Source organism: Gopherus evgoodei, chromosome 12 (assembly GCF_007399415.2).
Source record: "Gopherus evgoodei ecotype Sinaloan lineage chromosome 12, rGopEvg1_v1.p, whole genome shotgun sequence".
NCBI classification, from domain to species: domain Eukaryota; kingdom Metazoa; phylum Chordata; order Testudines; family Testudinidae; genus Gopherus; species Gopherus evgoodei.
Window position 1 is genome coordinate 17,634,212 of NC_044333.1, and position 144,179 is coordinate 17,778,390.

General features: G+C 40.9%; 2 protein-coding genes across 5 annotated transcripts in view; both read left to right on the plus strand.

Annotated features, from left to right (window-relative positions):
• Window positions 1-4,548, plus strand: part of ZNF423 (zinc finger protein 423) — a 341,247-nt gene extending 336,699 nt beyond the window's left edge. For all 4 annotated transcript variants that reach the window (XM_030581924.1, XM_030581926.1, XM_030581925.1 and 1 more), the window contains one exon: window positions 3,932-4,548. In XM_030581924.1, the coding sequence (XP_030437784.1) occupies window positions 3,932-3,961 (30 nt within the window). In that variant the 3' untranslated portion in view covers window positions 3,962-4,548. The remainder of the gene's footprint in view (window positions 1-3,931) is intronic.
• A 26,146-nt stretch (window positions 4,549-30,694) lies between these two features.
• LOC115660503 (transmembrane protein 189-like) lies at window positions 30,695-100,604 on the plus strand. Its single transcript, XM_030581975.1, has 7 exons — window positions 30,695-30,701; window positions 31,171-31,287; window positions 67,278-67,397; window positions 77,224-77,315; window positions 87,866-88,010; window positions 98,653-98,865; window positions 99,985-100,604. The coding sequence occupies exons 1-7, from the start codon at window positions 30,695-30,697 to the stop codon at window positions 100,104-100,106; spliced, it is 816 nt and encodes a 271-aa protein (XP_030437835.1). The 3' UTR covers window positions 100,107-100,604.
• Window positions 100,605-144,179: the final 43,575 nt, after the last annotated feature.

The following is a 144,179-nucleotide window of genomic DNA, read 5'->3' on the forward strand; positions in this document are numbered from 1 at the left end:
CATGCACAAAGGGCATGGCTGGAAGATGAGGAAGATTTAGCACAATTGTCTGTGACTGCTTCAATATTCTTTTGCACGTCACCTTTAAAGTTGGGGTGTTTTTTTATTGTTTGTTTTATGTTCTTGGTAGAGTGTAACTTGCTGTGTAGGAAAAACCCTGTGAAGCCATCCTGATTCCCACTGCAGTTCTAAACCAGCCCTCCATTGGTAGGAGATGAGAATTTTCACGCTGGTCAACAAACCGTTACTTAACGAAAGTAGAGCTGTAATATTGATATATTGGGAAATATACAGTGTTCACTGGCTTCAAATTTACACTTCTGCTGACCTGGTGTAATAGTTCAGTTTTAGTGCAAAGGGATGCAATGAAAAGGGATCTCTACTAGCTAATTTAAGATGTGCTAACGGCTTTTCTTACTGCCTGTGCTTTATTTCTCTAACTCTTGTCATTTTTTTTATTTATAATATGGTTAGCACATTTTCCCCAAAGCTCTGATATAGATTTTGAAGTTGGTACTGATAAGGTTTAAATTGCTTTGGTCTAAAAATCTGGTCATCTTGGTACACTCTTTGTTGCCAGCAGTGGGCATGCAAAAAGACTACTGTTAAAAGGTTTGAGCTCAAAAACATGAGATGATTGGATTAAAAATTTAAAAATGTTCATGTTGGGGAACAAAGTTATAAAATGCAAGGATTGAATGTAGCCGATTTTCAGCCTCACCAGAATGCAGTGGCAATAAGCCGCACACTCACACCTCAGGACGAGGCAGGGAAAAAAAGAAATGTAATCTTGCTGGTGAGTGGTAGAGGGTTAAAGGTCATCATGCTTTAACTGAATGGCTCATTTTTGTGGTCTGGAACATATTTTAACAAGTAAAAATGTATATTGGAAACACAGAAGATGAGCATATTTTCACAGGGCTTCCAGCTATGCATCTGGGGTATTTGTAGGGTTAGCTGTTAGCATGTGCAAAAACCCCACAGTCAAGGACTCACGGGCACTTTTATGTGCAAGTTTTACCCATTTAGCTTGTGTTGATTCAGTTTTCTCATAGATGGATGAAGGATTTCGTACACACAGACAGCTGTACCCATACATATTGTAAGTGCATTTTTGAGGCTCTTTAAAAATTTGGCCTTATATGTTAACTGTTTGGTGCTGGGATTAGTCAGCATGTCAGTTGCCTGCAGTACAAGTGAGGGGAAGGGGGAACAGCACTTTCTCCAGGAAATCAAGATTTTCATATGGAAAGTGTATATCTGATCCATTCGACTGATGGCTTGTATATTATGTTCAGTATACGAGTCTTTACTTGAAAACAGATGACCTCGGCTCCATACAGCTGCTGGTTTGAGGTATAATTTGTTTGCATCTTGGTATAGACTCTGCTCACCAAAACACTATGTTTTTTATATTAGATGTGTGGCAGAACATGTTATTACCCCATGTTTGAAGAGGGAGGATTCACAATGAGTGCTTCATTATCAGATTTAGAGTCACATACCCTTCCTTTATTGACCTGCCTCGTGTAATCAATGCAGCAGTCACACAGATTTGAAATCATGTTCCCTGACTGTAGACTGTGTGCCCTGCATCAAGTGCTGACTGTGCATTATCTTTTAAATGACACTGCCTAAATAAGTATGGATTTGTCTACCATGAATAGTCCTTGCTTCGATTTATGGATGGTAAACCCTTTTGCATTTTTTTATTGGTATTGAGGATGACCTAAAAATAGAATTACAATGAAGTGCACTAGAAATAGCCATGGTTAAAATGCTCAGGAGCATGTTTGAACACAGGGATACCTTTGTATTTTTCAACTTTTTGTTTTAAAAATCTTTTCAGTTGTCTTAATGTGCAAGCTCACTTACTGTGGTTTGAGAGTTGGCCTGCTAAACCCAGGGTTGTGAGTTCAGTCCTTGAGGGGGCCACTTAGGGATCTGGGGCAAAATCAGTACTTGGTCCTGCTAATGAAGGCAGGGGGCTGGACTCAATGACCTTTCAGAGTCCCTTCCAGTTCTATGAGATAGGCATAATGTTACTGTTCCCCTATACAGCTACATTAGTCCTATTACATAACTTTGTTACTTGCTGTTCCCTTTGTGAATAATATGCAGCACTGCAAAGGTAGTTCTTCTGTATGATTGATAATCTCTCCATATTTAAAAAAGTCATAAGTTGTCAGGTTTTATGTTTGGTTATGTTAAATCACTTAAAAGCAAAAAATACAGTTTCTTTTTACATTCCACAGATGTGATTCATAATATATTAATAAGCTTTCCATTTCTCTGCACGGTAGTTTGGGTTATTGATCTCAAATATTTTAGCTTAATTTGTTGCAATATTCAGGGCATAGAATAGCCATGCTATGCACTGTAGTTGTTACGCTAAGCAAGCTGTAGTTATTTTGCTATTTTATCAGTTGATTATTTAATTCACAAAATATAACCCTATGCATGTTTAAACTATAACACTTCCCCCTTTTCCTTAATCTTTTGTCATGTTGAAAGACTGATCATTGTGTAGAGTTTCATAAGAATCTGCCTGCCACAATATCTATTGCTGATACTTTTGACATGATTTAGGAACTCAACAGCACTTCTGACACCTTGTGGTCAGTTGTTGGGAGTGCACAGTTCAGCAAATAATACCAGCTTTAAATGGGGTCACTGCTACCTAGAGAGACTAGGGCTGCAAATGGAAGGTTCATTAGTTAACTATTTCCACAAGACAGTTTTCATTAGACAGATGCCATTGCCATAATGAAGCAGAGGATCTATTTGTTTCTGATTGAGATGTAACAGTAGATAATTTAAAAGGAACAGATGATTTATGAAAAGTTAAAATATCTTCATTTATTTGAAATACATTGTACATAAATAATTTAATTCCAAATTAAGATATAATTTTAGAAACGTTTCCTTTTTCATTGAGAGACCTGCATGGTTCTATTACTAGGCAGATAGAAATTAGTACATTAAAACTAGCATGAAGTGAAATGTGTGAATTTTTACTGGTAGATGTGGCAAAATTTGAAAACATTTAGGCCCTAATCCTACAAAGGCTTATGCACAAGTATACCTTTGCACAAATTATCCTTTTGACTACTCGTGCAAATAAAGTCCATGCACGTTTGCAGGATTGAGGCTGTAGTATGCAAGCAAAATGTATGGGTATGTATTGTACTGAAAATACTGCTTTGAGATTGCTTCTGGATATATTTGGCTTCTACACAAAGTGGCATTACTGAACTGTAATGTCTCCCTCCTATGCTAAAAGAGCTGTTTGTGATTGCAGGTGGTGGTTACAACTCTCCTAAAAAAAAAAGAAGGGCTGTTCACAAAGATGTGCAAAATAGTCTATTCTGTAAAGAGATTGAACTTCTGGGGGACACATCCAGCATGTTTTCTGCAGTGTAAATTGCCCTGTAGCTAATACATGTGCTTTAGCTGTTATTGCTGGAGTATTCCTGGGATTGCGAAGTGTGTGTCACAATCTGGCGTCTCTTTCTGACAGTACTTCTACCAATGACTAGGGAGAATGAAGAGTAAAATATGGGAAGTGATCCCTCAGTGATACAGATTTTTTTTAATTATTACAATTAAGTGAATAGCTGAAGGCAGATTTTTCTCGTGACGTGTTACCATTTTCTCTATATGTACTGAAAATCTTAAAAGCTGTACTTGGCTGGTAGAAAATTTTTTTTTCCCTAAATTCATGCCAGCATTAACAGATCTATCAGTGCAGAGTAAATGTGTCATATTGGCAGCTGTTACTTACGAGTACTTTTTCTTTATTGCATTTTGTTTTGTAATAATTGAGAAGCTTTTATGTAGAACTCTGCATAAATGAGACTGAGTAGGAGGGTATGGGCATGCTTTCTATTATTCTGCCCCTCATGCATGTATCCTTTTTTCATCTTTCCAGAACCACACATTGAGTCAGCACGCACAGTGAGCCACTGGCACTACAGGACACCTCTCTGCAGAAGACTTGACGGAGGCACAGTGGGGAGGACCATTTGAACATTACATCCAATCAAAGTGTCATTTGCAACCCAGATGTAAAACTCTAATGATTTGGCCATGAGGCGCTGCTATTATAAGCAGCTGGAAATGAATATTAATGGAAGAGATTAAAAGTATTCCATGCTCAGTATTTTTTATTGTCCTGCTTCAGCTAGTGTACTTTAGAGCTTCTGCTTCTGCCTGAATTTATAGTGTTAGATAAATCGGCTTTGATGCTGTTGCCCTTTGTTGCTTCTTGTATCATATGGATAGTTAAAGATTAGGTGTGATTTTTTTAACTGCTTTTTAATTGCAGTTTTAGGTAATTGTGCATTGTGATGTGATTGCTTGGCTATTGTCGGAATATTTCTTTTGAATTTTTTAATTAAAGACTAATGCTTTGATTGGATTTGCCAGTTCACCGGACAGTGATTAAAACTATGTAATGAATATAATTGGTTTCAGTGCAACTGGATGGTCTGCTTTATAAATGTGACTTAATCTGATTGCAATAACTAGTACAGTTCAATAAAGGGAATACATGCGATCAGTGTCAGAGCTTCAGTGCATCTATCAGTACACGTTATGTCACTATCACCTGTACGTGTGTGTCAGAGGACTAGATATAAAATCATTTGTTGCCCTACACATGTAACCCATGAAGTAACCAGTGCTTAATTTGTGCCAGAGCTTGCCAGGGCTGAGCCCCAGCACTCTGGGCTTGGCAGTTCATAGCCCTGACTCCTCGGGACTTGCCACATCAGTTATGAAAGTAAAACAATTGCTTGAGCCCCAGCACCTCTTCCATTACACATTCAGCACTGGCAGTAACCCATGAAACGTGAAGCCTTGAGGAGAGCAAAACATACTCTTGTGTTGAGCAGTGTATCCTCTCCTTGATGCATGCACAGAACTCCCTTTAAGGTTAATGGGAGTTAAGCACATGCATTATGATGGAACAGTTGGCACTTTAGAAAGTAACTGTATAAAACTTGTGCATAGAATTGTTTTGGGGTTGTTGGTTTTTTTGTTTTTGTTTCCAAGCCCTGGCCCTATGGGGGGCTGGAGCACCCTCAGATCCTACTGATGCCAATGAAAATTGAGGGTACATAGCGTCTTGCAAGATTGGATCCCTTCCTTCTGCTTTTTTGTTTGCTTCAACACAAGGTAATTAACATTCATGATTATATTCATATGCAGTAACTGCTGGGCCAGTTAGGAGACTGTGTGCATATCAGCCACATGAACTTCTAGACCTCCTGGTATGGGTTCTCTACTCAACCACTGCACATTTGCCTATCAAACTGCCAGATTATAATTAGGGCCCTACCAAATTCACAGCCATGAAAAATATGTCACGGACCATGAAATCTGGTCTTTTACCCTATACTATACAGATTTCACAGGGGAGACCAACATTTCTCAAATTGGGAGTCCTGACGCAAAAGAGAGTTGCCTGGGGGGGATTGCAAGCTTATTTTAAGGGGGTCGTGGTATTGCCACCCTTACTTCTGCGATGCTTTCAGAGCTGGGCGGCCGGAGAGCGGTGCTTGTTGGCCAGGTGCCCAGCCCTGAAAGCAGGGCCCCGCCAGAAGTAGTGCTGAAGTAAGGGTGGTAATACCACTGCTGCCTTCAGAGCTGGGTGGCCAGACAGTAGCGGCTGCTGTCTGAGGGTCGGCTGTGCAGGCAGCAGCACAGAAATAAGGGTGGCAATACCATGCCATACCATCCTTACTTCTGTGCTGTTGCTGGCGGCAGCTCTGCCTTCAGAGCTGGGACCCCAATCAACAGCCGCCGCTCTCCAGCTGCCCAACTCTGAAGGCAGCAGTACCGCAAACCCTCCTACAATAACTTTGCAAACTCTTCTGCCCCCCTGCCCAACTTGTTTTTGGGTTAGAACCCCTACAATTACAACACTGAAATTTCAGATTTAAATAGATGAAATCATGAAATTTATGATTTTTAAAATCCTATGACTGTGAAATAGACCAAACTGGACTATGAATTTGGTAGGGCCCTAATTATGTTCTAATATTAATACTGCTAATTAGTAGATTCCTTTAACATACCAAAATTGAGCACAATTAGTTGTCATTGCCCTGTGTCTGAGCTTGGAGGATGTTACTAACACCTTGTAGAAAGTACTTTTCAGGGTCATATACCCTTCAATGCAAAAACACTAGGTACCTAAATTGGTTTATGCAGTGCATTACAGTTGGGATTGGAATACACTGTATAACAAATGCAAAGGCTGAAGGTTTTTTTTAGTACACCTCCTATACGTCAGATTATATTTTGATGTTTAATTTCCTGCTAGTTTTGATTGTTCTCTGTTATGTTGGTGCACCACACCTTCAAGGCAGTGGGAGATACACTCTTGTAACTGAGGACAGAATTGGTCTCCTGATTATAAAGAGGGATTTGGGTTCATTCCTAAACAAGAAAGGACTAGGGCAGATGTAAATTATGCACAGCAAGAGAATGAGATTAATTTCCCTGTTTGGGCAAATAAGACCATTTTTATGTTTCCAGTTACTTTGCTGACATGAAATTGGTTAATTTTCTTCTTAGTGAAAGTTGACTTGGACACTGACAGGTAGTTTAGGCTCAAAATTTAGTTTTTATTAAAAAAATTACAAAACTCAATTTTAATAAGAAAACTAGTTATAATTTTTCTTCATTTCACTGAAAATGGGTCACTTTTTATTTAAATAAATTTTCTCTTGATATGTTTGAAACCTAAGCACTGTTCTAAATACATCCAGTTCCAAAAATACTGCTGCAAGTTTTTAACCTTTTAAACAGTTTTTCTATGTAAACCACTAAATCAGTTTTAGCACTGAAGAACTGAATGAAAACTGCAGCAATTAATAATACCACAAATAATGTAATAATGCATTTCTAACCACACACTGTACCCACAGCCAACTTGCAGGCAAAATTTTAGTATGAGATTTTCTAAAGTGCCTTCGGGACTTAGACTTTCAACTGGCGTTGCATGCCTAACTCCATTACATGCTTTTAGAAAATACCATCCGTTAAATAGTGTATGTACCATACCTACTACCACTTTAAACTAAAACTTCTTATAGATAGGAGTTTAACCTAGGAGATCAAAAAAATGGTGTCTTCAGCCTGATTACTCAATTAACTAAATAAGGATGGCTTTGTACAGCCAATGTTTGAGTTAATCTAGAAGAAGGCTTTTTCAGCTAGTAACTTTGTCACCTTTCCGATGGCATAAAGAATCTGGCTCCTACTTCCAAACAGTCCAAGTCCCCAGAGCACAGCTCTCTTAAGCCTTAGCTGTGCTACAAAAATTACAGGTGCGGTTGATCTGGTGCTGAACAGGGTTTAGCTAAAAGTTTTTAGCCAAGGTCAAACTGTGCTCAATGTCATTTCAGAGAGTATGGTTCAAAGACGCTCATGGCAGTGGGATGGGAAAATTGCTTAACTGACCACCGTATGCCCTGCCACGTTACCCTGAGGAAAAGGGAACTATGAGAGAGAACTCTCTCCCGGAAGACGAAGCGTTTGTGTGTGTCTACATGCTAGTTTAGTTTTCCACTAAGTTAAAAGGGTAGGTATACCCAACCCTAGGGATCAGGAATTGACTTTGTTCCATGCAAATTGACAAGGAGGTAAGTGTAACACCTGCTACCTCTCCTTGAAATAGAAGCTGTGCCAACTTGTTGTTCAGTGTTATCCACCAACCCACATGACTTCCTATACTGAATGAATCGTTTTGGATGAGTTGCAAAACACACCACAGTTGGATAGTCACCTGAATGTGTCTGAGAGCTTGCTCAGCACATTCTTGTTGCTCTCCTCCTGCCCCCAATCACAGTGGGTCAAGATGTAAACCATCTAGCAGGCTTAGGTCATCAAGAGAGACGTGATGAGCGTGCAATTTCCTTTTGCCTTTTCTGCCATCTGAGTCTTGTGGATGTGCAGCACAAGTTAGAAAAGAAAGGAAGGCTGCACTAGGCTGCACTTAGCACTCGACGCGGGAAAAAATTGAGTTGCAGGTCTCTTCTCCAGTCTCTGCTGTGCCTTGCAGCACTTCAGTAGTGTCTGAACTCAAATGATCTGATTGCAAATGCTGACTTTTGTTTTTCTTTAAGACTCTTTCACTCCACCGCAGTGTGATCATACCTACAAATGTCCAGTGACATTTAATGTAAATTACAGTCTAGCAAATTGTTTTGTGGAATATTTGCCATAACCAACGTTTATATAAAAGAACATAATGAAGGCACACACAATGACCAGCAATGCTGCCACCTCAGTTACTGCTGTGCTTATGAGCCAAAGACTATGTAGGCAAAATGGCTGGGGTTGTTTTAATAAGTAATTACAAATTTCAGCCTTCTCTGAATATGAAAATGAAATCTGGTGCTAGGAAATGGAGAGGCCTCAGCTTTCACATTTACTGTCATGATTTCTCTCTATGGGCTTGATCCTGTGAGGTTCCAAACCCCTGCAACTCATATTGACAATAGTTCTTAGCACTTATCGGACCCTTCGTTGGTATATGTGTTGCTTTTATTACTGCATCTGCCTCTCATCACTGGCTCTGAGTCTTGTTCCTGTTTTTGTCTGTGGCCAAAAGGAGATATATTGGCCCAGAAGGTCATCTGAATCTATAATGTGTCATACTGAATGGAGGTGCTCTCGGAAAACCCCATATAAAGTTTTATCTACTTGTCTATGTAACATTAACTTACTCTTTGAACTGGTGGCTGCTGATATGGATCAGGAGGATTCTGCTCAGATTCCAGTTAATGTGGAAAATGTACCGGTAAGTGGGAGATCCATAGGCTAGATGGTCTGTAAACATGAGGTTGTATCAGAGAATTCACAAAACATGTTAGACTAACCACCCTTCAAAGTACCTCAGTGGTATTAGGGACACTGAGATATAAGCTATGAGAGTGTAAAGAAAAACTCTATTGCTCTTTTGTATATAAAAGTCGAGGTAAACATCGACACACAGGTTAGCGGTAAATTTAGTTCAATGAAGCCAATACATTTGTAACAATTTAACATATTACCATTCATATATTGAAAGATTTTACATTTTCCGTGTCTGCATACCTCCCTGTCATTAGCAGCGTTAAATACACTGAACTAATCATAAATTATTAAACAATGTTGCAGGACATAATTTTTACAGTGTCTGTACAGTCACCTTTTACATACAGTATTTGTGTTTTGACTGACCACAACTTCAGATCTTTGTCCGTTGACTAATCCTTAACCTTAAATATTTAATACATATTACTGCTAGCTCATCTTCTTCTTCTGGCCTCAGCCCAGTCCCATCCCAGGTTGGCCCTTTGAGTCCTACATTCCCAGCCTGTATTGAAACAATTCCTTGGAAACTCCATGGCTAATCAAATCCTTTTGTATTACATCCATCCGCTTAATTTTGGGTCTTCCAGCCGTTCTCTTATCCTCCACTTCTAAGTTTATCACTCTCTCTTGGAGTAAATGGGAGTTTTACCATTGACTTCAATGGAGCAAGATTTCATGCTGCAGATTTACATCTACACTGATGCCAAAATCCTTAATTTAGAGAAGGTCCTCAGAGTTAAATTGAATATAACATGAACATCTCCTGTCCTGATTTTTTCCCCCCTGCACCGTTTCTTTTCTCCCCAAACTCTCCTTTCTTGCAATTCTGTGTGCTCTTTAGTTTCACTCATCTTTCATCTAATTGCTATTGTCCTCATGACTGTAAGATTCTCTTCTTATAGTAACAGCCACAGCCTGACCTATGGTCTCTTTATATAGGAATTATTGTTATATTTCTAAAGTTTAATAGATAAAATGAGAGAGAGCAAGCACATGCCTATCTGTAGAAAGCATCCAAAGGAAAAAATAATCAAGCACTCCAAGAGTAAGATAAGATAATTACCACATCACCTACAGGATTCTTAACAAAGTATGAATCTTCATTGCCCTATTAATGAACTGTAATTTAATCGCTTGAGAACATCTCAGTACGGAATCAAAATGATTTTTTTATTATGACATTCACTACATGGACAGTTTTTATTTGAAACGCGTGAAGAAGGTTTAGCTGGAGGTGTTTGGGAAAGCATTGCATGTGAATTTCATCTATGTTTGGTTACTATGGTATTACTTAGTAAACATTAGATTAGGAAAGTCAATTTATTAATGAACTTTGTGTTTATTAAACCATTATTTTTTCTTAATTTTCTGGACAGAAATTTATTTTTCCTTTTGGTTTTAAGGGCCTTGTCCCACTGTAGTCAGATTGGCTCCGATTCAGCAAAACACTCAAGCACATGCTTTAATTTAAACACTCTTAAATTCCATTGGTTTCAGTGGGATGTGAGCATGTGTGTAAGTGCTTTGCTGAATCAAGGCCTGGGAGTTTTCCATTGACCTCAGTGGGCTTTGGTTCTGTCTCCAAATTAGGGAAAGCAATTTTTCCCTGTCTGGAAATATTGTTTTAAATAATACCCTTCAGAAACTGTCTTGTGTGCAATGACTACTGTAACGGGGCCACTGCACCATGGATAGCCATAAACTGAGCACTTCCCCCGCACCCACTGTGCACCTTTTTGAGAGCCCCTGGCACTGCTGAGCAGTTGAGTGTCATCCATTTTTTCTTCCTTCCCAGGGCGAGAACCTTTCTTGTTTTCCAAGCTGTATAGTCAGCACTTCAGTATTAGCCAATCAGCGTTGTGTTTCCGCAAGATGCAGTTTAAAAAGAGAGAAAAGAAGGCAAGATGATACCTTGTGTAGATGCCACTGCTGGAAATTGTGCTAAGCTCTGTGGTGCAGGGACCAGCTCTTTGTTCTCTGTTCAGTGCCTAGCACAATGGGGTGCTGGTCCCTGAGTAGGTCCCCAAGGCCTGGTCTACACTATGTGTTTAAACCGATTTTAGCAGCGTTAAACCGATTTAACCCTGCACCCGTCCACACAACGAGGTCCTTTATATCGATATAAAGGGCTCTTAAAACCAGTTTCTGTACTCCTCCCCGATGAGAGGAGTAGCTCTAAAATCAGTATTACCATATCAGATTAGGGTTAGTGTGGCCACAAATCGACGGTATTGGCCTCCGGGCGGTATCCCACAGTGCATCCCATTGTGACCGCTCAGGACAGCAAACCGAACTTGGATGCAGTGGCCAGGTAGACAGGAAAAGCCTCGCGAACTTTTGAATTTCATTTCCTGTTTGCCCAGCGTGGAGCTCTGATCAGCACGGGTGGTGATGCAGTCCCAAATCCAAAAAGAGCACCAGCGTGGACTGTACGGGAGATACTGCATCTGATCACTGTATGGGGAGACAAATCTGTTCTATCAGAGCTCCGTTACAGAAGACGAAATGCCAAAGCATTTGAAAAAAATCTCCAGCCTATGATACAGAGGCCACAGCACAGTGCTGCGTGACAAGCGTAACGGAAAGCCAAAGAATCAAATGGACGCTCATGGAGGGAGGGAGGGGGTACTGAGGACTCCAGCTATCCCACCGTCCCCAGCCATCTCCAAAAGCATTTGCATTCTTGGCTGAGCTCCCAGTGCCTGTAGGGTCAAACACGTTGTCCAGGGTGGCTCAGGGTATAGCTCGTCAATTTACCCCCTCCCCCCCCGTGAAAGAAAAGGGAAAAAAATTATTTCTTGACTTTTTAAAATGTCACCCTATGTCTACTGAATGCTGCTGGTAGATGCGATGCTGCGACAGTGAAGAGCAGTATCCGCTCCCCTCCCCTCCCCGGTGGCAGACGGTACAATATGACTGCTATCTGTCGTCATCATCAGCCCGGGAGTGCTCCTGGCTGGCCTCAGGTGAGGTCGGCCGAGGGCGCCTGGGTAAAAATAGGAATGACTCCCGGTCATTCCCAGTAGATGGTACAGAACGGCTGGTAACTGTCCTCATCATAGCAACGGGGGGCTGAGCTCCGTCAGCCCCCTCCTTTCATGTCTAAAGAAAAGCTTCTGTACTGCCTGGACTATCATAGCAGCGGGATGCTGGACTCCTCTCCCCCGCACCGCTTAATGTCCTGCCTGGACTAGCATAGCAGCTGGAGGCTGCCTCCTCCTCATTTTATCTCACTAACAAGTCACTATTTCTTATTCCTGCATTCTTTATTACTTCATCACACAAATGAGGAGACACTGGCATGGTAGCCCAGGAAGGTTTGGGGAGGAGGGAAGCAATGGGTGGGGTTGTTGCAGGGACACCCCCTAGAATGGCATGCAGCTCATCATTTCTGCGGGATCTGACATGGAGCGGCTGTGCTCACTAGTTCTCTGATACACTGGTTCTCTAGTACACTTGCCCCATATTCTAGGCAGGACTGGCTCTATTTTTAGATACCATAAAGGAGGGATTGACTCGGGGAGTCATTCCCATTTTTGTCTTTGTGCCCTTGGCTGACCTCAGCTAAGGCCAGCCAGGAGAACCCATGACAGCAGCAGATGGTACAGAACAACTGACAACCGTCATCTCATCACCAATTTACAATGGCACAGCCGACGGTACAGAACGACTGATAACCGTCTCTGCTGTCATGCAAAGGCAAATGAATGCTGCTGTGTAGTACTGCAGTACTGTCTCTGTCAGTGGCATCCAGTACACATACGGGTGACAGTAAGAAAAAAAGCTGAACGGGCTCCATGGTTGCCTTGCTATGATGTCTGCCAGGGCAGTCCAGGGGAAAGTGGTGTGAAATGATTGTCTGCCGTTGCTTTCCCGGAGGAAGGAATGACTGACGACATTTACTCAGAACTACCCACGACAATGATTTTTGCCCCATCCCTGGGATCTCAACCCAGAATTCCAAGGGGTGGATGAGACTGCGGGAACTATGGGATAGCTACGGAATAGCTACCCACAGTGCAACGCTCCAGAAATTGACACTAGCCTCAGACCATGGATGCACACCGCCGAATTAATGTGCTTAGTGTGGCCGCGTGCACTCGACTTTATTCAATCTGTTTTACAAAACCAGTTTATGTAAAATTGGAATAATCCTATAGTGTAGACGTACCCCAAGGCACAACCAATAAATAACAACAGTAATGTAGGCCAGGAGTGTGTAAATTACAAAAGCTAAAGGACACTTATGGTAATCTTACATGTCAATGACCACATCAGCCCCCTTAGCTTTGTTTCTCTCTCTCCCAGGTTATGGCAGGCTGCCCTGCTGCTTGCTCTCCCTCCCTCTGTTCTCCAAACCATCTGTCACCCTTCCAGGCAGCCATTCTCTGCTATAGAGCAGTTCATCTACTCGTTCTTTCCTCCAGCACCCTAATCCATCAATTCAATAGTGCAGTGGTTCCCAAACCTCTTCCACCGCTTGTGCAGGTAAAACCCCTGGTGGGCCAGTCTGTCTACCTGCCACATCCGCAGGTTCAGCCAATTGCAGCTCCCACTGGCCATGGTTCACTGCTCCAGGCCAACGGGAGCTGCTGGAAGTAGTGGCCAGTACGTCCCTTGGCCCGCGCTGCTTCCAGTAGCTCCCATTGGCCTGGATCAGCGAACCGTGGCCACTGGGAGCTGCAATTGGCCAAATCTGTGGACACAGCCGGTAAACAAACCAGCCCAGCACAAGCGGCAGAACAAGTTTGGGAACCACTGCAATAGTGTATAGCCTCCAATCCACATTCCTAAGGCAAGGCCAGACTTGACCCTTTCAATCACCCTCCCTTTCGGGGAGCCTTCCAGTATCAAACCCCAGTTATATCACCTTACATCAGAATTGTGGAAAATGTCCTCTGGCTACAGATATTCAGATAATGAAAGCAGACATATGTACAGGTTCTATACAGCCATTGGCTACACCTACATTTGGCTATTTATTCATAAAGCTATCTCAGTTGCTGTCTCACCCACATTTTAGGGCATAACGTGCATTTGCTAGACAGGGTAATGGGAGGCATGAGCAAACATTCAGTTTTGTCCAGAAACAGTGGTTTGTTGGACCGTGTTGAGAATCTTCTCTTTTGGTGTAGATGTGCCAAGCTAAAAACCCATTCCTCAAGCTCTGCTTACTGCACATGGTCAGAATGGAATAGGTATACTTAGGTATCCCAGTGAGACGCACGCAGGATCCAATTGTTGTGAATTTAGTTTGGTATTCATATGCTGAAAACTACTAACTCTCATCCTGGAGCTCTGGTACCTCTCCTGTAGGTCCTTGGCAGCTGCCAGGTTTTGAACAGACATTGCCCAGAGATCTTCAAAAGTTCCTGATGAGAGCAGGATCCAGAACAGCAATGGCGAGGCTCTGCAGCGATAGTGTACAGGTCACATGAGAATTGATGCTATTTCAAGTTCACTTGGGGGTCTTGTTGGGAAACAGGCTGGTTTATCTGCTACCACTTAACTAAACTCCCTTTATGTCTTCAGCCTCAACTTCATTGTTTTCCTCTAGCTGCTGAAAATTCCACCTAAGTCACAAACCTTCTTGACCACTCTCTGCCACATCCTGCTGGACCGTAGGGGAACAGATACCATCTACCAGTGATGCAGTAGAGGAAGTGCCTGCATTGACTCCCTCTGCCTCCATGGCACCTGTGCACCTACATGGTCAGCCTCTTGTCTTGTCTCTACATGAAACTTTGTGAAATTTCAACCTAGAACTGGATTTCACCAACTGGCCTGTGAAAAATTTTAACCTAAAAGCAAAATTTTGGGGAGGCTAAGCCCGCATGAACCCTGCTGGTGATGAAATTTTGTGCAAAGATTTTCACTAGTGATGTCCAGCTCTATTTGCACACACTTGATGTTCAGTAATGAGATTCTGCATTAAAAGTGACTTTAAAAGGGGGAAAGGATGCAAATACATTTGCTGAGTAACTGGGAAAATGCAAGAATTCACCTGCTAAATGTTGTTTCTCCTGGTGCCCCCAGAATGCTTATTGGTATTTAGAGTTTTGTGCAGCACAGAGCCCACCCTTCGCACCTAACAAATAATATATGAAAAAATATGGCTTAGGGATCTAACAGTTCCAGAGACATCTCTTATGCTCTGTGTGGGAAACACTGCTGCACCTCAAACCAGAAGAAACTTTTAAGTACAACCACCGTACTTAAGCTCAAATAGTCACTTTGAATTCACCAATTATGCTGCCCTATCTCTTAAACCTTATGTGAGCTGAAGAGGTACCTGAGTCCCCAGCATGATTCTTACATCACAAATAAATACTCAAGCAGGAAAGCCTTCAAAACTTGGCATATCTGAGCAACATACACTAGGTGTTTTTTTCAGGTGTTTGTTTAGAGACAGCATTTTTTTTCTTGGTTGGAAGTAATGTAATAAATACGTTCATCTTCTTTCATTTGCAATTTATAGACAGTATCCTCAAGAAACTGGCTTCTGGGCATGAAAGCTATGAAATATGTATGTTGCTTGCAAAAGATATAGCTTCCATTGTATGTTTTCTGACTTATTCACAAAAGATATTAATATAACCATGCCACAGAAGAGGGCTAAGGGAAGTGTGCAAGTGACCATGCTATAAAGCTACTGCTATTGTAATGAGACTAAGGGTATGTCTACACTACGAGATTATTCCGATTTTACATAAACCGGTTTTGTAAAACAGATTTTATAAAGTTAAGTGCACGCGGCCACACTAAGCATATTAATTCAGCGGTGTGCGTCCATGTACCAAGGCTACCGTCGATTTCCGGAGCGTTGCACTGTGGGTAGCTATCCCATAGCTATCCCATAGTTCCTGCAGTCTTCCCCACCCATTGGAATTCTGGGTTGAGATCCCAATGCATGATGGTGCAAAAACAGTGTCGCGGGTGATTCTGGGTAAATGTCGTCACTCATTCCTTCCTCCGTGAAAGCAACGGCAGACAATCATTTCGTGCCCTTTTCCCCTGATTGGCTCTGGCAGATGCCATAGCATGGCAACCATGGAGCCCGTTTTGCCTTTTGTCACTGTCACCATATATGTACTGGATGCTGCTGACAGAGGCGGTACTGCAGTGCTACACAGCAGCATTCATTTGCCATTGCAAGGTAGCAGAGATGGTTACCAGTCGTTCTGTACCGTCGGCTGTGCCATTGTAAATTGGCGATGAGATGACGGTTGTCAGTCGTTCTGTACCATCTGCTGCTGTCATGGGTTCTCCTGGCTGGCCTTAGCTGAGGTCGGTCGGGGGCGCAAAGACAAAAATGAGAATGACTCCCCGAGTCAATCCCTCCTTTATGGTTTATCTAAAAATAGAGTCAGTCCTGCCTAGAATATGGGGCAAGTGTACTAGAGAACCAGTGTATCAGAGAACCAGAGAGCACAGCCGCTCCATATCAGATCCTGCAGAAATGATGAGCTGCATGCCATTCACGGGGGGTGCCCCTGCAACAACCCCACCCGTTGATTCCCTGCTCCCCCAACCTTTCTGGGCTACCGTGGCAGTGTCCCCCATTTGTGTGATGAAGTAATAAAGAATGCAGGAATAAGAAACACTGACTTTTTAGTGAGATAAAATGAGGGGGAGGCAGCCTCCAGCTGCTATGCTAGTCCAGGCAGGACAGAATCTTTTCTTAAGACATGAAGGGGGGGGGCTGATAGAACTCAGCCCCCAGTTGCTATGATGAAGACGGTTACCAGCCGTTCTGTACCATCTACTGGGAATGACCAGGAGTCATTCCTATTTTTACCCAGGCGCCCCCGGCTGACCTCACCTGAGGCCAGCCAGGAGCACTCACGGGCTGATGATGACGATGGATAGCAGTCATATTGTACCATCTACCACCAGGGAGGGGAAGGGAGAGGATGCTGCTATTCATTGCTGCAGCACCGCATCTACCAGCAGCATTCAGTAGACATACGGTGACATAAAAAAGTCAAGAAACAATTTTTTTCCCTTTTCTTTCACGGTGGGGAGGGGGGTTAAATTGACGAGCTATACCCTGAACCACCCCGGACAGTGTGTTTGACCCTACAAGCACTGGGAGCTCAGCCAAGAATGCAAATGCTTTTCGGAGACTGCTGGGGACTGTGGGATAGCTGGAGTCCTCAGTACCCCCTCCCTCCCTCCATGAGCATCCATTTGATTCTTTGGCTTTCCATTACGCTTGTCACACAGCACTGTGCTGTGGCCTCTGTCTATCATAGCCTGGAGATTTTTTCAAATGCTTTCTCATTTTGTCTTCTGTAATGGAGCTCTGATAGAACAGATTTGTCTCCCCATACAGTGATCAGATCCAGTATCTCCCGTATGGTCCATGCTGGAGCTCTTTTTGGATATGGGACTGCATGGCCACTCGTGCTGATCAGAGCTCCATGCTGGGCAAACAGGAAATGAAATTCAAAAGTTCGCGAGGCTTTTCCTGTTCACCTGGCCAGTGCATCCGAGTTCAGATTGGTGTCCAGAGTGGTCACAATGGTGCACTGTGGGATACCGCCCGGAGGCCAATAACGTCGATTTGCCGCCACGCTAACCCTAATCCGATAGGGTAATACCGATTTCAGCGCTACTCCTCTCGTCGGGGAGGAGTACAGAAACCGGTTTAAAGAGCCCTTTATATCGATAGAAAGGGCCTCGTTGTGCGGACGGGTGCAGCGTTAAATCGGTTTAATGCTGCTAAGATCAGTTTAAACGCGTAGTGTAGACCAGGCCTAAGGGAAATGGTAAATCACTTCCGTTTGTACCAGGAACACTTTGCCTTACTAATGCTGAAGATGAAGGACACATGAACCCCATTCCATGTGAGGTGTCTTGTGGTTTTAGGGTTAATCAGATGTTATCTCATGCACTTCATGCTTAGTGCTGAAAACATTCAGAGTTTGAAGACGGGGGCTACATTTACTGCAGAATGTGCTGTGTTCACCACAGCTCAGTGTCAAGGGGAGGGCACTGCCCTTCCTGCTGGCCTGGAGAGTGTGTGCGTGTGTGTGTGGGGGGAGTATTTATACCCCTAGAGGAGCTCTCTGTCACCCAACTCAGGCTGGCAGCACTCACCCATCCACCCATGAAGGTTGCAAAAGGATCAGTGTGGGCACTACACTAGTCCCTCTTTTCCCCTGGAGGCTGGAAAGGAATTTTTCCTACACCACAATATCAACTGGGTCAGAGTAGAGTTTTTCGCCTTCCCCACAGCAGGTTTGGGACTTGGTGGGGTGGGGTGGGGGATTAAGTTATAACATTGCAATTTAGGATGCAGAACTTGCGGCAGATGTCCAGTGCGAGTACTCGGTTTGGAAGAGCTACGGTTACCAGATAAAATGGACTGGGAAAGGACGTAAAGGAAAGAGAGCTGAGGAAGGGGGATTTGGGACTGCTATGTCTCGTACAGCGGGGAGCCAACCCCTTCCTTCTGTAGCCCCCTTTTATGTCATATGTGGGTAAGGCTGTGGGGTCCTGGCAGTGAGGTCCCAGCAGTGGGATGGTTGGGACCAGGTTGGGGATTTTGTGGAAATGATGAAGAAAATGTCTTGCCCTGTGCGATGTATTGCTGGGTACTCCCAGATATTTGAAGTGAATGAAGTTGCAGCCTAATGAAACCACATGCATTGCCTCCTATCTTTCTGCTGGCAGAGCCAGGCAATGGAGTCTAACAGATGGTGGATGGAAAAAGGGATGATGAGTGAAACAGAGAGAGAGGCAACATCTGCATTGTCACATTTCACCGGAATCAGGAATGCTTGGGGAGTCCATGGTGAGTTTTTCCCTTTGCAGTGACTGTCATGAAAATGATGGCTTAAAATACCAAGCACATTTTTTGTTTCAATCCAGTGTCATGGTCTAGTTCTGACTAAAGCAAACAAAAACAAGGCCAGTTCAGAGTTTAAAGGCTGCCACTCGGTTCTTCACTTACCTCCTGCAGCTTTAGGCATTGCAGCACTGGCACATATGGTGCTACCCACTGTATGAGACACAATGAGATGAAACAGCTCTGCAGCTCTCCACGGTTTGGAGGAAGACCAGCTGCCTGATTTCCTGGATTGCTGTCAGAGTGCAGGGACCACTCCCAAAAGAAAGGGGCCCTGTTTAGTGGTGGCAGCTGAGAGACATTTGGGGCAGGGTGCCTGTGGCTGTGCTTGCTAGAGGTGTTCTGTTCCAGTGCTGTGTTTGCTCCTTTCCAACTTCCCCCCAACAAAGGTGTCTTCATGTGTGATGGGGTTTGCGGTTTGCCAATGTTTCTATTGAGAGTCTGTGCTAAGAGCACAGGCCGTGGGTTAGGAATTAGTGATCTCCTTTTGTTCAGAGTATCTGGGCTGGGAGTGATTATCTGGGAAAGGGGGAGAAGGACTTGTGAGTTCACACTGCCCACGTTTGTTGTGATCTTTATAGCTAGGGCAGGTGGCTAGGAAGAGGCAAATCTGAGACTAGGTTTTAACACATCCATCTCAGCGGGGAAGTGAGCCTTGCTGATAGAAGAGGGCACCTACTTTCTTCAGCAAATTCAAATCCAATGTACCATAAAGTATTGAACAACCTTTTTCTAAGGTGTGTAGAACTAAGACAGGGCATAAACTATAAGCTGAAACTAAACTCTGCTGCGTATTAGTCTTTCAGAAAGAATGTCTGATGTTTTAATTCTGCAGGGTAGCTCCAATTTTTAAGATACTGAACTCATCTGCTTTCTGGGCATTCTCTCCTTTCCCTCTACCCTCCCCCCCACTACTGTCCCATGAATGGCAGCAAATTGCATTTCTCATCTTGATGCTGCAAACATCTAAGAATACGACTGGTTCTATTAACTTCAGTGGAATTGCTCACATGCATAAAGCAAAGCCTCTGAGTAAGTGCTTGCAGGATCAGGGCCTGAGGCTGGAGAGTGATATTGTATATCTAGTCTGCTCAAAACCAAGTCTGAAATATGTTGGGGATTTTTGTTTTGGTTTGTGCTGGGGGTTTTCGGGGGCAAAATGAGGTTAAAATGCCTACAGGTTTTTTAAATACATTTAGAAGGGTGTAAAATATTTTTTCTGTTGAAAATTATTCTTGAATTTTGCATAATATGATAATAGAAAACTAAAAGAAAAGGAGATGCCAAACTATGTGATGAACCAAGAACATCCCTGCATTGTACATTGTCCCAAAGGATCAACAGGGAAAGAAGCAAGAGTATGAAAAATAAAGATTAAAAGCAAAGCTGACACACATGCCTACCTTGTAATAGCTGCACATTGGGCCTGAAAAACTGACTCTGCTTTCTGCCCAGTTCCATGCTCAGAAATGACATTTTGCTCCTTATTTGAGCCCTGCTGGTGCATTTCATTCCCTCTGAGCTCCCCATTGACAGTGTTTTGCTCAATTTTGTGTTACTTTGTCCATAAGGGTGTTTGAACAAATATTTTGTATCCAAGAGAGACTCATTAATGTCTTTCGAACCAGCTGCAAGTTTCTCACTATTCTCCGGCATAGCCCTGGTAATGGGAGTCTTCTCCAGAGATGTCTTTTGCAGTTGTCTTTCGGCAATGTTGATAGCATTGAGTAGGAATTGTATTTTGTTGAAAGGTTATCAACCTTTCCAAGTCCAGGACGTGAGAGTTAGTGGATTAAGCACCAGGAAGCAGGAATTCCTGATTTCTGATCCTGACTCAGACTCTGATACTGACATGAGAAGGTCACTTAAGTGTAAATTTTCAAATGTCCAATAATTCTGGGTGCCGAAGATGAACCACGTAGTGTCTGATTTTTTTAGAAGTACAAAGCACCCACAAGTCTATTGACTTCAAATAGACTCAGGTGCTGAGTTCCTCTTAATCAAAGGCCACTATGGAGGAAGTGGAGAGACACAGGCCATCTGATAGATCTCCAAAATTTGCAAGTTTTGGGGAAGAACCCCTTGATCCCAGACAGAAAAATACAGAGGAAACTGTGAATGGAGAGTCCCTCCCTATTCAGTCCCCTGATTGGCATTTTCCCATGTAGAACATGATCTGGGCCTATACTTCCATCTGTTTCATAGAATTTATTTCCTTCAAGACAGGAACAAAATATATAAAATGGTTGGAGAATTTCTCTCTCGTATAACTGCAGAATGCAAAAGTAAAGGCCGACCAAGTCTGTGCAGGCGGAGTTGACACCTCTTACATACACTGATAAAGGACACCAAAGTTCAGCAGTACAACCATTACAGAATCATTTGTCTTTTCTGCAATGAGGTGCAGAGGGGCCAAATTAATTCCTGGAGTAACTCCACTAAAGCCTGTGGAGCTCCCCCAGGGATGAATTTGGCACATTAAGTATGATTTAGGCTCCATGAAAGAAGCATTTCCCAATGATTCGTTCAGCTGTCATTAAACCAATCCTCAGCCAAGTCTTTTTCTGACAATTATCATCATGGACCTTTATGTTGGCATCATTTTTTGTATTTGACATGTGAATAAGACAAAGGAGGTAGGCAGGGGATACAAATAACTCTCCTGATACCCCAAGTGTAACTGTCACAGTGCATAACATTGCTGTGCACATCAAATGATTTACACAATAGTATTGATTTGAAGCTAGAACGCAAACAAGATAGGTTTGCCATACATTAAGATAGAAGTATGAGAATTGAAAAAATAAAAGAATATAGAGGGAAGAAGAGGAAAGAGTAATGTATGCCGATTCTGTACTGTCGTTAGAACCATTTACTTCCATGAATTCTTTGGTCAGTAAATTTTGGGGATGGGATAACACAGATTTTAAAAAACAACAACATATGTAATAAATAAAATAAACTGTAAACAACACCAAAGTTCCCACCAGCTCTTAAAAGCTGCGAGTATAGAACTGTTTGGTAGAAATGACTAAAGACAATGGCTTAGGACTTTACAAAGAAATCAGCCATTTAGGCAAATGTCCCTCCTGCAAGCAAATCCCTTTTCCAATGCAGTTCACCTCAGTGCCAGGCTGGCTGCTGCCCAGTGGAATGAATGTGGCAATTTGCGGGCTTTGGCAGTGTGAGTCCCGCAAGCACTTAGCAGATGCAATTGTGTAGCTCTATTGAAAATCCCGCACATCACACCACGGGGAGGCAGCACTTTTTAGCTGTCGGCACTGTCGGTGACAAATATTAAAATAAAAAGCACGACAATATAGGTGCTTCAAAATTCAAACGGCAAGTTTCATACTGTGGGGCTTCTAACCCTGTAATAAAGTGCAGGGAAGAAAGCAGAGTTCAGACCCCATGCTGTAATAAAAGCAAGAAAATCTTAAGTGTTCAAATACATAATTCATTCTATTCTGAGACTTTCTATCCAGTCTCTACTTGTAAAGATTTTAATTTGTGCCCTGGCAGACGCATTCTCTAACTTCTCTCTCCTCCAGTCCCTGCTCTAGCCAGAGGAGCATTGGGTGATAACTGCTTGTCAAGGTACAGGAGGGCAAGTGCTCCCAAAGATCATTTGCCACCAAAGATGGATGTGACTAATTCTGAATAGACAGTTCTGGGCAGACCATAATGGAAGACCAGGGTAAACCCTTGGATTCTACCAACACTAGAATCCTAGAAAGACACCTCCAATAAGTTATCCTTCACAACCGTCAAGCTGGGGTTTTTAATAATAATAATAATAATAATAATAATATTTTGCACTTCAATAGCACCTTTATCTCAAAGAATTTACACATACTAATTAAGCCCCATAATTCCACAGGAAGGTAATTATTATCCCCATTTGGGTAAACTAAGGCACAAAATGGTTAGGAGTCCCATCTCCCCTTTTCTTGCACTAACCACTGAACTATATTCTCTACTACTGTTTTGTTGAATAGATTTAAATAATAATTTTTAATTTTTAAAATATATGTTTTTAAAACTCAATCATATTTTTACTTGATGAGTCAAATCCAATACATGAGCATTTACTGTATCTCTGTACATTTTTTTTTCTATTTTTGCTTTAATAGTTAACATACGTGTGTGCACAATAAAACAGAGGGCAAATTCATCGCTTCTACAGTGATTTTAGTGAATTTGACCCAACTATGAAAAGAACAGGTTCACTTCACACAGTGTGGCCACTGCCTGATGTAGGCAGGCTTAGACTCGTAGGGTCAGAAGAGACCAGAACGGTCTTACCCCCTGCCAAGATACAGGATTTGTTGTGTCTAAACCATCCCAGATAGGTTGCCATCCAGCCTCCTTTTGAAAATCTCCCATGAACAAGCTTCTACCACTTCCCTAGGCATCTGTTCCATTGTCCTGCTGGTCTTACAGTTAGGAAGTTTTTTCTGAGATTTAATCTAAATCTGCAATGCTGTAATTTGAAGCCATTGCCTCTTTCCTGCTTGCTGTGGCAAGAGAGAACAACTTTTCTCCATCTTTTTCAAGTATTTGAAGACCACTATTAGGTCCACCCTCAATCTCCTCTTTTCCAAACTAAACATACTCAGTTCCTTCAGCCTCTTTGTTGCTCACCTCTGGATCCTTTCCAGTTTCTCCACATCCTTTCTATACATTGGTGACCAAAACTGGACACCGTACTCCACATAACTCCACTGAAGTCAATAAAGTTGCACCAAGGTTGAATTTGACCATTCCGGTTTCCTAATCTTTCCTCATAAATCAATCTGGTTACATGAGATCTACTGATGAAAATGCTATATAAAAGCTAGGGATTCTTATTATTATTGCATCCACCTATACCTCTCCAGGTACTGCTATCATTCTGGTACCAAAAAGCCAGTAACTAGCATTGTACTTGGTATTCAAGGTGTAGTCTCAGCAGTACATAAGAGACTATCACCTCCTTTATTCATGGCACATGGCTCAAGCCTTCAAGGAGTGGTGTGCCCTCAACACCCATTGAAAAAAATGGAGCTCAGCATTTTCCAGCCCCTTTTCTAAGAGTGGGCCCATGACACATCTGTTTATGCAGGCCACAAAATCATATTGGCTCTTTTGCTACAACATTGTGCTACAAGCTGACACAATTTGCTGCCGTTTGGTTTTTTTCAGCATTACAGGTTTCTGGATAGCTCACTCCCATTGACTGACACTCCCCACCCCCCATATATACACACACACGAAATATTTTGTCTTTGACAAAATTGTATTTTCTATCTGTCTTTAGGTCCCTTTCCATTAGTTCTGTACCCTCACAAGCACCTCTTTATTGTCATCTGAGAGTTTGTTTACCATGGTGTTTATCTCTTCAAGATAATTAACAACGATTTTAACAAAAAACAACAACAAAAAACCCATCTTGTTGACAACTGATCCTGGCAGCATGCTATTTGCCACCTTGCCAACCCAATATGCTGCATTGCATCATTACCCTTTGTCTGCCATCCTTAGCCATTTCTCATGCCCATATATGGCAGCATCCAGAACCAAGTCAATGGGAAATAATTTTGCCAAGATTTTGTGAGTCACTTATCAAGTGTGTCAGTACTGTCTAAAGATATCACATCAATTACATCCCTTCCTGCTTGAATCCTGTAACTCATCACACAAAACATAATCGTGTTCATCCACTATGCTTTGTTCCTTATGCTGATTATGGCAGTTACTTATTCTCTAGGGGTGAATCTCGCCCTGGTGTGGAGGGCCCTCATAGACCCCTTGGCTCTACTTGTGCCCCCTGTGGGAGATGTTTGGGTGTGGAGCAGCTGCACAGAGACACCTTCAGCTCCCTGGGATGTTACAGAGCCTTTGAACAGGCTATTGGGGTGGGATGGGGAAGGTGAAATTGGATTCATGCTTACATGAACATGAGACTAACTGGTCCTGTGTAGGGGCCGAAGAGGGGCAGTAGCTGCTGCACCTTCTCTGAAGGCTGAATCAAACCCCATGTCTTTGTTGGTGCTTAAAATTCCACACGCCAAGCTTTGTGATGCGGTTGGCCGCGGGTGAGCTGCCGTTCAGTAGCATGACCATTTTAGAACAATCACAGATTTCAGAAATGGGTGTAGCTAGAATCTCATGGTCATTCGTATGAAGCTTCCCTTGTGCACTCATGTTCTCAGTCAGATTAGTGGGGGATTGAAATTTGAGCTTCAAACAGGAAGGGATGGGTCAGTCCTCCTTTGCACTGGGGAGCCCCAGGAGGGACTTCCTGAGGCAATCTCCCCTGCAGCTCCCCCTGAGGTGGTGCAGCTATTCCCAATCCCCAAGTGAGGGCCAGTGCCCCAAGGCACAATCTGGTCCTGCTAATGCAGCATTCCGGCAATGCTGGCTGGTTTTTAGAGGCTTGGTACCTTGATTCCTGTTCCTATGCTACATTTAATTCTTTTAAGAAAATTATTATTATTCCACTCTTTTTAACAGCGATTTGGTGCTGGGAGAAGAGTATTTCTGGCATCTTACTGCAAAGGGCATGTGGTTACATGTCTGAACCCTGTGCTTCTGGTCAAAGAGCAACAAAATAAACATTTTTTAAAAAAAGAACCACCACCTCTCCTTCCCCGCACTTCCTGCTTTAGTTGAGGGGAAAGGGCTTGCTGATGTTACCTGCTCCAGTGCTGCGTTGAGGCTCTTTGACTCTGCTCTGAGACTTGCTGCCACTACCGATTCAACACTGTATCAAGACACTCCAACTGTGATCTGAAACCTAGAGCGGAGTGGGAGCATCTTGACACAGTGTCAAAACAGTAGAGTCAGAGATCATGGATGCAGCAATGAAAAGGATTTTGTCTCTCAAATGAAAAAGATCGGGATCATTTTCTTTTTATTTTTAAGTAATAGCAGCTTCTCTTAATGCAATGTATTTGAATTTAGAAAGGGGGTGGACACACTTTCCTCCCTCTTGCCCCGTTGAATTATAGAGCACTGTGCTGGACAATAACTTCACTGTACTGTCCATGTCACTATATGAAAGTTATTTTGCTTTGGGGAACTGGCAATTGTTATGAAATTAAAAGGGCTTTAAGTCTTTCATGACACCACACACATAAAGGGTATGAGTGTGTGTGTGTGATTTCTTTGGGGGGGGGCTATATTTGTGAAGTGGTCCTTGTTTGGGCCTGAATCATAATTTAGGAACACAAAAAAGTCGCCTGCCACTATACTCTGTATCATTTTTGGGGCACATACAGTACTACTAGGTATCAACAAAAGTGATTGGTTTAATTGTCAGCAGGTGACATGACTTCATTTCTGAGACTGGTTTCTTTTCTAGAGATGGAACGGTGCTTGCAGTGCTATGCAGAATGATAATGTAAAGTGGGATTTCTCAAACATTGCACAGCATGCTATCCCTAGTATGGCAAAATAGTCGGCCCTTCCCTGATATAAAGGCTTTTGCAAAAGGAACAGAGAAAACCTTCCGCTAGAAAAAAAAAAGATGGTGCAGGTGTTTATAAATCTAGTTTATAAATCAGGAGAGGGGTGCTTATTCATTTTTTCTTCTTGTTGGGCCATATTTACCCAGGAATTAACACAACCATCTACAGAATATTAAATATTTAATATTCAATACATGGTGATGTTTTTGCTGAATGTTAAATGAAAACAATCCATTGAAAATAAAAAATAAAAATTTTTGTTTCATTTTCTCTTAGGCCTTCCCAAAAGAGGTTGACACCGACCCAGTTTGAGAAACACTTACCTAAACCAATCATGGCCCAGCACGTATTCTCTGGGGCAACTTATGTGGGCATGATGCCATCCAAACAGATGGGCATTACTCTAGGCAACCAAGAGACCATGCACATGAATCAAGTATGGGTGTTTACAGCATCATTTCCCCAATGAGAACGTCAACATGACAGTCCAGCCTCCTGGCTCAGTTAAAGATGTTTCACTAATTCAGCTCTAAGATGGACAACTCTAAAAAATAAATAATTCAAATCAGGTTGTGTGGGGCCGAGTCTATTTTACTTTGTTGAACTGGGCAGAATTTGGGTGGAAGGGGAGGGACTCATTAAAAATAACGTCTCTGACTCGTCTGCCCAAGGGAGGCTTTTACAGAATGAGACCAAAGAAGCTTGGAAAGCCCTGCTTAGTGTAATGTTACAAGTGAGCAGGGTGTGGAAAATCAGAGAATTGTTTAGGTCTGGAGGGTAGTCCTCAACTCAGGAAAGGATCTCTATTCAGGAGAGCACTTAAGTACACGCTTAATTACAGACAATGGCACTTAAGCACATGCTTAAAGTGAAGCATGTACTTAAGGCCCAGATTTAGCAAGGTCATGTGTTTAAAGGTAGGCACATGCTTAAACACCTTGCCGAACTGGGGCCTAATTGCTATCCTGAATAGAGATGTACTTATGTTATTTACTGCTTTCCTGTATCAAGGCTTAAGATATTTAATTTATCCCCTATATCCATCTAATAGCAGGACTTCTACTGAATTATCACTAGAAGTTATTTAACATCTATTACAAACAAGTACAGGAGCTAGGACTAGAATTAGAATCTCTTTCGTTGCAAACCAATGGCTTTATCTCATCTACTCTAACATAATAGACTTTGACAGATTGATTCTGGAATGCTTAGCCTGCTTAAGGGTATACCTCTGAAATGTCTGATTTCTGTCATTATGTGAGTTCACTTTGAATATTGGTTTATATATTTATTTTACATTGAATCATGTGTATTTATGTAATTTTAATCACAGATATAGTCAAGCAACCTTTAGCTTTTAGGCAAAGTTATTTTTAAAGCCCTGCAAATCTGCAGACATCCACTTTATATCCACAGATGCAGATATCTGCAGACCATGTTTGCAGATCACGGGTGGATGAAGATCCAGATTTTATATCTAGAGCCCTGAAAAGCTGCAGTTATCCACCTAATATCCACAGACTATGTTTGCTGATCAGATGCGAATACAAATTTTGTATCTCTACAGGGCTCTAGTTATTTTAATGTTATATATTTTGTCACACACCTCTGTGGGTGGCTGAGTAAACCCAACTTGAAGGATTGGGGTTTAAAATGTCTAAGAATATCAGGTATGAAATAACTGAACTAACATTCTCTTTCCTGAGAACCACAACAATACATATTTTACTGATAATAATAACTCTCTCTGTATTCTGGATTTGGATTCTTTGTTCCTGTGTTTCAAGAAATAACCTGATTTGTAGGAAATATAGAGAGAGTTTCTTTTCCAGCCCCATTCCATAGTTTGTGAATTCATAGTCCATTTCTGTCATTTGCTTGGAACACAGACAGATTATCTGAAAATGGTTTCTCTCTCGCTCTCTCTCCTTCTGTATGCAAAATATTTATTTTTTTTTCATTTCAGACTATCAAAAGCAATCTTTTTATTTATCTCCTATAATCTGTTATAATGGCTCCGAGTCTGTCACTAGACTTGCTAAAATGTTCTGTTACCATGCATTTCATTTTCTGTGGAGAGTAATGTTTATTTTCTTGCTTGATGTCATGGTAACAGAAATACTTAGATACAATATAAGGTAAGTTTATGTTTTAAATACAGACAATGCAGGTTATAGATGGGTGTATATCCCATTTGAAACAAGAGAGCATTAGCTAGGAGAAAATCCCTTCTGAGTGCCAGTGCACATTCCTGGCTGGTGCTTTGAGGCCACAGATGCAGTTAACAATGAGTTAAAAATACAGTAGCTGTGTTTAGGGACACCAGCTTAAATTTTCAGGGGCCTGATTATTCTGTCAGTTGCACGTGTGCAATTCCCAGTGAAGGCAACAGAAGTAGTGCATATGAACTTGCCAAGATAATTGGGCCCCTGAATTGCACACGATTTGAACCCCAAAACGGCCATTGATTCCTGTAGATATCAGATCACTAAATTTCATACAACTCCTTGACTTTAGGATTGAGTGCTATTTTTTCAGAGGACCAGGTGAGATCTCAATGAATCTGAAAACATTTGATCACCTGTGATGTATTACTATTGTGACAGACCCAGGCCAGTGGGCTACAGGAGTCTGGTAGAGGGCAAATATACTGGTCACTGGATGAGTAGTTTTCTGTTCCCTGAGTGACCAGAGCAGGGGCTGCACTAGAGTAATCAGGAACCTGCTAGAACCAATTAAGGCAGATTAGATCACCTGCAGCCAATCACAGCAGGCTAATCAGGGCACCTGGGTTTAAAAAGGAGCTCACTCTAGCCAGGTGAGGAAGCGTGTGAGAGGAGCTGAGAGGCAGAGGCAGGAGGACTAAGGAGTACAAGCATTATCAGACACCAGGAGCAAAGTCCTGTGGTGAGGATAAAGAAGGTGTTTGGGGGAGGCCATGGGGAAGTAGCCCAGGGAGTTGCAGCTGTCATAAGAGGCACTATAGACAGCTGCAATCCACAGGGCCCTGGGCTGGAACCTGGAGAAGAGGGTGGGCCCCAGGTTCCCCCCAAACCTCCCAACTCCTGATCAGACAGAGGAGGAGTTGATCCAGACTGTGGGGAAGATCACTGAGGTGAGCAAATCTGTCAATAAGCGCAGGACCCAACAAGGTAGAGGATGAACTTTGTCACACTATCCACTAGTAGGAGGAAAAAAAGAATAATGTGAGCTTAATTTAGAACCACAGAAACAGATGTGGTTAAAATGTTTTAAATCTAGGCTAAGGAATATTGCAATCTGTGACATACTATGCAGAGAAAAGGAGGATGAAATCCTGCAGTGCAAGGGCTAAGTAATAAAAGGAATAGCTAATGTACAAAGGTATAGTAAGAGAGCAAGGAACGACTTGGTTTAAAAGGTCACTCAGTTGATTTTCCTTATGGAAATATCCTACAGAATACAATACATTATAAAATGTAATCCCTTGATACTAGAAAATACTACACTTGATTTTAGTTAGAAGGTCAAGTTCAAACCAATTTGTCTGTTATCATTCAGCTGCTGCTGATCTGAGATGACTACTGAGGTCCAGCTGAGATACCATTACTTCTAATGTGGACCTATCTGGGTAGGGTGACCAGACAACAATGTGAAAAATTGGGGTGAGGGGTAATGGGAACCTATATAAGATCAAAAAATTGGGACTGTCCCTATAAAATCAGGACATCTGGTCACCCTAAGCATGGGAAATGGTGAAGGCCATGTTCTGGAGATTGCTGAAGTGCTAAAATTCATTAGTACCTCTGTACAGTAGTTAGGAGTTGAAAGTACTGTGTCCATGATAAGTATTAGTAATGATCACTAGTTTTGGTCTATTTAAACAAGTCCCCAGTACTCATAGCAAAGAACTATGTCAATGAGAGGAAAAATAGGAGTTTCCAGCCTTTGGCATGGAGAAATGCAACTGTCTGAATTAAAGCTGTACCTAGAGGATGGCTATGACACAAGAAGGAGCCCTCTGGTTCCTAACAAGAGAGAATTGTTTCAGTAGTTTATAATCACTCCCAAACCTGAACAGATGATCCACAAATGGTATTTCTCCCCACCAACACATACACCTCCAAGCCAGGCCGCTGCCATATTTCAGAGGCCTGCTGCAAAGAGGGGCGGGTGACAGAGCTATACAGAACATGCCCCCCCTCAAATATCTCCTTCCCCTAGGCAGGCCATTGCCCACAGCCTGGTCCCCACACAGCAGAGCAGGAGCTCTAGTCGCAGCGTTTCATAACCAAACCCTGCGCTCCAGCCCTGTCTCGGGGAGACCCGGGTTATTACCCGCAGCAGCGCTGGGGGGGGGGGGGGGTGTCGTGTAGCCGGGAGCTGCAGGCCTGCGGGAGCCCAGCAGCGAGCTGGGCCGGGAGGTGTCAGGCGAGCCGTGGGGGGGCCGGGCCGGGCTCGGCTCAGGGAGCGGCCGCTGGAGGACGGGACGGGACGGCTCGGCTCGGCAAGGGGAGCAGCCGGGGTCGGGGGCACCAGCCGGATGGCAGGTGAGGGGCGCGGCTGCGGGCGGGCGGGCGAACATTCCCAGCTAGCGAAGCGGGGCACCGCAGCCGCCCGCACCCCCCGGGCGCGCAGGAGCCGAGTGCCCCCCGCAGGGCAGGTCGCAGCCTGTCTCCGCCCCAGGCACTGTAAGCCCGGGATGCGGGAGCCGTAAGGGCGCGGGGATGGACACCCCAAGTCTCCCCCCGCGTCTGTGCAGAGCCCGGGGGCTCCCCTGGGGCTTCCCCTGCCCCCGAGCACTGCCCCTGCCCCGGGCTGGGGACACGGACCGGGGGCTGCTCAGGGCTCCCCTGTGTGCGGGGGGGAAACCCGGGGGGCTGCGGGACCCTCCCCAGGGCTGACGCCCCCGCCCGGTGTGTGCGTGCGGCCGCTCGTGGGAGGGCGGCGCCGCGCTGGGCGCTCCCCGGCCGGGCTGCCGCGTTCCCAGGGGCGCTCGCCCCTCGCTTTGCTCCGCAGCGCCGCCGCCTCCTTCCCTGGGCCCGCGCTCCGGCGGCTCTGCTCCGCGAGCTGGAGCTCAAGCACCGCTCCATGGCCGGGGAGGGGCCCGGCGGCTGGCCCAGCTCTACGCGCCCGGTAAGGCTGCGCGCCCCCGACCCGCAGGGACATGGCGGGAGAGAGGGGCGGGTACCGTCACGTCCCCCGCTTTCCGGCGCGCTTTAATCTCCTCGTGCACCCCCCCGCCGCCGCTGCTGCTGCTGCTCATTCGGTTCATAGACCAGCGCGCTGCGAAGGGTCCGGAGCCACGCGGAGACCGGGGCGAATGTGGCGGTCCGGGACCTCGCCCCGATCGCACTGATTTCCACGGCTGCGGAAAGTGGCTGGGCCTCCTCAGGTGCTGCACTCGTCTGTCGGTGTTTACTGTAGATTGCACTGATCTGGCCATTCCCTGAGCCCAGACTGGTGCTCTGCTTCATCCTGGCACCTTTTAGCTTCATCATCTAATATCCTTGCTTTCGATCCAAGCCCATCTAGGTGACTGTGGCTGCTTTTCAGTTCAGTGGACTGAGTGAAACACTCAAGGTGACAGCTAGATGGACAGGGCTGCATTGTTGCATGTCCTCTGTAAAAATGTAATAGAACAACATATGAAGAAGTGACAGTGTTAAGGTGAAGTCTTTAAATATCATGTTAGGAATGAATGTTCAGGCCTGGGATAGAGGGATACCAAATCTAATTAATTTAAAAATAAAGAGTTAAAAGTAGTTTTGGGTATTATAGCTGCCTCCGAGTCCCCCATTAACTTTTGTGGTTTTACAATCATGTTTTCCAATCTTTTGAAAACATTTTTCTGTGCTATCTGAAAGGACCAGGCAACTAGAGTGGAAACTGACTATCTCCGTAAAGTGCTGTCAAATGCACAGAGTAAACTATCTTGGAAAACAGATTTGACATATTTTTCACCTTGTAATCGCTTTCTGTGGTAATAACCTTTAGCGTCTAGGCACAAAAGATAGTTTTCTAAAGTAACAGTGATTTTAGGTGCCCAAGCTGATTGTCTGAAGGGGTCTGAGCTCCTGCTGTCTGATGTTCACACCTAGTATCACTAATCACTCCTGAAAATTTTGACTAGATGGACTCTGCATCTTCAGTGAGAATTTTAGGCATTTTTTTCCATTCTTGGTCTAGCACTGGTACATTTACTTTGATTCTTCTAGGAATGATTTAAGTGCTAGTGTTGCTAATGTGTCTTCTATAGGATATTAATTCAGATTAGTGGAGCTGAATGGTAGCTTGTTATCACATATATGGTAGCTCTTCAAATGGTGTGTTGGCTAACATTTCCTTTTTACTAACCAAAAGTCACCAGGCCTTTTGCCACCTTAAGTGTGAGACAAGTTGGTAGTGACTGGCTGCCATCTTCAGGTTGTTCAGTAGCCTACATGAAATGTATGTCTACACTAACCACGTTACTGTGCGGCCGTGGCAGCACTGTGACATGGGCAGTGTGGATGCACTTTATTGCCGGGGGCAATAACCCCCCCCACACCCCTAACGAGCGGTGGTAGCTTTATCACTGGGAGCATGGTTCTCAGTGGTAAAGCGCTGTCTATACTGGTGCTTTTCAGCGCTAAAACTTTTGTCGCTGGGGGGGAGGGTGTTTTTTCACACCCCTGAATGACAAAAGTTTTAGTGCTGAAAGTGGCAGTTTAGACACAGCCTTAGAGATCTCAGTCTATTTGAATGACAGTTGACATGACAAAACCTAGCACTAATTGGTCTCCTTGTCAGCAGTCTTGACAGAGAGAATGGGGTTGAATGGTGCTTGAACTGTGGTCTCAATCAAAGAGGTGGTCTGCCCCAGGAGTCATGGGTGAGGCCTATTGATGTGGTGGTATACCCTGGCCTTGATCAAATGAGCTGTATACGCACTCCCTCAATCTCTCTCTCTCTCCCCCACCCTTGGCCTCAGGAGGACTCTGTTAGCAAATTACTGTTTGTTCTAACAGATTAGTGTTTAACAAACACTTGATAAATTGTTTTCAAGTTAAGTGTTACACTTGCTCAAGTTTTATGTGGCCAGTATTTTCAGGTTGAGTTTTTTATTTTATTTTTTTGGACAGTCCCAAATATGTTGAAGATATAGAAAAGTTACTGTCATTTATATGGTGCATTAGTTATATATACCACTTTACAATTGCATAGGAAGATAAGGCTCTTTCACTGAAGAGCGCGTAATCTAATTTAGGCAGATACCACACAACTGACTGAGGATCAGGAACTGAGGGCTTTGGAGAAGAGATCAGCCTTTGAAGTGTAAGTGAGAGAAATAAGCACTGAGGACGAATTTGAGTGAGAGTGAGGGTGCTTGCTTGGAGAAAGAGGGAAGCTGCTCAAAGTGGAGGGGACAACATGGAAATAGAAAGGTCAAGTGGAAGAGACAAGGGGAGCATTACAGAGAGAGGATTGATTGGTATTCCGGCTTCTGTCCGGGGTGAAGGTGGAAATGAGTGCTGAGAAGTAGGCTCGAGCAGGACTTGGGATTTGAGAGTAAAGAGCATATGTTTGATAGGTGGAAGGCCTAGTAAAGTTAGTTGAGAACAGAGGCAAAGTGGTTGGAATGCCAGATGATGTTCTTAGTTGCAATGTTTTGGATAAACAGGTGAAGTAGGAGGACAAAAGGTAATTGCAGATCATGAGGTAAGAGATGATCATAACGTGGACTGGGTTTGTCACAATGTACAGAGAGGAAGGGTCAGATATTTAAATATAGTGGAAGAAGTGACAGGACTTGGCAAGAGTGTGAATCTGGAAATGGGCTGAAAGACAGCAGGGAGAACAGAACATTAAGGTTGCAAGCTTGCATGGTTGGGAGAGTAGTGGCTTTAATAACAGTGATAAGGTAAGTAGTGCAGTAAGGAAGAGGGTTTTGGATGGAGGCTAAGAAATTTGGCTTTTGTCATAGTGGGTTAAGGTAATGGTAGGACTTTCAGAAAGATGTCACTGATGAAAGACTTGACAGGTGAGGAGAGGTGGAGTTGGGACTTAGTGGCATAAGTATTGTATCAGCATGTTAACTGTGGATATTTCACCTCCATAATTAGCATTGAAGGAGGAGACCGAAATGAGAACCTGTGGGTACCTACAGATGTGGGGAGATGAGAAGATGAGACCTAGCTAGAGAAAATGCTGAAGGAGTAGTCCTGAAGTAGAGTGATAGCGCACACTGTGCTGGAAGCCCAAAGAGGGGGGAGTGTCTTTGTAAAAAGGCAATCCATGATGTTAAGGTAGGTAAGAGATCAAGGAGAATGAATAGAGTGAAGAGACCTTTGGGTTTGGCTCAGAATTGGTCACTGGAGACAATGATGACACTTTCAGTAATGTGGAGAGAGCAAATGCCTTGAATTTGACACTCTCTGAAGAGGTTTGTGTATGTTTCTCATTAAAAAGAGATCCCATATGGTGGAGTACCCATATGTTTATTTCATGAAAAGCAAATTGCTAAGATGTTTGTAGTTTTAATGGAGATGGGGTCTGAAGGGTTAATTTTTCAACTGGTTTTGAAACCTTGTATTTTATAATGAAAAGGTCATGTTTGTGGATGGATATTAGAGGGTATATTTTTGGCACAGTGTGCCATGGATTGAGCCGCATGACTTCCATTAATGTTAATGTGAATAGCACAACTAAATCTATGTCCATTTTCCTAAAAATTTCTTGAGATGTAATTATATAATAGTAAAATCATTCTTAATTAGGCTTGAACAGTGACATTTTTAGGTTTCAGAGTGGTAACCAATTTATGTATGCAGTTTAAAACAATACAATTGTAATTGCAACATGTTTGTCACTAAAACATAAGAGTGAGCCCTAGCAATCAAGAAATGGTGATAAGTTCTTTCTGCAGCTAGAAGTCTGGGTTGAATATATATCCAGAATAGGAGAGTGTGCAGCTGAATAAATATAAGGTAAAAATGCTATTTTGTGAAGTCTCTCTTTGAATATTGAAGTTTTTGGTGTAACTTTTATTTTTGTTTAATACCACTATTACATATATAACTTGGAAACAGTACTCCTCCTCCTTGGAAAAATGCAGTTTGGATCAGTGTGTGGGGGGGTGTCACACTTCTGGAAGTTGTTTCAATGGCAGATCTCAAAGAAAAGGTGTGGTACTCCATGGAGCTAGGACCCAGTTTAGAAATGCAGACTCTCAGTCTGCAAGTGGATAAGTAGTACAGACCTTTACACCTACACTAAGTTCTGGTGAAGCCAGTGGGACTCAATATATGTGAAAGGGTCAGTACAAGTGCACCTGTTTGTGCAATCAAGGTCATGTTCTGCATGCACGCAGACACACGGGTTCTCTCTCAATCCGTGGGAGCCTGGGTTGTAAGCTTTGTAGACCCCAAGGACTGACTGAATTCATTTTCAGCATGCATATTATGGCTGTTATGTATAAGACGATACTCATTCAAGCAATTATATTCAAAACCAATATACCAAAGCTTTGATATTTGATTTTGAATTTCTGGTCCACTACGTTTACTTTGCACTGCTCAGGTGGCACCAAATGGAAGAATTCTGGTCATAGCCAGCGAGCAGAGAATTCGCCTCATGCAGGAGAATTTTCTGCTGGTATCAATGAGACACAGAAAGTTGAGCTGGCTCCTCCACCCTCTCACCTTTCTCCATGTCCAGACACAGATAATTATAATATCTTCAATAGTGGTTTGAGCATTGGCCTGCTAAACCCAGGGTTGTGAGTTCAGTCCTTAAGGGGGCCACTTAGGGATCTGGGGCAAAATCAGTACTTGGTCCTGCTAGTGAAGGCAGGGGGCTGGACTCGATGACCTTTCAGGGTCTCTTCCAGTTCTGTGAGATAGCATAGGTATATCTCACCCTCATCAGTAGATTTGAAAGCACTTTACAAAGGATGTCAGTATAATTATCAAATGAGTGTTTAGAGCCTATATGTCAAAGTTACCTTTCAGTCTCTTTCCATCTATTAAAACCTGCTGCACAGCTGGTTTAAAATAAGCTTTGTTGCATCACATAAGGAAAAGTGATGATTCTTAAGTTGGTAAATAAGTTCAATAAATGATCTACTGGTATTTTGACACTGGTTGGATGTTGCTCAGAAACGATCACATACACATTACACAATGACTCAATCAGTGAAGAAAAACTTGTGGTTTTTTTGGTTTGTTTTTTTTAAACCCCAACAGAGAAAATCCTGTCTGGCTACTCCCTGTGATAGTTTTATGCATATCTGTTTGTCAGTCAGTCACTCAGAAACAGCACAGAGGTATTGCTATCACCAGCACCTTATCCTGATTTCCTCTTCCATGTGTTTTTATGTACTTTGTGGAAGTAACTCCTTAATCTGATCTGTGTATTTACTTCTGAATCTTCACTGCAAATTTTTCACTAGTGTAGCTTAAATATCACCACATCTTCAGTGAGGGCCTGATTCTGTGACACATGCTCACACAGAGTAACTCTCCTGTACAAAAATAGTTCCATTAACTATGAGTGTTAAATGATATTCAGAGTGATAGCAAAGGTTACAGAGTCTCTGGAACTTGGTATTGGTTGGACTGGGTTCTGTGAAAAGTACTTGTTAGTATTAATTGCTCAGACTCTCATCACTTGCTGCTCAACAGCAAACCAATAAATTACTATTGGATTACTTTCTTCTGCCTCTCATCTGGGTGTAGCTTTTTGCCTCCTTACAGTGATATTCCTAAAATCCAGATATATGCTACTCTTGCTCAACTCACAGCACTTCACAGTGAAAGCAGTTATGCCCAGTCCTCTCCCTGCCTCAAATGTCTGGAAGTATAAGAGAATGGATTAAAACCCATTTAACATGGTTCATGAAATAAATGTTTACTTTATGTCCTTCTCACTTAGGTCCTGTTCCTTGGCATATGGTTTTAAAATGAATCCAATAACTTACTTTCTATAATTCCATTCTGGTCTGAGAGAGAGAGAGAGCTACTTGCATCTCAGCCTACTTTTTCACAAGTGTTAATTTTTTCTTTAAGGGAATTAGTATATTCCTTCCTTGCTTTAGTTCTTCTTTCAATTAACATCTCTCCTAACAAGGTACAGTAGCATAATCTTCATAATAAAGATCAACGAACAGATGCTCCTTCCTACTTTATTCTGTGTTTCCCATTGACCTCAAGACATGATTCATTAATGTTGAAAAGAGTAAGTAAGAGAGATTCAGCACTTTCTATCTTCTAATCCTAACATAGGTTTTAGTGCCCTTGTTTAACTCCGTGAGTAACTTTGTGATCTTCCATGGCACATCATTTAACTCCAATAGCTTCCTCTCACCAAAGAAAATCATAAATGTTTAAAGTCCAGAAAACACGCCTACAGGTCAGATCCAAATTTCTAGTACTTGTCCATTATTTGTTATAGGTGGAAATTTAACTAAGTACTACTTTTTCCTTTCCTGGTGCTAACTTTATTCAGTTTCTTACTTATTTCAGGTGACCCTGTACCCTGTTTTACATTTTCCTTGGAACCCTTGACAGGTCTGTTTCATGGACATTCTTAACACTTCTTTATGATTTCCTTGTTGTATGGTATAATAACTGCTTTTTTCCAGCCCTGTGTTACTACTTTTTTTTTTTCCCCCTTCAGGCTGCACAGATTATAAAATGAGGTTGCTGTGCCTCTTCTTCCTCTAATCTGCTGTCCTTTTAGTACCTCCACTTTGATTCCACATGTTCTTGGGTGGCCTTTCTTATCCCACCCCCTCTTTTGGATTTAGTGCTTTCTCTAGCTTTTTGGAAGCTGCTGCTCTCTCCATGTTCATTGTCTGTTTGGCATCAGCATGATCTGCAGCTTCGCTCTTTCTCTCTTTCATCCTTCAGAAGATCTCTGCTGCATATGGCCACCTTTCTTTAAAACGACTTATGCAATCACTCTTTCAAACACTTAAGCAACCTGCCAATCTACCGTCTCACCTATTCTTATCTTCAGTATCCCCCCCCCCCCTTCGAGATCTGTCCCTCTGCATGATTAATTCAGAATAAATAGGATTGGCAAACAGTTTTGGTTCTTATATATTGGCTTTCTGTGGGTCCTCAAGTTTTTTTTTCCTCTCTGCTAGAAAACCTCCTTCTTTCTCTCTCGGCACCATCCCTTGAGCACTGTCTCTTTCTCTGCTTTTCTGTCTTTGTCTGTTGTCTCCAGGGCCTCCACTGTCACATCATACAGTTCTTCCATCATATCTGGCATTTCTGACCTGATCTACCTCTCTTGCTTGCCTGCATTTTCTCATTAGTTTCAGAGCATCTCCCACAGATTCTGTCAAGCCATTTTTTTTAAACATTTCCCACAGCTTTTCTAATTTTTTTCCTAAGACTTTTAAAAATGTCCTCTAACAACTAAAGTGAACTGGTGGGGTTCTTATGTGTTAGCTTTCTTTTTTTACTTCCTGTAGTCTTTCTTAACAATCTTCAATCCATCACATTTGTATTACTTCCCACCAGTTACAGATGTATTTCTGAAACTACTGAGGAATGGCAAGATCCCATGTCAATTTGCTTTTACAGTTTGTGATTTCAGTATGCTGTAGTTAACTGAGGGTAACTACCATGTAACTTTTGGGTCCTGAGCTTTTAATGTGGTATGTTCCAAGGATGCTTCACTAAGAGTTTATGCTGACAGCATGTTCTGTATTGCCTTGAGCTTCCAGTGTATAGTTTTAACAATTTTAACCTAGTGACATTCTCTTTCCCAAGGCCAGGTTTCCCGGGAAATTTTTCCCACATAGACATAATTCTCTCTAACTGGAGCACTGACATCTCTTAGCAAAATTAGCTCATCAGGCTTTACTACTATCTATGTGACACTCCCCCACACACAACACACACAGTGTTCATTGTAAACCCCTCCCTAAAATTGTTTGTACATAATCTAGGTAATTCTATTATTTTCATCCCCATGATAGCTGACCATATAGATTGTATTATTCTTGCAGTGCCTGAATTTGATTTTAGTATACTAGATACATGGAACCCAAGAGACCAATGGATTCTACTAATTTAGTTTGTGTAAACTCCTCCTTCCCCCTTACTTTTTCATGGGAAATTTAATGAAAGAACAACTCCAAAATATATTTCCAACTATAAAATGATTGAGGGCAAAACTTAATGTCAATAGACCTTATAATGCATGTAAGATGTATCCACATTGGTAGGTGTAGACTATTTGACATAAAAGCAGGAATGTTGTTTTTGTTAAAATAACAATTTAGTTAATGTTTTGTTTCTCTTTTTTTCATTCTGAGTAAACAGCATTATGCAACTTGTTATAATTCTCTGCCATTGCTAGAAAACTGGACAATAGAGCACTCAGGTACCACGGTGATGAAAATTCCTACATAGTGAAATTGGGCAATAGACTATTGTTCATGATAAGAGACAAGCAAAGGAATCAATACAGCATACTCATGCTGTTTTTGTGAATACTTCCCAAATAATATATATATATAACACTTTTATTGACTAAAAGTACAGTGCAACAAATAGGAACTGCAGTTTTGAGTATCTGTGCAAAATAATGCCCTTGGGTTGTAAAATTTGGGTAATTGTGAAATAATGCATTTGACATATATCATGATCTTTGTAATGTGGTACTGTAATTACAGTAGGACATAGGGAATCTGGAGGTGTAAGTTTTGTTACCAGCTGTGCTACAGGCTCTCTGTGTGACTTCAGGAAAATAACTCCTGTGTGCCAAATAACTTCTCTTTTCCATCTGTAAAATGGGATAATAGAATTTTTGAGGCTTAATTTATGGCTCTTTTGTGACACTGTCACCACCCCCTGAGCAGTCTCATGACAAGGCCGCAGACAAACTGCTCTAACCAAGCCATCTTTATAACTGTGTATGCCCTGCAATTACTACCTAACTGCATGTTGCAGTTCCAACTTCCTGTGCAACTGTTCTTCAGGTTGTTATTGCGAAGCTATTGTTAAAGGAGAAATCCATTTTAAAATGTAAAATGGTGTAGTTTTTAACTGGCACAATAACCGTTGTTCTGTCATTCTTTCCTCTTTCCTGCATCTAATAACCCAATAAATATACATACCCTTAATGGATTAAGAGTCAGCTGTTACACTTTCCTAAGTGTTTCACAGCTGTTCTGTTTCTTACCATCTACCAAGTGATATAGAACAGGTTTTATGGGCACATTTGTCCCCATTCCTTTCCAGGAGCCAATCAGAATATTTATCATACACTGTGTTAGGGTGTTACAGTTCTGCCCCTCACTATAGTATCCAGATACTGTGTGTTGTCCTGTCCCCATCTAGCTAGTATGGTTAAAAGGTGATCTTAGTCAAGTCCTCACTGTTTCTAGTAGCGCTATTCCTGTTCTGTTGGTTAAATTAAACCAGAACTCCCTAACCTTGCTATCTTGAGTTGTAGGTATAGTGGTCAGACTCTGTTTAGGTGGTGCCATTGCCACAGATGACAGGAGAGGTGGTTTCCCATCACAAAGGGCAAAGTTAAAAACTCCTATGAATCCCACCAATTGAGCTAGTGTCTTTGATTATGGCTGCAAGGATGCAGGAGTTATGTCAGTATATGTCATTGCTTGGGAGAATGGAAGGAGGAGGGCGTATACATTGGGATGCCTTTGCTTTGTGGCATCTGTATAAGAAAAAAAACCACTTTGCAGTTTTCCTTTGAAATAGAAATGTAGGGCTGGAAAAGATCTCAGGAGGTCAGCTAGTGCATCCACCTGCACTGAGGCAGGACTAAATATACCTAGACCTTCCCTGAAAGGTGTTTGTCCAACTTGTCTTAAAAACCTTCAGAAATGGGGGTTCCGCAACCTCCCTTGGAAGGCAGTGCATAACTATCATTATAGTTAGAAAACTTTTCCTAATCTCTAACCTAAAATCTCCCTTGCTATAGATTAAACCGATTACTTTTTGTTCTACCTGCAGTGTACATGGAGAACAATTGCTTACCCTCTTCTTTGAAAAAGCCCTTAACATATTTGAAGACTGTTGTCAGGTTGCCCTTCCATTTTCTTTTTTCAGGATTACCAATGCCCATTTTTATCCTTTCCTCATATATCACATTTTCTAAAAATATTTTATTTCTCTCTGTGGATTCTCTCCAGTTTGTCCACATCTTTCCTAAAGTGTGGTGCACAAAACTGGATGCGGTAGTCCAGCTGAGGCCTCACCTCCCGTGTCATACATGGGACACTCCTGTTAATATAACCCAGAATGATGCTTGCCTTTTTCGCAACTTCACGTTGGTGGCTCACATTTAATTTGTGATCCACTATAACTCTGAAATCCTTTTCAGCAGTACTGTTGGCTCTCCAGTTATTTCCCATTTTGTAGCTGTGCATTTGATTTTTTTTCCCCTTCCTTAGTGAAATGTTTTGCATTTGTTTCTAAATTTTATCTTATTGATTTCAGACTAACTTTCCAGTTTGTCAAGGACACTTGGAATTCTAATCCTGTTATCCAAAGTGATTGCAACCCCTCCCAGCTTGCGGTCATCCACCGATGATATAATTGGCATTCACACTAATTCATTACCCAAGTCATCAAAGTTCGGCTGACTTGTCTATAATTTTCTGGGACTTCTTTATTCCCCTTTTTAAAGATAGGTGCTATGTTTGCCCTTCTCCAGTTTTCTTGGACCTCACCTGTCCTGCATGAATTATCAAAGATCATTGCTGATGGTTCTAAGATTGCTTCAGCTTGTTCCTTAAGTACCCTAGGATGAATTTCATCAGGCCCTGCCGACTTGAATATGTCTAACTTATCTAAATATCCTTTAACCAGTTCTTTTCCTGTTTTGAGTTTGTGTTCCTTCACCCTTGTAGCTAATACTGTGTTAAGCAGCTGGTCATAATTTAACCGTTTTAGAGAAGACTGAAGCAAAACAGGCATTAAAACACTTCAGCCTTTGTGATGTTACCCACTAATAGCTTTCCTTCCCTGCTAAGTAGTGGACCTCTGTAGGGAACTCTGTATTATCTTGCTTGCTAAATTCATTGTGGGGAACCCTGAAATGAAGAGGATTAGGCATTATTTTGTGAAGGGGAGAGCGTCTTAAATGAATAGCTGAATAACCTGTTCCCTTATTATGTATGGATTTTTAAGAAGTTGTTGTGCCTTTCAGTGTACTTATTCTCACATAAAGGGGATATTTCTGAAATTTTGGGGGAATGTTAAAATCCTAATTTACTGAAAGATGTAATAAAAAGGGGGGAAATAAGTGCTTTAACACAGTCCATTGTCACATGCAAAATCCTTGATTTGTTAAAAGAGCCATGTAGAGAGGAAGCATTTTATTTTAATCTCACTGGGCTCTGTTCAGCAGAAAAGAACCACAGACTTTTGTGGTGCAGAAGTGCATACATCTGGCTCTGTGGTGGGTGTCTCCCATAGAGTTCTTGCTTAAGGTTGGAAAGCTTATACATTGAATCAGTAGGGCCCAATTATTAGCTTCCCTGCCACCCTCTTCCCATAGTACTGATATTTGTGCAATCACATCCACAGTCACTAGTCAGGGGTGCCCTTCTGCTCAAGAGAAACACTGAAACTTTTTAATTCCGAGAGTTCTATTACTTGTGATTTCTTTTTTAAAATATATCATCTTTCAGGGGTGTGTGTGTGTGTGTAATGCACAGCTATCATATTCTCAAATGAAATACTTTAAATGAAAGTTACAGTTGCTTCAGTAAGTACTTTGAGCCTTTATACAAAAACAATTCAAACAAACCTAAACATTAAAGTTATCAAAATGACAAGTTAAGGTAATTTACAAAGCATATTCTAATACTACTTACTGCTGGTAAGCAAATGTATGAGCTGTGATTTACGCATTCCAATAGCCTTACCTCTGACCTATAAAATAGATGTATAAATACTTCTTGGAGAGGCTTACATCAGGAGGTCTGCAGCAGGGGAGCATCCACTACATGGTTTGAAGGACAAAAAGAAAGTAAAGTAGTGCACCATACTGCCATTTGTGCACCGTACCTACTGTAACTTTGAGATCTCAATTTTATTAACTTAGTCCATAGAATAGGGGTTTTACTGTGCTTGGGAGGCTCTCATGTACAGGGACTGCACAACTACACAGATTGCTAAAGAAGTATTTTAGGGTTACAATCCTGGGACGCATTCATCACTGTATTCCACCAACTTCTGCTGGTTGCAAAAAACTGCCTGCAGTGGTGCCCGATAGTAGCGAGCCCACTGTGGTGGGACAGAAGGGATCAGGGAGGCAAATGGCACAGTTCAGAAGGTGATATGGCCAGGTTGCCTGAATGTTGCTGAGTCATATATCCTCCATGCAGCTTTCCTTGTTTGGGCTCCTCTGAAAAATGCAGAACCAGTGTGAAGGGCAGCCATGAGAACAGCATATGGCCTTGTCATAACCTATTCCCAGATTTGGACCTTAGTGTCCAAAATATGGAGGTTAGTATGAAAACCTCTAAGCTTAGTTACCAGCTTGGACCTGGTAAAGCTGCCACCACCCAAAAAATTAGAGTGTTTTGGGGCACTCTGGTCCCCCCAACAACTTTCCCTGGGGACCCCAAGACCCAAATTCCTTGAGTCTTACAACAAAGGGGAATAAACCATTTCCCCCCCCTTCTCCCTTCCAGGTGTTCCCTCCCTGGGTTCCTGGAGAGATACACAGAAGCAAGCTCCGTGAATCTAAACAGAGGGATTTCACCCTCCCTATTTCCAGTCCTGGAAATAGGTACCAAGAGAGAGAGCCAAGCTCCCCCCCACCCCCCTCCTTCACCCAGAGGGAATGCAAAGTCAGGCTAGTAAATCTAACACACACAGATTTCCCCCTGACTTCTTCCTCCCACCAATTCCCTGGTGAGCTACAGACTCAATTTCCTGGAGTTCCCCACTAAAGAAAAACTTCAACAGGTCTTAAAAAGAAAGCTTTATGTAAAAAGAAAGAAAAATACATAAAAATGGTCTCTCTGTATTAAGGTGACAAATACAGGGTCAATTGCTTAAAAGAAATATGAATAAACAGCCTTATTCACAAAGAATACAATTTAACACATTCCAGCAACTACACACATATAAATACAAAAAAACCAAACCTATGGTCTTCCTATCTTTGTACTTACAACTTGGAAACAGAAGATTAGAAAACAGGAGACAGAAATCCTCTCATAGCTGAGAGAGTGTACAGGCAGAAGACAAAAACAAAGAACTCACACACAACTTCCCTCCACCCAGATTTGAAAAAGTCTTGTTTCTTGATTGGTCCTCTGGTCAGGTGTTTCAGGTTACTTCTTTCCAGGTAAAAGAACATTAACCCTTAGCTATGTTTATGACAGGCCTCCCCTCGGGATGCATGCGCACATTATCACAGCTGCCTAAAGGTACAGTAGCTCATGTTTTAACTTAAAATGTGCTAGTCTGTATAGATATACATAGCTATCCCTCACCTGCAGACACTGTAGGAGGCGTGGCTAGTGCAAGGGTTTGTGTCTGGGTCTTCCCTGTGGTTTGCTGTTCCTCAGCTGCTCTGTTGGCCCCTTGGAGCAATTGGCAGCTGGTGCAAATTAGAGCAGTCTTCAGACTTTTCCATCTTATGCTGGCACACGGTCATCTGTACAGTTCTCTTCTGAGTTTTACTGTGTGCTCCTTGGCCAGAGCCTGGAATCTGGACCTCTTAAGATTAATTTCTAATTTATGTTTCACCACTTCTGTTTGCTTTCTTCAGTTCATTCTGCCAGGAAGGACAAGGAAATACTCAGTTCTCTTATACTTATACAATGATGTAGTGTTTGGGCCTGCAAACATGGCAGGGACATATTTAAATTTAAACCAAAAAAAGTAGTTTTTATCTTGTGGTTTCTGATGTTCGTGTGTTTTGTTTATTTTTTTCATATGCAGAACCCTAACTACATGATTGTGTCTCTTAAGTTTGTAAGAATAATAAGTTTAATTTAATTTGTCCTGTTTATTCATTTATGCTCCCAGTTGTCAAAATACCTTTGTGTCTTTTCTTTGTCCTTTCATGAAAGCTCTTTTAATAGTTTTTAAAATAAATATGTTACATTGATTTTTCATGTAATGGAAAGATTAGGTTTTTACTGTAATTCTCTTGATAACCCTCAGTAATGATGTATCACATAAAAGGCTCTCATCTAAGAAGGCAAAATCTTCCTTAAAGTTAAAACACAATTCTTTTGAAGAACACTTACTAGCTCTTATACAAACTCTTTTCTTTATCTTTAGTGTCTTTGTTTGAGGTATGACTTCATTTTTGATCTTCTGTCATCTTTTATCATCTTTGCCTAAGTTTTTATATTGCAATTTTTTAATTGATACTTTCAGTTTTTTCTTATATGAGTGTTAAATGTATCAGATTTTTTTTCCCTAAGATTAGCTTTCTTCTCCCCACTTTTTAGGTCCATATGTTGTTTTTTTTTCTTCTTAATTTAAAGCTTTACCTGCTTCAATGCAGTCTCTTCCTTGCATCATATTATTCCATTTCCTGCTAATTAGCATGGCGAAATTTTATTAAAAGTTTTTTTCTTTTTCCATCCACAACATCTCAAGGCTTGTGCCTATGTGAAACTGGCAGAGAACAGGTGTCTGGAATTAAAGCATACAGCTTTATAAACACAAACTTTTAAAAATGAAAAGTACTGTTTTTCAGGAACAAATCTAGATTAGCTTCCCAGCTGTTCTTTAGGAAAGAAATTCTTGCATAATTTTTGCTATTTTTGCTGTACCAGATCTCATATATCAGGTCAGTAGTTGTGGAGGAAACCTCTAAGAAACGGATGCTTTGGGAAAGTGTTGGTGATTCCTTCGATGTTGCTTTTCTCTGTTCTTCTGGAAGTGTCCTTTTTTGGATGGGACGCAAAAGAGATTGTCTGAACATTTAAAGATACTATAGGACTTCTTGCCAAGGGTATGGGGTCCTGGCCAAATAACAGCTTGGATAATTACATGCCACCTGTTTGAATCCCCAGTGAAGTTTTCATTGGATATGGTGGGTTTTGTTCACTTTCTGCCCTAAACAGTTGTGTAGTGCTGCTGTGTGTGTCATTAAACAGCTGCTATATTCCACCCCAGGGATGGCTGAAATTCAGCTGTGGATGAAGTAAATGATTCCTGTATTGGTGGCTTACCTACCACTTCAGGGGCACTGTGAGGCTTAATTAATAAACATTTGCAAAGGGCCTTGATATTCATTGATAGGTGAGTAGCTGGAGAAATACAGAAGTATTGATTTGAATTTTCGTTCAGTTCGGTGGACAATAGAGAGGCATCTCCCTTTACATGCAGTTTTTGTGACAGGCTCCTTCCTTCTGCTGAAAAGCTATGTATTTTTAATATACAGACACTGCCTGGATTACACAAACCTGTGCTTACGGAAAAAGTTCTGTAAGGTTTTGTTTTTTGTGTGTAATTGTCAGGTATACGTCCCCAACTTACTCAAAATTCGACTTGTGCAAGGCATTCCAGAACGGAATGCTTGCATAAGTTGGGAAGTGTCTGTAATGGATGCAGTGTTAAACTCTCTGATGGTAACCTATGCTAGATTTCACATGAATGAGATTCCACCTGTGAACAATGAGGCTCAGCCAATTGGAAACTTGCTGTATCTGGCCTCTGTTCAAACAGCTGCTGCTCTGGTGGTGATTAAAGCAGAAGTGGTTGAGTGGTGATCATTATTTATTCATTCTTTTGGTTTATACACACAGCTATCTCTAACTTCCTAGGCACTTTTCAAATTTTTAAAAACATGTGCAGTGATCAGATTCATACTGACGTTACAATTTTTCAGCCCCAAATACGATTCTCTATCAAGATAAAGCCCTCTACTATCAATCATCCTCAGGAAAAAACTGTTAGTGTCCTGAAGGTCAATAGATTCAGGCTGCGGCAGACTAAGCCAGGAAGCAAATTCCAGAGTGAAGGGCCCTCTGCTGAGAATGACTTGTCCACAGCTCCCAGATGAACAGTTATCCAGGTGATCTCAAGTATTGAGATACCACCCAGAAAGAGGGGGTGTCACAGATACTGAGAGTCCACATTAAAAGATTCAAGATAGCAGTTTGAATTGCACCTGGAAAGAAAGCAGCAGCCAATGCATCTTCTGGAGCATGGGTGTAAATACCTCCAAAGTAAGCTGGCAAATGCATTCTGCACTAGAGGAAGCTTCCAAGTGTACCCCCATATAAAATGCATTTCAGTGACTTGTTTTGGAGGTGACAAAGGCTCAAGTATTGAAGACTAGGTCCACATCTGAAAGGATAGGTCTCCTTGCCAATGGCAGACTCAAAAAGCGTACTCAGCCACACTTGCTCACTGTACAAACAGTAGCATCTGCAGGTTCAAGAGGGATCCTTAGTTGCAAATCTGAATAAAAAAAGACAGGCATATTCTCTCAATGGAAGGGTAGGTATTGCCTCCAGCACTCAGGTAAGTGTGCTGGAGTGGTAGGGAAGCTAGTGGCTTTTAAAGAAGTCCGTGGGGCATGTTCAGCAAACCAATAGATGGTTGGAGAAGCAGAAATAGGATGAGGGAACTGTAGTGGTGGCTGTGACAAGAATAGGGGTGTAGAAGGTAGAACTATCCATGTATTAGATGAAAGAAAAAAGTGGAAAAATGTGAATGTTGGGGCTATGCACCAAAGGAAAGAAGATGTTCTGCATAAATCTACACAGTTCATTTGAGATTCTTTGTTGTGCTTTTGCTGTGTCTCTACAAGATAATGTTATTGCTCTCATACTGGGGATGCTTTAAGGGAAACATTCTAGACTTGTGGAATGTTGTAGAGGAGTGAAAGTGACAGATGATGGGTGTGAGGCAGGAGGCCAAATTATTCTTCTTTGTTGGTCCCTTTAAAACATAATGCTACTTTTTTTTATAAGTGAGCTCCAAGAGGAGAATTTATAGTTTTCAAAGTTACTCTCTCTAAGGACCTGATCCAAAGCACACGGAAGCCACTTGGAGTCTTTCCACTGACTTCAATAGGATTTGGGATTTGAATTAGGTCCTAAAATGCAGGAAAAGCCAATATTAGAAGAGGCTTCTGAACCAGTTAGAAGTTCCTCTCATATATGCGTAGACAGAAAGCATTTGTTCAGTTGATTAATTGTCATTTATTTCAAAATCATATATGCCAATGGGGCAGTCTTCCCACAGATTTTGTAGGAAGTGCATAAGGCATGCATTAAAGGAATGGCTATTACATAGGTGATGGAATCCAAAAGAACTCTTTTAGCAAACCAGTTAATCTTGAAAAAGAAACGAGAATTCCTTCAGCAACTGCTGATCTTTGGTGCTTCCCAAGAAAAGCAAGCTCAAACTGAATGATGTTGTTTTTGTGGTACTACAACTACAACACTAATGTATAATATTGTGGAGGAATAAAAAAGCTGGCTTCAGCAACTAGCTCTATACATGTTCTCAGGGGTGCCTCAAATCCATCAAACCACTGAACAAGGAAAATTGCCCATTTTCTGTTTTAAAATCCAGTATAGCTGTACATAGATCTGTAGGTTTTACCAAATTGGATTAATACATTAATTAATCTTGATGAATAAAATACTAGTGAAAGTCTTAGCACACCAACTGTCTCTAGCCCTACCACTACTCATTCATGCTGACCAGTCTGGCTTTATTCAAAGAGCAGGCACAATTCATAACAATTTCACAAGCATTTAAGCATATTGATCAAGTTAACCAAGTGAATTAATGTGGCTGCCTCCTAGCATTGGATGCAGAGAAGGCATTCACCAGGGTTCTTTGGGGCTATCATACAGTCATAGTAGAGAAACTGAATTTTGGACATCAGTTTATAACCTTCATCCAACTGTTCTACAGTTTTCCTTCATTTGAATGTCACCTAATATCAGAAGCTTTCTCCTTAAAGAGCACCATAAGGTGAGGGTATCCTTTGCCACCATCTTCCCTTTGCTGTTTCCACTGAACTAATTGCAATAGCTGTCAGAGATTCTCTTGAGACTCAGGCCATGCCAAGCCGCTATAAAGAACATAAATTGTCCTTTCCAGTTGTGACCTCTTTAGAATTATAGATTATTAGGGTTGGAAGGGACCTCAGGAGATCATCTAGTCCAACTCCCTGCTCAAAGCAGGACCAATCCCCAAATGCCCCCTCAAGAATTGAGCTCACAACCCTAGGTTTAGCAGGCCAATGCTCAAACCACTGAGCTATCCCTCCCCCCACAAAGATTTTTATTTAATTTGGTTCTTGCTTTATGTCTGGAAGTAGAACCTCTGTATTAAAGGCCTATGGCACTATAAATGTCCATGTATATTTAACCAAGGCTGAGATGAAACCATTAGGTACTAATTAAGCATATTCTAATTTTTCATGTCAATAATTCTGTCCCCACCCTTTGAGGGATTTGGACACTTGGGGATACAAATCTCACCCAATTTAACCAAACTCATCTATAACCCCTTTTATACACCTTACATTGTGACCCTCAAATTGTATGTTTTTTCTTTGTTTGCTTGATTCAACTTGATAAAAATGAATGACCTTCCTTGAGTGTAACAGTTCCGGCAAATCCTCCCACTTTGACTACCTGCAGAAATTTTATGTGGCATAGAAAGAGACAGATAATCAGCTTCTTGAGGTTGTCACAGTAGAAGGCAACTACACTTGTATTCCCCCTGCATGGTCTCTTGAGGGCACCCACTCTAGGCTTCTGGATCCTCAGCTGTCACTTCTCGTGGGCAGAGAATTTTTCAAGGACAAAGTTTAGTTATGGCCACATCCCAAGTTTCCCTAAGGTGGTGTTTCACATCAGCTAAGTCATCGATCTCCCCCCACCACCTTTTTTTCCCCCGAAGCCACATCAGACTAGGGAGGATGCTGCCTTCCATACTCTTGACGTCAGGAGGGCATTGTCCTTCCATCTGGGCAGAACCAAATCATTTAGAAAGTCTCCCAGGCTGTTCATCTTATTTTCTGTTACATCCGAAGGGTCCACATTCTTTTCCAGAGACACTTGAGGTGGATTTCGGGGTGTATGATTTCTTGTTATGGATCTGCTGATATACAACCTCCTCCTAGGGAGTTAGCCCATTCTATGAGGTCTCTGTCTATCTTTATAGTATTACTTAAACATATTTCCATTGCTGAGACATGAAAGCTGCAACTTAGACTTCGATACATACTTTTCCCCAAGAATTATGCAGTGGTTCATTCTTCTAGATCGGATGCAGTCCTTGGGAGTGCAGAGTTGGCTTCAGCACTGGACTCTGCTCCAAAGCTCCCTACTGCAAGGATACTACTTGGAAGTCACCTGACGGGAAGCAGCCATAGGGACACTACTCGAAGAAGAAGGAGAGGTTACTCACCTTGTGCAGTAACTGGAGATCAAGATATGTGTCTTTATGGGTTCTCCAGTACCTTCCTTCCTTCCTTCCCTTTTGCTTCAGAGTTTCCTATGTGGTGAAGAAGGACCTGGGGCAAGTTTGCCTGTGCAGCCCTATCTATTTTTGATGCCAGGCATGAGGATGAGTTGGACACATGCATAGGCTGAATGGCCACTGCTGTCGAAATTCTCCAATCAGAGATGCCTGGGGTTTATGTGCACCTGAAGTGGATCACTCACAGGCACATGCATCTCAAAGAACTCCAGTTACTTCACAAGGTGAGTGACTTCTCCATCTTGTGTAGTGAGTTCTGTATATTATCTCCTTGCTTCCAGAGCAACAAGATGAGAAAATCCTCAAATACCATGAAAACTCTTAACATCATGCCTACATCATTCACTATTCAACTAGTCTCCTTTTTGTTAAAAAATTATCTACAAGGTGAAAAAAAAATAGGTTTGTGCCCATTATTGCTGCTTTATCATGTAGAAGGTGCTTAAAAGGTTTGTTTTCTGCTTGTTTTTTACATTAGAAATTTGAGTCATGTTCTGTCTGGAAAACATTATGATGACTAGAGAACTAGTGAAATGGTGACAACACAAGAGCCAAGAGAAGGAATGCGGAGGGGAAAGGAATTTGAAATTGCTGTGCTAAAATTTGTGTGTGTGTGGTTAATACTTGTTCTTCAGCTGACATTTGGGAGAAGGGAATATTTTCCTCACCCTTCCATTAAAGTGTTAAAGTTAAAAATATATGACCTATAAGTCATTCAGCAAGATCTGGGAAGAACAGACTTGAGATATCCCATGTTTCTCAAGTATAAAACAAGCAGGGAAAACCTCAAACCCATTGGGCTTTCTTTGATATATAAGCGAAGAAAAAAAATCTCTGCAAGTCTTTCAAATGGCATCTTGTATATTTATCTGGTCTTCCTTTCGTTTACATATTCCTAGGCTAATCTTACAGCCCTTGCAGTAGAAACTCACAGACTCTGTTTCTGTGGGTTATGTCCTGCATAACAGTATAAAAATAAACTGCCTTCCAGTTCCCCAGCTGATGTAGTAAGGGTGCAAGTGAGGTGCACCAACTTATGTCAGAAGTGTAGTTAAGGTCTTTGAGCACAGTTATGGCAGTGTGGTTAAGGCATGGCAATGACCCATCTGGCACTCCCTTTTTTTCTTCCTTGTTAGTGTTTTGATATTTCCTTTGAATCGTGTAGTCCTGGTTTTGTTTTAATTTGTACTAGTCTTAAAAGAAAAGTCTAGAGGGAGAAAGGAGATGGGCAGAGGATTGTGGTGGCGGCAGCAGCAGCAGCAGGAGGTTGTATTCAGAAAGGTCTGGATGCACATGATTAGAGCCCTGTGCAGATACAAATTTGGTATCCGCATCCAATCTGTGATCTGCAAAAATGGCTCCTGGATATCCACATCTGCGGATATTTGTGGATTTGCAGGGCTCTGCACATGATCACAACCTGTTTTCTTCCCTGTGGACTCTAGCTATTCTTTCTTCCTCTGATTGTCTGATTGCTTTGACCTTCTCCCTCGCAATCTCTCTGCCTCAGGAAGAGTTTTGACCCTGAAAAGGGAGAAATGTCAGAGACTCAATGAAATCCATAACTATGGATATTGATTTTATGTGGAAGGTGCTTGGATGGCACTATAAAACCCTAGGTAGATTCAGTCCCTCCACTGTCAGACTCCATGCTTCTTCCATCTCTCCTGTCTTTCTCTCTCCCTTTCTTTCCTTTTCAATGTCCCGTGTCTCTTCCTGCCTCACCCTGTTTCCTATTCATTCACCTGCTGCACCTCTCCCTGCCATATGTATGTTGTAGTAATGTGGGTCTCACCCCTGCAGCGCCTCCTGCTGGTCTCTTCCAGGAATTAACTCTCCAGCCATTGGCGCACCCTCTTCAGGATGGTGATCCACCTTACCACTGGCCCCCGTGTCCCTCCCAGGACCTGGTGCCCCTTTATCTGGGGTGCTACCTCCTGGCAGTAACCCCTTTCTCTTTGGGTCTTCCCTCCCCAGGGGCTCCCACACCCACTATCCCCACCTTGCCTCAGTATACGGCTACTGCCGGTCATTGTCTAGCTCCCGCTCCCTGGGGCAGACTGCAGTATCAGCCTACTCATCACTGGCAAGATTGGATTTGGACCTGCTGCCTTTGCCTACCCTTGGGCTGTCCTCTGCAACCCCCAGTACCTATTTGCCTTTTGCTAGGCCACAGCTTGGGGCTTTCCAGGCTGGAGGTCCCCAGGTCCTCTGCCTTTCCCCAGCCCTGCTCCACTCAGGTACCCTGTCCCTGCAACCAGGCCGATCTCTCTCCACAAACAGAGACAGGCTGTTGAGCTCCTGGCTCCCAGCCTCTTATATAGGGCCAGATGAGGCCTGATTGGGGCGTGGCCCAGCTGTGGCTACTTCCCCAATCAGCCTAGCAGCTTTTTCCCCTACCACAGCGCTCTCCCCGGCCTGTCTTTAAATCCCTCAGGGCAGGAGTGGGTGACCACCCCACTACATATATGTACAGTGATGAACATGGGACTAGTGGGAGTTGTTTGCCAGACTGTGCCCTAAATGAGACAGATCCAGTACATGGGCAAATAGTTAAAATGCAAGAAGGCATGGAGATAATGTTGGTGAACTGCTCAGTATAGGGAAAGCTGCACAAAAATAGGCCTAAAAAGGTTTTAAGAAGGACTTTGAACCATTTTTGAGAACTAATTTTGATCTAGTTTGGACAGCACCTTCGGCTCACCCTCCCAAAGCACAATCCTATTGTACTTTAGTAGAATCATGGAATATTAGTGTTGGAAGAGACCTCAAGAGGTCATCTAGTCCAATCCCCTGGTCAAAGCAGGACCAACACCAACTAAAGCATCCTAGGCCCAGGGCTTTGTCAAGCCGGGCCTTCAATACCTCTAAGGATGGAGATTCCACCACTTTCTTCTAGTTCTCCACATCAGTCTTCAAGGGCCTCCTTCCTGAGCGTTAGGAACACCTTTACCAACTTTTCCAATTAAAAAATATACTATGACTAAGTATAGTGTACATATGCCCTTTACATTTTTAATTGTCTGGCTGTAAATCTAAATTTAATAGTGAATGAAGCATTGAAATTTCTTAAAAAGAACGGAGAATGCGCTGATTGACATCGTTTTTGTATTTGATACAAGTTTACATCTGTTAGTAAATTTAAATGATGAGTTAAATGGTATTTAAATGGCAGAGTGTGAGGGCATATCCTCTACATAATTACTTTAAATGGTTTTTATAGCTTCAGGATTTGTGCTTGTAATAGTAGCTTTATCACATTGCTACCTGACAGTCTGTGTGCTGTAATCCTGCCTTCATGATGGCTTTCACCTTGTTGAAGAAGACATTCATTAGTACTCCCTTTTAACTGTTAATGATGATTTTATCAAAGAGGAGTGTGTAGTAACACTAAAATAACTTAAACAATATGAGAAAATGTAACAGCGTCTACAAGCAATGTTTACTTTCTTGAAACATCTTATGACTGCCCCTAATTCTTGATCTCGAAGTACCCATTGATGAGGGTAATTTTAATAAAGTTGTGATATAATTTATAGACCACTGTTAAAATCATGCATTTTTACATTTGAGAAAATATTTTTTAAAATATGATATGGTTTTGATGTGAAAATGTAATGGCACCAGAATGGTTAGAAATACCTTTCTAATTGTTTGTTGTCAAATCATTGTGTAGTGTGCTGGAAGTGAAGGCTGTTAGTGATAGAGCCCAGATAGTTTTGGCCAGCACTGGGTCCTATCTTCAAAGGTTGTAGAGCCCTGGAAAACTCCATGGCCTGCCTTGGAACACTGGCTCTGGGGACTGCTCCTTATTCCAAGGAACTTGCAGCCCCATGGCTCTCACTATATAAAGCTGGTTTTATTTTTATTTAGTCACCTGTGCAGGACCCATGCCCTGAAGTGCAGACTGCACATCCTCTACTCTGGCTGCTGTATATGGTAATTACACTTTGGAGAGCATTCTCCAGGCCTTACGGATTTCCCAGCAGTGGGGGAGGGAATACCGCTTTTCATAGCTGACTAAGTCTGTTGCGGAAGCCTTAAACTGAGGTCTCCTAGCTGATCGTTTTGAAAGGGAATTCGTTGTGTGAGAGCAAGTGGGCAATATACAGTCTCCAGCACCCCCTCTTCCGTAATCCAATATACAGGTGAAGAGACGGGTGAAACCTCCCATTTCTTAAGAGAGCTTCCATCTGCAACCGTGGTGAATAGTAGTAATAGGTATAGTGCCGAGGACCACAGTAACAACATATACCCTGTGCAGCCCCACCAGGGACCAGAGGAATGGACTGTGAATTGGGAATAGGGCTGTTTTGATGGGTTGGGAGGTTTATATATAAGCCCTGCTTTGTTACCCATGTTACAGAGGGGTTGTCGATTTTGTTGAATTACTTGTGCACAGGGCAGGCCTTGGAGCAGAATGACTCTGTGCTCAGTTTCTTTACCGTATATGTCCCATAAGACCAGACATTCACTCTGTTGCTTTCAGTCCACAAGTAGGTCCTGCACACATCCTAGAGGCACATGTGTTCCATAAAAACCATTTACACCCCAGGAAAGTTACTGAATTTTCCAGAACCTGGATGTTGTAAGTGCACTAAATGCAAGTATATTTTAACAACTCTCTAAACGGTTCATTCTTAAAAGGGGTGTTTCATATCAGATGCTCATATCAGACTACTTTGATACATATACACTTGCTGTTCTTTCACATTTGAGAGTGATTACTATTTCAAAATTGTGAATCATGAAATAATGAATTTATGGGAGAAGTTGGGTATGTTGCAAAGTGTGGTTCTACTACTACTTTGTTTTCATCCTTGTCCCACATTGATGCCTTCGCAGATTAAGATGTATGTATGTAATTGGTATATAAGGGACTTGCAATAGCTTGTTGTACAGAAGAAAAATGCACTGACTAACCCTCTAAATCAGAAACGATGTAGCCTCAGTCAGCAATTTAAATCTTTTCCATTAGGGTGAGCTGGTTCCAGTGACTTTTGCTCCACTTTTCTTCCCTCTGAGTAGCCCTGCTGCTAGATTTGAAAAGTCCTATACTGTAAAGTTGGAACCCTGGAAAAATAAAGACAAAAACCACAAGAAGAAGTTCAAAAGAAATAAAGACTAAGAATGAAGTTTTCAAGCTATGTTCCAAGGCAAGGACTTTTCATCTTTAAACCTTTTGAATTGTGAATCAAGGCAGTAAAACTTACTACTAGGTTAAAGTTTAAATGGCATAGAAAAGGTAGGAAAAAGATTAAACATATTCTGTCTGGACAGTGGAACAAAGACTTTGAATCCTTGTCTATGCACCTGTCTATAGAGTATCCAAGTTCCAGGAGTCCTACAGAGGACATGCGATGAGCACTCTTATTGTTCGTATTAAGAACTGAAGTAATTGAAAGGAAAAGTAAGCTAAGGAAAATCAGAAATCAGATGTGACTGCCTGTATGGTTAAAAAATAATTTAAAGGGAAAGTGACTATCAAGCAGTTCATATTATGGAAATATGACCATTGAAGATAAAATAAAAAAAGTCTATTATTCTTTAAAAGAGTTTTTTCTCTCCAAGACTTAAATATCATTTGAAAGCCAGCAATGTTCACTGAGTTCCTTACTGGTCAGTTGTAAGAGAATCTTTCAAATATATATTTTTATTTAGTTTTTGAATTGATAACGTCCTAGTTGGATGCTGAAGCATGGGAGGAGGGTTGTTTTTTTTTAAGTAAATTTAAAAGTCTTTGGAATTCAGTAAACATGTTACAATTTTCTGTTCTACTGCATTAAACTTCCTTCAGCTGCCTTTTTAACACAGCTTTCTAATTCCAAATGTTCCTTTATGGAAAAGCTCCGTATTGAGAAAAGAGTAATAAATGTAATCTTTCACAATCTGAGTTAATAAATTGTGGCATTCACTCAAGTCTGAGTTCTTCTGGAGTTGTCTATTTCACAAAAATCTCTTGTCTGCCAGTTCAACTGTCTGCTGTGTGGGAAATGGTTATTAGAACATGCATTAAAGAGACACATGGACATAGAGAGATTTTTCTTAAATGAGGACTTTGAATCATGATGAATGCAAAGCTCCTAAATTCTGGAGCACATCTGTTTAATGGAGAAAAAGATAGTATAAAAAGAGAGAGGCAGGTACACACCAGTATCTGATGTCAACTTTAAAAGTAACTGTAGTTTGCAAAATCAGCTACTCTGACAATAGTCACTATAGATTTACAAGATGTTTGGAGATTTGGAGATGTACCCCCATGTATCTAAGATCCATATTGAACAGTACATGTTGAATAAAATCTTATACCAGGTAATGATGCATGCTTGGTGTTTGGATCTTATAATATATTCTGTTATGTGGTGGATTTTATTTTTCCTCTCTTTTTTTTTTGAGGAGTAAATAAGGCCCAGTCTACATTAGTGAAATTTGCATTGCTGTAGCTATTTTGATGTAGTTACACTGATGTAATTCCCCAGCATAGACATGGGCTTACTTCAGTGTGAATTACTTGTCTACTTTAATTTAGGGATGTGCCTCAGTGTAACTACATCAATAGTTGCTTCAGTGCAAATTTCTCTAATGTAGACAACTTGAGATTTAGCGTGAAAATTTAAAATATTATAGTATTTTAACTGATTACCAATGAAACTTTTAATCAACTATTAATACTTTGGTTAACCATTCTGGGGATATAGATATGTATTATGGGTGTGTATAGTTATCTATAAATTAACCAAATATCCTTTTTCAAATGTATTTAAACTTTTTATTTAACTGGCATGCAGATGTTCAATTGAGTTTTGTCAGAAAAATATATTATAATGTTGTTTAAAATCTGGTTGCTTTTCACTGGGGGAAGAAGGTGTATTAGTCCATCTTAAAAATTACCGTGACTAGCTTTTTATAAGCAATTGTGCCTTCCAGTCTACCTGACCTAAGTCACACTGCAGACTTTCTTCATTCATTTAAGAGTCTTCAGAATATAAACTCAAATTAAAAAATACTGTGTACAAATGAGGGATGCTGGAAATAATTTTCCTAATAATTTTATTAAGATTTTCCGTGACTCAGTTTCCACACAGGTATTCCTTTATTAGTCCAAAACCAAGTGTTGATTACATCCAAAATACCAATATAAGTATATACTTACAGTCTTATATTCTATATCCTAGCCACAATACTGTGATAAGTATTGGCCAAAATAGTTGCAACGGGATCTGGTTTGGGAGATACCTTCCCATCATGGTGTGATTCCAGAGGGGTAAGGAAAAGCTCTGACAAAGAAAACTTTGTTTTATTTTTTACATTATAACAAACAATTACCATCATTGCTAGTTATCAGGCCTTAGCGAAGACCAGATGAAACAATGAAATCTGCTCTCTTTGTGATTTTCTTCTGGTCTAACTTTGCCATATTTCTGCCTAACCTTGGACTAAGCAATTCTTTATAATAAACTAAACGAGCCAATTAGTTACTGCACTTGGGGGGTACCCAATTAACCATTTTTTAAAATTTCTATTTCCTACGCCCAAACCTTAAATAAGATTACATCGATATTCCCAGGGTCACTAAAATTTTAACACAAACAATCCTCCTTTCTCATGAGTTCATTCTTTTTTGGTCATGTTTTGAGCCAATTATCCATGCCAGTATCCGATCTCAATTTAAAACCATAGGTCACCCATGCCTAACATGGGACTATATTCCTATAAGGGGATTTTGTTTCAGAAGTCCAGTATTTCTAAGTTTGAACTCAAATGAATTTAGTTCCACTTGAAGCTGAAGTGCCTGACACACTGGGTCGATTCTAATTATGTAGATTACATGTGGAACTGGATTAATACATACTCATAGAAATTAAAGATGAAAAGTCAACTCTGCTAGTGCAAATTTCTTCCCTTCTTTATATTCTGCAGCTTTCCATCTTCTGATCAAGTTTTTTCAGGTTTTGCAAGCTAGGATCTGGATAAGAATGCTCTATGGCAGGGTTTCTCAAACTGGAGTTGCCGCTTGTGTAGGGAATGCCCCTGATGGGCCAGGCCGGTTTGTTTATCTGCTCCGTCCGCAAGTCCAGCCAATCGCGGCTCCCACTGGCCGCGGTTCACTGCTCCAGGCCAATGGGAGCTGCTGGAAGTGGCGGCCAGTATGTCCCTTGGCTAGCGCCGCTTCCAGCAGCTCCCATTGGCCCAGAGCAGTGATCCGCAGCCAGTGGGAGCCGCGATTAGCAGGACCTGTGGACGGGACAGGTAAACAAACTGGTCCAGTCAGCCAGGGGCTTTCCCTACACAAGCAGCGACCCCAGTTTGAGAAACCCTGCTGTAGGGAGCATTTAAGGTGATTCTTAAGATGGAGCTGAATGGACCATCTTCCTCCAGGCAGTGGCCTACAGTGATGCTGTTGGGTGCTGTGTTGCTGGAGGTGCTGACTGTCAGATTAGAGAGAGAACTTAAATCTTAATGATGTGTGATAATTATAGATTTCAAGCTGTTTCTGGCAAAAAAACAACAAAAAAGGTGTTTCCTATCCCATGTGTCTTGGCCAATATCCAATTTGGGAAATTACGTTCTTATCAAAATTCCCAATAAAATTTGTTTGGGTAGAATATTCTTCATATCTGGTCCTAACCTGTTACATGTTACTGAACACTGTTAGCTGCTATGTTTTGCTTCATAGGTATCTGCATTTCACAGTTGGGTTAAATTATTCTTGCTACTCAGTCATTTTTTACAACAGCGGTTCTCAAACCATGGGTCAGGACTCCAAAGTGGGTCACGGCCCCATGTTAATGAGGCTGCCAGGGCTGGCTTAGACTTGCTAGGGCCTGGGATCAAAGCCCAAGGGCTTTAGCTCTGGGCATCGGAGCTCAGGTTACAGGCCCCTTGTAGGGTTGCCAACTTTCTAATCACACCAAAACCAAACATCCCTGCCCCACCCCTTCTCTGAGCCCCTGCCCACTCTCACTCCATCCCCACTTGCCTCTGTCGCCCACTCTTCCCCACTTCCACTCACTCTCACTGAGCTGCCACCGGGGGTTGGGGTGTGGGAGGAGGTATGGGCTTTGGGCTGGGGCTGCAGGCTCTGGGGATGAAGGATTTGGGGTGCACGAAGGGAATCCGGGCTGGGGCAAGGGGTTGTGTGCGGGGGTGAGGGCTATAGATAGGGGTGGGACTGGGGACAAGGGGTTTGGGGCGCAGGAGGAGGCTCCGGGCTGGGCCAGGGGGTTTGGGTGCAGGGTCCAAGCAGCGCTTACTGAGCTCCGAGGAAGTGGCCGCCAGGTTCCTGCAGCCTCTAGGTGCATGGGTGGGCAGATGGCTCTGTGCGGTATCTTCCCACCTGCAGGTGCCGCCCCCTGCAGCTCATATTGGTCACAGTTCCTGGCCAATGTGAGCTGCAGAGCTGGTAGTTGGGATGGGGGCAGTGCATAGAGCCTCCCAATTCCTGGCTGCCCTAGTGCCTAGGGGGCTGCAGGGTCCTGGGGGCTGCTTCTGGGAGTAGTGTAGAGCACTGGGCCCCTGCTACACTGCCGACCAGACTTTTAACGGCCTGGTCAGCAGTGCTGACCAGAGCCGCCAGAGTCCCTTTTCGACTGGGCATTCCGGTCAAAAACCAGACTCCAGGCAACCCTAGCTCCCTGCCTGGGAATGAAGCCCTTGGGCTTCGGCTTTGGCCCCTTCCCCACCGGGGCTTGGGCTGGCTCAGGCTTCAATTCCGTCTCCTTGGGTCGTGTACTCATTTTTATTCTCCAAAGGGGTTGCGGTGCAATGAAGTTTGAGAACCCCTGGTTTACATCAACCAAAGTTTCTAAAGTGCTTTGGGATGAAAAGTGTTATTTTTTTAATGTATTATTCATTGCATTGTCTAGTCTTAAAAGCTTAAGGTGGGTAAATCAATTAACAAGCAATTTGTTAGATATTGTATTTTGTGTAGTGGTAGTCTCGTACAATTGGCACCTTAAAAGACATGGCTGAACATTCATGTTTTTAAAGCTATTTTAGTTTATTTTCAGGTACAGTATATTCTAGACACACTATCCTTAATTTACAGAGTTTGTTTGTGTATTGTACGTCATGTCACTTGGTCTTCATTTGTTAGCATGTGCATGTTTGTTATTTGGGTCTCAGCTCACTTTGACACTAAATACATGAATGTGAAAAAGTACTCTTTCCAAACCTGACACTTTGTATTGGATTACGTAGCTGATGCCTATCGGACACAGTAATGGGCACATGTTTTAAGGAATCAACGTCTACGATGTGGTGTCAGATATAAGAATCTAGAGTAGTGGTGAGCAACCGGCAGGCTGTCAGGGTAATCCTCTGACGGGCTGCAAGACAGTCTTTACACTGATCGTCTGCAGACACAGCCTCCTACAGCTCCCAGTGGCCGCGTTCGCACTTCCTGGCCAATGGGAGCTGTAGGAGGTGGTGGCCAGCATGTCCCTGCGGCTCACACAGCTTCCCACAACTCCCATTGGCTGGGAATGGCGAACCGCAGTCACTGGGAGCTGTGGGCAGCTGTGCCTGCAGACTGTCAATGTAGACACTATCTCGTGGCCCGCCAGTGGATTAACCTGATGGGCCACTTGCCGCAGGTTGACCACCATTGATCTAGAGAAAGAAATAGGCAGTAGCATTCACCAATATTATACAGTATATCACTTCCTGCTCTTATGCAAGGGAGTATGTTGTGCCCTATCTCCTTAGTATAAATTTATTTCTCAAAGTCAGCTGGAACTGGCAGATTAGACTGTATTAACTTCTGTATATCTCCTGAGCAGAATGTTTTGCCTTGCATACAGTTATGAATGTAGGATAATTAACCATTGGAACAGCTTACCTAGGGATGTAGTGGATTCTTTGTCACTTTACTTCAAGACTGGATGCCTTTTAAAAAGATATCCTAATTCATCCAAAAGTTGCTTAACTTGATGCAGGAATTGCTAAGTGAAATTCCGTGTCCTGTGTTATACAGGAGGTCAGACTAAGTGATCTTCTGGAGAAGGTGCTTTAAACCAACTGGAGGGATTTCTCCTGTCTGCTTAATAACTCCTGCCTCTGTGTGAGAGGTGGTAGCTATGTTGATGGAAGAAGCTGTCTTGCTGACATAACACTGTTTACACAGACACTTAGGTCAGTATAATTTATTTCACTTGGGGTGTGGATTATTCACACTGCTGAGCAACGTAAATTATACTGAAGTAATTTGCAATGTAGACATAGCCTTAGAGAGAGAGAGAGAATGCTTCTCTGTCCTGTCGCTTGAGATTCAGAGATAGTCTTTGGTGCCTAGGGCCGTCATAGGGCCGTCACCCAGGCTTTCTGCTTTCAGTGATCTTTTTGCTTCCTCCTACAAAGTCATTTGTACCCTCTTCCCTCATGCAGTAGAGCAGGAGACTGGATCTTAAGCAGCTTTTGCACTTGCATAGTTTAGGAAATTTCTTGCAGTCTCTAGCATTTGGTTTGGCTCCATAAAGGACACTGGGACATGCTGGTTTTGACAAGTCATTTTAGCGAGGCTTGCATCCCTGTGACTTTGCATGCTACCTTCTGATCTCAGTCCAGTTGTGACACAGGCCCATTGTTTAGGAGCACGTCAGTCTGTGATCGCTATACATATCTGCTCTTTGTTCACATACAGAACGCTTTAGGTACGGCACAGTCAATATAGTTGTGTGGCCATAATGACCGCAGCATGTACCAGTGGTGAACCCTTACAGAGATGGAACTGTACACACAGTTCTACTCAAAGAAAACAGTCCTGTGCCAGAGCACTGAGAACTAGAACCAACGACAACACGTAAGGTTTTTAATTCACATGGGATGAAACTTTTTTATTGCAGAAGTTAGCTTGTTTTTTATATGTGTATATACTCAGTTAATCTCATGTCTATGTACAATCCATAGCAGAGATTAGTACACTGCAAAATAAGTGATTACAAAAGCATACTTGCATAGATTTATTTAAGTTAAAATGCACCACGGGAATAGTTAGAAATTATGGCTCATTTGAAAGGAAAGCAAGTGGTATCTTAAAGGGAAAAAAAAATTGCAATCACTTAGACATATGTGAATTAGAAGTCTGCAGTTTGCAAAATTTGATAATATTTAAAAAAATACATATGACTGGGGTTTTTTTTAAGCATCTGGCTGAGTGACTGTACACAAAATATATGAGATTTAGCCTTTTGTGATACAAGTGTAGAATATTGTGCTCCTTCCTATTATTTTGCTTCAATTGGAATTGATGCTACTATAGAAGCACTGTTGTTCCTTTCTACATTCCGTGCCTGGACAGTTCTAAAGGAGCCCGCAGGCTATCTATTGTAGTTTGCCTCTCACAACACTTGGGGCCCAGTTTTGAATGGCTTGTGCATTAAAGAGACATTTTTCTTATTTCCTACGTGTTTGCAGTGTTGCTCCATGAAGATGTTTATACATTTTATTTTAACATAGCTTAATACTATTTTTAAAAAAATAAAACATATTGATCTTAATAGATGACACCTGGTTTTGTATTTAGTATGTCTGCTCAGATTGTATAGCGTGAGTCTGTGTGAGTGTAGGTAATGCAATAAATTATATAATGTTTTGTGTCGTGCCTATCTTCTGTTTTCTGAAATTGACTAAGGCTTGCAACTTCAAAGGTAAGGTTAGGCTTCCCTTTTGTGTTCGGATTGTGTGACTAAACTATTACGGCTGGCATTTCTGTGGAAGACTTGTGAGGCTTGTCCTTTGTTTTAATCTTTAAGTATCTTAGGAGTCATCCATAAAGGATATAGGCAGCAGGGGAGTTGAGGTCTTATGGACAGTTGGTGGAGGGGGCAGTGTGAAAATTCTGGAAAAATCTGCAGAGATCCTTTCAGGATTTCCACTTTGTTCCCTTTGGCTGTAACAAATCTTTGAAAATGGTGCTGTGGAAGTGGGTAAATGAAAGAGAGCTACATGGGGCTAAGGAATGGTGATGTTCTTTTGGGAGTTCAAGGCATTTATACAGCTTGAGAAAGAGAGTGGAGAGCTCAGTATTTGATAAAATCTACTGGAGCCCTCTAATTTGTTGGTAATAAAAAAGGAAAAAATGGGGAAAAAATTAGGTTATTCCCTTGTTTAATTTGCTAGACTGACACTAATTCTTCAGTTCACTTACTGTATTAGTTAATTTTAATATCTACCCTGCATTCTTGATTTCAACAGGGGAGAAGGTGGATGCAGAGGGTAAAAGGGTACACGATTGGAGGGGTGAGAGAAAGGAGCTTGGTAGCAAATTGTGCAGTCCCCTGTTCACAGCTGTACTGGCATCCCGTGTAATTCTGCTATTTCATGGGCTTTCAATTGTGGGTTTGTCACCCTGTTTTATTGTAGTGTCAACAAAGTCATTTTTATTGGAAACTTTATGAAAATCGGTGGAGACCCTAAAATGAGAGAGACACGTGTTTAGACCAAATAAAATGGAAAATATCTCTTGACAGGTTCTATTTTTAAAGTTACTGGATGTTTCAAGATGACTTAAATGTACAGAATGGTGGAAGATAGTTTCTTCATTGTTATAAATTCTACTTGCTAACAAACAACTCCATATTTTTGGTATCTGCTTATTCTAGCAATGTTTCTTGAATTTCTGTTACAGCCATAAATGGTCACATGAGTAGCTTGTATCCGATCAGGATATCAGTGGGAAGTTTTGAGAGCAGACAGTCTGCAGAATCAGGCCTTTCAAACAGAAGTTCTTCTATATTTCCAAATAGGAAACACAAAAATGTTTTCAGTAATTTTATGTACTCTTTTCCCGGATGAAACAGCAAGCCGAAACCAAAACAAACCTGAACATATTTCCTTGTAAGTATTTATTTTTATGTAGTGGAATAGAGACATCTTAATCATAAGTGCTCCTATATTTGTTCATCAACATAATGACAGGCATGCAGGTAATCTGTTAAAACAAACATCATGAATACGGTGAGGAGGGAAGGCGTTGCTGACTGCGAGGGCTGAAAGTGCTTCAATATGGCAAAATCATATTTTAATCACTCTGAGGAGTAACAGGTTGTGTTATGGCAGGTCTCTTATTTAATGCTGGTGAGGTTTTTTGGTGATGTGATTGCCATAAAATATATTTGTTTGTGCATAAGAAATGGTATACATTCCATATAGTATGTATGTTGTCTTTTTGCACTGAAAGTTTATTTTAAAACTCTAAATCTCTTACCAGTTGAAAATCTGCCCAAACAGCATTTGTACTACTGACTTGAATGACAAGAGTTCTTTGTGAGGGAGCAAATGTGCAGCAGTCTCCCTACTGTACAGTTAAACTTTCTGTGCATAAATCATTTTAGTAGATTGGGCCAGTAGAGAATTGCTTATAGTACACTGTGAGAGATTTAATGTTATGCTATATGTGATGTCGGAACTTAATTCCAGATCCAAAAACTAGTGTAATGTGCATTTGAAGGTTGATTCTACTACACTATGTTTAGCCCAACATTAATGGTCCCAGCTTCCTATGCTAAAGTGCTTGTAGGGTCTTATGGAATTAAAAGCTTCTAAATTTCTTAATAGGTATCTGCAACATTGACATTTTAACTTGGCATACAACAACCTTAAAAGGCTTGATCATGAGCCATTGAAGTCAATGGGAGCAGAATCAAGTTCTCAATTTCTATGAAGGCTTCTTTAAATAGCCTGAATACAGTAACTGGGGTTGCACGAAGAGTCAGCTGGTGGCACTGTAATAAGTAGAGGTGGCTATTTGGACATTTACATTTCCAGCAAATCAGTGGAAGACCATCTGAAAAGAGTTAACTAATTTCTGTGCACTTCTTCAAAGTTAATACTGACATTAATTAATAGCAGTTTCACTTTTCCTGTGTGGTGTGGTGATTTTTCCAGAAGGTGCAAGAAGAGATGTTTTTGTTAGTCGAGGCCATTAGTCCTTACATAATCTGAATTATGAGGAATAGACTAGCATCTGCCCTCAGTTTGTCATCACTCTCTGAGTCTGCCTGAGAATTAAGTTTTTTTGATGATTTAATCTTGGGGCCAGATCGTTGGCTGGTGTAAATCGGGCTAGCTCCATTGAGTTCAAAGATGACATGCTGATTTTACACCAACTGTGGTTGGTTTCTAAATTCTATGCCCCTTTTAAGTAATTTAAATCATCTAAATCAACTGCAGGCCTTAATATAGCTAACTCCACTGTCCTGAATGGCTTGGGAGATGTATCTGACATGGAAGTTGGAAGTTTAGGGTTGGGCAGTGCCTTTTGGATTGGTGAGCTGAATCAGCTGAGCTGTGTCTGGTCAGCAGACAGCAGTCTGGGGAGCCTGCTAATGGTGGTCTTTATGCTGCTCTAAATCTCCAGCTGAAGAGGAGGATGGGCCATAAACCCAGGAGGAGATTCTGGGGCAGTTAGGAGGCCAGGTGGGAGAAGTGAATCTCGGAAGTAGGATGTCTGTGGCCCAGGACAGAACGTGGAGTTGAAGGCAGTGGAAGAGTGTATATGGGGGTCGGCCAGATGCTAGAGCAGTGGTGGGCAACATGTGGCCTGTCAGGGTAATCTGCTGACTGTTTATATTTGCACAGCCTCCCACAGTGGCCACGGTTCACCGTTCCTAGCCAATGGGGAGCTGCGGGAAGCAGTGCAGGCCACAGGAATGTGCAGGCCGCCACTTCCCGCAGCTCTCATTGGCTGGGAATAGCAAACCGCGGCCACTGGAAGCAAATGTAAACAAACTGGCGGCCTGCCGGCAGATGACCATGATTGGCTGCAGGTTGCCCACCACTGTGCTAGAGTCTTTACAGCTGAAGTTTGTGGCACTTGCCTCTGCTGTAGGTAATCTGAGGTGATACTAAACTGTGGCAAGACAGGATTTGGTACCATGACACTGCAGAAGACCCCATGTGTGGCTGACATTGATACTTAGGTTTGGCCCGGTGCACTGTCTCACATGCTAAATTTTATTAATTTAGGATTTAAATTATTTAAAAGGAGTAGAAAATTTAGAAAACAGAATTTTAATGAATAAGTCCTAGCACTTTCTTCCCATGACCTCCTGAGAGAGATGATAAACTGAGGGCAGACGCTAGTCCACTTTTATAACAAGATGTCTCTCTTCTCACAGCTTCTTGGAAAATACCTTACATATGGAGAAGATAGGAAAAGCACTTTGGATCCCTGGGCAAGACTGAGGCCTTATTTGAGATCTTCTGACGGATTTCTTGAGCACTACCTTGCTCCTCAGTAAACAACAGGGTAACTTCAGCTCTGCTTAATCCTTTCTTTATGCAGGTGCCCAAAGGAAAGGCTAGCAGCTGACTGCTTTCAAGATGGAAGGGTTCCTTGGGATGGTCAGGTTCCATACCCAAGTATTATTTTCCTCATTATAAACATTAGTCCTTGAGCAGACTGCAATTGGTTATTTCTTTTTCTTATGATCCACTCACTTGCATACCTTTAACGCCTGTGTTCTGGGCAAGATTTACTAAGGAATCACAGTAGAAGGACAAATAGTTTTTTAGTAAGACAAATAGTGTTTGTAATATACTTGTAGTTTTTCCTTCTTATTCTCCTTCACTTCTTTCCCACCACTTTCTTCCCCGGTGTCCTTCTCATTCCTCCTTTCCAGTCAGTTTGTACTAAATTTATTGTTTCTTATTTTTTCTCTTTTGTAGGTAAACGGTTGCAGGAATGGGTTTCTGTTATCCTTTGCATAATCTTGGTCACAGTTGACTTTCTGCTCCGGTTAATCCATTTTTCAGCAAATCATCTTTATAAAATAATAGCAGGTGTAGGTAAGTATTTGTCTTTTAACCCTCATCATATTTTAAAATTATCAATACGCACAGTTCACATCTTCACATTTTGCAGCAATATGGCAGACATTGTTGTAAATGTGTTTTTAATTTAGCTGTAAGAATTGCCAAAACAGAAATGTAGAGAAATGCAGAACTAAGGTTGGTATCACAACTACCCGTGTATACAGGCAATATAGCATTATTGTTCTAGGCCAAAGGATTTGAATAAGCACCTATGTTTTGTATTTTTGAAATGGCAGGATATAGAATTATAGGCCGAATCAGCAAAGCACTTATGTGCTTAACTTATGTATGTGTATATATAATAGGGTGACCAGATAGCGAGTGTGAAAAATTGGGATGGGGGTGGGGGGTAATAGGTATCTATATAAGAAAAAACCTCAAATATCGAGACTGTCCTAATAAAATCAGGACATTTGGTCATCCTAACATATTAAAAAAATGAAGAGAGAACACTGAGAAAGGATCAGTGGATTGTATTATCACATTTGCTACTTGATGAATTGGTGTCCATATAGTGTCTTTTCCACCATAATTAGCATTCACTTGGTGATATTACCTCGGGCTTATAGACTTTCTGGACATTGTTTTAATGCCATGTCTAAGTTGCTCTTTGTAGCATATGGTTTGTGAAATTTTCATCTGTAGTACTTAAATATATTGAAATAATGAGAAAAAGAGGGAAGAAATCTTAAACTTTAGTGCCATCCTGGAAAAAAATGTTTTGCTGATATTTTTGTCAAGGGGAAAAACTTGTTAGAAACTCTTGTGTAGTAGAGGAGGACTGTACTCTTAAAGATGCCTTTGTGTGGAACAGATCTGCAGGAATATTTTGGGATGAATGTGTTAAGGACAGAATTATGTTATTGCACCCTCTTTTTATCACTTTTCTCACCCTGCCAGCTCAGGTGTTGCAGATCTGTGACATGCTGGCAATGTACTCAGTTGCATTGTGGAGAAACTGTCAGGTTAAAAGCTAGACTTGTATATTTAATCCCATGTGTGAACTATTTTATTTTCCTCTCTTCCAGTTACTTAGCTTCTTTGTGGTTTTATAAATATTTCACCAGCATTTCTAAAGTCTATTTCATCCCTCTTTTACACATATTAAATATAAATGCAGCAACAAATTTATAACGTCTGTCTGTAGCAACACAAACTCAAAACTTCCACTGAAAAATAAAAGAATTGGTTTATCACAATTTATTTGTATCTATTATTTGTTTTGCCACCTGTAGTATCTGCACTATCATACTCCAAATACTAAGGTACTTAGAGTGCCTAATTCCACTGGTCTAGCAGAAGCAATCAACCGTGAAGTCTATTTTAATGCCTCAAATGTAAATAAGAACCTGATGTACAAACATGGGCATTCTCAGGGTGCTATGCAGATTTCATTTCAGGTGTCCTGTTAAAGCAGTAGCTATTCCTCTCTAGTGAAGCCGACTGACTTTGCAATTGCAACGTTAGGTTGTCCAGCCAATTGAGCTGTGGAAAAACAGTTTAGGACCAGATTCAGTTGAAATCTCCATTCACCTTGTATCCCACAAAAAGCCTGTCAAGTGCTGGGTATATGAGGCAGGGATGGGAGCACTTTATGAATAATGTAGTGCTCCTGTAGTGCTGGTATGAATTTAATTCACAAGGGGAACTTATACAGAAGTTCGTTCCAGCCACACTCCATGAGTGTTATACATGGGAGAGCATAGTCTTGAGAAGTATGGATATATGAGTATTTTCTGATGAATACCTTATGGACATATCACAACCATAATACAAATATTTTAACAGCTCAGATGCAATCTCTTCACCTTTTTCTCAAACAACTATAAAGACATTCTTGATTTAAATTCTAGTTTTCATTTCCTGAAATATTCTGAAGGCACTTGTTTGCTTTCAGAGACCAAAGCCCTGATCCTGCAATCTGATCCACACAGCTGAACCCCAGTGACTTTTCTGGGTCTCCCTGCAGGCATAGGGGCCCAGCTCCATGGATTCAAGTGCAGGAATTTTTCCCATTCAATCTGCAATTGACACTGATTACTCACTCAAGCTCATGTAATCCAGTTGAGTGCAGTGGTATTTGGAATCGCATTACATATCACTGAAGGCAAGTCTACACTACATCAGTACAACTGCACCACGTCTGGTGAAGACACGCTGTGCCAGTGGGAGAGCGCTCTGCGATTTGCATAATTACTCCACCTCAGTGAGAAGCAGAAGCTTTGTCAGTGGGAGAGCAGTGTGGACAATTCAAGACTTGCATTGCTCAAGTAGGGTAGGGCTTTTTCACACTCCTGAGCAACATAAGTTAGACTTAAGCAGTTGTGTAGACCTGCCCTTACTTGTACTGCTCGTCAGCAGCTTTTCCAGATTTTCCAGGTTGTTTAAAAATGTCCTTCCCACCCACTTCCCTTAGAAATTGGCAATATTTCCTATGTAATAAACTGTAAAACAACTGCCTTGGGTCTTTGGGGCACTTTGGCGCCAGGTCCCTGAGCGGAAGGACCCCCCACCACTGAATTGCCCCCAAAGACCCAGAGTGGAAGAAGCTCTGGGGGCCTGGGCCCCGCGAGAGTTTTCCGGGGCTCCCGGAGCGAGTGAAGGACCCCGCTCCAGGGGCCCCGAAAAACTCTCATGGGGGCCTGGGGAAAATTGCCCCACTTGCCTTCCCCGAGCATGTTGGTCTCATGTTTGTTCCTTTTTTTAGTTAAGTCTCTTTCCAATTATCTTCATGTAGAGTTATAGGAAGGCAGTGTTGTTGTAGGTGAACCATGGGAAGGCCTTAAGATATTTTAAATCAGTTGTAATTATTGCTAATAGGTGAATAGCTCAGAGGCTTATCCCAACTATCTAAATCTCTAGAGCCTGCTGAACTAAGTGAAAAACCCTTATATAAATGCTTTCTTGTACTTCTTGCTTCCACGTTGACTGTTTTGTGAAGTATTTCCAGCCCTCCTCTCAAACCAAAAAAGTGGGACTCACTAATGCAATATTTCTGGATCAGCTTATTCACCCAGCGTGGGGGTCCATTAGGGTATATGGAGGCCACAGACTGAAAAAGCTATGGCTCCATGGATATCTAGGGTCACAATCCCCATATCACCTTACTGGCTCATGCTGGTTGTACTTGCCCTTTGTACTATACCCCAGCTGTTGATAACACCCTATGACCTCTTGGAGGGGTGTGGAAGCATCACAGAGTGATATATCCTTATGTAGTTTCTGGAGTGGAATATACCTCTCCTGTGTGTCTCTCTCTCCCCCAGCTCCCTACCTCTCCAGTCCTAGCCATGTCCTGTTTCTGTCCTGCGTGGCAGAGTGTCTACATGAATCTTCTTCAGAGAGGAGAGAGGCTGGTATGTGGAGTAGGAGATTGCTATCTTCTCCTGTGCATGGCCCAGCAACAATATCCCATCCGTGTCCCACAGCAAGAGATGAGGGGAACACTGGAGTCTGTCTCAGGGGTCATGGTTTTAATTCTAGCGAGGTGAACTACTGTGATCTGAATGGATTTGCTTTATTAATACCTTGCAAGCATCAGTGCTTTTGAACGTTTTAGAGAGTGAAGATTTAACATCGATTTCAGCTGTGCTTTAATAAAGAATGATTTAAAAGTCTGTTCGGTTTTATAAACCTTAGAATTTCACAAGGGTTGTGCTGCTCACAAAGACCTGTGATGACTGAAATACATTTCCTGGAGCTCTTTGTTTGTTTTTGCATTCAGTCGTAATGAGAGATGATGGAGAGAGATTAGGTTGTTAAGAATATTGTATATACTGTAAGTGAATGCTGCTTTCCTTTCCTTTTGACCCAGATAGTTTGTAGTTGTGAAGTTTTCTTCTTGTTTTGTAATTTAATACACTACTATTGATTTGGTTTGATTTAATGCATTTGAGTGAAGAGGTTCTGAAACAAGAGGTAGTGAGTTTTGCTTGGTTTTGATTGTACAAGGCAAAATAGAAGACTTCTGTAAACTAGTCTGCAGACTGTCAAGCTGAGTTTACAAAGAGCATGTGGGAAGCCCAGTATTCACAGAACATTTCTCTTTGGAAAACACCCATGTATGTGTTTCATTACTTTTCCTGCTAAGTGGACACTTTATAAAGTCCACACCAGAGGGCTTGGCACCTCCAAAAAGGATCCTCGCAAGCTTAGTCCTAATAAGCAAAATATGTAAATTTAAATGTAAAATATTTTCTTAATAGAAGGTGCATAAATTATTCCCAGTGGGCACCTGCATGACAATAAATTTCACGTGCTTGGGAACTAATGCGCCCCACTTATAGTACTTTGTTCCATTTTAAAAAAAATGCATTATTCATTTAAACTGTGCTCTGTTCTACTTAGCTCTTTAAAAGGACACGCAACCATTTATTTTTTTAGCCCCAAATTTAACTTATGGAAATGTAAATCTTATCTAGTACATATGGAATGCCTGGCTGTATGATATATAACACCTTTACTGAATTCAGTGTAATTTAAAAATACAGAATAAAAGAAATGTACAAAAAGCGATACCACTTTGGTTGATTCTTATGATTGTTTGAAACAATATATACATTTATATAATAAAACCATGTTTGAGGGTGCTCAGAAGCTTTCTGTTTAACTCCTTAAAAATTATTTGGGTCCCCAGTAACCCAGACAGCATACAGGCAATGTGGATGTTCTAGCATGTATGTACCTATTCCTGCTAGCAGCCACAGAGATCTGTGTTGGCTGTCCCTTGCTTGTCTGCGCAGCTGCCTCCGTAGTAGCTGCATCTAATTCTGTGCAGGGGCTAGACAACCTATGGCATGCGTATACGAGCTGATTTTCAGTGGCACTCACACTGCCTGGGTCCTGGCCACTGGTCCAGGGGGTTCTGCATTTTAATTTAATTTTAAATGAAGCTTCTTAAACATTTTAAAAACCTAATTTACTTTACGTAGAGCAATAGTTTAGTTATATATTATAGACTTATAGAAAAAGACCTTCTTAAAAGGTTAAAATGTATGACTGGCACACGAAACCTTAAATTAGAGTGAATAAATGAAGACTTGGCACACCACTTCTGAAAGGTTGCCGACCCCTGGGCTAGAGGGTAACAAGGTTGCTAGAATTTAATAATGATCCATATAAGAGTGATCCGTCAAGAAGGATTGTGAAATCGGGAGCTGAAGATAGGCAGAGGGGAGACACAGAATCAGCAGTTGATAGGGATGGGTTTTTGCCCTTTTAATCCCTTCTGGCAGTGTCTGGTGACTGTTCATCTGGACCACTGTCAGTTTCTGAAAAGAATAAGGGCCAGCATTGCTGCACCCATCCTTGTGCTTAGTTAAACAGGTTCTAATGCCAAGGGTTTGTGCAAGTATAATGAGTATTCAGTTGGAGATACTTGGAATACCTAAATTGTCACACAAGCTTAAACTGTCTTCATGAAAACAATTTAGGGCGGGATTTTCAAAAGCATTTGGCACTGGCCTAACCCAACTCCCTTTCAAATCGTTTATAAAGCTCCTGTTGACTTAATCGGGAGCAAAGTTAGTCAGTCAAAAGCTGAGCACTTTTGAAAATCTTTCCCTAAACTAGTGGTTCCCAAACTTTTGTGCTTTTCACACCGCAAGCCTCTGAGTGCGACACCCCCCCCCTTATACGTTAAAAACACTTTTCATATATTTAATACCATTATAAATGCTGGAGGCAAAGCGGGGGTTGGGATGGAGGCTGACAGCTCGTGACACCCTCCCCCCTGAGTCAGATATCTATCTTGAAGCCCATCAGACTAGAAACATGAAACTTTATACCAGCCAGTGTGATGGGGACTTTGCCAGCTTTCCAGTGCATAAACCACTGGCTTTTAGCTCTGAGATGCCCAATCTTAAAACTTGCTTTGAGTCCTTGAAGAGCAAACCTTAAAAACCACATTATTCTGAATAGAAAATCTATTGTAATCACATTTTAGAGGTTTCTAAAATGTATTTGAGAGAATCTTTATCATTCTGAGGCCTACATCATTGGACTAAGGGTTCTAAGAGAACCTGACCTTACATATGGAGAGAGATAAAAATTTTGAAAACTCCTTCAAACAGTTTCTAAAATTTTTTTTTTCTGTAAAGGATGTGGAATGCATAGAATACGTGACTGTATGGTATAAAGATTTTACTGGCACTGTTGATGTATTTGAATAATTTTCATGTGACTTTACCACTTGTCAGTAATGTGGCCATCCCAAGTTGATGTTGATACAACCTTCGTGCCACACCATCATACCTTCTCTGTTTCCCATGGTGTAGCACTTCATCTCAGAATACATCACAGATCTATGGCATTTTCTCACTGAGTTTTCTTGGGTAAGTGCAAGATACAGACAAATAGGCATATTTCCAGCAACTCTAGGTGTGGCAGTACATAGCCAGGCACCTCTGGGCTTGTTGCATCAGTTATGAATGTTAAAAAAAATTGCTTGAACCCAGTCACCTCTTTCATTAGAAATTAAGCACTGTCTGTTTCTATACTATGGTGGTACTCAGTCGGGATACAGAAATGTTCCTGTCCACTCCAGCTCCTTCTCCCCTCCATGCAGCCAGACTCCCCAGCTGACTCTTGCCTGTGCTGAAGAAGCAGCAGGTGCCTCATGCTGAGGTGGCACCTTTTCAACCTGCGTCATTCTTCAGCTGGGAAAGAAAAAGAAGCTAGCCAGGAACTCACTGCAACTCCACTCTCCAGCACTTTATTGTGGGCCTGATGTGAACATGGGGCACTGGGTCCCCTTCGCACATGGTCACTGGTTCACCTGAGGCAGGGCTGATAAAGGCACTTTCACTGTGCTTCAGACACTTATCACAGGGCTGGACAAGTCTCTTAGCTGCCCTGCCCCTGAGGTAGAAGAAAGGAGGAAAGCAGTGTCAAGGAGGAGATTGTCCAGCCCAAGGTAAGGGGATCATTTACCCCTTTCTGTGCCCCCACTTGGAAAAAATTTGGTTCTAGAGGCCATTGCCTGTATCAGCGAGACATATGGAGCGTCCTTCATAGGTCGCCTTTTCTCTTTTTCACCTGCAATCTCCCTAACTGAGGGCCCTTTTCAGCTCTCTGACACACCTGTCTACTTCTGATCTTGTCCCAAGACTTCTCTGTCATGGGTGGCAGAAAGGTGCTGTCTCTTTTACCTCTTTAAGTGGGATAAACTGGTTAAGGAGGTTTTTGAGCTGAGGTTATTGCTAGTCAAACCTATTTGTGTAAGGCAGTGACAGTCACACCATGGGAGTGGACAGAAATGGAAAAAACATTTGAAAACTTTCACATGTTTAATTTGTGTTGCAAAAAACAGTTTAGTTGTTTTGACTATCCTGATGGTTTTCTGGTATGTGTAACAGCATACCAACAGAGAAGTTAGATAAAATACTCTTTATGGAAGGTTGCAGTGTAATGCTACTTTTTTCTTAGAATTCAGAATGATGAAACACAAAGCAGGTTGCTCCCTAAAACAGAGGCATAACTTGCCCCATCTTACTCTAGACTGTTTGTTTGCTGCTTTCCTGCTTCCCTACAGAGCTCCCTAACCTGCAAGCAGGACCAGGAAACCCCTGAGCATTAGAATGCTAACTCTACAATTTTAATACATTTTCTGTACATCACATTTTCCAGGGCATGACCACAGAGGTACAGATGCCCACAAAGCTGTCTAATCAGATGTATAGCTTGGGCTGAGTGACTAAAATTAGGAAGTCAAGGCAGACTAACCTATATTATACAGACTTTGCAGTCATCAGCTGGGGAGTTTGCCTGCATGGAAGAGGACTTAGAACTGTGCATAAAAATTCCTGTACCTCATGTGGGCACCACTGCTTACCTGACAGAAGACAAGGACTTACCCATTTGTCTGTACCAGTGGTAGTCATGCCATAAAACAAAATTAACTATCACATTTGTTGTTATAGTGCTATTTTTGTTAATTACACCCAGTTTGCATGTTAGAGGAAGACTGAATTAAGGATATAATCCTGCTCCCACTGAAATTATCTACATTTCTAGATTTTGACAAATAACATCTCCCAGAAGGAGGGAGAAATATTTTATGCAACATAGAAGACACTATTAGAAGGCGAAAATTTGAAGTCCTCGCTCTGTTTTTATGCCAGCCCATGCTCAAGTAAACAACTCCTATGAAAATCCATCGGACTCTGGGGTTTAGCCCTTAAAATAGACTCTGAAATTAATGGCCCGTTTGAAATATTAGGATAAGTGCGGTTGACTTTAGGAAAATCCTTTAGTCTGAATACTAACATGCTTCATAGTGTTAGACTCAAGGAGCTCAATTTATTTAGTTTAACAAAGAGACGGTTTAGGGGTGACTTGATTACAGTGTTTAAATATCTTCATGGGGAACAAATATTTAATAATGGTCTCTTCAGTCTAGCAGAGAAAGACATAACATGATGCAATGCTGGAAGTTGAAGCTAGACAAATCCAGACTGGAAATAAAGCATGCATTTTAAACAATGCAAGTAATTAAGTATTGGAACAGTGTACCAAGTGTCATTGTGGATTCTCTATCACTGACAATTTTTAAATTGAGACTGGATGTTTTATTAAAAGATCTGCTCGAGGAATTATTGCGGGGAAGTTAAATAGCTTGTGTTATATGGGTTGTCAGACTACATGATCACACTGGTCCCTTCTGGCCTGGGAATCTGCGAATACAAGTTCAGGGTGGTTATTAAATCTAGTTGTTGCAGTGACATGTCATACTGATTTAAATATATTTTTTTTTAATTCAGGACAAAGATGTTTGCATGAAGAATTTATTTATTGTGAAGGGGAGTTTGTTTACATGGTAGCTAAGGAGGACAATGCAAAGAATTGATGGGGGAAAAGTAACAGGTATTATGTTTGTTTTGAATTGACTACTTGGCTTTAGTTTGACAGGCAAATCGTGAATCTTGGAGTTAGATAATTAGCCCATTTTAAAAAATCCTTTCAGTTGTATTTGAATAACTAGAATAGAGTTTTATGGACAGTAGATTGGGTTACTGATATGCTGTATATAAAACTTATGAAACAGTAATACAAATCTTCAGCATTTTTGCTAGATGTTAATATTGAACCAGCATTTGAAAATGAGGGAATAGTTCAATATAAGTAGCTCTCGTAGTTTGATCACAATAAACCCTGATCTAGTATTTTTGAAGCCTTGCTCTTGTTGAGCTAGAATATGAAATTAGGCATTCAGATCTGGAAACCCCAGTCTCGGGAGAATTTTGCTCTTTTGGAAAAGGCTCTCAGCACAATGGAACCATCTTATGTTGCTGGAATAAACGGCATTTCTGGAAGGTATTTCAGTAAAGATATGAAACTGTACAGGCCACATAGAGAAAGGGAGAGAGAGGGAGATAAGGAAGAATATGGTTGAAAAAATGTTGGAGAAACACTGGGCTAACCCCATTATTTTGTGCTAGGTTGGGTTAAGTAAACCTACCATAGAGAAACCTTTAAAAACTGATTAATGGATTACTATGAAAATGAAGTTGGCTCCTGCTGACTTGCTGCAGTTTTATATGTAAAACAGATTTTCTGATTCTGCATGATTCCAGAAGCAGCTTTTTAATATGTTTTTAAATAGAGACTTTACATTTCTTTTTAATTGAAATTGATTTAAACTGAATTTTGCTAGTTTTGTGTGGTCTTATAAAAAATATTTTTGCATTTGGGAATCAGTGACTTTTTTTTTTTTAATTTTATCTGCTGCGTGGGGTAAGTGGTTGATGTAACTTCAGTGTGTAAATTAGCTTCTACTGGTAACATTCTTTTTTATTTCCAGTTGCTGGAATTATTACAGCTGATTTTGCCTCAGGCATGGTTCACTGGGGAGCTGATACCTGGGGTTCCGTTGATATCCCTGTCATTGGCAAGGTAAGGAGAAATTGACTTGCATTCAATATGAGCAGTAGACTAGAAATAAACATTTTAATATGCTTTCTGAAAATAAAAAAATTAGGAAGGGTTGTGGGTGTCTTTCTGGTTTTAAGCACTCATCCACCAGCAGTACCTGGGAACCTTGACCAAAACTCTTGAGACAGCGTTCATTCTTTCTTATGTATTGAGAAATAGATCTCACTTACACACTGAAGAAATTAACTTGTTTCAAAGAGAGTATTTTTCTGTGTACCCATCCAAAAATAATTGATTTTTTTATAAAGCGAATGCTGTTGTAAAAGCATGAAATTTGAGTGCTCAGGTCATCCATTGAACAAGTTTAATCTGTGACATATAAAATGCAGTTCAGAAAAGCTTATGCACTGAATCTAGGTATTTGTAATGTGCCTCTTACTATAGTATCGGAGCACCAAAGTAACTGTTTAATTTTTAGAAATGCTTATTAGTACCTTGTATTGAGATATGTGGAAGGAGGGGTGTAACTGAGTGACTTTTGTGCAATTGTATAATATATTCATTTTAAAAAAAGATCAGCACTGGAAAAAAACAGATCTTATTAGAAACGTACAATTTTATGAAGTCTGCCGTTAGTGTCTGAACACCAGTGAAATAAGTTATTTCCTTGTGACAATGCCATATTTAGCACAGTAATAAAAGAGGGGAAAGAAAGTGATCTTTGATACGCTAATTATTTTTGATACTTGCATCAGAGTTTAGTAAATCAGCATGCTGCATCTGCAGTGCTAACCAAACTAATCTAAAATACTGGCCTCCCTGTGGAGGTATAGAAATGTCATAGTCCATGGAGACTTGCACTGCATTTATGCAGGTCTGCCTTTTCTGTCATAGATTCAACAGCCCTTCCCAGAGAAGATCTACAGCGCTTTAAACAACCTTAACATGGGGTTTAAAGAGATTAATGAATATCAGCCTTGTATTAAATAAATCTTTTATCACTTGCTTTACCTACTACAGTAATTGCCTCAGTGCAGTGTAACACATTCAATCTGCCAGCTTGCTGTTAATCTCAAATACATCTTTGACAAAAGAATCCATCTTATCTTCATTTTTGTATGTGTGTGCGCACAGTTGCCAAATCTGGCACTTAATCAGGTCATTGAAATACTATATGTGAAGCTGTTTAGTAATATGAAAGTAACAGGGTTGATTAAACTGTTCGTATGATATACATTACAAAAGCTCCATCTTATCCTCACTTAGTTTTATATGTGGTATAGCATATATACCTTCCTTTCACAAAACAAAATATTAATAGACATAAATGAGGCATGGGCTCAAAGTGGTGACATCTGAGGTATATACAAATAAATAAAGTGTAAGAATGTATATGTGTATGTTACACATGGGTACACACACTATTTAGATATCAACAAGTTTGGTCATATATATCAGAGATATGTTAGGTTTTGTTTGCATATTTATGTTTTCATTTTTCCACTCTGACTTCTGATCTGAATTTTCAATATATGAATGCTTCTAGTTTTCATTAAGAAAGAGTGGATTATTTTAAAGGACTAGTCTCAAAATTATTAATTGCAATTTAGCAACACCCAGGAACAATATATAACAATGTAACTAGTGGTGTTTTGTACTTAAAATAATTTAACCTTTTTATTTAACAGAAATGGTACAATTAAATTAATTATCGGTCTCCATCTAAAGTCAGTCCTATCTAACATTATCTGGTGAATTTTTAAATGCATATTATTTATTTATATTTAGCTATTTGGTAGCCCTCACAGTATATTTTCCATTTGTAGTGCTGTAGCCGTGTTGGTAAAGGGAAATTAGAGAGCCAGGCAGGTGGGTGAGACCAACTTCAGTTGGTGGAAGAGGCAAGTCCATCAGACTGTGTGTTAACTACTTATGCTGAACAATCTGTTCCACCTTGTGTTTAGCTATGACATTGAGTTCCTTTTCCAGACTTGAAGAAGAGCTCAGTGTAGCTCGAAAGCTTTCCTTTTTTTTAACAGAGAAGTTGGTCCAATAAAATATATTGCCTCATCCACCTTGTCTCTCTAAGGTATTTTCCAAACATTCAAGAAGTTGAGAGAGATAAGAATGTTTATATAAGTCAACTAGATTCATGATAGGAAGGATGGAAGAAGTGGGTCTTAATTCTGGACATGGAAGGGGTCCTTGCAGACCAGCTTAATGTGCCTACATAGATAGCTGCATGGCAGATGTCACGGAGGTCAGGTGACTTTGTGAGAAGCAAATGGCTAGAGATGAGAAGGAATATTGATGGAGTGGATGGTCTAGGAGTAGTGCTAAACTTGATATAGGTGGATATAAGTGAAATGGGCAGAGCCTTGAAATAGATGATGAGCTTATATCTGATGCAATAGTGGAAGAAATTCATACTGAAGAGTGGCATGCTCATCAGCTGGATCAAGGGAGATGACTTTAACAGTTGCCTTTTGTATGTATTGAAGGAGCAATATGTGTATGATCAAGGCTAGAGAAAATGGCCAAGATTTTCAAAAGTGCAGAGCATTCACAGCTCCTCTTGAATTCAAGTCCCTAAAGTCCTCAGGCCAAGGCAAAATAAATATTGAAGTCAGTGAAAGTGTTAGGTATTTACCACTTTTTTGCAAAATCAAGTTACTTATATTTTGAAAATGTGTGTGTGTGTTATGTATATAATATCTCTGTTAAACTGAGAGGCAGTGTAATCAGGGCACTGGATTGAGAGTCAGGTGAACTGGGTTTTAATATCTGTTTCTGCCACTGGCTACTTATGTGACCTTGGGCATGTCTCTTTATCTCTCTGTGCCTCAGTGTCCGTCCATATCTGTAAAATTGAGATTATATTTGCTTTTCTTTTTAAAATGCTTTGAGATAAGTATGTAAAAATTACTTACTCCTAAATTCTCCAGTACAACCCGGATTTTTTCCCCTGCCCTATTATATTCCAAATTTTCTTAAATCTTTGGGAAGATAGGCTTTTGTATGAAAGGGCTAGAAATGCATTGTGCATAACTACATGAAAGAGCTGTACCATGGGTTTTAACCTCGCATTTCAGATAACCTGAGGTTGGATAGTTGAGACTGAACTGTGCATTTATTTTAACTGCTCTTGATTGAGGGGTGGGAATTTGCCCTTTACATTTAAGTGATAATTTTTATACCATATTTCTTGACCTTTCATGGCTGTGTTTGGCGCTTGTGGTTGCTAAGCACTTTTTGCCTCCTTCTTTAAAAATCAGTCACAAGACAATGACGGGTTTGAGGCTGTATTTGAGAGGCTGGCAAAGTGGTTGGATTTTTCTCATACTCTCAGCAATCCTCACATATTTCTTGCTGCTGAGCTGCTAAGACCATGACCTATCTGATGCTGTAATACTTCTTCCCTTTTCTCCTTTGACTCATTGTTTTCAGAATTTCCTTAGAGTCCTGCCTGTGAACCACACATACTGCAGCTTGATGCCTCTGTGTGTAGCTTCTGGGTTTGCCCTTGCTCTACAGTTGACCTTGCAAGGTCTTTCTTTCCTGTAATGTTTATATTTTATTCATTTTCATGATAGAATCCGTACCCTCAGAGTTGTCGTTCACATATTAGTAACAATCTCCATAGCAAAGAAATTTACGGTGAAGCTGTAATGCTAAGACTATACAAACACATGAAGCTTAAATGTCAATCTCCCCATTTCTGAGGGTGTATCTTTTTCTCTTATATAATGCCAGAATTGCAACCATTAATTTTACTAATATCTCTGGGGAGGCACATCAGATTACAGGAAATATTATATCAATATTATCAGAAAGAGATGGGATATTATTTTTGAACCATTTTCCCGCTCATAACAATGTATTTAGGATCTAACTAATTAATAACAGGCTATTTAAACTAAAAGAAGGCAAATAGCTATAGAACATTCCAGACTTGGGTGCCTAAAGGTTGACACCTAAATCCATGTTTTGGAACCTAAAGGAAGGGGGCCTGATTCCCAGAAGTACTTAGTTCCTACTGCTCCCATTGAAGTCATTGTGCAGAGGCAGGCATCATTTAGCAATTGGCTTGGAAACCTGACAAAGAACAGAGACAAGGAGAGAGAGGTCTCCAGCTTCCCTGAATGAAAGACACACTGAACAAAGGGACAAAAGATCTTCCCAGATTCCTCCCTGAAGCAGCAAAGGATTAGTCTGAAGTAATACTGGACACACAGGCCAGGGTGAAGGTCTATGATTTAGTGCCAGAATTTCATAATTCTGTTACACACAAGTGCACATGCAGTGACAATAATGTCATATTGCAGATGGGAGATTAGCCCTCTAATTGGCTGATATACAGACTCAGTTGCGAACAATGAGATGTGCAGTTATGGAAGGAATCTGGTCCCAAAGATAGACTTGGAGACCAAAATGTTCTAATTTGTCGTTTTAAATTAGGGGCCTGGTTTTCAGAGGTGCTGATGCACAATCTTTTCCCAGGGTTTTCTGGTGCAGCATAGTTTCTTGGTTTCCACCTCCCCGGCCTGTTTTCTAGCTGTCTAGCCAGAAGCATTCTGGAACTACCCATCCTGCAGATTCCAGGATGGAAATCTCAGGGCTTTAACCAATACAGCTCTTTGTCACATAGCTATGTCTTACAAGAAGAATTTCAGTCTTCTGCCAGCACAATGTCAGCTGTATATTTTGCTTGCCCTACCAAGATTATTCCCCTACCACATCTTATCTTGGTAGTTACTTCTCCTGCAGCTCCTTGGTTATTTTGTTTGTTCACTGTGTCATCTGCATCCTCTCAGGGCACCAGCCAGATCCTATTTTACAGGGACCCAACATGACTCGAGTAAACAGGGAAAAGGGCCTTGGGACCCAACAAGGCAAATTACTGTTTGTTTTTTTTTACTTTAAAAAAATTAATTGGAACTAGCCTATGACTTCGCAAGGGTAGCTAATGGGGAAAATTTCAAAGCTACCTAACAGATTTAGGAGCACAAGTCCTAGTGAAAGTCGGTGGGGATTGTGCTCCCAAATCTCTTAGTGCTTTTGAAAATCTTCCTCCTAAATTACCTTTCTAAAAGATTTTAAAGGCTAAATCCTTTCTTTGCAAAGGCTAGAAAGCATTGTGCCCTCATACTTTTCATAACAGTTGTCATTGCGTATGCTGTGTATTTTAGCCAAAAGAAATGCCAAGAGATTTTATTAGTTATTTTAACACATTGAAGCTATGTCTCCCACTTAATAGCTATCAGTTAGCTTATTGATACAGTTTGATTCCGGCATAGCTATTCAGATTACATGTTTACGATTCCCAAATTTATGTATTTATTCAGAGTATAGTCTTAGCAGTCATTTTTATCATTTGCTGTGTGATAGATATTCCTAGCCCGGTGGTCAGTGTTGACCATGGATCCATCCGTTCTTCCAGAGCCAGTGCAATAATGCTATTATTTTAGAAGGAGGTGGTATAGTTCTAATAGTGCCTCAGTACATAATTTTCTTTTTGTAGCAATTATTTTCATCTTCTGCTAAGTGGCTACTATACATCTTCTTTTCATAAGTAGCATTGTTATCCCTCCATTGGAGGAGCTGTGGAGGATATGAGTATTTTAAATTTCTTACTGTAGAATTCCATATAATTACTTGGTTTAAATCAATTTTGTCTTCAGTTTTCTGCAGATTATTTATTCAAACAAATGAACGCTATTTTGTTATGTTTCCTTTTGTGTTCTTATTGTTCACTTTTTTCATGCTTCCTTTTGGAAATGTAAGAACTCTGAAATCCATCTATAGAGAAGGGTCTGCTGAAAATATATCAGTTTGCTTGTAACTTGCAGGACTTCACATCAGCATCATTGCACTTGCATTAAGCAATCATTTCAATATGTGCTCTTTCATGGTAACGTTTTGTGCTTAATTGAATACTTCCCATTAGCTCTCTTTTCTCAGATTGATTTCTGTACTTCCTTAGCATAATGAATATAGAGATTTGCAAGAACAAAAAGTGTTACTGCCCTATTAGCCATACCAGGAAAATAAATTGACACATTTCTCCAATTAAACGTGCTGGGTTTTTTTTAAGTTCTTTAAGAAATTCCTTGCTTCTTACACACCAGATAACAATATCTCTTAATGCCATAATCTCTTAGTAATGTGGGATCTTTCAGGTCTGAGGCTAGACTGTTTTATGCTTTCAAAGCATGAGTTACCAGAAAGGGACATTCTTTCCAAAAGACACAGTTTTTTGAGTAATGTCCTTATGGATGCTCCATGTCAAGTGTGTATGTACTTTGGACTGGAGATTTTCAGTAGTAATGCCCGTTCAGCGCACTCATGCCCCCTACTCATCCTCGTGCCATGCAACAAAGGCTATGTAGGGCTGCAAGGATGAATCCCCCTCAGTTCCTTTTCAACCACCTTGGCCTGAGACGGTGCATCCAGCATGCCCACTTCAATCAGCCAAGCCTACCTCAACTAGTCTTTAGTTAATTGTTAGTTTTATTAATTTAGTGTTTAGTATTGTTGAATTTGTTGGTTCTGCAGAAGTACAATTTCTGTTTAGCCCTTAAAAGCAGGGCCAGGAAGAAAAGGGAGATGAAGCTGAGGAGGTTTTATGATGGAATGCTTCCTCTGCCTCACCTCAGACCCAGGGCAGGAGATTTCCCCTCTTCCCTCCCACACCCACACATCAGTCTCTGAGCAAACACAGCACCCCGTCAGCCTCAGCCCAGTGTTCACCTCGACCTTCCATCCTAAAGTGACCCTTTGCGTCATCTGGATATGTGAAAATTAGGATTAGAATTTGGTAAATGGTCAGATACAGGTCAGGATTTTATTTTACGTGGAACAGTGTTTAGTATCAGAATGCTTGTTATGGACTTATACATTAGCTTTCAAATAATATTCTTAAATAACATAAAAATAATATAATATTCTTTGTGCAATTGATATTGAATATCTTATTTGTTAATGAGCTGGCAATTACAGTACCACTTAAAAAGTCACTATTTGCTGCTTGGCAATATTTTCAGTTCATGAAGTTTGTTCCACTATTCATGAAATCCCTTTTCAAGCACTTGTGAATACAGATGGTTGAAATACTATGTAAAATGCTTCTCTTAGATCTTCCTGAAAGCAAATAGCTCCTTACATGTGCAGTACTCCCATTTGGTCTGAAAGCATGGGATTTATCTTTTAGAGTTGGACATGTGTTGCAATCCTATTTCCATGAAAGAACCTCAACATGGTGCTATTCTCTTCCATTTGCTTCTATAATTATGCATAAATAGCTGTATTATTTGTGCTGTACTATACATTTGGTGATGTTTCTAATGACATTCAGAAAGCTTTGCAATCTTTTAAATGTTGTGGGGTTTCTTTCTTTGTTTCTTTCAGCAGCCCACTTTGATGAATGACAGGTTTTCATCCTTTTTCATATGTGGGGAAAAAGCAGCTTTGATTCCCTTTCTCCTCAGAAATTTTACAAAATATTTCAAAATCATCTTCAGACCAGTGGTGTTTCCTTCTTTCAAGATTCTTGGGATCATTTTCTTTTTTCTGAAGTCATATGCCATCTTGTAAAGATACATAGCAGTCTTCAAATTCACTTTTGTGTCCTGGAAAGTTGATCTAAGAAATATATTTTTCTACGAGATGATAAACTTGTCATCAAAATGTAAAAATTGTCTTTCATCCAATCAGAATTATTTTTCTACCAGCTGAGACACTGATCTTGCAATTGACCGCATGCAGATGCACCGCTGTTCTTTCATTGCAATGGGTGGGGTTCCGTGTGGATGCACATATGTGCAGCTGCGCGGTCAGTTGCTAGATCAGGGCCTTAAGTAATAAACTGCATTTGTCTACCTGCAGTTTTCCTTTTAGAGTCTACTAGTAACTGAAAAAAATATACTTTGGGAGAGCTCAATATACGGTTATAATTAACTTAGAGACAGTGACTGTCACACACAAATCTATTACTTATTTTGTGTACAAGATTCTAAGAATTTTATAAAAATAAATAAATAAATATGTTAGTCTTTAAGGTACCACCGGACTCCTCGTTGTTTTTATAAAAATACAGCAGTTAAAATAAATTGAATGATTAGCAACAATCAGAGGAAACTTACAGTGCTTGCTGGGAAAACGGATCCAAGATACGTTTATACCTCAAGCATAAATTAACTCTCCCTTACATGTGAGAGCCTTCTTTTTATGGTTATTTGTATTGAGTGGCTATTTGTTCACTAGTCAGCCCCAAACGTGTTCTGGCTGCTTGACAGACAAGAAGGAGAATTCGTGTGAAGAGATTAGTATGGCTTTTTTCATGAGCACCAATACATGAGATATTTTGACGTTCTCTATCTGTCTGAGCTATGCCTACACTTGTGGTGCCATGAAGAGTACAGACTCTGCATGCCCCCTAAGCATGGGTAGAAATAAGCAGTGCTTCACCATCCACACTGCTGGGTGAGTAGAGCAAAGACATGCCAGAACCTTAGGTATGTACCCTGCATGGCTCTCGATATGCCTGAGCAGTGCCTCTCCTGTCTATGCTCTTATTTTTAGCATGTAGCGTCCTGCTTCTGGAGCCTTTTCCTGCCACAGAGAAAGGCTTCAGCCGTGGAAAACTGCCAGAGCTTTTCCCTGCTACCTCTCCCCAGGCAGAGCTTTTCACTGCTACATGTAGCTACGTGCCACAGTGTGGCTGCAGTCTGCTTTCCTATATAAATTGTAGCTATACGTACCCTACATGATGCTGCCTGTGTAGACAAGGCCTAGGTAATGTTGTTGCTGGTCAAGTTTTTATTGGAAATACACTTTGTTTAAGCGTTGAATTGTACTAATTATAGGTTGGTTAACTTATTTTTTTCATAATCTAGTTTTTGTACCAGAGTTTCTCTCTCTCTCATATTGTCTTTTCTCTAATGAATTCCTTCCTTCCTTGTTCCATAGTGTCAGTCAATACCCATGTACCCACAGAATGTAAAATCTTGTAGTTGTAAAAGTGTGATATTAAATCTGGAAATTCAAATGCAGAAGTTGTAATTGTAATGTCTCTAGGGTTCTTTGTGGTTGTGTTAAGTAAACCTTAGTTTTGTTTGTGGAGTTTGGCTTACTTAGAATTTGCTTATTCTGTAAAGTAAATTATTCCGTTCGTTGTGAGAATTCGAGTAGTAATCCTGCGACATGATATTCATAGAGAAAAGTATTTGAAAGTCTTTCTAGTGAGAGCTAGCTGTTCTGAGTTATAATACCCCTGTTGTCATTTAGGCCATTGTATAAGTATTTCCTTTGTAGAAGTGGAGATCCAAAAGAATTTTTACCATGTTTTTTTTTTAATGATTGCTTTCTTCCCACAATTTTACTTACTTAGCTTGCTGCATTACAACAAATGAACCTGCTAGCAGCTAGTCTAGCATATGAATTGATATAATTACAAAACCTCCACAACCATGCGAGTTGTTAAAAAGCTAGTTGTAAAAGCAAACATTTTTCTAACTGTTGCTTCAGTTCTGTGGTTATAGGAGAGGAACACATGAAACACGAAACCTGTAACTGTAGCAGTGTAGATGAAGTTCTCGCAGTCTCCTGAAGTAATGATATTTGTTGTCTTTCCACAGACATTTGATGTGCCGGTGTCTTGTCTGAACAGAATATACCCACACAGAAAATTGGGATCTTAAATGGTCACAAGTTAAGGCATTGCTCCAGTAGCAAATTTTCACCAAGATGTTCTTGTTCAATAATAACAACAACAATCCCTTGCTCTCATACAGGAATGCTAGTGCTTACATCCAAACAAAACCACAAACTTCTGTGATTTCTGTCACTTATAGTTTTTGTGTTACATGCAAATTTGTGTGTTCAGATTTGTGTTGTCATCCAAGATATTAATGTATGCTGAAGAATACCAGACCCACAATCAACCCCTTAGGGATTTGATACGTGTTCTGCACGCACATGCCATTCTAATGTAACACCATTGATTACTGTGGCTTGCTATCTTTAGGCCGTATTTTTACCCACTTAACTGTAATTTGTTTTTTCTCCACTGACATTAATTGTGAACACAAAAATTAAAGCTGGACTTTGAAAATGTGGCCCATTTTGTCCTCTAGATGTGTTACACTCCTGCCTATTGGTACATAAAGCTATTTGCTGTGTTTGGCATGGCATCTGCATCACGTATCTGTGTTGGCTATAACACTAAAGGTTCCTCTGCTGTATTGGGTAGGTTGTGGCTGGTTCTAGATGGTTGCAAACTAGGAAAATGTCTGCATTCCTGCACCATCACCCAACCACAGTCCTTGGGCTCCATAAAACTTCTTAACTGTGAACGCTTTGAGTTCTGGTGATAATTATACTTTTTTTTTTAATGCTCTCAAGCTCCGTTTAATTGATAAAATCATACTTTTAGTAATCTTTGTTAAATTCAAGGTTTTTCGTATTGGTAGGAAAATGGATTGTGTGTTCACACTGAACACACAAACTTGGGAAAAAGTCTGTAGGACCACTCCAAAAATAATTAAAATAAATCTTATTTTTTCTACCAACAGGCATTTATCAGGCCATTTAGAGAGCATCATATTGATCCAACAGCAATAACCAGACATGATTTCATTGAGACCAATGGAGATAACTGTTTGATAACCATAATTCCACTGGCCTTCATGTTACATAAATTCCTTTCTCAAACACCAGGTAAGCTTATATTATTTTTTTTTCTTGGTGGACAAAGAGGGGCGAGCACTTCTTGTCATAGTCAAGGGACTTCTGAGGTCTGGTTCTCTGCTGCCTTTGAACTTGTATTGTCGTTGACACCACTGAAAAGTTTTAATGTTTGCAAGTTGAAATTCTCCACTCACTCTGCACAGGTGTAAATGATGAAAAAAGGTGTGAGGCAATGGAAAATCAGGTCCTTGATTTTTACCACTGAGAGATTCTAAAGGTAAGGATTGTCTTTTTCCGAAGTGCAATCCCTTGTTCCCAAGCTGTGGCAGCTGAAAGTGTGGGCTGGAGATACGTTTTGTCTTTAATGCTCAGCTTGTCGCTTGCTGTTCCTTTTTGCACAGAGTCTGGGCTGAAGTGCACTGACTGTGCTGTTGCTGGTGTAGGAGAATGGTGAACCAAGGATCGTGGGCTAAGTGAGCCTGGGAAAGTTCAGGTTTTGCAGGCAGCCACACAGATTGGTAAATTTGCAGAATCTGAAACCAATCTCATTCCTTTGCTTTGTGCTCCAGGGACTGAGTCTTGGAGAGCCAGACTCCTCTGGGATTCAGTCCGCACTCTCCTTCTCTCCACGCTTCAGGGACAAGGACTGCTGCAGTGCAGGCTGCTTTTTAACTGACCTCATCTCTATGTCGCAAGAGCTCCTTACCACTGAGGCTTCAAGGACCTAGTGTCCGAGACTGAGGCTGTCCTGGGCCAGTGTCTGAGAATTTCCTCCCTTTAGCCTGCAACCAGGTGGCGAGTCTTCACTTGGCCAATTGATGCAAGTTGCAGTGGAATATCACAACATTCTCTGCTGAGCTGAACTCTGCGTTCAGGTTTATTTGGGTTAGGTTTGAAAGGTTTGGGTGTGGCTGGCTCAAATTTCCACTCACACATTCACCTGGCTGTGCTAATAATGAGCTGAATTTCATATTGCCTGTACTGCACAGCCAGCTTTCTGCACAGAATCTTAACAGCCTTAATAATTCCCCTAACCATCCAATTAGACTAATAATAAAGGCTTAATTACATATCCAGTTAATCATCAGATTTGTTCACGGAACAGCTTTAATTGGTAGATATAGCTGTTACAATTTTCCAGTTTGAAAGCTATCACCCATTTTTGCTCACAGCTATATTCATCCAACTGTTTTTATGATTGGGACTTGACCGGCATTATTAAGACAATAAAGAGGCTCAGGAACTAAGAAACCTAACCACCTACTGCTATTGCAGCACCCTTCTACCAAACGGTGCCTGTGTTCAGGCCTGACCCTCTGATTTATAGCGCTTTGTTCTGCACACGTTCAAGGAACTCCAAATAGCAAATGGCTTCTTTACAGGTTTCCAAAAATGAAACTGTTCTGTATTCTGCCCAGGTAGTTCCCACAAAATGATTGTTAAAGACTTTGGGACATGGAAGCCGCTTGGCTTTGTATGATTCAGTAATGCACCACCTAAGCCATTTTGTAATAGATCCTTCAGTAGCCCTGAGTCTTTTCTTATTATGGAAACACATAAATTGGCTCATCCTGTAAAACCCTTCAGTTTTAAAAATGTAAAACCTAATTGCCTTATGGACATTCAAAGAACAGAGGCGCTTCTCTGGGGAAGTTTTGCGCTGAACCAAAAGATGACAGAACTAGTTACTGATTAAAAAGAATGGAAGAGTTAACCTCTTGATGCCAGTTGTCAGGCTTCCCCCCACGTTCATATTTTCTGTGCGGCTTTAATTGCTGCTGTGTGTTTTTACACCACAAAGATCTGATTCTGTTTTCTTTGGGGTTCGATGGGGTGACTTTTTACAGCAACTTCCTTGTCTCAATCAGTTTTTCCTTTGTGCTTTTTGAACAAGTGATCGGTCCAACGGAGACTAGCGTTCCCTCATTTAATAAACCTCCTGATATCCCTTCTGTGCTCCAAAGAGCCATGTGTAAGGTTCAGCCTCGGCTGACAATATTGGTCTTTGCTATATGTTCCAAATGTGTCTCTTTGAAATCACCTTAATTTAAAAAATAAAATAAAATCTTCCACGTCCAGTGTGTCTAGAATAATGAACCTGCTTTAACATAAATAATTTTCTATCAAAGTCTAAGAAATGGCCATATTTTTAGGAAGCATTACACCCTAGGGAAGTAAATGACATATAAAAATGAACTTTCAAAGTGTTGGTCTATAGAAAAAGGAGCAGTGTGTGATGGCAAAAAATGAATTTCTGTGAATTAGCACAACTCATTATTCGTGCTACACACACCTTACTGTCTTACATTCCCTGTACTTAGCTGGAATATAAAATAAAAAACTGCAGCCCTTCTCCCTGGCCCTCAGTGGCGGTCTCTCTGATTGGATGCCACCTACAGCATGGCAGAGAGCATCAAGGAGCTAGAAGCTGGGAAACATGCAGAGTAACCGTTTCTTAAAGTGCATGTCACAAGTCAGCTTTATATATATTTTGTTAACATATTCTAGATTTAACAGACACTTCAGTTTCCACTAACAACTCATTTAAGAGGGGGAAGAAACATGCAGAGCAAGAGCACTTTGACAAAATGTGGTTCCATAGCTGAATCCTTTTAAAAAAAATGGAATAAAAGATTTCAGAAAATACGCAAATGGATAACTTTTCAAGTGAGAATTATGTCCTATATAATGCTTAAATTCAAAGCTTTTTGTGGCAGGGGCTCTCTGGATTTTGTCAAGTACAGCGCCAAGCATATTGCATTTAACAAATAATAAATGTGGTGTATAGATTTCCTATTAATTTTCCTTCAAATAATTTGCAGAGCTATCCACAATGCGCTTTTATTCCTGCCACCGCAACATTAACTTCTGTAATCTGGGTCGGGGAGATAGACACTAACTGAATAATCAATTCACCTCTCTGTTCATCAGCACTGTATTTTCGAATGTACATATGCAAACCAGATGTAGGTAATTTGGTCCAGAGCTTGCTCCTGCAAAGTGCTGAGCATTCTTGCAAGGTGCTGAGTACCCATAACTAACCCTGGCCTTAGTAAGAGAATCTAGTCATGCCATGCAATCTTCATTTCCCCCCAGTGTCCTTTCCGTAGCACTCATGGGTATTCTTGTTAGCTATGTTGGAAGATTTTCGACAATGTCCTTCTTTACCTATATTTTTAACTAGCTGATGGTATCTGAGCAGCTGCAGCTCCAAGTGGAAGAGTTAACTACTGAAAATCTTGGATTCACATTTATGCAGTTTCTCTATCATGGGGCTGTGGGCAACAATGTTATGAACATCTACTAGTCATTAAAAATCTTTCTAACATGTCATGTTAGGTTGTTGACAAACCAGTTCAAAGGCTGAAAAAGGGACAGTGTGAAAAGGGGGCAAACAGAGAAGAGGCATTTGACCTCACATTCCACAAGGGATAGCTAATGTGTTTGAACTAAAACATCAGATCCAAACCCCCTCAAACTTGGGGGAAGTGCAGCTCTAGAACAGAACTTTGCAGGTCAGGCTCAGCTCTTTGGCTTAAGGTCATGTTAGAGAAGCTGTGGAAACTTTGGAAAGAACCTGTCAAGTCTTGGGGGATTTTTTGTAACCAAAATAAATCGCTCCCCTTTCCATTTTAAGTGCAAATGGAAAGAACCATGTGTGCAGTATGTTATGGAAAAGTTTTGAATGCTGAGCCTCCTGTACCTTTAACAAGCCCAAATCTCACCTCTTTTTTATGTTTGGCCTTGTGACTGAGGAAGTAGAGGAGACCAGCACTTCCTCTCCATTAGAAAATTAAAAATCCCCACTAAAGCTCTATGGTTTTATGACCCTCTGTGTTACTTCAGTGTTATCATTGGATTCTGTAGGAGCTTAACATGAAGCCCAATTTTGAGGTCCACAATCCTCCATGAAGGCTGTTCAACTTTTGTCCTCACCCATCATTCACAGGGATCATTTTTGTCTATTTAATTTTTAAATAGAATCTGTTTGTTTGTTTTTTTTAAATCAAGCCCTTAAGAGTTCATTGGTTTGGAATTTAGCACATTGTTTTTATATCTGCTATACCCTATTCATTGTGACTACCAAATCATCAGGCTGAGATTCCGTGAATTATCCCTGCCATTATACAGTATAGTACCTGGCTTACAATCATATCAGGAATCATCTTTGGTTTATGATGGTTCATTAAGTGCCTACTATTAAGCATCTTTTCAAACTAAAATGTTAATTTTTTATGACATTTGGGTTCAGTACAAATGTCACATTTCAGTACTTGGCTCTTAAATACTTTATTTATTATGACTTCCTAAATTTACCTTTTTATCCCCTTTTTCAGCAGTTATCCTGTTGCTCGCTCTCACTTTTCCAAAGCTATCCGCCACTCTGCTATGCCTCTCTGACCCATCGCGTTTTCTTGCCCCCTACCCCTTTTGTTTCCCTCTCCCAGCTGCACCTCTTTCCTATGCACAAAACATGCTCTCTGAATCCCCGTTTACTGAGCCACCATTTAATTGAACTTGCTTCTGCCTTATCACCCACAAGTGTGGTACTTTAAAAAACAAACATACATATTGCATGGAATATGACACACTGTGCATATGCCAAAATGAAGTTACCATGTGATCCTATAACTGTGGCTCTTCCCTGCCTCTCCGCTTCCACCCAGACATCTCCTACTCCCCCCCATTGTTCATCTGTGTCTTGTCACTAATTAACATGTTAGTTCTTTGGGGCAGGGGACAGGTGTTTTAATATATTTCTGTACAGCACCTGGCAAGCTTTTGTGCACTGCAAGTACAGGGGAACACCCAGAGTCAGTCTAGTAAAATGAGTCTAATGGTCTCAAAATGTTCTCTCTCTTTGGGCCAAGCTCTGCTCTGCACAGAACCCAGAGCAGGCAGGATATAGATGCAAAGGTGTCTTTATGCCATTTCTCAAACTTCCTGGATTCTGGAGCTAATTAAAACTGCCACAGGACTGATTTAACTTGTGCCTAGCTGCCCACAGGCTCATTCCAGCCTCAAGGAATAGCTGGCATGTAGAGGTACTTTAGCTACTCCTTTTCTTCCTAGCCATGACCCCCATACAGCAGGCTGTGAACTGGAAATACTTAGCTGGCCAGATCCAGTGGAACTCCAGTTCTTTTGTGCCTTCAGAGCATACAGGAAGTCCTGGATCTGGCTTCCATTATTAGTTCATGCAAGAATAGATTAAGATAGTGTCTGTGGTTCTGGGATGAGAGGGACCTGTGGAGCCACAACATTTGGATTCTAGGATCCATGTAGAGGGAGTGTTGGGATTCACCTTGGATGGGGGAGGTAACATCAACTGGGGGAGCCTGGAGCAGGTTGAACACACCTTTTTTGGAGTGGGGACCTGGGGAACCTGGATCTTGTCTCAATTTTGGCGTGCTGCAGAGGTGTTATTTCCCTCTAGGTATAATGTGGGTCTGGGGCATAGAAAGAAATGGAAAGGAAACTTAAATTGAGTTAAATATGTATTTTCCTTCTGGTATAAAATGTGTTTTCACAGCTGTATAGAGCGATTTGAAGTCAGAGCTACATTAACCAGGGCATGAACTGCAACTGGCCAGTGGTGAATTTGTACAATTTCAAAAATTGCTTTGTCTAAACCATGAACACCTAGTATTTCCATTGGTTTGTTTTAGGTCATGCCCATATACAAACTTCTAAATATACTGTTGTATTGCTATTGTTCTGCCATTGCCAAGCTACTGTGCTTACCACAGGGTAACCTGTCCTACTCCCTCCAAATCCATTGTGATACCAAAACATAAAGTAGTAAAACAATGTTAGTGAGGAAAGTCAATCGGAAGTATTGTTTGCCCATTTGCACTGACAGTGAGAACCTGAAATGCCCTAGATGGATTGGCCTGTCTAGGACTTTATACAGCACTCTTCAATTCTACAGTTATAACTAGTATTGCTTTGGGTCCATTTAAAAACAAATAACCAAAACCCTCCAATTTTTCCTTTTTAAATAGTTCTTGCCCTGCCGCTAGGACTAGCAGGAGAAACAAAAATATGAGCTGCTCAGTTTTACAAAAACACATATAAGAAGATGCAAAATGATTTATCAAAAAAGCTGAGAAGCTCAAAAGGTTTGGAGATTGGGCTTGGTAGGATAAGCACTTAAAGCTTTTACACCAAGCTCACCCAATCGTTCTGAACCTATGACCAACCTACCCCATGTCCTATGGTAACACTCTACTTACTCTCACAGTCCTGCAATGGGCCCCCTCTGTCCTTTGTTCTCCCCTTGTGTGGAACGAGTAGCCAGGTTGGCTACTTGGGAACATGTTTGGAGTCAGAGAGCAGGAGGTATCTCTTTTTCTGTCTTTCTTCCCCCCCCCCCCACCTTTTTCTTCGAAATTGTGAGTTCCCTCCTCTCTACCTCTTTCCCTTGTTTTCCCTTCACACCTGCTAGCCTTTCTGCTCCTCTCCTGACCATCTCCCAAAGACATCATGTGCCCTAAGAAGGGGTGGGAACTGATAGCACTAATGCCACTAGATGTCCGGCTTCACTGTCTGACTCCTCTCCCTGATGGCCTCTGGCCACTCCGCTCTCGCTGCCCATGCTCCTCCCAGCTGTGACCCTGCAGTCAAATACACAGAGCATGGATGGAGGCAGCATGTGTACAAGGAGCTGGCTAGAGAAGGTAACTGACCTCCTCTCTGGCCCAAAAAAGCACATGCAACATGGAGTGGAAGTGAAGATCTAAAATACCAAAGGGCTGTAGCAATGCTAGGCAAAAGACAGAAATCGGGACATGCTGTCAGAAAAGGGCCCTGAAAGCTCATCGTTTGTCTCCAAGAGACTGTGTCATCTTAACTTTCTGGTTGCAGTGTGCTTAAGTTCTTTTTTGTATACTAATAATATGTTGGAATGACACCATGATCAAAATGCCATGGAAACAGTCCTATATTCCCTATTTGGAAGTTTTGCAGATGCAGACTGAGATTTTAAAAAATGGGTGCCGAAGGTTAGGCTCCTAAATAAATGACCTGGGCTCACAAAGGTTCAGGCTATTTTGTTACAACTGTAAAGAAGGATTTAGAATCCCATCTTTAGGCACCCCCTCCCCTTTTATCAGTGTTTGGCTGACTGACACCACGATGTGTTGCTATTGTTATATAAAGAGATACCTCTTCCTGTGTTCAGGTTTTATTTAAAAGCCAGCTTATCTTGAGGGCTAATCAATTGCTAGGTCACTCCTTGTTTGAGAAAATGCCCTTGTGACCACATCTGTTGGGAAATATTGATGTGGAGCTGCAGTGGAAGGCCCCATGTGAATCAAGTGGGTGCTGCCAAACCCCTGAGTCACAGATGCTCTGTGAGGGAAGAGTGTTGCTTTTTGCTGCAGAATCAGGATTAGCCTCCACAAGAGCTGGGTTTGATAAGCCTCCTGGAGTCTTCAAAGCTGAAGTAATGGAAGTTCATTTTTTAAATATTGAATATGGCTCTAAATTACTAATAAGGGAATGGATTTACAGGCATGCAGCTTAATTTTCACTTGCCCCTCCCACCACTCTAGTGAAGCATCTGGAGGATTTGCAGTGTTTTCTACCATTTTGTGATTTTTATCACTTGCTTTTGCTGCCATGGTGCCACCTCTTTATCAAACAGACATTTGAGGTCCCTGCTGCTACTGATCCTACTTACAGAGTGCTGCTGATTGACATGGACCAGAGTGCCCAGCATGGCTTGCCTAGGCTGAGAAAATGGGTGAATGCCCTTGCTCTTGCTCTCTCCCCCTTCAAGTCAGTCCTGAAACATTTGAGTATCTAAAATGGAAGCTCAGTTATCTATGGGAATTATTGCTCATGTCAACTGCGAAGGGGAAAGTTAAAATAATAGCAACAACCACATAGTAAAGGAAAGCCTCCAGAAAGCGAGAAAGTAGGTAATAAGAATAGGACATTTCCCATACTGAATTTCGAAGCTGTATGACACAAGGTTTTTTCTTTTCTTTTCTTTTTTTGGTAAAACTACATTTTATAAAGCAAAAGCAATTCTGGATTGATTGTAATTGATTTCCACATACAATTAATATAATTGCATCTCATCATGCTGCCACCATTTAACCCGGAACTAGACAAGGCACTGGTATGAGAGCAAGCTTTAAAGTACTCACAGTGATTTCACAACAGGCAGTGAGAGTCTCCATATGTTATAGATCCCAGCAAGGCAGAAGCCTGCTACAAAACTAGCACTGTAATTCTTGAACATACTTGCTCTTCTTATTAATACAAACTTAATCTAAACAGGGTATGCAATGTAGCAAATAGTTTTTGCGAGTATTGTAGGTATAATACTAGTTATGTTGGTAATTAAAATATGTATTTTTGTTAAAGGAGAGAGTATGAAACTATAATATTTTAAAATTATTAATGTGGATAATATAAATTGGGTGCATACATAATATAACATAAAATTATATAATGATAAACTAATTCAGCTATAATTGAGCCCCATCTGGTGGTGATATGAGGGAACAACTGATAAATTATTGCAATGGCAGAGAGAGATTGTTCACGCAAGAGTTCAAATCTTTTCTCAAAAGGCTTAAGTCTTAACTAATAAATGTGAGGCTAATTATGCAGTATCACTTTTAATCATAATATTCCTGTCTAATAGTCATATCTTAACATAAGTGTCTTTATAATTGTTTGTGTGTGTCTTGTGAATACGATCTCTTCTGTAATAAATACAGATTTAAGAGCCATGAGTAGAATTGCTTGCCTGTGCTGCACTGACTAGGAAGCCTTTTTGCTCTCTCTGATCTAAACAAATGCTCAAGAAATTGTTACGTATTACAGAAAAGAGATTAAATTATTTGTGTGGACTCATTAGTGTAATAGACAAAGCTTGGCTATCAAACTTTTTGCTCCTAGCTAATCTTTCACTTTCATGGGACTTTTCCCACCATCAATGTCCAAAACCAAACACACATAGAAAGAATGTGGATCTCACTATCTCCCGAGTTGGCTGCTAGAGGATAGTAAGTAGCAGTCCTCTATTAAGACCTCAGGGTGCAACACAAAGTGCTTGAGTTATTATTATACAATATGGTAACAGTGTGTAGCCACTGTGAATAAAAACAACAAAACAGGGCCATAAAATGGAGTATATGCCCAGGGCATTTATGTACACAAGCAAATAGCTGGGTGTCTCCATCTTACTTCTCCTCAAGAAGTAATCTAGGCTGACCTGACATCAAGGCCAGAGCGCTGTGTGTGTGTGTTCATGTGCATGCACGCACATTATATATTTGTGGGCATACATCCAATAGTCACCGATTAGCGTCAACAGTTTCCACAGTGGGATCAGGGATTCCACAGTTCCTTTCTGTTCTAAATATACAGAAAAATTGTTATGTGTAGGTTATCGCAGAACGGTAAATGTTGCCTTGTTGTGCTGAGCTGTGGCATGTGAAGTAAGCACAATAAAAGGGTAATGAATGAATGAAGTTTGTGAAGAGCAAAGAATGGCAATGTGGGAACGAAGTTAGGCTTTCCTATCTCCTACCCTTGTGCATGTTCCCTTGATGAAGTGGGCTTTGGCGGGGAATGGGGCAGGATGTAGATTCCTTTTACCGAAACCATTGGGAAATCGCTCCTGTTAGTTCAAGGGACTAAGAAATTGAGTGTATGACTAAATTTGCTATGCACACGCAGTACATTTCCTTTGTCTAATATCCAGCCCTCAGTACTGGATAAGAGGTAGGTGGTATCACCTTATTATCTAGAACATAAGGGAGGCAAAGGGGAACAATACCCATATGCTGTTCAGCAGCTGCTAAGCCATTTCACGGAGGCTGCTTTACGAAGACGAATGGCTGAAGTCGTTTATATGGGAAACTTATCCGATCCCCTGAGGAAATAGTGGGGAAAGGAGGAACCGCACAGCACCATAGTCCTACAATGCACAGTTCCTACATGCTTAGCTCCCCTATCACTTTGCCAAAAAGGGAAGGGGGGGAGGTGCACTGATTTCAATGCAGCGGGACCTAATGCAGCACTAGCTGCTGGATTTTTAGGAGTTTAGCACAAACTCTATGTAAAATCAACTAAATGTGCAGTGGGAGTTTTGGTGAATTGTGAGTAAGGCAGGATTGAAATCATTTTCCGCTGCAGGACTCAGCACTTCTCTGTGAGACCTATTTCCATGCCAGCATTCAACGTTTTTTCCTCCCAGCTGTTTTGACTGTAGACCTTTTTTAAAATTTATTTATTTATTTTAAAGCACATGTTTTCCTATGCGGCGTGTCTAAGTTAATATGTGGTGTCATGGACTCACTGCTATGGTGTCTGTGTGGTTATGTCTGCTTTTCATTAATGTCTTAGGACCCCCGAAATGAAAATAGCATAGGTTGGCTGTCTCTGTAAGCCTGAGGGTTGTCCACCTCTGGTTTGGACCTATTCAGGAAAAAACAGCTCATGGTTTATGTCATAAGCATTGTTTAGTCAGCAAAGCTATTGTATAAGGGTAGCTATTGAAGTCTGAACTGTTCTCTTGCCTATAACTATATCTCTGTATTACTGAACGACATAATCTTAGCTTTCTCATGCACAATTTGCTTTTAAGATTGAATGTGTTTGCATAGTCTTACAAACTGCTTACTAATCAAACAGTTTTTTCCCCGTGCAGAATATATACATGAGACATATGCTTGGGAGTGCTTTGTGTTTGCACTAGCTATTTTTGTCACAATGACTAATCAGATTCATAAGTGGTCCCATTCCTACTTTGGGCTGCCTCTGTGGGTCACCGTTTTGCAAGATCTGCACATCATTTTACTGAGGAACCACCACAGAATCCATCACGTAGCACCCCATGAAACCTATTTTTGCATCACTGCAGGTAAAATAAAAACTCTGAGAACCAGGACATGTCTGATGTTGTGACATGGGGTGAGAGGGGAAGAATTTGGAATGTTGAAAAAATGTATTGCTATTGGAATGGATTATTGCAAACTGGATGTTTTCATTTTAAAACTGGAGTTTTAAATAATAGAGTGCGATGCTGAGAATTCTTCATCTTTCATACTAAGTTAGACTGTTAGAAACTCTACTCATAGAGGAGAGAGCTGTTTCAGTGTAATACAGGACTGTCATATTACAGGAACAGTTTTAAGTAATAGCATTAAACTCTTCATATATTGTATGATGTGTGTACCACAGATAGTAACATATTTGCATAACTGAATGTAACACACATCATTGACAATCAAATATTACAGTAATGTAAAAAGAGTTTTTAACATACCTGTGCTTATATTAAATCTCATTCTCTGTAAATTGTTCGCTGTAATTTTAAATTGACTTGAAATTCTATAAAAGGAAATCATATGTTTTTAGATTGCTCATGGCTTCAAGGACAGAAGCTACTTACGATTTAGTGAAGCCAGTTTGTACCGACTCTGTGTTGATGATTCTTTGAGACTGTTTCAAAGGAATCCATAATCATCTACTAAGTTTTTTTTATTAATTCTATTATTGATGATGCCTTTGAAAATTTGTTTTGATAGTCCATAATTTAAAAATAGATCTTAAATAGGGTAATTTAAGTGGAAAGTGTCTATAATGCCCACAGAAGGAGTATTGAGATGGTGGTACTGAACAGAATACAGATCTCAAAGTACAGCGATCTAGTGGTGCATAAAAGATAGTGAATGAAGTTCAGGAGAATGATTCCCAAGCTAGTAAAAGCTTGTCTTCTCATGGATGTGATACACTAGAAATGTAAGAATGCATGGCGGGCTTGGAAGACAGAGAATGGCGGCACAGGGTATTAACATTACTTTGAAACAGCCCTTTGACATGTACTTTAAACATCATTAATGTATGGGTTGGCAATAGCTTTAGGTTATGCTTAAGAAGAACAGTAACTAGCAAGTTATAATATTTTAGCAAAGGGAAAGACAAAAAAGAGACATGATTGAGAAAATATTTTTAACTATCAACACTTTTTCCCTTCCATGCTGGCTAAATTACCCCTTGGACAGAATCGGATTTTGGAGGAAAATGGAAAATATTATAGAAGCATTAACAGGTCAGAAACCTCAAACTGATGATTTACAGTGGGCATGGAAGATGCAATAACGCACTCTTAAAAAAAAAAAACTAATGTGTCATCTACAGGAAACAAGCATCTCTTTAGCACAATGGATTTTAGCACAATGTATTATGAAAACTTTGAAATTCTGCAGAGCACTGTTTGCAGTGTCACAGAAGAATTTGATGATTTGCCAGCTTGGATATCTTTAAGAGTTGAAACACAATGATATTTGGAACATACAGTCATTGAATGTAATTGCTAATCTTGATTGGTTTTAAGAGACTATTATGCCTGATGTTGTATTTATTAGGATGTGTGTATCCTGTTACTGTACTTGGGTGGATACTCACAATGCATCTGACTTCATAAATGTACCCAGAAAAAAATAAGATATTTGGCTTCAGTGTAAGTAAGATACATAAATTGTCTTTGTGCCATTGTTTACTGAAGCGTTTGTATTGTTTAATTTGCATGATACAATGTTTCGGGATAGGGCTAAGGATTAATTTGACTAGATCTTTATTTTTAAACAGCCACATTTTAAACGTCTGTGTTTTTGGTCATGATTTTTAAACTGAGATTCCATTTTTGTTGTCATGGTTTTGCAACCCACAATGATTTGATCACTCAGTTTTCCCCTTTAATCCATTCCTTCATCTATTTTCCTACAGGTATAAAATGTGGAGGCAATCTACTGTAGGTACAAAATTGCACCAATAGAAAAGAAGCTCAGGTTTGAAAATGATACCTTTTACACTGTTTAATGCTAGGAAGTCTTAACCACTGTTGTTTGTTGTTGTTAAATATTTATATTTCAGAGGCTCTAATCCAAATTAGTGGTTTCCGTTTTGTAGGATCTGCACAAGGACATAGTACCTACCTCAATGATCTTATGATTTGAGTAGACAAGCAACATACAAATAATAGAGTCCGTAACTGTGGTTTTAAATTCTTTATATGCCTTTCAAAATCAAGACATTAATTTTCGTTAAATGAAGATTTCAGTGAAAGAAATATGTGTATCTTAAAGCCTTTTGTAATATACTTATCAATTGAAAACCCCTTACCAAATTGCTAGAGTGAGGCATATTGTAGGGTGGTTGTTGGTTTTTTTTTAATGCTAGGAAGCAGATTTACCATGTGTCCTGATTCTGGTTTCACACTTTTATATGCTGGTATAATGCCGTTGATTTCTATGGCATTGTATCTGACTGATCCTTGATGAAGAAATGAGATAAAAACCAATCTCTGGTTCTTAAACTTGGAATCTACCTTTCACCTGCTGTCCCAACCCCCCAAAATGTTTTTTTTAAATATCTTGGGAATGGGGCATAATTTATATTCAGAAAGAGCTGAAATTTTAGTGTGTCAATCTAGCTACCCTGGTTGGTAGAGCCCCTCCGCATCTGATCAGCGATCCGCAAGCATGATCTGCGGATACCACCGATATAAAGCAGCTATCCGCAGATTTGCAGAGATCTACTGATTGGAAAGGGCACTCTTGTGTGTGTTAAATCATTAGGAGGAGAGAGTAGGGGATTTTTCATTTGCAGAACCTTGAATAGTGTTCATCTGCAAAATGGTATGGTGCTAGATTAACAATGCTGAACAGTTAAGAACTTTGTCTCTCCTTAAAGGCTAATCATCAGCAATACAGGTTTGTGGTAATAATTCAGCTGTTCATTATAGGCAGCAGCCATCCATGATCATGACCGCAGCCCAGTCTCAGACTAAACAAAAGTGCCTGTTGTTTATTCCTGTTGTCCTGCAAGATTTTTCTCATGATCTCATATAAATTGTGAACTTGTTCTGAATACTAGGTACAATTGTCAAAAGCAATTAAGGTCCCATTGAAAATCAATGAGACTTAGGCACCTATGTCACTTTGGCACCTTGGAAATTTTTACCCACTGTGAACAAGTGGACAGGCTCAGTCTAAGTACATGCAGTTAAAAGTGTTAATTGACTAACAATCTCATATAGAAACTAAGGTGGCTAGGTGCCCGGTTTTTGACTGGAAAATCTGATCAAAAAGGAGGCCTGATTGTGTCTGGTCAGATCTACTGATTGGACACTCAGTCTGGTTACTGCAGGTGGGGGATGCACTAGGTCGTCACCTGCGCCATCCCCTACTCAGCCAAGGCTGCTCCCAGTCCTGGTTCCACAGGTGAGTCCCTTATGATCTGGGTGGGGGAGTGAAAGGGGAACAGTAGCGATAGAGAGGACAAGGAGTAGACGGAGCGGGGCTTTGGGGGGAAGAGGCGGGGCAGGAGAGATTCTGGCACTCCTGCTGGAGTGTTGGGTTTTTATCTGCACTTAAAGGGGCAGAGCAGCCACTCTGGCTAAACCAGGAAATGGGTTACTAGGATTTAGGAACGCTGAAATGTGATTGACACAGCTATAGGGGCCTACTCCTGGGAAATGCAGAACATACGTGATTCCTGTTAAAGTCTTTAGGAGACAAAGCAGGAACTTGACACATTGCAGGATGGGCCGTTGGAGGGTAACAGAATGAATACAGTCCTTATGACACACACAGTGTGGTTTGTTGAAGATGATTTTATTTCCTTTAGGTATTTATCTACTATGTTAACAAACATTTCACATACAACAATTTAAACTTTTTGGTGGTTTGTGTGTGTGCACGCAGCAGACTGAACATACTGTATACCAGGAACTATAACTCATATTTATGAGGAAGAGGGAGGTAAAAAAAAAACAAAACTTTTTGTGAAAAAACTAGTTTCCTTGTATAATTAGGACCAAATCCGGAGGGTTAAAGAAAGGGGAGCTAAAGCTATTCAGCACCGCTCCCGATCAGGGCACAAGCATGTTGCGCTGCCTTTGTGAATGTGCGATGTAGCATAACGCCAATGGCTGGGTTGGTACAGTTATCTTTAGGGTTCCCTCTTACGGCTAGATGTTGCTCATACAGTTTTGTTTATTATTAATGTGCTGATCAGAGATTCGAGTGTAGTAAAAGGGGGTTAGATCTAACAACCACCAATTGGGGAATCCAGTCTGAGCCTGTGAAATACAATATTACAATAAGTGGATCTAATTTTGGTTATTCAAATAACATCTTTTGAGTCCAATTAGTCTTTTTTTTTAACTAACTATAACATTTTGAAAATCTCTGTAAGTTGATTTCTCTTCTTTTTTAAAAAAAATCAAAACATGAGAAGCTTTAAAGGATAGCAACAGATGGGAATTAATTTAATGTGCTGTTGTCATAACTTCGGAAAATTACAAACTGATCTAATGACAGTAAAATTTAGGTTAGGGAATTTAAGCTCTACACTGCCCTACTGAGGTTTGAAGAGAGAACGGTATTGATGTCGATTTCAGATTCCTTCATATGGGGGTGAATGTCTATATGAACTCCTGATTCCTTACACAGCTGTAGCAAGGTGTTAATATTGCTCTGTGACAAACGTAGGTATCTGGATAAAAGAAAAAAGAGAGAACAAAAGTATCTTGCAAGTATCTCAAAAACATTGGTCAAAATTTCCATATGTGGTATATAACTATAGGCACATAAATCTACCTTTTAGAAAACGAAATAAAACCAGTTTGAAGTCAATGGGAGCTTGAGTGCTCAGCACCTTTGAAAATCGGGTCATGTATTAAGTTCCTGATTTTAGGTATTTGTATTTCAAAATATTGAGCTGTATTTTTATTTTTATATATACATAGTCAAATGAAATAATTTGCAAACTACAGATTTGCAGGGTAAAGATGTTTACTCTGTATGTCTGCAAGTTATTTTTTGCCTTGGTTTTAAAGATTTCCCTGGATTGCACACTCTAGCAGTAATGGTATTTGATATTTCAAATGGCTTTAAAAAGAAGTAAGTATTTCTCATTATCATTCATCATCATTTTGAACCAACCCACATTACTAGTCACCATTAAAAGGTAATTTGCTAAAAGCTAGCACATAATGCTGCATGCAGTTATTTCCTATGCAAGCTCCAGAAAATAAATATTTTGTGCAGCATTCTATGCTAGCTGTTGTTGGGAGAGGGTGACTTCTTAATGATACCCATTATACCTATTTTCACATATCTGTAAACTGTGGGGGAATTCTCTTTGCTATTTTCACAAAACATTTTCTAACCTGCAGCTCAAAAATTCTTCAGGTCTGATCTGTGGCAGAGTCACGGTTTGTTTGAATGTTTCCTCTTCCCGAGCTCTTCCAAGCATGCCCTTCAGCCTTCTTTCAGATGCTGGGGATCCAGAGGCTGTTTCGTGCAGATGAAGTTTAGAAAAAGAGAACTTCTCTCCTGTTACCGATAGCTTTTGCAGGGAGGGAAACATGGATATTGCCTCTTGCGTGGAGAAACTGTTGTTATCCACGTAAAGTTGTCTTCCACTGATATCCTTCTTGGAGACATTGTCAGCTGGGTGAGGATTATAAAAGCTGTCTCTTGAGCCATGGGAAGTTCTAGCAAATACCGTCTGCATGGACAAGTCAGTTCCACTGAAGAGTGTGAAATCCTTGGAGTGTTTCTGGTCTGAAAAACATCAGAAATATTAAACGTCTTTTCTCCCTCTCTACTCAAGGTGCTTATATGGGCCCAATTACCATAGTAGCTGAGCACCTAACAATCTTTGATGTATTCATCCTTACAACACCCTTGTAAGGTAGAGAAGTAAGATTATGTCCATTTTACAGGTGAGGAATTGAGGCATAGAAAGACTACATGATGCACCCAGGGTCACACAGAAAGTGTGTTGTGGAGCAAGGAATTGAAACCAGGGCTTCCCAGTCCTAGATTAGTACTCTAACCACTGACCCATCCTTTCTCTTTTATTGCTCAACAACTATTGTCCATTTTGAGACAATTGTTGTATGTTAATTGCTGTGTAGAGCTGTAGAAGTACAGATTTCTTGGCAATAGATGCCTGTTGACTATTATGAAATATTTTGAAAATAAAATACAAATCTGGATGTTTGAAGCATGCCATCTCCAGGAGGAAATTGACTAAGGCCTTGTCTACACTATGGGGGGTGGGGAGATCGATCTAAGTTGCGCAACTTCAGCTACATGAATAACATAGCTGAAGTCGACATAACTTAGATCTACTTTCTGTGGGGTGCACGTTATGCTGAGTCGACTGGAAACATTCTCCCATCAACTCCCCTTGCGCTTCTTGTTCAAGTGAAGTACAGTGGAGTAGATGGGAGAGTGATCAGTGGTCAATTTAGTGGGTCTTCACTAGGCCCACTAAATCAATCACCAATGCATCGATCGCCGTACGTCGAAGTTATGGTAAGTGTAAACAAGCCCATTGAGAATCTAGTTTTGCTTCAGTTTTGGACCTGGTCTTCTGGATCTGTACTACTTGGGAATGGAGCTGCTTAAAGATGAAACCTCCAAAAAACTCTAATATCAAGTAAATGTTTTCCATTAAAAAAAATCTGCTTTTTGTTGTAGCTAATTCAAAGAGAACTGTGTATATTAGTTGCTGTTAAAAATATCAGATTTCTCACTGTTTATTTACTGTTCTAAGTTTGACAAGCTATGGTATCCGATAGCAAATGCTGAGGTTTTAGTGGTAACCACTATTACCTGTTAGTTTGTAAATAAGAACAGTATGTTTTTCTAAAGTATAATATTATATGAAATTGAACATGAGGGAGATTTTTCTCTGATTCATATAGAGGACATTAAATACAAAGCTCTGCCTTCTAAAATATCCTTTGTGGTAGGAAAACAATGAAAGCTACGGAAGCAAAGTCAGTGCTAAGGGTAATGTTGCCATCTGAACTCTCACAGGAGCTCATCTTGTAAAAGTTATTTATGCAAGAAGACTTTAGTCACACAAGTAGTCCCATTGACATTAGTGGAACTCTTTGCCTGAGGGAGGTCTTCAGGATAAAGCCCATGGTTCATAAAGTTAAGGGGAGCATAGACGTTAGCTTTGGGAAAAACATTGGGGCCATCTTTTCCTACCAGCTGTGAACATTCTGTATGCAAATAGGGAGTTAAATGAGCAGTTACTTAATTCGCAAGAGCCTTTGCAGTGCAAATGCCAGACTTAGTTGAAACCTGTCTCAGACTGGGACTGTATACTTTTTTAATGTTGTCCTATTTCCTAGTATTTCATTAGACAACACTATTTTAAAGTTATGAAAAATGTATGTTGTTTTCCTAAGGGACCAGAATGGCTGCATGTCTTTCAGGTTAAATACTGAACATAGGAAGTTTTTAAAAATTAATCTTATTTGTCTAGAAGACATTCCAGTCTATAGGCAACACACAAATACAGTGTTTTGTTTGTATATACGCATTTTTTTAAAACAAAGATGTCTGGCCTCTCAATCAAATACATGTTAGCTCCAGATTTGAGCCATATCTTATTAGTATATTAGCCAGGAGGCCCATCTGGGACAAAGGTGCTCTGTTTGGTAAATATGTGATTAGAGAACATTAAAAAAATAACTCACTGCTGTCTTACAGTGGTTCAGCTCTATCATGCAATAATTTATTGAGGGGACATACTAACCATAGAAACACCTTTTAAAACTGGTAGACAAAATATTTTGTATAAATCTTTTTTTTACTGCATCATCTCAATGGTTTAGGATCTTCTTTTAAAAGAAACTGAATTGGATCATTCTGTAGATTAATTGCTTACTAAATGGAATGTTTAGCTGTTTAAGTTTTACAAGACAGTGAGTCTAAAACAAATAGGTTGATAATTTCAAATGTGGCTGCCTATAAACTTGGACACCTGAATACATGTGCAGGCACCTCAATAAGAGGACTGATTTTCAGAGGTGCTGAGCACCCAAATATGAAATGTCTGGCCATATTTTTTTAATTTTAGACTATTATAACTTAACCAGTTTGGCTGGTATTTAAAAAAAAAATAGTTTAACAATTCCAATGATTTTTTTTGGTTGAGGCCTCAAAGTGGAATATGTTGTACCAAAGTTGCAAACATAAAGCAAGAAATCAGACTTCAGACAAAGTGCAAATCTAGAGCAGTGCAAATGACAGACTGCAACAAAACCACTTTCAGCTATAATCTAGCCAGTCCTCGATGTGAACAGGATCAGGCCTGGGTAGTGCACACCTGGAAGACCTTGGTAGAGTTTGAAACAATGATGATCTCTTAGGTGGCAGCTTGATCTCTGGACCGACACTGAGCCGTGTGTTAGTTGAGGCTAGCTGGCACCATGATCCTGCAGGTATGTTTTGGATGAAATGGAAACCATTTGTCAATAAAGATTCCAGGCCATTTTTTCACATTGGTATTACCCCCAATGTCCAGATCAAATTCCAGTTTGTCTACTTAAAATCCCATCTTCCTCCCACCAATAGTGTCAGCAGGATAACTGAAAAGGAACAGCACCTTGCAGCCTGAGCAGAATGAAGAGTTTGGGCCGGTGACTGAGGTGAGGCAAGCGGGGAATATGATGATGGGCTTTTAAAGTATCTGTATAGACTCTGGCAAGCTAGAAGGGTCTCATTAGAAAAAGGGAGGGTGCTTTTCTGATGGCAAAGAGAGAGAGAGGAGCTGAGTGAGTTTTCCTACCTTCCCACAACTTTGAAACCTGGGGACTTCTTTGGGGTTCTAAGGGTTTAACTTACATTTGCTTTACTCTTAGTGATCTGAAATCTTTGCAGAATATCAATAGTGATCCACTCCCTCATTGTGGTTTTCTGTATCTCAGCTCCACCTCTCTGGATTGATGTGTTAATCTGCCTCCAACCCCATCTTCAGTAGACAGCCACACCATTTCAGGTCACCATCATGGTCTCTGCAGTCATCTCTCATCAATCCTGCAGGTCTCATTCTCTCTCTGATGGACACAGGTGCCTTTCTAAGTCTGTAGATATTTCCTCTTAAATGCACAGGACTTGCAGGCTACCTCCATTGCAAATGTCAGAGAGGATGAAAGACAAGAAGATGGCACAAATACCTGAAATGTGATATTTGATCTGTAGTGCACATAAAAAGAATCCTTCTCATCTAGGCTTCTCCCAGGACAAAGGGCTGGTTGTATGTCAAAGAACTTTCCCTTGTAAAATTATAACTAATGTAAGGCGGTGGGACGTATTCTCATTGTTCCTATCTCTGGATTAGATAGCAAATGATTAGATAGCAAATGAGTTCCTATCCATGAAATAGACAGCAAATGAGAGCTCATGCAACATGAGTTTCATTTGGAGCAGCTCCCCTTAGTTTTCATTCCCTGTTGAATCAAGCAGATGTATGGAAGGGAAACCACTGAGTGCACTGGGTAAGTATGTGGGTTGGATCTTATTCACTGTTTGCAGAAGGTGCAAAAATATCCTTTGAAATAATACTGTTAGAAGGAGAAGAGAAATCTAAGTGTGTGTGGGGGCGGGGGAGAACAGGGTGTACCTCTATTTGGAGACAATGCTACCTCTCTGCTAGAATTCGTGATGCTGTGTTAACACATTTCCATATGGCAATCCTACTGTGTACAATGTCTTCATTCTTCATGTAGTTCTTATTAAAAATCAGATATTTGATTGCACATCTGGAGAAAAATTAGTCAACATGTCACACCTGACACGGTGGTGGGGCTGTTCACTCCTGGCAACGGGTAAAGTCGGAAGGATTTTGCAGTGATTATTCCCTCCCTGGACAGATTGAGTGAAATGTGGGGGAAGGTGCATTTCTGTCAGAGAACAATTGCTCCCTGCTACAGTGAATTCATCCACTGAGGCTGAGGTTGGAGTTAAGAACTCTTCACTATAATCTGTCTTACATTTTTCCTTCCTTAGCTTCAGGCCATTGCTCCTTGTCCTGTTATCTTCTGAGACTGAAGAATTCCCTTCCTTCATTTATATTACTATCTTGGAGGTATTTATAGACTATGATCATGCTCTCCTGAGTCTTCTCTTTTTGAGACCATGTAAGTTTAGTTCCTGCAGTCTCTCCTCATATCTCTTATTCTATAATTCTTCTATTACTTTTGTTGCCCTTTGTATTTTCCCTAATATTTTAAACACCCTTCCTAAACTCTAACTATCTGAACCAAATACAGGGTCTAGATGCTGGAGCACTGAGAAGCACTATTATCACCCTACTGTACACTACTCAGTCCCACTATATATTCATCCAATATCTGCATGGACTCACACCCCCCCCCCCTTGATATTATGCTGTAAGCTCTCAATTTGCCACCTACCATCAATCATTAGATGTTTGTTGTTGCCTTTATCAGCCCTCCCCCCCCGGAGAAGTTCTGTTTAATTCCAATCCTTAAAGCGGTAATGTGTATTTTCAATAGAGTTTCAGCCTGTTGCTTACAGCATATAGTTCCTGTCTTAACAGGCCCCATTGTTGGTTGGTATGCTCTTCCTGTGACGTGGCTATCCCTCAGATTTAGACATCCTCGGCCAGCTTGACTATGATGGTGACTATGCATCACCTCCTGGGTCGTTGATGAAAACATAAAATAATATTGCCCAATAAAAAATCCATAGAAGATAACTCAGTTCCCTAGTAATAGGCTGGACACTCTGGGCCAGTTTTCAGAAATGACCTATATTGTGGGTGCAATCACCCACAGGCAGCTGAAAAATGCAAGTGTGAAAACCTGCACATACAAACCCAGCAGGAAGGTGTTAAATATTTCTACTGCACTCACTGGTGTTACTCCTTGAAAAGCGTATGTGCAGATATAAGCATGAACGAAGTTACAAGTGCACAAAAGAAGGTCAGATGAAGAGGGTGCGGCTTGCTTGTAAATCTTCTTTGAATCCAGTTGGTTCCATTATGAATGGGATTTGAATATGTGCACTAAGGGCTCAATCCTGCAAGGTGCTATCACTGTAATATCTTTTCTCCATTCATATATTGGAACACACAAAATTGGTGTTTGACGTCCGTGAGAACTGAGAGCACTTATTACCTTGCAGGATAAGACCCTCTGAGAGAATTGGCTTAAGCAAGGGTGAGCAATAGACCAGGAGTTCCTTTATTGGGTTTGAATGGCAGGTTTCATAAAGGGACCTGCACATTTTGTACTGTACTCATAGGTGGGTACATCCAGTGAAAGAGAGAGAACACAAATGTGTTACTGTTGGGACATATCTGTAGATAACCTGGCTATATACTGAACAGCTCTTTATAAGAATGCGGAAGGTTCTGTACAAGGTGGAGTTAGCAAGAAGAGCATGCAATATGGTGATATGTGGTGAATAAAATGAGTTTGTGATAAACTCGGCTGTCAGAGATGCTTAAGTGTATTGCATAATAAAAGGGGCGTCCAAACAACATGTGAAAAGAAGACCTCATAATTTTCAGTAAAACTCCAGGGCAAAAAAGTAGAAACAAATTTAGAAGGAAAAAATGGATTTGAGAAGAGTTCAGGTCCATGCTGCTTCAGTTATTTGGGAATGTTGTATAAAGGCTGATTTTTCTAAAATATAGTTAGTTAATAGGTTAGTCATTCAGTCTGTGATACGTCAACTTCCCCATGTAGACAAGGCCTCGGGCACCTGTCGTCTAGATGTCTGTCTCTCCCTTCAGACTTTAGAACACACACAATTGGGATTTGCCACATCAGTTGCTTGATGTTTAGACTCTTAACTACTGTGATTTAAACCCATTAGCCTATTTATTCGTAATAGTAAAGCACTACGTTTAGGGGGAAAGATTTCTCATTGGCTAGTGTATCAAGGAAGCTTATTTTCAAAGACAATGAAAATGTTGTTTTTCTCTTTGATGAGGACTTCCAGCTTTGGCTTTGCTGCACCTGTCAATTATGGTCTGGGTGATGATCAGTAGCTATAATAGTAATTTAAGTCAAAGAATATGTATATATAAAATATAATTTCCACTAAATGCCTCCTCACTTTGCCATTTGCCTATCAGCAGGAAATCATCCTGTCACCAGCTCTATTTCATTGACATTTTCTCTTAATTATACTTAAATGACAGGAAGAAGAAAAACTAATATTTTACTGTTCAGGGAAGCATTTTGAAAAGAATCAATTACAGGGCTATATCAATAAAGTAGAGAGGGAGTTCTGTTCTTAGCGGAGTCGGAGAAACTCTAATTATTGCAATAAGAAAAACTGATTATGCTGCTTAAAACCTGGAAAGTAAATCAAGCCTCATAAATGCATGAATGTTATCTTCCCTACCACAACCTGGTCTTTTTGTTGGTAAGCGCAGAAAGCTGACAAAGTTGGGCAAATGGTCACCAAACTGGCTCCAGGGAGTTTCAGCGGAGCCTCTCTCAGAGACTTGTTGCACTTCTTGGTTTGCCTCTTGGTTCACTTCACTGGATGGTATCTTGTAAAATAAATATTTATTATTCATATTAATTGCTGGTGCAAGTAGTTTTTTTTCTTTTTTTTTTTTTTAAAAGGTGGTTGTGTTTCAGCAGCGCATGGAGTTACAAACCCAACACAGTGCACTTTGGACACTGCCGTTCAAAGGAATTAAAAAGTAAATTGGGAACAGTTTTTGAATTCTATCCAGCACACTGGTGTAGATCAGAGATGCTAAATGACTGGCCAAATTATTGGCCCCTCTGTAGCTGTAGGTTCAGGAAAAAAGCAGGGATGCAATATATGTTATCTTCTCTATATGTATCTTCATAACAGTGGAATCTGAGTGATAACCATGTTTTAATTGCTGGTGAACTCAAACAAAAAATAGTTCACATTTACCTATCAAGGAGGAATCTCAAACAGAAGCAAATTTTAGAGGGGTGTAATCTACTTTTAAAAATTATGTTACAGAAGAGCTAGTCCTTAGTTAAGGGTGGGTTGAATTCTGCATTGAAAGCAGGGATTCTCAACCATTCTTTTTGTGTGTGAAGATTACAGTGTTTCCTACCACAAATTACATCACTTACTCTTGAGCATAGAGTGAATTTAGTTTATAATTTAAAATTAAGGTAAAATGATTCCTTTAAGAAATTTAGCACTGTGTGTCAGATCATTTTTTGTTTCTAATGGTCTTAATAGTAGTCTAATGTAGAACCTTCAAAACTCCCATACAGTTAAAACTCACTAAGATCTTGTGCACAGGCAACATTTTAAGGTTTTTGGGGGGGGGGGTGTTAAGGATTTTGCCATAATTCTTAATAATTGAAAGATTTTTTTTCTGCAGAAGCTGACAAATAATTTTCTTCTACATGGATTTCCATGAGGAATTCCTCTCTTAAAATGTCTACCATCTCCTATTGTTCTCAGTGAGAGTGACGCCAATGGCTGGTGACCAGCAAAGATGCCTTCTTTTTGGATGATCAGTAGCAAAATTAGAAAAGCTGCCTCATCCCCTAAACTGATCCTATTATGTACTAATCATATCTGTATGGTTATTGCATGGTGTCACTACAGGGCAGAAATAAGGTTGGTTGGGTGCCTACACTGTACATTTCCGCTCTGTAAGATGTTTGGATTTTTGTTTTAAGTTTAACCTTACCTGGCTTTTTTTATGCTTGGTGTGTTAGATAATTACAACATCCCTATAGCTTTTACTCTTACCTTGCTGATATGTACTCAACCTGAACTCCAATTTAAGGTAGTGTTATCTAGGAGTATGTTTATAATGATGAGTGCAGCCTTGTGTGGGGCAAAGGTTGGACAGTCCCGCAGTAGGTTTATGCAATACTTGGTGGTGTAATTTTTCAGGGCTGAAATAGTCTGCTCCTGATTAGGCTACTTATTTTATTCTCAATGAAAACTCATCCCAGGTAGACACAGCTAGCAAATGGGGCTGGTTTAGATGGTCATATAATTTATACAGTGTGTATCTATAATATGTACAATCTGGTACAGTGACTGTGCTTAAACTTGCCAATATCAACTCAGATAAACATAAGTGTAACAGATTTATAATCCCTATTAGTATGCATTTTAAATTGAATAGCAGAATAAATAGGCCCTTAAAAGCTATGTAATATATTGGCATGTTCTTCCTTTCATTAACAGAAAGTGGGTAGACATATTGCTTAACAAAAACAACAATAAAGTTCTTTGCCTCTGTGTTCACAAGAGAGTATAGGAGACAGATGCCAGAAATAGTTCCCAAGGGATGCCGAGCTACTACTTAAGGACACTAGGATCTGAAGTGTGAGAAACTCTAGAGCCAGATGAAATCCAACCCACAAATTGGAATGAAGTGGCCAAAAAGGGGAAAAATTAGCTGTTTCTTTAACTCTTTCCCAAGAAGGATGGACCCATTTATAGTTGGGAGTGGAATGTTAGGGGATGGAAGAGAAGGAAGTGTCAATTTATTTTAATTGGTGTATTTTAATAACCTTCCATACCCCCACTATTGATTGATGATGAAGCTAGGATAATGATAGGTTTTGCTTTTAAAAATCTTCTTCTCCACCCTTACTTCTCATGCAAGTCTCTAAATGTCTGAGGGGGGTGTTAATTTAGATCCAATTTTCATGCACCCGTCTTATCCTTCAGGTGCCTTACTCACATTAAAATCCACAAATGCTACCAAAGTACAGCCAATAAACTGTAGACACACACACACAAATAACTCCCCCAGACCCCCTCCATAAAACAACAAAATACCTTATAAACCTTCGTGACCCAGTGCAGCCCCAGTTGCACTCTAATAAGGCCACGTCCAGACTAGGAATTAAAATCGATTTTAGATACGCAACTTCAGCTACGAGAATAACGTAGCTGAAGTCGAATTTCTAAAATCGAGGTACTCACCAGTCTGGACGGCGCTGCATCGATGTCCGCGGCTCTCCGTGTCGATTCCGGAACTCCGTTCGGATTGATGGAGTTCCGGAATCGATGTAAGCGCGCTCGGGGATCGATACACCGCGTCCAAACTAGACGCGATATATCGATCCCCGAGCAATCGATTTTAACCCGCCGATGCCGCGGGTTAGTCTGGACGAGGGCTCAGTCACTGATAAATGAGCAACACCCACCAGTACAAGGGATGTGTTTTGTTTTTCTTTTTAACATTTGCATATATCTTCTGGGTCCGGGTCTTTCTTTTTCTGCCAAGTGGTAGTGTTAATACAGTAAAACTTGAGAAACATTCCTCTGTTGCAGTGTAATGCCAAAACTACAGACAACTGCCAGAAATTCATGTCCAAGCCAAGTTTATGGGAAGCCAAAATTCACTAGTGTTTGCTTTCTCCAAAGATGGTTGTTTTTGCAGTGTTTTAGAATCCATGAATTTGGAGGCATGCTCATGTAATTTCCATGTATTTGGAAATTGGTGAAATCCTCAAGTGTGGTCATAGGAGGAGGGGCAGACAGGGCCGGTGCAACCTTTTAGGTGACCTAGTCGGTCACCTTGGGTGCTGGGATTTGGGTGGCGCCATTTTCTTTGGCAGTGACTGCGGTGGGCAGATCTCCGGTCGCCACCGGCATTTAGGTGGAGGGAGCTGGGGCAGGGGAGCACGGGGAGAGCCGCCTGCAGCAAATAAGGAGGGGGGGTGGCATGCAGGGGAACTGATTGGTGCCGCAAGCCTGGGAGGCGGGAGAAGTGAAGCAGCCACGGCGTGCTCGGGGTCCTTGTGCTTGGAGCAGGGGTGAGCTGGAGTGGGGGGGGGGTGCCTCAGGGCAGAGGGGGGAGCTGCCGTGGTGGGGACGCAAGGTGGAAGTTTCGCCTAGGGAGCGAAACATCCTTGCACCGGCCCTGGGGGCAGATGCTCACAGGTGCCAATTGTCACAGGGTTATTGAAACCAATTACGTCAATGGAGCTATGACAATTTACAGCGACTGAGGGTCTGGCCCAAAGGATTATTGGTGGCTACTCAAGTTGTCATGGTGGGATAGAATTTTTGGAGGGGGGAGCAAGACTTAACTTGTCCCGCTATCCCCAGCCATGTACTCCCCTCTCATCCCCTGGCTTGCCTGACCAGCATGATCTGCTTACATCTGCAGCATGCAGAGCTCCTCGTATAGAAACCGCAAGTCTTGTTTTATTATATTGTTTTTATGTATTGCATGGTGTCCTTTGGAAAAGCCATTCATTACCTTGTATAAGTTCTTATATGACGACGATGCTGATGGTGATAATTCAGCTTGTTTTGCTAGCCATCTTTTCACTTTTCTTTCTTCCTGCTTCATCAGATTATCATTCATGCTCTTCATAGTCTCAAGTGATCTTCGAATCCTTTTCAGCTGAATGACAAGAGAGAAATTGCACAACCCTTAACAAGTTAGTTTTCTACAATTATGTCAGTGGTCTATGTACATGTAGGGGGAAGAGTTGACCCATTGCAAAATTATCTGACTCACTGGAGAAGTTAAATCTTTTATCTTATTTCAGAGAGGTAAGAAATCCACAGTAGCTTTCTTAGGTGTCTAGGAGAATAAGAATATTGTTGTTGAACTGCTGCCATTTTCACATGGCTCTTATTTAGAGAGAGATCTCCATTAACCTTTTTTTGTTACAAATTTGTACCACAAACTGCCTGGACATTTAAGGGAAATAAGTATCTTATTTTCTTTCTCCATACCTGAAATGACTCCCTATCATTGGAGACCCTCAAGGTCTTAGCTCTTTTCTTGTCCAGCCAGTCCATAACACCACTATCCATGGCCTTCCAGCTTGTGTCAGCCATTTTTTATCTTGCAGGCGGGGAGTGGGGAGCCCCCTAGTGTGCTGTCAGAAGTAATTGGGCCTGCCAGTGCAAAGAGATTAACTGCAAATGGCTTACATGATTGCCCTACATTTTATCATAAACTCAGCAATTCTATGTAAAGGCACCTACTGCTGACCCATGTTAATGATGATGTAGACTGTGGATACAGAACTGTGAGGTAGTAATGTGGGTTTTCTTGCATATGCCTTGGAATGATTACCTGGCAACCAGAATGAAAACATTAAATGGACAGTGACCTCAGTAAAAGAGCAAAGCTCGCTTACCCAATTGGAATTTTGTAATGTACTCATCTTCATCTGATTGGTACTGATATAAAAACTGAAGGCAATTAAAATAGAATATTTTAAACAAGGGAATATTTTAGGTAACAACACTGACTGTTGTTTAATAAAGGCTCCTAGTGTATATTTTACAGACTGCAAACTTGAGGTACTATAAAAGACCTCAGTGTGTTTATGTGATCATAAAAGCTTTTTCAAAATAATACTGTGGCTCCTTTCTCTTACCTCATCTCTTGCTGGACCATTGCCAATCTGGAAAACATTTTTCCCTAATGTATACATAAAATTAGAAGCATTTTCTCCTTCCATGTAGCTGAATTACCAAAAATCACCCTCTTGGCATAAGAATATCACCTCCAGCCATAGTGATATTACATACACCTCTCCCTCGACATCACACTGTCCTTGGGAGCCAAAAAATCTTACCGTGTTATAGGTGAAACCGTGTTATATTGAACTTGGTTTGATCCACCAGAGTGCGCAGTCCCATCCCCCCCGGAGCACTGTTTTACCGCTTTATATCCAAATTCGTATTATGTCAGGTGGCATTATATCGAGGTAGCGGTGTATATGCTTTCTTTCCTGTAGCTTGTGTCCACAAGGTTACAAGATAAATTTGTCCATTGGCTGTGATAAATAGGCAATTTTCTGCATTTTTAGGGTACCGTTTTCAGAGAGGTTTTAAAAATTGCACATTTAGGCACTTCCATGGACAGATCAGGTACTTAGCCAAACAGCTGAACATACACAGTTGGCTGTGAATGCCAAGATTCCAGGTGCAGATTTCAAATGTTGATGTTGGGACCAAAACCCAAGCTTGAGAAGCTGTTACGTCAGAAATGAACTCTCATTGGCAAGTATAGAGAAATTAGCCCCTACTGCATGACGTATTCCTTGAAAAAGGTGTGTATGTGTTCTGGGAGGAGAGGAGAGGTTGTATTGTTTTCTGTGGAAAATGGCCTGAGCCAGAACGTCAGATCTAAACACTCCCAGACTAATCCAGATCCAGCCTGGGCGCATGGCTAGGTTCCAATGTGTGCTGGTTGCTGTGTTTGCATGTCCCTTTTTTTATGGAGCTTCATAAACTCTAATGTGTTCCAGAATATCCCGCTGAGCTAGCTAAGTAGTACTCCCGGTGGGTAGAATGAGAGACTGGGAGGTTAAGTGATCTGTGAAAGGCCACAAAGTGAGGCACTGGTGGATCCTGGAACACCCAGTCACCTGCTCTAACCACTAGAGCTTAGTCTCTTTTGTGATTGTAATAAAGAAGTACAGGAAAGATATCTCCTTAGCTAGTCCTCCAAACTTGCAACCTTCTACCCTCCAGTGTTGAATTCATAGCTATAGATTGATTATAATGAGTGTGGTTTTGGTTTTCATATGGGGGGTGAAAGGCAAGAGATGAGGGATTGTAGGTAACAAGGTAAAGGTAGGAGCTTTAGTAGTGTTCACAGATGGTAACTGTTCTAGGAAAGGAAGGAGTCTGAGTCTGTTTTCAGAGCTGCATTAAATTAAACCAGTAAATCTTTGGAAACTGCAGAGAAATCATTCACCTACCAACATCTTTCTCAAAGGTGAAAGTCAAAACAAAAATACACAAAAAGTTCAAATTCACTAATCTAGGACTCCAAGGGATTTTAGGACATCTAATAGCTTGATGAAACAGGGTACTCAAAGGAAAGTGTTTCCACTGGGAGGTGGATATCGATAGCAACCGACCTACATTAAAACCACTGGATGAGGAAATTAACTAATGGTTGGTGATGCAGTGTACTGAAAGCAGGCTTAATGGAGAGACTTGTGGTCTTTTACGATTATAGGATGTGCTAGATACCAGACCAAGAGATTAGGTAATGTATTTGTTATTGAATGAGAATTTAATCACATTGTCTGAGAAGTTCAGTTCTCATAATATCAGCTGGTATAGGTTTTTCTAGGCAGTGTGAGTGAGAGGATCTGGACATGAATTTCTGTAGCTTTGGCTAATGTGACATTTAAATACAAGAATAGATCATCCTGGGGAAACTTACCATAGGGAAACTTCAGTATGAATATGTTCTCCTGGAATATTTTTTGATTTATAAAAATTACTGTAAAAGCCACGTTTGAGAACTCCTGAAGATGCAGTTACAATTTTACACATAATTACCATACTATTACTCTCAATTGGCCATTTAGACATGTTGTTGACAATTTGCCAGCATGAGCACAAATCAAGTACTTGGCACCTTAATAAATTTGCTGTTAATTAATTAGACCATTTGAGTCTTAGACTGTCTAGTAATGAAACAACCTTTACCCTCTAATAGGCAGTGAAGGAACAGTGTGTTGAGCCTGCACCCTTAGGATTCTGTCAAAAGGGTAAAGACTAAGGAGTCTTCTCCCATAAATCGTGTCACCCACAGGGCCATGGTTCAGCGGACCCGTGGGAAAAGCTTAATGGCCTTGTTAAAGTTGACAGATTCAGCTGATTTGGCTACCAGGGTGAGTCCTCAGAATAGCTCTGCATCTCTGCACAGGGTCTGAGCCACAGAAAGCCTATCACATACCCAAATCCCAAGACCCTACATTCATATCAGCACTTAAGTGTCCAAATTAAGACACCAGTGTCTGAAATTGCTTCCCCTCCTGACCCCCAAATTCCACAGCACAAGAACTTTAAAATAGTCTGAAATGTTGCTTCTGTGGTTAATGTGTCTGGCTGTTAGTATGGTAGTACCCCTATAATTTAATTTAGAAAAACTAGGGTATGTTTCAGAACTAGCAACATTAGAAATTGAAGTCTATTTATCTCCAGCAAACATATAGCTCAGACAATAACCGTGCAGACTTCTCCCTATTGCTCCCTCATGTGATATTATCCCTGGGTGGGAATAAAATAATTCATTTTGCGAACCTGCTTCAGAGCAAAGATTACCTATTGTACTTAATTGTGTCTTGTGAGTAGAAGGACTGGGTGCACCTGGGAACCAAGCTGAGGATGCCAGACCTGCTGCTCCCAGGACTTCACGATAAAGTATCAGCATTCATCATTTTCTAGGCAAAACAAGAAGACTCCTATAGCTTTGTTTTTGGGTGTTTGTATGTTATGTGCTGCATGGCATTCACTGTGCTCAGTTAATCCAAGAATTACAATTCTTGAGATATCCTGGAAGCACAATGTCAATGTGTACTATGGCGTCCTCATAGAAACTTGACATATTGCACCATAATGGCCCTATGCCAACACGTACCAAACTCTGGTTTTCTAGAAGACATAGTATATATTCTGGATATTTTATATCTAGAAAATAGAATCTTCTTCTGCCTTACGTTTTCTAATCTAGATTTGAAAAGCCATCTTTTCTAAAGGGTCTTCATCCAGCCTCTAATTTTGTCCTTGTAATCAATGGAATATGTTGCTGACGCATGACATAATGGATTTGATTTTATTGGCACAAATGTTGGTGGAGGTCTCTGATTTGCAGGTGAAATTAATTTCTTCTGTAAAATTCCAGTCACAAAGTGAAAATTTTTGAAATTTGAGCAACACTATTTTACTGCCACTAAGAGTGATCCTCTAAGTACCTCAGGACTCTAGTGAAATATTTTTAGCTCTGACTCCATCGCACACGCTCCTTTACTATGCACTTGAAAGCTATTGCTCCAATGGTTTGCAAAACTTGAGGCTGATCCCATTCTGGAAATTCAGGTGGGGGCAAATTCCTTGGAATCTGTTGTCCCAGATCGTGATGTCATTTTAAAGAACATTTTAAGGTAGGAACTGCAGTTTAGATAACTGCTAACGGACTCTAAAATTGTCTAAAACCCCTCTAACTTAAGCTTTTTTTCCAATACTTTGAAGCTTAAAATCATTATTGAATCAATACAACGTATTATAATGGATAAGGCTGTGACCTAGTTTCAGTGCATGAATTTTACAGACCTTGAAGTGGTGATTAATTTCATTTCTCAGGGTTTAGCCCTTTAGATTTTTGCTTGGAGTCTGAGTGACACCCCACACATACACTTGGCCCCACCCCCAGTTAACTGAAGGCTGAATCTTGCCCAGTCCAATTCTAAATTAACTGTAACTTCTCCTGCATTTTTGTTTTGTAACCATTGCAATTAGTTAAGTTACTGGAATAATAATGAGGATGTGGTTGGATCCCATTCCCTGACTTATCTCATTGCTTCCCAGAGGGAATTATTTACCTTTTAATTGTAGTTCTCTGAAGGTGAGAGCCTCTAAGGATTCATGCTCGTGGGTCAGCTGGTGTGACCTTGGGTACTGAATAACTAGATTAAATGGTAAAGTTTAGAACTGGTCATAATGAGTTAGTACAAAAATATCCCCTGAGGGGTCTATATGGTATATCATAGCCCCCAACTCCCAGATCCTTTTCAGACTAATTATTATAATTATAACTTAAATAGGAATAAAACCCCAGCTCTCAAGGGATGGATGGATGAGTTGGAGGATGAGTGTGGCTCTAATAGCGGACACCATATTCAGAGAACTCAATTATAAGCAAGTAATTTCCTTGTCTTCAAAAGGTAATTGGCCTTTTCTACATCCCTGTTCTTACAGATGATGGGGTAGTTGTATGTTTCTGCTGAGGAAGGCACTGCGCTGCCAATAGGAAATTCACAGTGTAATACAGAGAAATGAATATTAGCATTGGCCTGAATCTCTTTTTATTGCAAAAAAAAAAAAAATGGCCTGAGCTCTCTGAAACACCTAGTAGGATACATTTAAAAAAAGAAGTTCTTTCAGATCAATGTAGCTAAATGGGTGCTGGATTTACAGCCCTGGAAATGGAAGTTTTTCATTCTCCCCAGGAAGGTACAACACAGTTGTCTTATAACATTGCTGCTTGCCATTGCATCTCATTGTCCTCTTGTTGAGAGACCACCTCCAGAGGTAAGTGTGTAATTTGGTTCTAACTGCTCTGCTGAGACGGCCAGCAAGTGGGCTAATTAGTGCAAAATGTGGCTGTAGATTCACTATGAAGAATTTTATCCTTCACCTTTTACATTCACACTCACATTCTATTTTTACTACACAATTTAATTCAACTGGCCTCAGAATAACCCTCACACATTGCCATTAACAAGATTTCCATGAATTACTCTGCATAGCTCACCCCCAATTCTTAATAGCCATATGCTGTGACCTGTACACCACCCACAACACTAGCTTATAGCGCAATAGCATTTTAAAGAGAAATAGTCTGCCAACGTTTATTCAGATTCAAGAGGGAATTTTCATCTGACTGTGTTCATGACCCTTTCCTATATATTTCCCTCTAATATTTGAGCGCTCAAGCTTTATTAGCACAAATATCCAGAAATGGCAAATTTTGTGCTTGGATGCTTACCAAAGGAGAGCTGGCTGACTGTGTACTTGATTGTAAAAACTCTGTGATTCATGCTGTGTTGGCTAGTTACATAAGACAGTCAGGTAACAGAAACAATACCATATGGCTTACACAGCTAACCAGCCTTATTAGAATAGCAAATATTAGCAAATGATTTGGTGGTCCTGCAGGCGGAAGGGGGTGGTGAAACTCAGTGGCTTCAGTCTCAGGTTTTTTTTTTACGTTTCAAGGTTTGACTGGACCTAGTAAGAAGCGTAAACACATTTGCCCCAGACCTGGCACTTCTTAATTAAACTATAAGCAGTGTGGAACTGGAGGGTTTCACCCAATCCCAGTCTGGACAGCACTGCTGACGACAAAAACAGAAACTTCACTCCTATGCCCTCTTTTACATCTCCACAACTCTTCACAGCCAGCTGACATCAAGCGCCCTTCTTTTTCAAAGCACTGCCCCAACTGGAACCATGCTGAATGCAAATTTCTGTCCTCACTTACCAGTGGGCTCTCCCTAGCTATGAGAGAATCAAAATTCCAGATCTCATGACCTGCACATGTAGCAGCTCTTTGTTTTTTCTAAAGCAGGGGTAGGCAACCTATGGCACGTGTGCTGAAGGCGGCACGCGAGCTGATTTTCAGTGGCACTCACGCTGCCTGGGTCCTGCCACCAGTCCAGGGGGGCTCTGTATTTTAGTTTAATTTTAAATGAAGCTCCTTTAACATTTTAAAAACCTTATTTACTTTACATACAACAATAGTTTAGCTATATATTGTAGACTTATAGAAAGAGACCTTCTAAAAACATTACAATGTATTACTGGCTTGCGAAACCTTACATTAGAGTGAATAAATGAAGACTCAGCACACCACTTCTGAAAGGTTGCCAACCCCTGTTCTAAAGCAATCCCCCAGATCCTAACAGCCTTGCACTGGGGGAAAGGGTCAGGGCTTAGGCCTATCTCAGGTTGCTGTATTGTTTAATGCCATTACTGGGCGTCCTGGAATATTCTAAGACCATTACAGTTTTTGAATGCAAATACAAGGATGCCCATTTTCAAACTCTCAGGAAGGTCAAAAGTGATTTGCTACCCCGTATATCTGAAATAGGCTTGTTGCTTCTGCTTGCTCAGTATCAGCAAACATTTAACTAGCAAATCTCCAGCTCACGTTTTTAACATCTCGGTCAGTGTCCTTCAATAGCAGAGCTGTAAAAGATGTAGTTACTATAGTAACACTTTCAGTTGCCTAAGTGACAGTGTTCTTATGATGTCATCAGAAAACAATCTGTTCCAATAAACACCTTGAACTCAGTTTATGTAAGTGCTGTGTCCTGATATAGTTCAGACAGGAAACAATGAGAAAACCATGTTTGCTGTGTAATTCCTAAACACTTCTTTTCTCTACAAAATGGAACACCTTCACATTTTAAACACAATTTAAAAAAAGAGAATACTTTGACCTTCTGTTCTAATGGAGCTTTTTATGTAAAAATAGCTCCAGCTACAGTCATTTAAATCACAGTAACCAAATGATCTCATGCCTACTAGCTATACACTTTCTATTGGTGTGCTATAGTGTCTTACTAGACGTTACAATAGATGAACCTAGCAAAACTCCACTCCTTCAAAATGTCTTAAAGCTTAATAATGTTTCCTCTTCCTTCTGTTCTTAGTGCTGGAGATGCCATACTGATGTGTGTCTTGCCTTCTGATAAACCGTGGAATATGTACAATATGAAGAGAAGCAGCAATGGCCCCTTTACTTGTGAGCCTTTTCCATGGGCCAAGCTCAGCGCTAGAGAAAGTGGGTGCTTAATTGAATTACACCTCTTATCAGACCCAATTCCGAGCTGATGTGTACCAACCCTGAGCTGGACGGAGTAGGACAGTATGGGGGAGGGGTCCAGTGACATCAGGTAGGCAGCTGCAGTGCCCTGATTCTCACACTAGCCATAACACCACACTGCGGGAATCCCTCAGCAAGGGAGATGGGGGCAGTTTCTGCTGCTTTTGCACCACCTGAATTTGGCCCATGATTTTTAGGGGAGAGCAGTGAAGTTTGGTTTATGTGTCCCCAAATCCTTGGTCCCTTGAGACTTCCATTAAAGACCAGCTGTAATCTGGATGCCTGCCCACAAGAAAATGGACTGACCCCCTCATCCATTTCCAAAATGCCGTCAAATGGCCACAGCCAGCTTTTACACTACCAGTTGGAGTCAGCTTTGAACCAGATCTACAGTAGCAGTGAAAGTCTCCGTATGACGTTCTTTCCCAACCCTTTTTTATTCTCCAAGTTTTGCAGTTTTCATGTTACCTTTAAATCAATATGTGCTTTCTTTAAAGAAACAAAACAAAACAAAAACCCCTTCTTATTCATATCATTCCCCTAGTTGTTTATACTAGGTTTGTTGTGTTGTTTGTTATCAACTCATTTTTAAATATATCCTCAAAACGTGCCTTTTTTAAAACAGTGAACTGTGCGAAGATGTAGCTTCAGCTGCTAGAGAAGTGTGATTGCTGAATCCAGCTAAACCATGTGGCGTAAACTGGGTGGGTGTGTGCATGTGCCCCATACATTCCTGCCTTTCTTTGAGTCTAGTGAAATGGCTCGGAGGTTGAGTTATATTTGTGATCAGTCTTCTTTGAAAAACAGAATTTTTTTCCTAATTTTAAAAAATTGTATAGTATTTACAAAAACTGTGTAGTGGGAGTAAAATATGAAAGTATGTTTCCTTTGTTTTCCACCAGCAAAAATTTGAACTTCTCCAAAGTCCAAACTGGCTTTTAAAAATTAGTTTTCTCTTACCATTTATTCAAGAATTTTTTAAAATTTTTTATTTACTACTTTTCCCATCCACTACTACTAATTTACATTTTAATTCCTTGCAGTGTTCTCTGGGCATGAGCTCTCTTGCAGCAGGGAGAGATGAAGAATGGAGCAACAATTGTATTATTGAAGAGCTCCATAACCACAGAGTGGGAAAAGCATGATCGGATGTGATTTTTAGAACAGATGCCCAAGCAGAGTTGGCAGTTAATTAAAAGCACCATGTACTTAATGATTAACTAATCACAGCATGATGGCATTCAACAGAGATGCAAGAAACTTCTCTGCTGGATTCAACAGAGAAACTCCTAATGTCTGCCTTCAGGGTACCGTACTTACAACAGTTTGCTTTTGCATTACCAGCAGAGACGACACAAGCCGTTAGTCTAGCAAATTTCATTAAACATTGCTTAGTTAAAACTTTAAAAATGAGAAGGATGAGCTTAGTCAATGACTATATGAGCCATAAACGCCACAATGTTTGTCCTTTAGAATGAAAGCCATAGCCCTTCTGTAAAACCTTTCTTCCAAGGATTTCAAAGCACTTTGCAGACATTTAATTAAGCATCACAAATGAGTCATGCAAGTGTTTCCATTGTGCCAGTGAGTAAATTAAGACAGATGGGTTAAATTACTTGCTTAAATTCATATTTGGAGTCTATGGCATAGCAGAGTCTCCCAGTTCTCAGTCTTGTGCTTTAACCAATGAACTATGTTTCCCTTCTTTGTCATGGAATTGCAGAATCCTTCTCTTTCAGATAAATGATGTGGAAAAGATTAACTGATTCAGTTAAAGAACTGGCTTGAACCTTAGTTTGGAGTTGAAACTGAAAATGTTTGGCTAACATTGTACTCAGTGCAATTGTAGCCTTGTCAGTCCCAGGATATTAGAGAGATAAAGTGGGCAAGGTAATATCTTTTATTGGCCCAACTTCTATTGGTGAGAGAGACAAGCGCTAGAGCCACACAGAGCTCTTCTGTGATGCTGGGAGTACCATTCCCAGGCCTGTTCTAGAGCTAATCAGTCCACTGTAGTGGTAATTATCCAACCTCAACCAAAGTCTCCACTAGCTGTTAGAGTACATGATTGGCAGTCAAGAAATCTGGGTGGTGTTCTTGGTTCTGCCAGTCATTTACTGTACAGCCTTGGGAATTAAAGTTACTGAACCTTTGTTCCTCAATTTCCCAATCTGATACAGGGGATAACACCTGCCTGTTAGGGATGTTTGTTAAGGTATAATTAACTAAAGTTGGTTAAAGCACATTGAGATCCTTGGATGGAACAGGCTGTCATTCTAAACCAAACCTTCAGATACGGGCTACAATGCTTATTCTTTTGCTACGTTTTAAAATTGTTTTCTTCCCTGCAGGTAGGCAAGTCTAGTTTAGGAGAAAATAGCATCTATTACCTTCTTTGTCACTATTATCATGGCCAGCTGGACTGCCCATACTGCCTCTCAGTGTAAAATTAGCTTTTTGTTATGCAGGGCTTTTCTGAAAGGAAGAGAGAGAAATATGAATGTGCAGCACTGGATAAAGTCTCCATGGTGGTAGCCTGCATTCTGCACACTTCCCTGCATACCACCCTTCCACTTCCCTTTGTTCCTCTTCTCCAGTGGTTCTCAACCTATTTTCCATTGTGGGCCACCTATGCAGCGCTCTGTTTGTTATGTGGGCTTGTATCCACACAATATATATGCTACCTGTATGGCCCTGAGGATATTGCATGGGCTGCAGCTGGGTGCTGATTGGGCTGTGGGTTGAGAACCATTGCACTATTCATTCTTGCTGTGCTACACACTGATAGATGAAATAGAAAGGTAACGCTTTTCCAGCCAATGTCACTCTGAAATGGCCTACACAGGGACAGACCAGCAATGCCATCTAACTGCAGTGTCACATTCCATACGGAACATGTGACCAGCTGGATAATCAATTCCATTTGGCTATAGTTCGATATTGGTATGCGAAGCAATGTAAGAGACAGGTGTTAAATAACGGTCCCATCTCTTTAGGTATTTGTCCAAAATAGGTACAATCCACCAACAATAGCACTTCCTACTATGGAGGGGAGGTGGGTTATTCCTTGTGTCTGTCATTAGTGTCATTTGCTGAATCCACTGCAGACAGAATTAAGTTTGTTCTGTTGTGCTTGCCACATGGTGATCACAGCACTGTAACTACTCAGCAGTGACTCAGCGGTGTGATGAGTGGCCCGGTGCAGCTCAGATAGCACCTGAGAAGCTTTCGGTTACGTGAGTAAAGCAAAATCTCTTGTTTCTTGTGGTCACTGTTGTTCTAAGGGAGTGAAATCGAAGCTGCTCTCTGGCATACTGCCAGTGGGAGGAAAGAGCCAAGAGCTTTTCTCACTCAAGACTGTTCCTTGACTCTTACAGTGTGATCATTAATACAGTGGGGTGAGCTACCTTGCTTTCCAACAAGATATACTAGGGAGACAGAGAGCCCAATCCTGCAATTTTTATACACAGGGTTGGATCAAGACATAGGCATTATAGGCCTATGCCAAGGGCTCCTGAAGTCTTGTAAATATACTGGAAATTCAGCTTCCACTGGGGGAAGGGGGAAAGAAAAAAAAAGCCTTAAAATGTGAGTGGAGTGTAACAGTGATGTTAGCCTGCATCTGAAGACAGCCTGGAATAGTAACTCTGAGATGCCTGGTGCAGTTTGCCCCACTCAATGGGGTATTGCCTCCAACATGCACTGCTCTGGGGGACCATGCCATCACCACCTCCCCTGAAAACTCTGGGTGACAGGACAAGAAGAATGAAGCAGGTCCAGCCTCTCCACCCTCACAGAAACCTCAGCAGCTAGGATGAAGCATAGGCAGCAAGTCATATGTGCCCATGCTCCACTAATATTCAGGAACATGGACCCAGCCCCACCAATATTTGGGCTTATACATAATTAGGGCTGTCCCATAGGACAGACTGGGCAACTATCCTGGGCCTTCGCTTCAGGGGGACGTGGGATCCAGGGCCTTGGGGGCTTTAGCAGGGGGCCTGGTGCCAGCAGCAGCACGTGACCTGGCCCCACCCCGCCCCTGCTCTGCCCCTTTCCCACCTCTTCCTGCCCCACCCCACCAATTCCTGCCCCTGCTCTGCCTCCTCTCCACCCTCATTCCACCCCTTTCCCCAAACCCCCACCCCGCCTCTTTCTGGCTTGCACCCCTTCCCCAAAGTGACGCCGGGAGCTGGCGGGGTGGGCTGGGTCACTCACTGCTGCCGGTGCCAGACCCCCTGCTAACCCCTCAGGCTGCCCTGGCCCATGAGTCCCCCTGAAGCGTGGGGCCTGGGGCAGGTGTCCCAGTTCATCCTATGGACAGGACAGCTCTGCTTGGACCCATTCTGGGCACCATCAAAAATTATACAAACCTGGCACCCATGAATATAAGTAATAGCCCCCTGCTATCCCTGCCTCTCCAAAGGGGAAGGGTCCCTTCTTGCTCCTGCAGGTAAGTATTCCTGCATCCAGGGTGCATTTACTTGCTGACACTAAAAACATGGAAGTATTTCCAAGGAAGAGCCTTGAAAGAGAGAAGCCCGGTACAGGGTCCTTACTGCCACTCCTATGGGACTTCATGACACCGCCACTGCTTCATGGGGAAGGAAGAGAGCCACTGCCCCTCCAAGTGGGAGCAGGGCCATGACATAGGAGTGAGGTCATGAAGGCAGAACCGCAGTGGCCCTGAGAATGTGGTGTGCCTAGGTTTGCCCGGGTGGCCCCAACCCAGGCAAAGTTCCTATTGATTACAATGAGAATTTTGTCTGCATGAGCATCCCAGGATGGAGATTGTAGTGCTACTGTTATATTTGTGCACATGCACTCAGATGTGTGCATGCAGGTTCTGCCAGTGAAAAGACTCACAGTGGCATAATTCAGATCAGAAACTAGACTAGGATCTGCTGCTTCATCCCCCGCTCCTGACTTATATGTCAGTTGTAGTATTTATTGACTAACTGCTGCTTCTAACAGCTGGTCAGACTGAACTTCAGGTAAGTTTAATAAACTCAGTGTATACATTGTCCGTTGGGTTATTTTTTATCTTCATCCTTTTGCCCACACTCTGATAACTACAGGTGTGCTCACTCAGTCTCTTTGTAAGTATATAAAAGTTGTAATATGAATTTTGTTTTTAAAATAATTCTCATTTAAGGGCCTGTGACAAAAAGGTCCAGTTTGTTCAGGTTCGAGTTCTACTTACCGTATTTCTTATTGTTACAGGTCTTCCACTAGGGGGTCATTGGTCTCTGGGCACTCTTCATAAATAGTCATGTGCCACTGACAGCCAGAGAGTTGTTAAGGATATTGTGTAGGTTAAAGTGCACTTGCAGTGAAGGCTTTCAGCTTGCTTTGTACAGCAAAGCAGCTACACAAAATGAGGGTAGCTGCCCAGGCTCACCTTTCCAGGCCGTGATATCTCAGTGAACAGCTTTGGACTAGGAGTTTCTTAGATAAAACACAGGGACTGGGGCAGGAAGAAGAGGCTGTGCATTAAGCAAGAAGGGTTGGTGGTGGGATTTGTGAGAGCCCCGGGAGAGAGTGAGGAGCAAGACAGCTGTTTCTGGGGACAGGGCAGTTGTACCTGACTTGAGGTTTCCACAGAAGGGAGTTGCCTATCTGTTACCACCTCGGTTTATTTCCAGGACTCATGTACATTTTGTAAATTAATAAATTACACTAAGAAAATCTCTGATTCCATTTTACCAATTGCTGTTCCAATCAGTCTTCTATTGTGTATTGAAAACTGTTAAAATTGTAAGCTGTCACTTTAAATTCAATGGGTTGTTTCCTGGTCCTGCGTGTAGACTGGAGGACTCTGCAGGGAAGCCTGCATCCTGGGCCTAGCAACAGGTAGTCTACAAACAGCCAGCGTAGAGCAAGGTGGGGTGAGCTGTGCATCTCTGCCGTAGGGAGCAGCCTGCTTTGTGTGTGTGTGTGTGTGTGTGTGTGTGTCTGTCTGTCTGTCTCTCTCTCTCTCTTTTGGTTCGTCTGGATTTTAAGAAATAAGGTAGTGTTTTGTTGCAGCCTTCCTGACAGAGTATTTTCTGTGTTTAATCTAACTCCGCTGTATGATTACTATGAATGTAATACTTTACAAGGCCCCAAATTCTGCTATTGCTTGGCAAAGGAACAACATTATATAAATAATTTCTACCTCCAATTCCACATCCAAATAACTTTTTGCAGTTGGGAAGGAGGAGTCAGCCGGGAAGGAGTGTCCAAGAAACTGTTAATCAGGACTTATCTGCCTGTTTAAGATAGCAAATTGAAAGTTCTGGACTCACTGAGTGGCTGAGTTAGAAGGGAATTGGGTGTTGGTGCAAATGGGGTGAACTGGTTAGTACAGCTGGAGAGCATTCTCTTACATTCAGAACAGAACAATTAGTCAACAGTGATAGGTTCTAGGTGCTTTCCAAATCAGGGATGGCTCTAGGTTTTTTGCCGCCCCAAGCAACAACAAAAAAAACCCTCCGAGAGCGCAACTGCCCAAGCAAAAAAAACAAAACAAAACAAAAACCTCCCGGAATGCCGCCCCTGGAATTGTGCCTCCCCAAGCATGTGCTTAGTTTGCTGGTGCCTAGAGCCGGTCCTGGTCCAAATGCAGAAGACTGCCCTGTCTCTGCCTCGAGGCCACATGGACAAATGGAAGAAGCATAATATAAGCAATGCATGATGGTGGTTGTTCTCCATGGCAACATATTGTTTGAATAACAGAAAACTTTCTGTTACAAGATGTATCAAATACTCTCAAGTTCCCGCGTGAAAGGAGGGTCTTATCTGACTCCCCATGCACATCTGGGGACATGTTACTGAACACAGCTAGTGAGAGAGGTCACTTTAGATTATATATGAGAGAATGGTTTTCTTGGCTGCGTGAGCATCCAGGTTGGATTTCAATACGTTGTAACTAAAGCTTAGTACAAGTCTAGCAGTGTTTTCCACAGTGTCTGCAAAGGCATGTTTACTTTGGGCTTTACATTTGTTAAAGAGTCATTAAAATAAATCAGAGGACAAAAGGGCTGGATTGGAGACAGTAATCTGGGCGTTGCCATCTGATGCAGAGAACAATGGTTATTGTGGGAGACTGAGAAAGGGAGGAGCTAGCTTCCTCATTATGATATTGGCACAAAAGAGACCGATCTTCCTCAAAGGTAGTACCATAAATTGACTGATGAGATGCACTGTAGACTTGGGGAGAGCCAAATAAGAGATACTGTCAAGTAAAATTTTGGTTGATCTCAGCTTGGATTTCATACCTTAATGTTGATATTTATTGGGATTGTCTTCGGAATGTTAAGTCTCTTTTAAAACAACAAAACCGCACCACAAAAAGCTTCTACCGCTTTGGTGCAAAGAAATAATGAGAACAGAACTGTTTGTGGTAACGAAAATGTTGAGTCCTCTGCTGAGGAAAGAGCCATCCAGCTGGCCAAAAGAGCACAACTTAACTAACAAAACTTGTTCTCTGTTTGATCTCTGCTCACACAATCACTGATGAAGTTAATTCCCAAAGATGGAACTAAAACACAAGAGAGCTGTGATGGTGTTGAGTCTGACCCCTTTAGTTAATACTATCTGACGCAGTCTGACGTGGAATGAGCTAGCAGGAGCTGAGGGTCTTAAAGTGGGCTATCATTCCTGCTGATAGTTGTATATTTGCTTTCCATCCTTTTGAGTACAGCGTCTCTTTCTTTCTTTCATCAGACATAGCAGCTGGCTTGTGTTCTGAAAGAAACACTGATAGAAAATCAATGTTTGCCAAATGGAGAAAGTGAAAACCACCCATGTAGCAGCAAAAGGATGTTTATAGTTCAGATCTTCTAACAATGGAGAATAAAATAAACTGTAAAAAGTATTTGACTTTCCCTTTTAAATTCTGAAGACTCAAAGGAGAGGAAAATTGTGTTGTACTGAAAGCTCTGAACTGGGACTAGGGATATCTGGGGTTGATTTCCAACTCTGCCACAAACAATCTACTTTGGACAGATGTATGAAAACTGATAAAGGTTCATCTTGTTTGAATAAAGCAGATTTAGGATTTTGGGATTTTTCCCTGCTCCTACTTTTTCATACTGTGGATTAAGCTGATTTTAGCACTCCATAAATGAAGTTATCACTGAATCTTTCAGATTTGTCATGACATTTCTGAGGGTGGCTGCTTATAAAAATATCTTAAAGCAATTCTTTTAACATATGTAGCTGCACCTATAAGTAAGACACTGGATTTTAATTCTCCTTGAAGCAAATGTATTGAGGAAGAAAATAATGGAGCACTGAAGGCCTGGAAAGGGTTTTTAACCTGGTAAAGCATTGTCCTTCCATAAAAACAAGTGAAAGACAAGAACTAAGTAGAAAAAACTTATATATTCTAGAACCTGATCCTACATTATTCCCATTAGGGAATTTGCCACATAGAAGACTTGCATAATCAGGCCCTTAATTTGCAAGATACAGAACTGGATTAGATATATTACCTTGTTTAAAGGAGGGGACAGGTACTTTATGCTTCACATTATACGTTACCTTACAGTTTGTCCACCCTCTTTATAAAAGAAATGCCATAGTATTCTATAGTAAGCACATGCTAGCAACTGCAATGTTCTGAAGAGGAAGTATCTCATATTCATACCATAAAAAAGTGCTTTTTTAATAATAGAAAACTCCAAAAAAGGTCACTCTGTTTAAAACAACCCCCCTGAGGCCTATCCAGGGGATTCAGTTAGTCATGTAATCTTATTACTTAATTTTTAAAATAAAAAAGAAATGTAGAGGTTGAATTGACCTTGTATAAACTTAGCCAACCTCAGCAAACGCCTGCCAGATGTGTGTTCCATTATTTAAGTGATACTCCACTGTCAGGCTGCTTCAGAAATGAAGTGGACATGCTGACCCAGGCACTGGTGTTCATGTACTTAACTACTGTAAGAAAAGAAAAAAAAAAAAACTAAAACGGTACAGACAGAGTGCTGATTCCAGGCTCCAAGAAGATATTCATCTTGATTTGAAAGGTCAGTCAGTATGATCCAAACGTCTCAGAGAGGTACAATCATATTTACGGAAAAGGTAGCACTTCAGAAAATTTGGCTAGCTGATCTCTCTCATTTATATTTCATTATATAGATATATATTTTAAAATACAGTTTTTAACTACAATTGCTATATTTCATTAGGCTCTTAGCATATGAAAAAGTGTTAACTATTTTTATTTTCCTACATTGGTCTTGCAATTTAGGCAGCAAATACTTTAAGAACCAACAGGCTCTGAAAAAATTTAAAAAATGTAAAGATATTAATGAATCATATGCAGAACATTAGCAACATATTAAACAAATGTAATATTTGCCAACTGCCTCCTTGTTTACAAAGGATTCTCCTAGCAGTCAGGATAAATGCCAAAGGCATCCCATTCAATGTCTACCTTCTTGCCTGGACAAGCCTGAGACGGTGGTTTCGCAGCATGCCCTATGTGTCAGTAAACACAGGTGATTGACCAAGGGGGTGGAAATTCCATACTCGAGGGGTCTCACTGAGTCTCTTGGGTTAATCACGATGGCTGTAGAATTGGAGGAGAGTGATGTGAATATGTGGGAGATGTTTACTGAAAGTAAGCCGGTGGAGAGTTCAGAATGGAAAATGTTTTCTATGTTTCCAGAATTGACACCTTGAGAGCATTGTAAAACAATCTACCAGGCAATGGTAAGCAAATCACCAAGCCAGAGCCTCAGCTGGCGTAAATCAGTATAGCTCCATTGGCACCTCGCTGAGGATTGGGTCTGCCATGTGAAGATGGTGAGCGTAAATAGCTAAATAGAACCAGTGCAATCTACATAATGAATTAGTTTCAAAACAACAGTTAAAAAACATTGAGGCCTGTACAGAGATCAGGGATTTGTACTGTGCTGTGTTCTTGGTAATTTGTAATTGATTTCTTTTTCAAATACAGCTCATGTGCTTGAAGGCAACATGATGGCAGCCCCTGTATGACCCTGATGTCTCCTTTTTTTAGGAGCCTGCTTAAGAATTTCACACCTCACTTAATGCCAAATTCAATTTACTGTTATTTATAAAGATTACTTGCACAAAGAGGCGGCTGCTGGTTGAAGCAGGGCCTGAAAGAATTGGAACATTTAGAAGCGTGCAGCAGAGCATGCGAAATTAAGCTGGTTTTCTAAGGATGGGCAGTTTCTTTGATTTTCACTAATTTATTACATGTGTAATTATTTAAAGAATTACACATAGAGCTAAAGGAAAAAACGTCTGAACTAGTTGGAAAAAAATCCATTTTAGTCTAAACAAGGGTGCACAATGATGTGACAATTATTTGGACAATAGCACATCTGGTTATGGGAGGGACATTCAATACATTTCTGTCTCTGCTCGTTTTTATTCTGGGGACTGGCCCCTTTAACTTATTATATTTTGAGCTGTTAAAATCTTTCTAGACGAGTTCTGGTTGGAAACATTGACACTTCTTATAAATTGCTTTTATTTGCTTCATTATCACTATTATTTGCATGACAGTAATAATAACTAATAGGAGATATACCAATCTCCTAGAACTGAAAGGTCATCAAGTCCAGTCCCCTGCCTTCACTAGCTGGACCAGTTTTTTGCCCCAATTCCCAAGTGGTCCCTTTAAGGATTGAACTCACAATCCTGGGTTTAACAGGCCACTGCTCAAACCACTGAGCTATCCCTCTCCCCAGTCATGGACTAGGTCCCCATTGTGTTAGGTGCTGTACAACACAGAACAAAAAGGTCCTTTCCCCAAGGGCTTGCAATCTAAATCTAAGGCAAGAGACAGTGACCTGCATTTTTTCTTCATCTTCACTCCATTCCTTCTGCCATCACCTAACATCTAGTATCCTAGTACTTCCCTGCCTCAGGGGGGGTATTGTGAAGATAGCTGCGTTAATGACTATAAGGTGCACAGATGTTACAGTGATGGGGGCTGTAGGAAGTACCTACTATGAGGAGAAACCTTGGTGGGTGGGTGGGTGTGTGTCTGGCTTGCCAAGCCAGGTTATTCAGACACAAAGAAGAGGGAGGCAAGCATGAGCTGTGCTCCTTAATAGCACTGTCAAGTACTTTTTTTTCCACTTTCTTCAAAGGTATTTCAGAGGGGAGTGGAGGGGACAGCTTAAAAGAAAAGCCACTCTGATGGAGCAGAGGGTGGGAAGGGAATATCAACCTTAAATTGCACTTCAGCTGTATGTTCTACCACGTGGCTTGAATTCTCCTCCCCCAACAGACTTCTTAGCTCTTTAAAAATCCAAACTCAATATGTTTAGCTTGAAATTATTTAACAATATTTTTGAAGTCTTGTATTTTTTTAATGTTAATACGCCTTGATCCTCAATCTGTGCTGATAGTATCCTTGTGTCTTGCACTTGTAGACTTCTGACCCTCCATTGTTTTACGATATCTGCTTGTTATATGGGGTTTACATCTCTATTTTTTTACCCTTATTCTTGTGAAAGGTGCTGTTCTCTCACAATCAATTTGTCAAATGGTCTTCAAGAGTCTGGAGAGCAGAGAGCCTATTGAATGTGGAAAAGCTTTAATAAGGTATTCTTAGATGTCAGTGGCATTTTTCCTAACTAGAAGGTAAATAGGTTTTTGATTAATTCTGTTTGGAACTCAGCTAAGGGCCTGATTCTGTGGTCCTTAGTAAAGCAAAACTCCCAGTTGAGATCACATCTGTGAAAAACAGTTACAGCCTGAATTGAATGAGGTTTGACAGGCGTGGGCATCAGGGGTGGCTCCAGGCACCAGCATGCCAAGCGCATGCCTGGGGCGGCAAGCTGCAGGGGGTGCTCTGCCAGTTGCCGCGAGGGCGGCAGGCAGGCTGCCTTCGGCGGCATGCCTGTGGAGGGTCCGCTGGTCCTGCAGCTTCTGCGGACCTCCCGCAGGTGTGCCACCAAATTCGCAGTACCGGGGACCTCCCGCAGGCAAGCCGCCGAAGGCAGCCTGCCTGCCGTGCTTGGGGTGGCAAAATACCTAGAGTTGCCCCTGGTGCGCATTAACTAGATATAAATTCTCCCTCATGCTTATTCTATCAGGGAAAAAACACAAAACATCCCAATGCCTCTAAAGAACATCATTCCCACCCTGAAAGAGCATACTAGAAGAACCTGAATATTAGACGAGCCTGAATGTTAAAATCTGATGTACAGAGCTGGACATACAAAGTGTGAAATTCACTCCAATGTGAATTCATCCCAGAAAAGGCATATGCCCTGCTTAAGATCTCAGAATACTAAGATTTAAGAGATTATATACCTGGCACAGAAACTGTAAATTTTACCCACAGTGCAGTATTTGCCTAATTTGAGCTGGCAGGTACCGTGATTGTGGATGCAAACTGTCTTATTACATTTCTGTTTATGGCCTGCGGTTTGCAGGCCTTAATGGTTACATGTCTTGATTAAACTTTTGGCTTCTTTTAACTATGTGCCAAAACTTTTCAAGAACTTTCTCCATAGATGACTGATACCTTGATTCACAGACTTTGTACGCTCCTCTCTCTCTGTTGCAACTTCAGGCTTTCTTTTCAATTGAGGCTTTTTTGATGCAGTATTTGACCTACGTGAATTAACCTGCACATGACACTTAATTATCTTTGACAGCTAATATTACGTTGCATCTGATCTTTGCAGCATATATGTGTGGCTTGCAAAATGAATAAAACTACAGGAGACTGAAAAAAATGCTGGGGGGAAAGATCTAGACACATGGTAGAAAGTCTGTTTAATCTGGATCCATTAGTATTAGTCACCATATACAATTAGCATGATTCTTATTCTCTTCTTGACAAAGAATCTGTTTTACACCAATGCGATTCAAATGATTTAAATAGCGTTTCCCTGAGCTACACTGAAAGAGGTGGAAAAAGAATCGAGCCAAGTATGTATGAAATGGCCCTGTTCATCTCTGTAGCATATAGTAATATTAACATGTAGGCTACCTTTTTAAATGTGCCAGCTCCTTGTAGATGATGTTAGTATTTCAAAAGCTGCTGATGAGAGATTTTGCTCTGGATCTTACGCTAATCTAGGGGCCTCTGATGCTGTGCAGTCATTAAGGAGAATATATTTTCTGTGTTCAGAACATGCACTGAAATTGTTTTGTCTGATTTAACAATGAACTATGATTGCAGATTTATCGATTGCAAGGGCCTCCTGTTGTTGACATTGGCAAATAGGTTGTTTGTTATTAACAGACTAAGAATTCTACAAATTTAAATCTCCTTTGCTTTCACGCCAAATGAAAGTGACGTACATAAGACCCAGTAGCCTACTTCTCAGAGGCTGTAAAGCAGATGTGGACCATGAGGAGGAGAGCCAGCGTTTTGGCATGATTACTTAGAAATTGGTCTGCTTGAAGTTTTTCAGCTGAAACTTTTTTTTTTTTTTGCCATAAAATGCAGTTTCCAGTCAGCTGAAACATTTCACCAATTTATGTCAATTTTTGGCCAATTATGTCAGTTGAAACATAAAAAAAGAAAATTTTGGAAATGTCAGAACTGTTCATTTACACATTAACAAATTGTCTTGTTTTTATTTGTTGGGCGAGACACACACAATGGAGATGGTGGTGTGGTGCCCGCTTATAACGTTAGCCCAGTGGTTGGGGCACATTCCTGGGGTGCGGGACATCCAGGTTCAAATCCCTGCTCTGGAGTAGGGACTTAAACCAAGGATTCCCATCGCCAGCTGAGTGCCCTAACCACCAAGCTATAGGATATTCTGGGATGTGGGTCTCTGAATCTAAGCTGTTCCCCTTTGTATAAATATTGCAGTATTCAGTGGACCTTGGATAGAAACCCAGATGAGTTCCCTAACCACTGGGCTCTAGAATCATTCTAACTCTGTCTCTGGCCCAATGGCTATTCAAGTATTTCCTACAAGAATGTAATGTTTTAGGAGCCCTTAAAGCCTGATGACTGTAGTCTGAGACTATGGCGACAGGATAATTTTATGTCTGAGCTCTCCCCACCGGCATCAACGTACTGCACAAACAAAATAATGTCATGGGAACAGCTGACATCATAATGTGGATGTGCCACTAAATTTAGGCGTGAGAGTGAGTAAAACAGCTTATTCCTCTGGAAAAGCAGGGCTTTCAACCATTGTTTTTAAAGTGTCTGTATGTGGAGGTGTGGTCGGGAGAGAGTGGAGAAGAGTTACAGCACATAGTCAAAGGAAGCTCTAATAAGCCCCCCCAAGCAAAGCCTTCAAACACCAAAGCCACTACAGGATGACCTGGCTACACCCATTTCCCCCCACAACTTTGCCTTTTACTGGCTACAGGAGGGACTGGTGGTGCATACAATGCCAACCTTCCAGGATTGTTGTGGAGTCTCCAGGAATTAAAGTTTAATCTTTAATTAATGATTGTCATGTGATGAAACCTCCAGGAATACGTCCAACCAAAATTGGCAACCCTACTGGTGTAGGAACCGCTATGAAGTAATCCTCTTATGGGCAGCTTCAGTTAGCTTTAATATAGCTTTGGGCCAGCAGAGTTGTGTAAAGCTGTCATAACATGGGAGTGCCTGGCCCCAAACTTTTAAAATAGTGAGAGTAGGTTTAATCATGTACATCCATGAGCTTTAGCAACATGTGTCATGCTGATAGTCACTGAATGGAACTGAGCTGTACAGCATAATGTGAGCCTGCTGTGCTGTATCACCTCAAGAGATACCTAAAAAGGTTTATTTCATATAATTAGAGCAGGTCAAAACTGGGAATTCCCATTCTGGGGCAATTTTGACATTTAAAAAAATTGTTCTGAATCAGAATACAAATTTGAGATTTCCTATTAAATGACATTTCGAAAAATAAATAAAATTCTTGTTAGGTCAAATAAATGAATGTTTTGTTTGATTTAAACTTTTTGTCTATTTTCTTTTGATTTTTGATTTTATCTTTTTTTATAAAATGATATAAAATAAATTTCAAAACAAGTCATTCAAAATGACAAATGGAAATGTTTCCTTCAAATGTTCACTTTGTGAAAATGCTTCGATTCAATTTTTTTTTCCAAAATGTATCGTTGACAAAATACACATGTTCCTACAGAATGTTTTTATATCAATTAATGAGCATTTCCTGTAAGAAAAATGTTCTGTTGGAAAATTTTTGACAACCTCTACATACAGTGTTCAAGTCGCAGTCTGTGCAGTCAGAGGAAAAGAGACAAGATTGTAGTTTGCTTTGCACAATCTCTTATTTTCCAATCCTATTCTGACATACCGTAGTTCCCTTAGGTGGCACTAAATGCAGTGTTTTAGCTGAGAAATGCTAGGACATGTCACTTTTATTAATCCACGCCACCAGGTACCATAGAAGCAACTCAGATGCAGACCACGCTGTATCTGTGCATGCCTTGTGGCTGAGCTTAATGGTCATTTGAAAGGTGAAAGTATGATTCAGTCTTCATGTTAGTGCAGTCCTGGACTTCATGTGTGAAAAGGGCAAATGTAAAAATTGCAGAGATGTTCAATGAATGTGACATATCTAATAATAAAATAGCCTGTTAGGAAATTATTGGCAACAAGAGAACCATTTTTGGTCCATTCAGTGCAGTTTCCTTCACATTTCCCCAGAGGAAATGGGACAGAATCCTGGCAATTTTATTAAGTGTTGCATAATTTTGCAAATTACTCCTGTCCACAAGTGCTTTTCATTCAGCCTAAAGTTCTCCTATTCTTTCCAAAGCAAGCCCTGTACCTATAAATCCCAAACCACCTTAAGGTTTTTAGGTCAACAGAATGTATTTTCCTGGTTTTAAAATATTAAAAATATAATGCTTCATCTTGCAACCTCTTTGTCATGCCAGTAATTTTATCTCATATGTACAGTCCTATTAAAGCCACCAGAACTGCTAGTGTAACAGCTGTAAGAGCAGATGAAGAATTCGAATCAAGAACTTGCCATTTATTATTTTTTCCTGTTGTGATTGTTTTAGTGAAGACTAATACACAATGCAAATGATCAGCCTCTCTCAGACTGAAAACTAAACACAGGGCGATTATTTGAGTATTTTCTATTTCTTTGCAGGAAATCTGTATCCTGTTGTGGAATGTAGTCCCAGTGGGAGGTTACTAAGGTTATTATTGATTTGGCAATACTGTAGTTTCAGTCACAATTCCTTTTGCCTCATTCTGCCATGCACCTTACAGTTAGTACTTTCCTCTTCAAGGAGTCCCACTGATGTCAAACATGGTGTGAGTAAGGCCAGTAAGAATCAGGCCCTTTACTAGTACACTGTAGCTGCAGGTTCTAAGGAGAAAAGCTTGAGTCTTATTCTAGCTGCTTCCATCACAGAGACCTCTCGTTGGATGTACCAGGAATTTTACCCATCAATTTTTGGGTCAAATGACCAGTTCTTGGAGGCTGAAAGCTAATTCAAAATGTTGTTGGTTTTTCTTTGGTTAGAAAATGTTGACTTACTGAAACCGAAACTTTTCTCACAAAAGGTCAGTTTAAATGAAATGACCTTTGGGAAAGTGCAGAGGGTGGAGGAGAAAAAGAGATACCTTCTCTCTCTACCCCAGTAGTGTGGTGGTTATGGTGCTTTCCTTGAACATTGGAGTCCTGGGTTCAAGTCCTGTTCTAAATCAGGCAGAGCAGGAACTTGACCAGGCCTCCTATAAGTGGTCTCAGGCTTGCTCTGTTTTTGTAAAATATTTGGAAAGGTCTTGAGTTCATCCTGATGCAGAACGGGACAATTTTTGAAATCTCATAGTTTTGTGAGAGGAGAGAACAGTTTCTGGTCCAGCTCTGTTTGTGGTGCCCATCTTACTGGCTAGCACACACTTCAAAAAATAGCTTTAACTTCATTCTGTAATTACTTTCTAAATGGGAGTGAAAGTCTCTTCTCGGTTATACTGCAGGGTAAATGCAAAATAGCTCCATTCACATTAATGTGACCGGGAGCAGAATTTTTCTTTCTTGCTGCCTCCCCACATAAAAATCCAACTGATCCTTTAGGCCTTGATCCAATTCACATTGAAGTTAATGGAGAGCCTCCCAGTGACTTCAGTGAAGAGCCAAGTTCTTCTAATGCTGAAGAATTGCAAAGATTTGAGTTGATCTAAATGTGTCATTGTAAATAGTGCAGTATGGGTGGAAGTAAGAGAAATGCTGTGTGACATTCCACAATTTTCAAAGCAGATTTATTTTTAAATTGTATGAAGGCCTCCAATAAAGAATCATCAAGGCCCTCCTGCTCCATCCAGCTGCTTAAGCTATATATTCTTGAACTCTCTGCCTGGTATATCTGTTTACCAGAAAAAAGCGTCCCTTTTTACAAATGCACATGCTGTCTGTGTGTATATTTGCCTCTCTGTTTAGAAATTCTATTGGTAAGGGGCTGCCTGTAAAGGAAATAACACTACACAGTCTCTTAAGAAACCAACCAAAGGTTACTCAGTAACATCTGAAGACTCTGCACTCTCTTTTCTCCTGCAAAATGCAGAGACAATGCTTCTTAAATATGTTAGCAGCTGTGGTAGCAGTTTTGAACAAAAGAAAGGGGCTGGATGCACTTGCAGGAGAAACGGTACGAGAGAGAGAATGGAGCATTTGGTTGAGCAGTTGGGAAGGGAGGTATTTCAAGCAACAGAGGGTGGGCTATAGTGTTTCAAAATTGGTCAAAGCATGGAAATGGAGCTAGTGGTAACTCCCATGATGATCAGAAAAAAATCAGTGAAAGCCTGGTTTGAAGCAGTTGTTTCAGGACTCTGTTAAATAAATTTGATCTGAACATTTCTAATGCTGATGAGAGTGGACATTTTTATAGGGCTATTCCAGGCATCATTTTATATTTTAATCATACTAAACTTTCTGGCAGCAGGAAAACAAAGAGCAGTTACTCTGCTTCCACTGTACAAATATGACAGTGTGATAAACTTTGGCCTCTACCAATTTAGAATTCTGGAAATGCCCAAGTGTTTTAAAGAAAAGAATGGCCACTGTATCATCATGGACGACTGCCTCCATTTTTACTGGTTGTCTTTATCCAAAGGGACAAAGCATTGCAGAGGGAAATTGCCTTGGCAATGGATAATTTCACTGGCCACCCATCCATTGCATTTAAAACCTGTAAATGATCTTTCTACTCCCTATTCCTAATAAACATCACTTTTCATTTTCATCTACCCTGCCTGGCAATTGTATACATTAGAGGACACTGTTTAAACATCCTGCTATGGATTCAATGAAACAAAATGAATCCAGGGTGCCATAGGAAGTCTGCACTGGAAACTTCTCTCAGGGTTATACATTTAATCACAAATGTTGGTCCTCATGCCTCAAAATGGTTCCCTGTGTGCAGATTTCTCCCGCAGCATCACATGGATAGTTTGGGATGGACTAGCTTTTAATTGGCCCATGCTGCAGTCATCAATTTCTTCCACTGTTTACTGAAACTTTCAAAAATGTAAGTGCAATGTCTATGATTTTTATCATCTTTATTCTGATGAATGCAGGAAAACCGTTGCGTTCATTTGTGCTCAGTTCTATCTAATGTTCAGTTCTGAAATTGATATTATGAGATATGTCATTCAATATTATGGTTTTACATCAAATCTGTTATGAATTATGACAGCTGCCTTTGTTAGATTTTATATTAAAAAAGAACATCCAAGTCTCTCTTGGTGCTTCCTCATATAAGTAAAAAACATCAGAAAAACTGAAAGAAGTGCTTGAAAGTAAACACTGTTATTAGCTGTCGATAATCATACTCAATACAAATCAAATCTGTCTGAGCCCTCAATGTACAGTAACCACAAAGAGCGTTTAATGGAATGCCCATCAGAGAACATGGGAGAAGATGGAAGGAGACTTTCATGGATACTGCTGAGGTCTGTAGCCCGGAGAGGAATATTGCAAAGAAGGAGGAGCAAACTCTCTTACAATTTTCTGTCTCTCTCTCTGTTAGTTGCGGAAAGGGATGGAGGAAGAATTAAATTTCATGACTGAAACCAAAGCCCTTTGAAGTCAGTGAGGGGTTTTCTGTTACGTTCAATGGACATTGGATCTGGTCTATAGATTTCTAAACATAAAATGTGTTCACATTGTGTTGAAGAGTGTTTCAGTGCATTGGATCTGTGTAATGAGATAATTTATTCTTTCTTTTTCCCAGAGATAGACCCAAGTCCGATCACATGGACCTGAACATCTCTGAACTTTGGGAAAGTCTGGATCATGATCTGAACTTTGTGGATTGAGCCAATCTCTAATTTTTTCTGTTTGCACATTATTTAAATATTTTTATTTCTCATTTACTTTCCCAAACACAATTGGCTATTTTCTTAATACCTATCGTGTAAGGTGTATTTGTGCATGGTGCTCTTCTCTGTCTGTAGTCTTCCTGAGAAAAATTTAGGGGCAAAACTGAATGAAACAAATGCTGGGAAATCCTTCATTCCATCCTTATGGGAAATCCTTCATTCCATCCTTATGGAAACTGCAATGTCCTTTCTGTCCACTTGTTTAACCCAATTGACAACCAGTTTCAGGTGCTAAGAGCAGTTGCACTTTGCTTTTATGAGGGTAAGTTTAGTATAAAATCAGACTAGAAAAAACTGTGTGGCTGGGATTTTTGTCCATACCAAGGGTCAACATTTGGCAAAAATGGTTTTCACCTTGTTATTACTGCACAATACCAGGAACATTTGAAATGAATAACAAATCTTTTAAAATAAATTAGGAAATGAAACAAATGGAAGTGCCTTAAAAACAGGCTTGTTCCCTTCACCTTTCCAGAGTAACGCATGCTTTTTAGTATTCTGCAGCACCAAAATAAATAACAGTTAAAACTTTTATTTTTAATATCACCATCTCAGTGTTTGTCCTTTTACTATGCTGACAGAATTTAATATACTGTAAAATGAAAAATTAAAATAGGTTTAATTTTTTTATTTACTACTAAAGCAACACAAAGGATTAAATTCTCATACAGCCTCAGCTTCACTAGGTTGCTCAGGTGTAACTGAGCACAGAACTTGACCAAAAATATTTAGTATCAACTGAAGGAGAAAAATGGGCATTTCCTGTAGTATGAACAAGCCAAATGTGTTTTTTTGCAAAATACAGCATTAGCTGCACGTAAATAATACCACAGCTATGTAGAACCTGACTCTTCCCATTTGACAAGGCAGGTACTTAAGGTACTATTCATTGTGAAAATATTCCTTCTGTTAGTTAAGGTTGGGGTTTTCAAAACATCCTAAGGAAAATTCATACTGGAAATTCAATGGATTTTGCATGCCTAGTTCCTTAAGGCTGTTTTGAAAATCCCAGCCTAAAACAGGTTGGATCTTACTGAACGTGCAACATGCCAAATAATTCATTGAACTACATGCTGAGCTGTGTGCAGGCAATTGCTGAACTGACTCTGGCAATTTTTATTTCCCAGCAAAAATGTACAGGGAAGAAAAGTGGTAGCTCATTGTTCCCCTGCTTTTAGTTAATTTGTGTGTGAGCAAATCGATGCATCAGTCACCTTCCCACTGGTTGATTTCATCATCTGTTGTTTAGCTTCTTGAATGGACCTTTGTGCATGCACAAACACCTACGTATCTCAAGCATTTTAGTGTTCAGAAATGCAAAATACTCCATTTCTATTTTATTGATGAGAGCATGATTCATACAAGTGTTGAGGAATTTTTTTCTGTACATGGTGATTCATTTCTGAGGCCGAAACAAGTGCATTGACCTCTCTGTAGCTGGAAGAGAAATCATTCTTCATTGTTTTTCTAGCACACAGGCATTAACTCTTTGAATGTATTCACAGTGTTTAGGGGTGGGGCCTCCCTTGTCCCGGATTGTGAGAGGGCTTGGTCATTGGTTTCAGGGCCATCTTTTAGGGTGGGGCCTGTGGAACTCCACGTGTTCATTCACTGACCATAGGTTTTTCCTTGTTTTATTCTAGGCTGCTGGAAATGTGACCATCTCTGACCAGGAAGTTGCTTGAGCAGACTACTGCACAGACCATCTGATGCAAGATGATCATGCAGTG

Coding starts and splice junctions, on each gene's coding strand:
- LOC115660503 (XM_030581975.1), top strand. Junction 88,011..98,652: donor ATTCCTTTCTCAAACACCAG/GTAAGCTTATAT, acceptor TTCCCCGTGCAG/AATATATACATGAGACATAT. Junction 98,866..99,984: donor CTATTTTTGCATCACTGCAG/GTAAAATAAAAA, acceptor TTTCCCTTCCAT/GCTGGCTAAATTACCCCTTG.